General features: G+C 57.5%; 4 protein-coding genes across 5 annotated transcripts; 3 read left to right on the top strand and 1 right to left on the bottom strand.

Moving 5' to 3' along the window:
* Positions 1–13831: 13831 nt before the first annotated feature.
* On the top strand, positions 13832–92700 carry LRP1 (LDL receptor related protein 1). 2 transcript variants are annotated; one of them, XM_082851011.1, is made up of 90 exons: positions 13832–14366; positions 22618–22740; positions 25293–25430; positions 27490–27609; positions 29128–29256; positions 29377–29640; positions 38623–38785; positions 38895–39117; positions 40152–40341; positions 40809–40952; positions 42161–42397; positions 43855–44035; positions 44887–45109; positions 46249–46450; positions 46781–46906; positions 48947–49087; positions 49179–49304; positions 49729–49845; positions 50307–50387; positions 50997–51047; positions 51990–52157; positions 55524–55706; positions 56120–56320; positions 57161–57406; positions 57616–57813; positions 59346–59550; positions 59736–59900; positions 60495–60739; positions 60950–61081; positions 61378–61605; positions 61859–62033; positions 62119–62213; positions 62475–62624; positions 62746–62886; positions 63171–63305; positions 64795–64926; positions 65186–65320; positions 65512–65641; positions 65759–65885; positions 66246–66397; positions 66489–66613; positions 66893–67270; positions 68676–68865; positions 72145–72349; positions 72717–72909; positions 73517–73642; positions 73849–73977; positions 74247–74366; positions 74597–74710; positions 75015–75164; positions 75242–75364; positions 75700–75816; positions 75979–76107; positions 76348–76470; positions 76550–76690; positions 76786–76976; positions 77815–77998; positions 78135–78220; positions 78393–78512; positions 78941–79128; positions 79265–79470; positions 80018–80206; positions 80802–80950; positions 81368–81461; positions 81575–81691; positions 81917–82036; positions 82402–82524; positions 82680–82805; positions 83176–83292; positions 83984–84090; positions 84194–84326; positions 84954–85073; positions 85242–85364; positions 85701–85841; positions 85924–86058; positions 86137–86256; positions 87276–87544; positions 88017–88195; positions 88695–88801; positions 89049–89165; positions 89628–89804; positions 89949–90089; positions 90209–90382; positions 90628–90789; positions 91201–91375; positions 91496–91597; positions 91751–91815; positions 91919–92009; positions 92109–92253; positions 92419–92700. In XM_082851011.1, exons 1-90 carry the CDS (start codon positions 14300–14302, stop codon positions 92557–92559), a joined length of 13686 nt encoding a protein of 4561 aa, XP_082707137.1. In that variant the 5' UTR covers positions 13832–14299; the 3' UTR covers positions 92560–92700. The 2 variants fall into 2 exon arrangements, with proteins under 2 accessions (XP_082707137.1, XP_082707138.1); XM_082851012.1 differs by lacking the exon at positions 50997–51047.
* Positions 92701–97021: 4321 nt separating this feature from the next.
* NXPH4 (neurexophilin 4) lies at positions 97022–105665 on the top strand (the record flags this gene model as incomplete). Its single annotated transcript, XM_082849918.1, has 2 exons — positions 97022–97078; positions 104802–105665. 2 exons carry the CDS (start codon positions 97022–97024, stop codon positions 105663–105665), a joined length of 921 nt encoding a protein of 306 aa, XP_082706044.1.
* Positions 105666–108953: 3288 nt separating this feature from the next.
* On the top strand, positions 108954–113849 carry SHMT2 (serine hydroxymethyltransferase 2). The gene is made up of 12 exons (XM_082851013.1): positions 108954–109045; positions 110036–110233; positions 110730–110809; positions 110990–111190; positions 111486–111567; positions 111654–111776; positions 111903–112042; positions 112348–112513; positions 112712–112811; positions 112896–113051; positions 113132–113239; positions 113362–113849. Exons 1-12 carry the CDS (start codon positions 109013–109015, stop codon positions 113487–113489), a joined length of 1515 nt encoding a protein of 504 aa, XP_082707139.1. The 5' UTR covers positions 108954–109012; the 3' UTR covers positions 113490–113849.
* Positions 113850–114048: 199 nt separating this feature from the next.
* NDUFA4L2 (NDUFA4 mitochondrial complex associated like 2) lies at positions 114049–116315 on the bottom strand. The gene is made up of 4 exons (XM_082850337.1): positions 116202–116315; positions 115751–115839; positions 114890–114950; positions 114049–114766 (listed from the first exon to the last, which is right to left on the bottom strand). Exons 1-4 carry the CDS (start codon positions 116256–116258, stop codon positions 114710–114712), a joined length of 264 nt encoding a protein of 87 aa, XP_082706463.1. The 5' UTR covers positions 116259–116315; the 3' UTR covers positions 114049–114709.
* Positions 116316–121411: the final 5096 nt, after the last annotated feature.

Here is a 121411-nt window from a genome sequence, read left to right on the forward strand (position 1 = left end):
AGAAAGTCGCCCAATATCAAGCCAGAGACGTGCCGCCCCAAACTGCCGCTCCCATACTCAAACTTTCGCAGGGGCCGGGGGTTTGGGCTCGCAAGGGACTGGGCTCCCCTGTGGCCTCTGGAAAAAGAAATCTCTCTGGGCTCTGCGCTCCCTCCAGTGGAGGACCCTGAAAGCGGCCAGGGAGCTGGAACTCCTAGGTCCTCCTTCTTGGTGGGGAACGCCTTAGAGGTCTCGTGACCGCTGATGGGAGGGAGTGGGGGAGGGGAGGCTGAGGCTCACAATTCTGTAGGACTCCAGGGGTCCCTCGGACTGAAAATCGTTTCTGCCCCCTCCTCAGAGGGTACTACTCCTCAAACCCAGGTGGGAGCCGGCACGAGTTGGAGTTGCCGCCTGTAGATTCCCAAGGGCCAAGTTTGCATGTGAATCTGCGGTGCAGCTTTGGTGAAGTTCCTATCTGTTTCTGGGGTAAACACTGAGACACACCCAGAAATAAACACACACATCCTCAACTTCCCCAGCCAGAAGGACACCCCCCCCACACACACATGCTTACACACACGTGCAGGCAGGCTCACAGACGTGTCAGCACTCAGAGCCACATGCAGTCGCAAGGAGACACACACTCACATACACAAGGCTTGCTCAGCTTCTGAGTCACCATCTAGTTATCTAGTGGATGGTTTCTGCAGCTTTTGCTGGAGGAGGAGCTGGGGCTGGCCTAGGGACCCAGAGAGCCCTTCAAGCCCAAAAACCTGAGAGAGGGGTATGGGGAAAGGGTGGTCTCTGGGGGGTGGTGGAAGGTGGGAGGAGGCTTCTGTTTCCCTCCTTTCTTCCAAAACAGGGCTGGGCTCAGGGGCCAAAGCCAGGCCTATGCTGCCCCCTGGTGTCTGAACTGATTCCCAGAGCCCAGCTCCTCCCCCTCCCCTCCACGTGGATGGGCAAGTGTGTGCAGGGGCGCACCCAGCCAGGCCGCAGAGGGTAGCAGTTAAGAACTTGGCCTCTGCGGACAGGCTGCATGGGTTCAGATCCTGCCAACGTTGCTAACTGCACAACTCTGGGCAGTTTACTATTTGTGCTTCAGTTTTGTCATCTGTAAAATGGAGCAAATAATGGTCTTAACTTATAAAGTTGTGAGAGTGAAATGCAATAATACATGTGAAGGCTTAGAACAATACCTGGCACATAATAAACGTTAGGCACTATTTTTACGTCCCAGAATTAGCCAGACAGGAGGAAGACAGGAGGGCCTCCATCCTACATAGGGTCCCCGGATTTGAGGGTAATATTACTGCCACAAAGGCAGAGGCTATTGGAGGTATGTTTATGTATTTATTGTGTCTGGAAGGCAGCCAGTTGAAAAGGAGGGAGAGCCGGGGTGGAGATGGCAGGCAGGCAACCTGTCCATGGGTTTAAACGGCTAGGATCACAGCATGCGCACAAAGACACTCACGACACGTGCGCTTCGTGTGTGCTCCCGGGCGCCCACTCTGCCTGCAGACATCCACAGACATCGGCTGAATTCAGGCTTTGCCATCTAAGGGTCTCCGGAGGGCCAAGTCCTTCAGAACTTTGGCAAGAGGAGGAGAGGAGTGAACTTCGGCTCTTTTTGGGGGGTAGGAAGGCGAGGAGCACGTACTGGAGGTAAAACAATATTTATTATCATCTTCTCTAACTGATTGCCCTGATGGGGACACTGTGATGTCGTCAAAGGAATTTAGAGGCATATCTGACACGGGTCTGACTCCACTTAAAAGCTTTGTGACTGTGTGTCAACCCCTCAAATGGAGACAAAAGCTATACCTACTTGCCATGGCCTAGGCCAGGGGGAGGTGTCGAGGGTGCCAAATTGGAGAAGGCACTCATCTTCAAGGTGGTGCACGTGAGTGGTTGGCTAGACTACTGGTAATGACACCCCCATTTGCATGACTCTGAGAGTGAGCGCTTTGCTTGCCTCACCCTCCTCCGGGTGCCACCATCCCTCTACTTTCTGTAAAGATCGCATGAGGGAAAGCAGAGGAAAAAAGCATTTTGTAGTCTATGAACTGCATGTTGCAACCCGATGGTGAGTCACAAAATGAGTTTGGTGAGTGTATTCGTTTGCTAGGGCTGCCATAACAAAGCACCACAGCTGGGGGTGGGGGTGGGGGTGGCTTAGACCACAGAAGGAATTCATTGTGTCACAGTACCAGAGGCCGGAAGTCCAAGGTCAAGGTGTTGGCAGGGTTGGTCCCCTCTGAGGGCTGAGAGAGAGAATCCGTTCCAGGCCCCTCTCCTCGGCTTGTAGATGGCCATATCTTCCTCTTAACATGGTATTCTCCCTATATGCAAGTCTGTCTCCAAGTTTCCACCATTTTTTGCTGCACCACGCAGCTTGCGGGATCTTAGTTCCCCGACCAGGGATCAAACCTGGGGCCCCGGCGGCAATGAAAGCACCGAGTCCTAACCACCAGGCAATTCCCAAGTTTCCCCTTTTTATAAGGATACCAGTCATATTGGATTAGGGCCCACCCTAAGGACCTCATTTGAACTTGATTACCTTTGTAAAGACCCTATCTCCAAATCAGGTCACATTCTGAGGTACTGGGGGTACCTCATATGAATATGAACTTTTGAGGGATATATGAATTCAATGTATTAATATACAAATTTTCGAGAGACACAGTTCAACCCATTAACAGTGAGCCTTGACCATCACTATTTTTTTAATGAATTTATTTATTTATTCATTTATTTATGGCTGCGTCGGGTCTTCACTGCTGCGCGGGGGCGTTCTCTAGTTGCAGTGAGCGGGGGCTACTCTTCATTGCGGTGCACGGGCTTCTCATTGCAGTGGCTTCTCTTGTTGCGGAGCACCGGCTCTAGGCGCGCGGGCTTCAGTAGTTGTAGCATGCAGGCTCAGTTGTGGCTCGCGGGCTCCTGAGCGCAGGCTCAGTAGTTGTGGCTCATGCGCCTTAGTTGCTCCACGGCATGTGGGATCTTCCTGGACCAGGGATTGAACCCATGTCCCCTGCACTGGCAGGCGGATTCTTAACCACTGTGCCATCAGGGAAGTCCACTGACCATCACTTTTTTAAAACAAAGTATGATAGAATAGAAAATATCAGAATGCATCACACAAAGTGAGGATAAGTGGTGTCCAATGAAATTTGTTTCTGTTTTATATATTTATCTGAGTTCTAGGTCTTCATGTAAAAGATACTTTTCAGTGCTGGTTGTGATCAAAAACAAAGCACCATTTGGATGTTGGTAACCATCCCATATCACTTTGCATTGCTTTTTAATTATGGGTACCTCCTTCTCCGACAAGGACATAAGCTCCCAGAGGGCGGGGACACATATCATCCTGTAAACTCTGCTACGCAGCTAGAAAAAAACAAAATTCATCCTCACTAGTGAATACAAAAACGACCATTTACTGAGTGCTTACTGTGTACCTGTGGCTGGTCTGTTTTACATACTCTCTTATATGAGGACTAAACAGTGATGGATTGATGGCAGGAGCTTAGTATATTTCACAGACAAGGTGAATGCGGGCCACATTCAGGAGCACTGGGCAGCAGCCTGGGATTTGTGGAGGATTGAGGGATAGAAGGAAAATTTCACAGAAGTGTGGGAAGGTGCTGTGGGCCCCTAGGCAGCTCTGTCTCCCAGGCCTTTTCTATTCTCCCCAAATTTCCATCCACCTTGATACCAACTCACCATTTAGATTAGAGGAAATGGAGGCTATCAGTTGGAAACTCCTCCAGTTTCCTGCTGTCTGCCAACAGACATTTCATCAGCACCTGCACCATCCCTTCAGGCTCAGAGCAGAGGGTGTCTCTGTCCCTGCCCCTGCCCAAAGTATGTTTCTCCACCTGTGCTCAGGGCTTCTCCTTCTGCCTCCCCAGGCACTGTTCCATTAATTGTCCCCTCCATCCTCCAGATCTCCAGCCTCTCAGTTGCTAATTATTACAGCTCTTTTTTTTTCTGGCCGTGCTTTGAGTCTTGCGGAATCTTAGTTGTCCGACCAGGGATTGAACCCGGACCATGGCAGTGAAAGTGCCAAGTTCTAACCACTGGACCACCATGGAATTCCCTATTACAGCTCTTTACCCTCAGCATATAAACATGTTCAAATCCCTCCACCTTTAAAAAAGTGAATCAGGGCTTCCCTGGTGGTGCAGTGGTTGGGAGTCCGCCTGCCAATGCAGGGGACACGGGTTCGAGCCCTGGTCCGGGAGGATCTCACATGCCACGGAGCGGCTAGGCATGCGCCACAACTGCTGAGCCTGTGCTCTAGAGCCCGCGAGCCACAACTGCTGGGCCTGTGTGCCGGAACTGCTGAGGCCCGCACACCTGGAGCCCATACTCTGCGACAAGAGTGGCCCCCGCTCGCTGCAACTAGAGAAAGCCCGCTTGCAGCAACAAAAACCCAATGCAGACAAAAATAAAAATAAATTTTTTTTTTAAAAAAGTGAATCAAACTGATAGCAAGCAAACAAAAGCCATCCTCCCAGAATCTGTGTCCAGTTAATTCAATAAAAAATTTGTTGGGTGTCTGTTCTTAGGCTCTTATAGCTGAGAGGGGGAGTCAGATTTGTCAACAATGATACAACAGCATAATTGGGGCTGTGATTCCAGTGAAGCACAGGGTGCTGTGAGAGCATGTGGGAGGGGCACCTAAACTAGGTAGGGGTTAGGAGAGATCAGGGAGGTGATGCCGGAACTGAATCTTAAAGGAAATTAAGATTCAGGAGTTACCGAGGCAAAGAACAGGAGGAGAGTTAAACCAGGAAGGGGATCTAGCATGTGCAAAAGCATGGATACTGTGGGAGCAAGGTACCTTCTGGAAATGGTAGTAGTTGTCAATGGGGAACATTAGAGGATTTAGGGCAGGTGAGTAATATGATGAGATTTAGTAGAGAGACCACCCTGGCTGCAGTGTGGAAGATGGATTTAAAGAGTAAGTCTGAAGCCAGGAGAACTGTTCAGAAGGTTACTAATAATGAAGAAGGAGACCATGTGATGGAGGAGAAGAAGTGAAGCATTGTGGAATTGAGGCCGGTTAGGAAGAGAAGTAAAGACATGAGGAGCCAGTGGGAAAGGCAAGAACAGAGTCAAGGAACTGGAAGTCTCAACCAACCTAAAGATCAGCCTTCCTGGGGAGCAAGGGAAAGAAGGAACTGAAGGGCTGGTCGGAGACAAGGGGGTGAGATTTCCGTCGAGTTCTCCTGGGAGGGTGTGGCAGAGGTCACGGCTATGGGAGTGAGTGGCTATGGCAACAGGGAGGTGAGCACTGGAGTTGAGGAGGTCAAGAACCAAGAGGCCAGGGTGCTGCTAGACTACCTGCATGAACACTGAAGCCACCTGGATTTGCTGAAGAACTGAGGTGGCCAGGAAGATGGCGAGTCGTATGCCAAAGTCTTTCTTCAAGGAGAGCGGGCAAATGACCCATCAGCAGATGGCAGCAAAAGTAATAAGGTTTAATGAGGGTTCATGTGTTACCTTCATTCCTACTTTTTATATAATACAGGTACTGTACATTTTATCCTACAACAATACTGTGAAATAGAGCTATGTGCCCAATGTGGTAGTCACTAGCCATATATGACTTTAATTTTTTTTTTCGGCTGTACCATGCAGCATGTGGGATCTTCGTTCCCCAATTAGGGATCAAACCCATGCCCCCTGCATTTGGAGTAGGGAGTCTTAACCACTGGACCGCCAAAGAAGTCCCTGTGATTCTTTAATTTTAATTAAAAAACTCAATTCCTCAGGTGCACTAGTCTCATTTCAAATGCTCAACAGCCACGTATGACCAATGGCTACTTTATTAGCACAAGCGTGGGACATTTCCATCATCACAGTAAGTTCTGTTGGATGGTGCTGATAGCACTCGTTTTACAGATGAGGCAACTGCAGTGTGGAAAGTTTAAGTAATCTGCCCAAGGCCAAAGAGCTGGCAAGTAAGCTGGGATTTGTAGCCAGTTAGCCTGGCATAAGCACTGTTGCCCATAAGCAGTATGCTACACATCTTCTCAATGGAAGGTGAAATAGCTGGCCCTTAAAAGGAAGAGGAATTTGTATGACTGTCGGGGCAAACACTGATGATGCCTGCTCAGCAGTGTGTCTTTCTCCCTTGTTGGCAAAATCTGGATTTTATACAGGTGTTCCCTTCCCATGCATTTAGGGGATGCATCTCATTGGTCTTGTCAATCATGGTATTTCCACTGTCCTGGCCAGTAGGACTTTGGGAGGATCTTGGAAAATATTTTGTTTTTCTTCAATGTCAAGTCCACATGTGATGTCTGGAATAGCTGCAACTATGTTGCAACTGTGAGGAAAGAGACCATCAACCACTGAAGACAGAATATCAGCGTGAAGTGGTAGAAAACTCTTGATGAATCAACCAGCCCTGGATCTGTTCTAAAACTCTTTATTCAATCTCCTTTAATTGGGTTTTCTGGTCCTTGCTGCTCGATGCACCCCTAACTGAGACTTTGGTGGAGCCACATTGACTGTAAGAAATGGAGAGCACAGAGCAGGCTGACTGCCCTTGCTCCCACCACCACCTGACTTGTCCACTTGGGAGAATAAGTGATATCTCTTTAAAAAAAAAAAAAGTGTCCTCAGGGAAAAGCCATGTTTCAGACAAGCAAAGAGGGGCAAGGATAATCTGAGCCGAGGGTGACCCAGTGCCTTGTGCAAGGAAGGGATTGGGGAGCAGTGCAAGGGTGGTCAGGAAGAGGAATCACTAGGCTGAGTGGAGAAGGGTGAACGCCCATTGAGGCCTGCCAAGGATGACAGGATGTGAGCAATGGTGGGGTCAGCTGATCTCAAGGTCCCAAATGTCAAGGTCCCTGCGGCTGTCAGGGGCTTACTGTGGCCAACAGACCTTCACCTCACAGAAGGACAATTAGCAGCCCTGGTGGGAGGGCGAAAGCAGGCATCTCTGGATGGAGCCAACTGAGATCAGGATTGAGCCTCTGCAAGGAAATTCCAGCCCTCTAACTAGCACTCTAATTACTGTCTTGCCTTTCCCTCTCCCCCGGTACAGCCAAGCTTCTTGGGAAAGTTATTCACGTTCCCTGTCTTCCCTTCCTCACCTCCTCAGTACACTGCCAGCTGGCTACTGCCCCCACCAGTCCAAAGAAACTGTTCTGACCCATGTCACACATGCCCTCCTAGAATGATGACCTGTCCCTTTTCTGTCTGGACGGCTCAGCAGCATTCAACACTGTTAGCCACTCTTGAATAAGCTCTTCCCCCACTGGTTTTCATGGTCCCTGTCTCCTAGCCTTCCTCCTACCTGTCTGGGTGCTCCTTTCTCGGTCTCCTGTCTTCACAGGCTACACTTCCTTGTAACCTCATCCACACTCAAGGCTGCAGCATACGAGGGGCAAAGCAATGTAACGTGGTTAAAACCATGGGCTCTGGGGCCAGGCCACCTGGGTTCAAATCCTTGCCCTACCACTTGGTCGCTGTATGACATCTACATCCCTATCAAGATGTAGGTCATTTTCCTCACCCCACCCCCTGGGGGAGCCACTGTTCTAATTTTTTCCACGGTAGCTTTGTTTTGTCTGTTCTAGAATTCATATAAATGGAATAAAACAGGATGTGCTTTGGAGGGAGAGGGATGGACTGGGAGTTTCGGGTTGGTAGATGCAAACTATTACATTTAGAATGGATAAACAAGGTCCTAATGTATAGCACAGGGAGCTATATTCCATACCCTGTGATAAACCATAATGGAAAATAATATAAAAAAAGAACGTCTGTATGTATATAACTGAGTCACTTTGCTGTACAGCAGAGATTGGCACACATTGTAAATCAACTATACTTCAATTAAAAACAAAACAAAAAAACAAAACAAAACAAAACAAAAAACCAGGATGTGCTTTTATGTCTGGCTTCTTTTACTCATTATGTCTTGAGATTTATCGTGTTGTTGTGTGTATCCATAGTGTGTCCATTTTTATTACTAAGTAGTATCCCATGGTACAGATATACCATAGTTTGTTTATCCTTTTGTAAAAAAATGATAGCTACCTGGGCCATAGCCAGTTTTTGGCTATTATGAAGAAAACTACTATGAACATTACTTTTTTTTAAAGTTTTATTTATTTATTTATTTATGGCTGTATTGGGTCTTCTTTGCTGCGCGCGGGCTTTCTTTAGTTGCGGGGAGCGGGGGCTACCATTGCGGTGCGCAGCTTCTCATTTTGGTGGCTTCTCTTGTTGGGGAGCGTGGGCTCTAGAGCACAGGCTCAGTAGTTGTGGCGCATGGGCATAGCTGCTCCGCGGTATGTGGGATCTTCCCAGACCAGGGCTCAAACCCGTGTCCCCTGCATTGGCAGGCAGATTCTTAACCACTGCTCCACCAGGGAAGCCCTAGGAACATTGTTTGAATCTTTGTGTGACCATACGTTTTGATTTCTCTTGAATAAATAACTAGGAGTATAATTGCTGGGTCATGGGGTAGATATGTGCTTAGTTATATAAGAAACTGCTACATATTTTTCCAAATTTATAGGACATTTTACATTCCCAACACTGTATGAGAGTTCCAGTTGCTGTACATTCTCACTAGCATTTGGTATTGTCAGTTTTTTAAAGCTTAACCATTTTGGTGAGTATGGAGAATTCTCTCACTGGTTTTAATTTGCATTTTCTTGATGACTAGAGATACTGAGCACTTTTCATGTGCTTATTGGGCATTCATACATGTTCTTTTGTGACGTATCTGTTCAAATCTTTTGTCCATCTTTTTAAAAGGGGGTGTCTTTTTATTACTGTGTTATAGGAACTTTTTTATGTATCCTGGATACCTTTTTTTTTTATTTTTTGGCTGCACCGCATGGCATGTGGGATCTTAGTTCCCTGGTCAGGGATTGAACCCACGCCCCCTGCAATGGAAGTGTGGAGTCTTACCACTGGACCGCCAGGAAAGTCCCAATACCAGTTCTTTGTGAGATCAATATTTTGCTTACCTTTTGGCTTACTTATTCATTTTTCTTAATGGTGTCTTTTGATGAGCATCAATTTTGATATTTCTTTTATCAATTTTTTTTTCTTTTATGGTTATTGCTTTCTATAACATAAGAAATTTTTGCCTACTTCCAAGTCATGAAGATATTCTGTGTCTTCACCTAAAAACCTTATGATTTAGCTTGTATGGCTAAGGTCTATCATTAATCTTTTTTTTTTAATCATTAATCTTGAATCAATTTTTGTACATGGTGTGAGGTAGGGATCACGATTTACTTATTTCTTCCATATGGATATTCAGTTGTTCCAGCACAATTTGTTGGAAAGATATTCCTTTTCCCAGTGGATTGCTTTGACATCTTCATCAAAATTAAATGACCTTTAAGTGTGAGTCATTTCTGGCCCTCTATTCTATCCCACGGATCTCTTTGTCAGTCCTTATGCCAGTACCATAGTGTCTTGATTACAGTAGCTTATAAGTCTTGAAGTCAAGTAGTACAAGTTCTCTGGCACTGAGAATTTTTTTGTCAGCACTGGGATTTTAAAACTCCCTGGGTGATTCTAATGTGCTGCCAAAATCTGAGAAGTTGAGAACATTCTAATGTGAGCCACAGTTTCTAGACTCAGCTTTCCCTGTCACTATCCTCTAGGCCAACATGATAAACTAATTGATATACTTGATCCTACCTCTTTACCTGGAATCCTCTTCCTCTTCAGCTCTATGCCTTGTGCGTTAAGGACTTCATCAATTTCTCATCTGGCTCCCCACTACTTCTAGAAAAAAATTCTAAGTCCTTAGTGTGGCTAAAATCACCCTTTTGATTAGGATCCCTGATACTTCATCCATTATCTTCCCCAATAAGTACCTTAAGCTTCAGTCATACCATAACTGCCTCAAATGTTTTAAACTTCTTCATGCCTCCATGCCTTTGCCTGTCCTCCAGCCTAAAACACACTTTCCTTCTGTCATTGTTTATCATCTCCTTCCTCTCTTTCAACACATAGCCTGGTACCATCTACTCTGCCCTGCTTTGACCCTCTTATCTGGAATAGGTATCCTGCCCTGGTTCCCTCTGTGCCATGTACCTTTATCACAGGCATTAAGGTACTTTGTTGTAATTGTCAGTGATTTAGTTGCACAACCCCACTAACCTGTACACTTCTTGAAGGCTGAGACTGTGTGTTTCCATCTCTCGTCCCTAGTGCTTACCAATGTAACTGGCACATATGAGGTACCTAATAAATGTTTATTAAATGAAAGAAAACTGGGCTCCAATCTGCACTGTGCTTTGGGGCAGATTCCTTAATTTTTCTGAGACTCTATTTCCTTATCTACAAACTGAAAAGAACACTTATGCCACAAGGCAGTTATAAGACTTAAATGAGCTAATCCATGTAAACTCCACTGCGTGGACTTAGTAAATGGTAAGTACTCAGTAAATCTTGGTTCTCTTCCCACTTTCCACCAGACCCTTCACTCTTCCTGTTTACACTTCTTTAGCTGACCGCTAGGTGGTGTCAGTCTCTGGCCTGACATTCAATCCCAGAGCTGCCCCCTTAATGCCCCATCTCAGTGCCTGTTACAGTCGACAGGAAAGGGAGATGTTTAATAATCTGCTGGGAGATCCAAAAAAAGGGGATATCCTCTCCACCAATTTCTTTGCCCACTGTCACCATTCTTGATATCCCGATCATGGATTGCAGAGAATTCCTCCTTGGTTTCCTCTATTTGGTTACAATTCCAACTCAAGGGTTTGAAGATGGAAAAAGCTTCTTTGAATAGAAGTGGGGAGAAAGAGAAGAAGCTGAGGGAGAGAGGGACTATATAACGGGTGCTATAGGAGAAACACGGAGAAAATGCTTCCAGTCACATCCCGTTCGATGGTACTTAGTTATGATTGTCTCCTCTACCAGTGCAGACTCCCCTAGTCCTAACACTCCTGTCAGCTTACCCACTGAACAATCAAGAGGTCCTAACACTGGGTGGATGCAAGAAGTAAAAGACATGTTACTTGCCCTTAGGGACCACCTTATGGTCTGATGGTAGACACAGAACCCTCGAAATTAAGTGCTAAGTTCTCGGTACTGAGGCTATCTTGAGAGCAAGTTTGGAACCGGAGAGATGGGCAGAGTGAGAATAACAGGAGAGCCTTGCTGATGAGGGTAGGAAGCAGCTGAGAGAACAGTATAATTAAAGGCTCAAGTAGAAATATGCATTCTCTTGTCTTATAGAGACAACCTCAGCACTTCACACATTGGAAATAACCCAAGGGCCCAACAATCCCAGTAGACTGTGGAGTATCCAAGCAAGGAGATTCCAAGTAGCCAATACAAAGAGTGAGCTAGATGTGTGCGTACAATGTGGAAAGGGATCAAGATGAGTTAACTGAAAAAAAAGCAAGTTCCAGAACAGTATATACTGTATGAGCTCATTTGTGGTTTTAAAAGATGTTTATATTTGTTTATCTTTTTTTTTTTTTTTTTTTTTTTTTAGCCACACCAAGTGGCTTGTGGGGTCTTAGTTCCCCAACTAAGGATTGTACCTGGGCCCCTGGCAGTGAAAGCACCGAGTCCTAACCACTGGACCACCAAGGAATTCCCTGTTTATCATTTCCAAAAAAAACCTCTTGGAAGGAGACCCAAGGAACTCTTAGTAGTGATTATTCTGAGTGTGGGACTGAAGAATGGGAGTATGGAGAGTAGTGGCAAGTTTACTTTTCATCTTGTACCTTCCTATACTCTGAGTTTTGCAACCACTAAGTATTACCATTTTTACAATATAACGTTCATAAAAATAAACACACATTCACATTCAGGAGATAGCAGGGGTTGGGACGTAGCAAACGAGAAGTGTTGATATCCTGGCTGAGGCCAGATATTGGGAGGCCAGGACTGGGAGAAGAGTCCACATTTGATTCCATTGTCTATAGACACCCAGTAGAGGTTTGCCAGCCAGGAAGAGACACAGGGAAAGCAGTTTCAGGAAGATTTCACCTGCATGAGACAGGTATCAGGGAGAGGAATGGGGCTGCCCCCTCATAACCCTCTTGGGCTACGTATGGTCACTCCAGCTAGCTTTTTCCTTGCAAAGCCGTCTGAAGTCTGTTTCAATCTGACTTCACTTGGATGACAACAAGGAGAGAGGGTCCTGGGAGAAGAAGGAACCTAGTAGGAGTTCATTAAAATGTTAGTAAGTCGCTGCCATGAGACCACCACTGTGTTAGCCCATGAGGTCTGGATGAAAGGATGAATAAGACCCCACCCCTGCCCAAAGAAACTCCAGCAGTGGAAACGGAGGAAATCTGAACTCTATTTCAAAGGAAAAAAATGACAAATCTTGAGCACAGGTTTCCAAGATTGGTATAGGAGAGAAAGGCCCAGAAGACAAGTTGGCAGTAAGTCTGAGGTTTCTGGCCTGGGAGACTAAAGGCAGGTGGCCTTGGCCTTGAGCATCGCGAGCCAGGAGGAAGCTCTGGTTTGGTGAAAAGGTCTAGCTCCTTCTGGATTCCTCTCTTGCTCTCACTGCCATCAATAGACAAGTCCTCCATGCTGCTCCACTTTCTGCCAGGGCCAGGCTGGCGTGAGGATTTGGGGCCTTTCCTTGAACAGAACTTTAAAAGGGAGAAGGGTGGTGCAAGCCTCCCTCATCTCTAATGTGAATTTCTGGCGTCGCCTGCTGTCTCCCTGAACTCTGACTTCCAGACACCAGAAAGTCAGACACCCAAGGTACAGCCTTAAAACACCGCCCTGAAGGGGGCAGTGGCCAGAAGCACATTCACTGGGCTCTGGGAACCGCCCGGCGCCCTGTGGACTCAAAGCAGCATTCCCTTACGGGCTCAGGCTGGGACAAAGGTCCGGCACTCAGCAGACACCTCCTTAGAACTCGAGGCCTGGAAACAGAGGTCCAGAGTCCCTCATCTTATTCCAAATCCCTGTTGCTCGGAATCTAAAACCCCGACTTGGTGGGAAGCCAGTCAGAAGGTATAAAAAAACAAAACACCAAACAAAAAAATAAATGAGCCCCGACCTCTTGGGGCGAAGGTGGGTGGAACTTACTTAACCCCACCCGCTGGTGACTCACCTCCCTCCAAACCAGGGCCTGCCTCTCCCGGTGCCAGGCAAGCAGGGCGGGGCGGGCACTAAGGTGGGCTCCATCCCCAAGCCCTAGGCGGGCGGACAAGCTCCGGCGTGTCCCGGCGGGTGTCCCTGTTTACTCCAAGTCCGGGAGCGAGGTTGGGGCAGGCCGTCTCGGCCCCTCCCCCACCCCGCCCCCCTCCGCCGCAGGCCCCAATCCCCGTCCAGGTTTTACAAAGTCCCCAAATCAAAGCTCAGCTTCTCCCCTCATCTTCCCCGCGGACTGGCAGCCCCCGACCCCACCCCAGTCATGGGAAGGCACAGTCAGGGTTCCCCCAGGAGATCAGGCCTCGGTCCAGACCTCCCGGTCTTGGATCCGCAGACGGGGCCTGAAATTCTAGGGAAAGACACCGAGTTTCAAAGAAAAGCCGCTCAGCTCTCCTCAACCCCCCCTGCCCAACCCCCCTCGCCCCTTCAGCTGCCGAGCGCCAGGGAGAAAGGCCCAGTCACGGGAATGGGCGCTCCAGGCCCAAAGTCAGCCAGCGGGACCCCGGGAACCCCCCGCTCTCGGACCGGTAGCCAGAGATCCAGATCTGGTCGCCGCTCTGACTCCCCCTCCCCAGGGCAGCGCGCCAAATCGGCGCATGCGCACTCACAGGATTGCCGCGTAGCTCTTTCTTCCCCCCCCCCTTTTTTCTTTCCCCGCCCCTTCTCTCCCTCCCTCCTCTCCCGGTCCCCTCCCTCTCCCCCCCCCTCAGCCCGCCCCGCGGCACCTCAGTCCGGGGAACAGTGGTGCGAGCTCCAGGCCCATGCACTGAGGAGGCGGAAACGAGGGGAGACCCCATAGCTCCATCAGGCCCCTTCCGAAGGCTCCCCCACCCGGTCCACGCCCCCCACTCCCCCACCCCGCCTCCTCCCAATTGTGCATTTTTGCAGCCGGAGGCGGCTCGGAGATGGGGCTGTGAGCTTCGCCCGGGAGGGGGAAAAAGAGGAACGAAGAGAAAAGCCGGGGGTGAAGGGTTTGGATTTGGGGGCAGAGGGTGCACCCCCGTCTGCAGGCCCTCCCCAAGGGGCTCCGAACTCTACCTCTTCACCCAGACCCCTGGTGAGCTTTGCTGAAGGATAGGATAAGAATAGAGGAGGAGAAGGGAGGAAGGAGGAAAAGGGGGGACCCCCCAATTGGGGGGGGCGGCGACGGCGAAAAGTAACAGGACCAGAGGGCAGGGGGCTGCTGCTTGCATCAGCCCACACCATGCTGACACCGCCGCTGCTGCTGTTGCTGCCCCTGCTCTCAGCTCTGGTCGCGGCCGCTGTCGATGGTGAGTGAGATTCCGCGGCCCCCTTGGACCCCTGGGGACACCCACTCCCCAGCCCCCACTCCTGCGTTCGGATGGGAAAGGGAGACGCGGGAGGGGGTGCCTTTTGTTATCCCAGTCCAGCTGACACAGCAGCGGCCTGACTGGGGGTGGGGATGGGGGTCCAATTTGGAGGATAGGGGCCCCGGGCAAATGATGCTTCTGGGACCCCCCCAGCCCAAACAAAGACCAGAGGCCTGGGAAGGGAGAGGAGGGATCCCCTTTTTACTGATCCTGACATCTAGAGGCCTTCTTTTCCTATCTCTGGTGGGGGAGGGCCTCTGCCTCCCCTACATCCTCCACCCCCCCACACAACACATCTGAATTGTAAAGGAATCCGGATTTGCTGTTTACTGGCTGCAAAAGGGGGCGGGGGTCCTTTTGCAGTGGCCTCTGCATCTGGAAGGGTAGCCGGGTCAGGGGTGCCCCGCTGGGCAGAGGGCAGGCAGGACAGGGAGGATGGCTGTGGTGGGGAGAGAGAGGGCCACGGGAGGGCCCCCTGCTTGGGTGTGGAATCTGGGCCCTTGGAGACCGGGCTTGAAGGCCTGGGTCCAGGATCCAGCGGGCTGCCAGCCTGGGTTCCGAAATGAGCACTTCCCCCTCTCAGGGCCTCTGTCAGTAGCCTGGAAAGGGCTGTGTTGGGGGGTGTAGCGGGTGGGGGAAGGCGAAGCTATATGACTTTGAATTTTCCTTCTTAATTCCTGGGAGCTTTGAGATGAAAAACGTTAGATGTCATCATTGGGGAAGGGGACTGGAGAATGGCCTGGAATGCTGAGGTGGGAGGGTGGAGGAAGGCTGCTTTCTCCCTGACTTCTGGTCTGATCACAGTTTGTACTGGAAGGAGAGTTGGAGGCCGGATGGGGTTATGGCTATGCCCCCACCCCCTAATTCCCTGCTCCTTTGGTAGATGTGTTTATTTCTCTCCAGCATTTCCCCTCCTCCCCTCATACGCACACACTTTGTAGACTGCAGTTAGGTTTGGGCTAGAGCCGTGTCCTTTTGGAGAAATGGGGGGCCCTCTTGCCTTTCTTTAATGTCAGCGATTTTCCCTCTTACTTGTGAGTCACTGGTTCAAGTCTTGCTCAAGCTTTGAGCTGGGGTCATGGGGTTGGGCTGGGCTGGGCCCCTGATTTGGAAGGGGTGGGATCTCATCCCTTCCCGTCATTTTAGTCCTCTCATCCAGGGAAAAATCTGGACCCAATACCATCGTGCACCCCTCCTCCATCTTCTAAATTTTGCCAGATTGTGATTGGGAAAGTTTTTCTCTGAAACCAGACTATCTCTCTCTCTCTCTCTCTTCCCCTCCCCACAACTTGCTTCAGTGGGGGGAGGGAGGTTAAGGGGTCAGGAAGTAGCTGTGCCCAGAAAGACAATATATTCAGTAGCTCTCAGTTATGCCGTCTTGGGGACTCTGTCCGCCTACCCCCCACCCCACATCAATTATCTGCCCAAGAGGAGGAAAGAGGCTCTGCCCTGAATACCCTTCAGACCAGCCCTTGCCCATGACTTCCTCAGTTATGCACGTTGTTTCCTCTTGTTCTCAGCCCTGTGAAGTGAGAGGGGAAACTGAGGCAGAGAGATTTGGGTACAGCGACTTCTGGGAGGGATAGAAAAAAATGTTGAGAGAGAGTGACCCATCAAGAGCCCCACGATGGAAGGCAGAGGGAAAAGCGGGGTCTCTGTGGAGAGCAGAAAAAGTCCCCAGCCTGGTCAGGAGTGGCCCCAGGGAGCTTCACCCCCAGGGTTCCAAAGCGGTTCTATCTGCCACACCAAGTTGGTGGGTGGTGAGTGGAAGAGGGAGACTGGATGTGTTTTCCTTAATGGTCTCCCATGCTTTTGTAAGTTTCCACCCAGTCCACAGCTGTAACCCCAGCTCAAACCAAACTCTATCCAAAGTCCTGGAGAGAGGACCCCTCCCCAAACACCCATACTGTGCTCACCTTAAGAATGGGAATAGTGAATCATCGATTCTACCCCATTCTGGGGAGTGGGAAAGGGAAACTGCACAGACCTGTAGGGCCAATGTTGTCCAGGACAGCCTACGGATTCCTCTATCCCCACCCCTGCCCTCACGTCTCAGGCCCACAGACATGGAACTTTCTCCTTCGTTTTCTGGAGAAGGACACGTCCTGGCTCCAGCTTGCCTGACTCAATGTCTAACCTTCCTTTCTGCTGCTATCACAGACCTTGCTGCTTTCCCTCCAGGGGAGCAGCCCTAGGGTCCTTCTCCACCATTTCTGCCTTCTCTGCTATGCCTGAACCCAATCCCCAGGGTCCCCTTCTCTTTGGGGAGCAATGTCACTCCCTGCTAGTAGACAGAATTGAGTATACTTGCTACCTGGGAGGATGGAGAAACAGATGGAATGGGGAATGGGAAGAGGAGTTACTGAGGTCCCTGCTGAGATTAGGAACATTTTGTAGTGGAGAGGGCTGGCTGCCTCCCTCTCTCCTACCCATCTCCACGTACCCCCTCAAGCCAGTGTATTACCATTTATCAGACAAGCTGGACAGTTAAGTGAGTTATGAGACTGAGTTGTTTGCCTTCTGGCTCTCTGAGAGATGGTTCCAAACTCCTTTCTCCCCTGGTCAGACTCAGATCTTGGACATCTCCCCTCACCCTCGTCTTTCAAACCAGGGATGTGTGGGACGTTGATGTGGGGATGGAGGGATATTTTGATGTTTGCGGCTGCTTCTCAACACTTCCTTTTCTCCTAATCTTGCTCCCCCTTCCTCCATTTTCTCTCTATATTTTTTGCCCCCAACCACTCCCCATCACTGGGCCTCTTAAAGATGTCAGCAGGGGCTCTGGTCAGAGCCAGATCCTGTCCAAATCCCCGGAACTTTACAGAACTCCTTCCTTACCTTTGGGAAGCCCTTCCTTACCTTTGGGAAGCCCTTCCTTACCAAGTCTAACTTTCTTTCCTCTTGCTGTAGTCTCAGCCTTTGCATATCAAAACCCCAAACCTAAGGCTTATTCCCCTCTGTAGTTTCCTCTCAGGGCACCACCCCCCTCCCCAACCCTCTATGAACTCTCCAGCATCCAAGTCCTCCAGCTCCGGATGGGGGTTCCTCGCCCTCTGGGAATCTGAGTGCAGTTGAGTGGGACCATGCAAGCTCTCCCTGACCTGGTGGAGCTGGGTGCTGGGTGTGGGTGTTTGAAGAACCTAGACCCATGCCCCTGTGTTCAGTCCCAGATTTCAGCCTGGTTAGCAGGATCCTGCATTGTTTGGAGAAGGAAGCAGTTGGCTCCGGATTGCTTCCGGTGCGGTGGCCCCAGGCCCCAGTGTAAAACCTGCCTGAGAAAGAGGTGAGGGACAGTGAGGGGAGGTATTTATCCCTCTTGCACCCCCAGGGAAGATGAGAATCTCCTGGAGGCCTTGGCTTCCCTGTTGAAGAGCTTCAGCCTTCCTTCCTCCCACCCTCCCAATTCTGTGGGAGGCAGCGGCCCCTATTCTGAGTCTCCCTTGGGTCAGGTACTGCCAGGGCAGAGACTCCCTTTGTCCAAGTCAAGGTATATGCTTCCCCACCCTGAGTCTCAGGGATGTTGTTCTCCGGGGTCATCCCAAGACAACTGTGTCGTTGTCTTGGCAACCTCTCGGCTGAGACCCCTTCCCTGGTTTTTGCCTCTGTCTGTGTATCATTGGTGTGTGCTCTCTTGGCCTCAAAGAACCTCTGTCTCTCATCCTCTCATCTCTCTTACCTCATCCTTTGTGGCATTCTTTGTCCTGTCTCTCTCAGTCTCTGTCTCTTGCTTTGTCTCTGTCTGTCTCCATCCACCTCCACCCAGGCCTCTTGGTATCTTGAAAGCTACCTGGGAGCAGAAGTCTCTCCTGGGCTTTCCCACGTGCTCGCCATTTTGGGGTTATTCTTCCCCTCCCAGGCCAAGCTTGGAGTATCCAGTTCAGCAGTGAAAGTTCTCCCTCCACTTTCCTCCAAGTTCCTCTCTCTTCTTCCCCCTCCACTAATTTTGGAGAGAATGTTTCTGGAGGAAGGGAACTTGATACCCTTTGTGGGTTGAGTAAGAGAGGGAGTGCAGATAATTCAGAAAGGAGGAGGGAGGTTAGACTTCTGGCAGAACTTCCTCATAACCTGAGAACTGGAGAAAGGTGTGAGGAATGGGTCAGGAGCTTAGAGCTTTTCCTTCTGCAGCGCATAAGCTGTGTGTGTGTGTTGGGGGGGTAGGTGGGAAGGCCTTCTAAAGGCCTGGTGAGAGATATGCTGACCTCTGGAGACATTCAAAGGGTCTGATTTTACTTGTGGGGAAAGGAAAAGATGGTGGGGAGGTCAGGCTAATGTCCTGCTGAGTCAATATTGACTCAGGATGGAGGGGGAGACCCTTCCCCTCCCCCAGCAGCCCAAGCCATCCTGTCTGTCTGTCCAGGCCGCAAAGCAGAGGCCCAGACTCAGGAATGACAAAAATGTGTCTGAGCCTCGTTGAGCTGCGGGGAAGGAGCCACCGGGTAACACCCAAAATACATAAAATTAAGTGAAAAGCTCTTGGTTAGGGTCTGGGAGGCCCCTGCTGTCCCACCCCCATATGTTTGAAAGTTTAGATTCCTGCAGGCTCTGTCCCCCACCCCCTGGCCACCCCCTGGCTCCTCTGTTCCCTTAGATATATCATGTGGGTCCTTTCAGAAAACATCCCCTGATACACAGCCTATCTCTCCCTCTGCTGTGTCTGCTCTTGAAAAGGGTCTCAGGGGTCTCTTTCATGCTTACCCTGTCTCAGGTCTCCTGGGTCTTTAGGAAATCTCACCATCTCTCTTCCTCTCCATCTCTGCTCCCAAGGGGATCAACAGATGGGTCCCCTTCTCTGGAGAAGACTCCCTCAGGGCTGTACTTCCCTGTCACTCTCTCTGCTCTGGTCAGGCCCTCTCACCGCCCTTCCCCACCCTGCCCCCAAGGTCCCAGAATGGGACAGGACGACAGCCAAGGCTTAAGCAGGGCAGCGGGGTCCGTGTTGTGTCTGGATGCACACCCAACCCTGCACCTCCTGTTCTGGCTCCATCTTGGTGGCCCTGGGGGCCATGGCTGGGCTGGGTGCCTGGGTTTGAGGGGGGGCAGGGGTGTTGGCCAGAGTTAGCATGGCGGTCACATTCATCTCCGGGCAAAGCTGAGAACAGACGGCCCCTGTGTCCTGGCGTTCTCTCTGCAACCTTGCTCGCTCTCCCTCCGTAGTTCTCTCCTTCTTCTCCCTTCTCTCTTCCCTCTTCTGTCCCGTTCTTGTCCCTTTCCATCTTCTCCACCTTCTCCCCTCCTCTCTGAGGAGCCCTGAAGGCCACTGCCACCTCTTATGATCCCTGTGCCCACTCCCAGCACCAGAGGACCCTGCCGTTTCCCTTCTTCATCCTTCTTCATGTGGCTCCATCATCGTGGCCAGTGAGGAACTGCCGGTTCAGTCACTAATCGCTCTGTACCTCAGTTCCCTCATCTGTATGATGGGCATTGCAACAGTACCCATGTCACAGGGTTTGAGGATCTAAATGAGTTAATGTGTACAAAGTGTTTCAGCTCAGTGGCTGACACACAGTGACCATGTTGAAAAATGTTAGTTCATATCCTTATAAAGCCCCAAGTCTCATGAGGGGCAGGAGGCAGGGGAGGCCACTAGTTGCTCCTGAACTTAGGGCCGTGTTGTTCCCTCATCTAAGGCCACAGAGGTGGGTTTCCTGGGTGCTGGCATCAGATGCGGAAGGCGCAGCTGAGGGCAGTGGGGTTGGCTGCTGGCTCTAAGCAGATTACAAGTTTCCTGCCCCACTGCACTGCAGCTCCCTCTGCCTCCAAGTGAGGCTTCCCTTGGCTGTGTAGACTGCCCCGAAGTAGGTTATTTGTTTCTTTCCTCCCCTCTTCCCCCTGAAGGAAATCACAGACAGGCCTCAGCCTTCACGCTTGAGATTCCTAGGGCTTTCTCCACCATCCCTGATGGAAAGGAAGTTCTTTCACATCTCTCGAGATCCTTGTGCTGCCCTGACCTGTGGGAGACGTGCACCTCCAGTCCCCCTGCCCCGGCCCAAAGGGATGCTGCTGTGGGACGGGGGCCCTGAGCGCTCCTCTTCCTTTCGCTCCCATCCCCCGCTCCCTTCCCTCCGCTAGAGCACATCTGGTTTGTGAATCTCTCTCATTCCAGCTTTCGGAGTTTGCCAGCTGCTGTTTCCTCTGTCGAGTTCAGGCCAAAAATGGGGGTGGGGGACAGCGGGGGGGGACAAAGTGAGGGCCAAAGGAGGAGGGGATCATGGCTGGGACTCGGAATGGAGGGGAGATTGGAGTGACCAACCGGTGACCTCAGGCCTGGGCTCTGAGTTCTACCCTGGGGAGGAGAGGGGGCGTGGACTAAAAGTCCAGGTGGAGGCAGGGGTGGCACGGGGGCCTTTCTGGGCTCCAAACAGCCCATCTGCCTCTGAGTCCCCTTCCAGCCCCCTCTACCCGCCCCGCCACCAGCCGGTCTCGGCTGGCCAGGGGAAGAGGACCGTTCTCTGGCATGCTAACTAGGCTGGCGGGCTGTTTCCCCGGGAAGACCTCACAGCTGGCCCAGTGGGGCAATGAACTCAGCATTATCCACCTCCTCAAGGGGCCTTTATTCCCTGCTCAGGGTGGGGGGGAGGGGAGGGGGACTCTGGGGCCGGGGGCCTAGCCAGGCCATCCTTGATGTGTTTCCTGAACTCGGCTCTCATCCTGGCCAGGGGCCTGAGTGCTGTCCCCTCTGCCAGAGATGGGGGTTAGGGAGGGAGGACGTCTTCTCAGTGTGGCTGCCCTCATACTCCATCCCTCCCTGCTCAGAGCCCTGACACACTTTCCTTCTGCTCCGTCCCAGCCCTGAGCTCACTCTGCCCTGCTGTCTTCCCAGGGTGCTGTGGCTCCTGAGGGGCCATCCTGCCCCTCCTTGGCACCCCAGTGCCTAGTGCAGTGCCTGGCACAGAGCTGGTTTCCAGTGCACGACAGCCGAAGAGGAAGTGGGATTGACGCAGACCAAGGAAGAGGCGATGAAGGGCTGGGAGACTGGCTAGGGGTGAAGGAGGGGGGTACTTTTCTTCCCGTGGAGGGCATGGTGACGGCATCGGGAGGAACAACTCCTGAGAGCCTCTCAGTGAGAATGGGGAGACTGGTGTGCACTGGTTGGTTAAAAGCTTAGAGTCAGCTCAACTGGTATGAGTCCTGATTTTGTCACTTGCCTGCTGTGTGAACCCACCTTCTCTGAGGCTTGGTTTCCTCATCTAGGAAATGGTGGTATTGGTAGTACCTACTTTGTCATATTGTGGAGAGGATTAAATGAGATGATACGTGGAAAGAACTAGTGTACCACATTTCCTGGCACATACTGAGGTAACAATGAGGGTTAGCGTTACCGTCTTTAATTCATCCCCGGAGAATGAGGTAAGAGAATGGGGCAGGAGCAGAGGGAAGCTGGTGGGGGTGAGGGTTTAGGGCAAAGAGGTCCCGGATATAGGACCTTAACAGGTCGGCTGGGCTGAAACCAGCTCCTACAGGTCACCCCAGCCATCCCCCTGCCTCAGCTCTCCAACTCTGTCATCCTGGGCAATCTTAGGTGCTTCTTACCTCTGAGGGCATCTGCTGAAAGTCTAACCAGCAAGGGAGGCTGTGTCTTTAGAGAATGCAGGTGGAGGCAGGGCTCCTCTGCTGATGCCATCTCCAAGCCACCACTGTGCCAAGGGCACCCCAGACACACATCCCATCTGGGGACCTGGTGGTTAAGAGTTGGAGGTGGGCAGGATGATGGGTCCCAGGGACCAAAAGTGTCCCAGAGGGCGAAGGAGCAGAGAGGTTAGAAAAGACCAGCTCTGGACCTCTAGTGAGATAGGGAGGAAGATAAAGAGAAAACACGTCAATGGCTAAATGCCCCATCACTCTCAGTCAGCAAAATGGGGTTGCTGGTGTCTGACCAGAGTAACAGAGAACAGCAAGGGCTTTGACCCTGAGGACTGGAGGAGGGCACACCAAACAGGCAGTCTTCGGGACTGAGCGGGGGACAATAAAATGTGCTCCCTGCATCCTTCCCCTCCCGCCGTTGCAGGTACGCGGTGTTCTGGGAGTGAACTCCAGCCATGTGCCCACCCCCCCCAACACATGGACCGTGGGTCAGAGTCTGGGCCAGATGGAGACTGATGCTGGGGGAGGAGGAGGAACCCTAGAGCGCTTAAGGCCATAGAGTTGGCCTGTATCCCTCATTCACACCCCTGTTTTCTTCCCTTGACCCCAGTCCCTAAGACTTGCAGCCCAAAGCAGTTTGCCTGCAGAGACCAGATCACCTGTATCTCAAAGGGCTGGCGCTGTGATGGTGAGCGGGACTGCCCCGACGGATCTGACGAGGCTCCTGAGATTTGTAAGTGCCTTTTCTGGATCCCTCCCCCGCACCACCGGTTCATGCCTTTTCCTTTTGGCCCAGGCAGTTTGGGATGAGGACAGTTGAGCTCTAGTCTGGCGTGGACCTTGCTCTATGATTGTTTGTACATGACACAGCTAAAACTGTCCTCTCCCCCTCTTCAAAGAGCCCGGCATGGTGCTTGGTGTGCTCAGAAATGAGCTCCCTCAGCTGCTGTACCCCCAAGCCAGCCAGAGATTGTGTTCTCTGGGCTGACAGCTTTCCTGGAAGGAGAGGGCCCAGGCTCCCCTCCCTTCTGGCTCATCCCTCTTCTTCCCACCTCTGAACCTCCTGATCCTTGATGAGTGCCCCCAGGTCTTGCTGGGTCCCCTTCCTGTCCTCAGGCTCCCAGGCCAAAGGCCACTGGCCCCTTGCTAAGTCTCTGTCCCAGAAGCCCCACCCCTGCGCATTTCCCGCCCTCCCCCGCTCCCCCTGCCCTCCGTAAGTGGTGTAATCAGAGGCAGCTGTTTAAACTGGGAGAAAGGTCCCCACCCAGGCTTTACCCTGCCAGTGGGGGGGAGTGGAGGACTTTCTGGCGGGACCCTAGAGTCCTGGGCAGCTGGCAGAGTCTCTCCTCTGCGGGGCTCATCTGGGCTGGGGTCTAGGGGATCCTGCGTTCCTAGGTCTGTCTACGTTCTCTCTCCGGCTTTATCCTGTCCCAGCCCCATCTCCACACCCTCACCCATAATTATTAGGGGTAATTTTAGGGCCAGAAAGGGAGCGACCAGTTCTGTCTGCCTCACCCTCATACCCTGCCCTGGAGGTGTGGGAGCCAGGGATATTCTGCAAGTGTTTGTATGGGGGCGTGGCTCAGCCTGGAGCATCTTTTTGTCTGATGCCGTCTTTATGCCCCACATTTCTGACCCCAATGCTTGGCGTTAGGGATAAAGAAAGCCATGCAGAAGGTCCAGATTTGGCTCTTTTGATCCTCCTCCCTTTAATTTGATGTAAACCCCACCTTATACACATCCCCACACTGTCCCCACTCATGCACACTCCTGGACCCATCACACCCACACTCAGTCCCTCCCGGGCACTGACTCACTCCCCTCCACCCTCCCCGACATACACAGACAGAGGCAGATGTTGGCACAGACATGCTCTCATAGCAACGCAGAGTCAACACTCTGAAATGGGGATGCAGAGACACAACCTGCACTCAGACAGATGCTCCCAGACACGCACACACAAACCCAGACTCGCTCCCAAAAGGACATGGAAATGCACATACCAAGGCCAGAAGCACCAGCACATGTGGCTTGTGGGATGTTAGTTCCCCGACCAGGGATTGAATCCAGGGCCATGGATTCACCCTCACTCCACACCACTCTGCTCCACGGTACACACCTCCCTCACCTGTGCATGTGGACTCCTACCAGGCACAGGCGGACAGGTGCACTCATAAACAGACACTCTCTCACACCCTGTCCAGGCTTGGGAGCCAATGGGCAGTGGTCTATCTACCAGCCCACAGGTTTAGCCAGTGTCCTAGGTCACCTGGCCTCCTTAGAATCCCCTCAGGAGCTCTGCCCTGCCCTCCCCCCAGCCCATCTTCTTGGGTAACAAAGGAGGTACCAAGACATCATCAGCATTTGACCGTTTTCAAAGCCTTGCGTCAGGCAAGCTGCTCTGGGGCTGCGGGTCTGTAACAGTGCATCCAACAGAAATATAATGCAAGCCATGTACACAATTTCGAAATTTTCTAGTTGCCACACTCAAGAAGGTAAAAATAACCAGGTGAAATTAATTTCAACTTTATTTTACCCCATGTATCCAAACTATTATCATTTCAGTATATTATTTGTTTAAAAGTATTAATGAGATCTTTTGCATTCTTTTTTGTGGCGGTGGTATTAAGTCTTCAAAAGCCAGTCTGCATTTTATTTTATTTATTCATTTGTTTGTTTGTTTGTTTGTTTCCGGCCATGCCATGTGGCTTGCGGGATGTTAGTTCCCCGACCAGGGATTGAATCCAGGGCCATGGTAGTGAAAGCGCCGAGTCCTAACCACTGGGCCACCAGGGAACTCCCATTGTTTTTTGTTTGTTTTTGCCAGTGTGCATTTTATACTTACAGTTGGAACTAGTCACATTTCAAATGCTCAGTAGCCACGTATGATGCTGCATATTGGGAAGTGCAGTTCTAGAAGACTTGGTCCAGCTCTCAGCCCCAGGCTCTGTGACCTGGGGAGCTATAGGAAGGAGGTGTACTTTGTCTCCTGAGTGTAGAATGTGAGGCATGGGGGTCCACAGCGCGGGGCATTTGGGGAGTGGACTCTGCTAAAACCTAGTTTTCCCCTCCACCTGGCGGCTCCCAGGTGTGTAGCTGCCGTTGGGAATGGCATAGGAGAGCTCGAGGTTGAAGAGTCTATCCAGGCCCTAGGCCTCCTGAGATCTAAAAAGTGCAGGTGCCTGAAACCCCAGTCTCAGTTCCCCACCCCCTCCCCCAGTGAACACCTAGGCAGACAGCCTCTGTAGCCAGTGCGGTCATGCTGGCCTTTCCATCTGCCCCCAGGTCCACAGAGTAAGACCCAGCGATGTCAGCCGAACGAGCACAATTGCCTGGGCACCGAGCTGTGTATTCTCATGTCCCGCCTCTGCAACGGGGTCCAGGACTGCACAGATGGGTCGGACGAGGGGCCCCACTGCCGAGGTAAGGGCTCTTCCACCTCTCCTGTCCCAGGTGGATGCGGTGAGTTCTCAGGTGGGCACCTGACAGGTTTGGAGGCCCGCCATCCAAGGACTGTCCTCGCACCTTTGGGGGGGATGAGGCCTTGTCCTGCTCCCCTGCGCCCCGGGCACTTCTCTGTGTTGCTTGGACATGTCACTACCCCTCTCCAGTCCCCAGTTTCTCGCCTGTGAAATGAGAGCTTTATACTAGATCAGCGTTTTTGTACTTTTTATTTTTGTAGATAGCGGGGTCTTTTCTTCAGATGGTTTCTTACATGAGTATGAACAGAGAAGAGCAGATGCTGTGATTGAAGCTGGGGTCGGGGGGTTCTGGAGTTTTGTCCCCCTGCGTCCACTTCCAGGGCCCCCAAAGGCGTCCCCCAGGAAGTGCAGATCTTTGAGGCTCTGTGAAGTTGCTTGATGGGAAAGTCACCCAGGCTGAAGAGGGAACTGTGATAGGTCAGACTTCCTTCCCACCTGCAGCTCAGGTCACCAGCTCTGCAGTTCTCCCCCTGGAGGCCCCCATGACCCAGGGAGAGTCTGGATCCCATGTGAGCAATGGGAGAGATTCTTTGGGGGCAGGGGGGACAGGCAGGGCCTCAGGCCTGTGAGTCAGGGAATGGGGACTTCTCCTACTGCCCTCAAGGTCTGGGCCTGGAGCAGAAGCCTGGCTTTGTGAGTCCCTAGGCAAGCCCCTGGGTGTGGGGCAATCTTCCCTGGGGGGTGGGGACCGTGTCCTGTGCCTGTAACGCGTGTCAGAAAACATCTGCCTGTGGGAAGAGACACATCTGGATCCTGTTCATTGAGGGCAGGGAGTGTGGAGCAAGGGAGTTTGTGGAAGATTTTTATCCTTCCCTTTGGTTGATTCTGCATGTTTTTCTCTGAAGCTCCTGGAATGGGATGCAGAGTGTGGGCCCAGGGGCTGACTTCAATTACCACGCACGTCCCATCTTATCGGATGGCGCGTGTTCAAGTTTGCTTGCTTTTGTATACCTGATCAGTATCAAAAACAACGAAGAACCTCGAAAACCTAGGGTTTGGACTTCCTTCTCTGATATTACAGAAGTTGGACCTCATCATCCTCCCACCCCATATCCAGAAGAGAAACTCTTTTCCAGATTTTCTGGAACAAACACTATTTCCCCCCTGTGTTGGGGGGAGGCTGGACAGGGCAGCACACTCGGGCTCTCGGGGAGGAGAAGGAAGAACCGGGGCCCGGCCCCCGATCCCAGCTCCTCCTGGCCGGCTTAGTGCCTCTAAACGTCTTAGCATCTCAGGCAGTGCTCTCTCCTAGGTGGGAGGGGGCGAGCAGGGGTGTGAGGCAGCTGGACAAAGGGGTCTTTGTGGCCAGGCCGCCTGGCCCCATGCAAGGCCATTAATTGGGTCGCTGGTCTGGGGGGGCAGCTGCTCTCCCACCTCTTCCCCCTCCTGTCTCATTCCCTTCTGTCTCCCCTGTGGAAGTGGGTCAGTGGCAGGAGGAAGATTAGAGAAGGATCCCAGGGGAGCCAGTTTTGCTCCTCCTCCTATCCTCTACCTGGACCTTGGGCCTTCTCTCTGAGGCCTCTAGGGCTCAAGGGATGGGTTGCAGGGGTGCTTCTAGACAAGAGCTAGGGTGCTGCACAGAAAGACTCAATTCCATGCCAGCTCTTCACCCTCAGCCCCAAAGCCAACATTGCAGTCCTCGGGCAGTGCAGGCAAGAGGTATGTGAAGGGGATGAGAATCACCGTCCCCACTTCCTGTTGACCCCAACAAACTACCAGAACCCCTCTCCGTGGGGACAGAGGGAGTTCAGAGCAGCCAGAGCAGGGAGTTGTGGGTTCTGAATCATAATGGGCTGTGTGACCTTGGACCTGTCTTGTACCCACCCTTGGTCTCGGTTTCCTCACTGACACTATATTTTTAGGGTTGATGCTTCTTAAGCCCCTTCATCTCTGACCCTGCAGGCAGCAGAAGTGGTTTCTGAAGGGTTGGGGGAAGGTTGCAGTCTGGGTACAGCTGCCAGGTCTGGAGTCCTGAGTATGTGTCACCTGCTCCCACACAGAGCAGCGAGGACAGTGTTCTCATCTGGGTTGCCAGCACCACTGTGTCCCTACACTCAACGGGCCCACCTGCTACTGCAACAACAGCTTTCAACTTCAGGCAGACGGCAAGACCTGCAAAGGTAAGTGTGCCCACCGCGTGTACTGGAGGTGAGGGGTAGTGGGCCGGGCTGGGGAGGAGAAAGCAGATGGAAGGCGCAAGACAGGAGGCGGGGCTACAGGCCTTACAGCCTCAGGGCACGACTGTGGGCCCTAACTACTTGCTTCCACCAGACTTCTTTTTTTTTGTGATACGCGGGCCTCTCACTGTTGTGGCCTCTCCCGTTGCGGGGCACAGGCTCCGGACGCGCAGGCTCAGCGGCCATGGCTCACGGGCCCAGACTCTCCGCGGCATGTGGGATCTTCCCGGACCGGGGCACGAACCCGTGTCCCCTGCATCGGCAGGCGGACTCTCAACCACTGCGCCACCAGGGAAGCCCTCCACCAGACTTCTTAAAAGTCATCTTAAAAATTATATGAGTCAGGGACTTCCCTGATGGTCCAGTGGTTAAGACTCCACGCTTCCAGTGCAGGGGGCGTGCATTCGATCTCTGGTCAGGGAACTGAGATCCCACATGCTGCGCGGTGCAGCCAAAAAAAAAAAATTATATAGGTCATATGTGAGTTTCCTTGTAAAAAAAAAAAAATTAAAGCATTATAGATAAAACCAAAGTCCCCTTTGACAAACCTTCTTCAGTTCTGGTCCCTTCCCCATCTCTCTGGAGGTCAACTCTGTTACCAGTTTGCTACTTCTCTGTCCAGGCCTTTTTCTGTCCATGTATACATGTACTCATGGAGAATCTAATTGAAAGTACTGTTTATGTGCATGTGATTTTTTTTTTTACATAAATATCATACTGTACATATGCTTTTTTCAATTTTTTCACCCAGTATGTTCTAGAGATTTTTCCATGTTAATACGTAGACATCTACCTCATTCTTTTAAAAACCACTGTGATGTATGACTGTTACCACAGTTTACTTGGCCATCTCCCTTTTGATGCGTAAGGCGTTCCCAGTTTCTTCTGTTACACACCATGCAAACTTTTCTGTTTTAAATTTACCTCCCTGGGGTCGTTGCACAAATGCCACCTTCTCAGTGAGGCCATCCCTACCGCCCTAAAATCCCACCCCCAGCATTCTCTGTCCCCTTTCTCTGCTTAATATTTTTCCATAGCACCAGCCACTTTCCATTGCACTAGTTCCTCTCACATGCCATTTACCTTTTTGTCATATTATCGTAGTAATAGTATTTCATTTATTATTGGAATTTAAGTTTTATGAGGGCAGCAATTTGAATCTGTTTTATTCACTGATGTATCCCCTGAGCCTAGAACAGTACCTGGCACATAGTAGGTACTCAAGAAATCTTTTGTGAGCGAATGGATAATATGCACGTGTGTGGCTATTTCTCCAGGGTAGATTCCAAGTCTGGATTCTCTAGGTGATAAAGTTTCCACATTTCTTATTGTCATAGATTCTGCCAAACTGTCCTCCGAAGTAGCCGTAGGCTTGGACACATCCCTGGTGGTGTCTGAGGGCACTCCCTTCCCTGCCCTCGGCGTGCTGGAAGTGACCACGCTCTCTCCTTTTCCCGGCAGACTTTGACGAGTGCTCGGTTTACGGCACCTGCAGCCAGCTGTGCACCAACACAGATGGTTCCTTCACGTGCGGCTGCGTGGAAGGGTACCTGCTGCAGCCAGACAACCGCTCCTGCAAGGCCAAGAACGGTAGGTGGGGTCACCTGTGCCCATACAGCTAGGAGCCCTCAGTGTTGTTCCCTGATGGGGAGCGGCCAGAGAGGTCTCAGGGCCACTTGCCGCATTGACCCTTCTCTCCTCCACCTACAGAGCCGGTAGACCGACCCCCTGTGCTGCTGATTGCCAACTCACAGAACATCCTGGCTACGTACCTGAGTGGGGCCCAGGTCTCTACCATCACACCCACTAGCACACGGCAGACCACAGCCATGGACTTCAGCTACGCCAACGAGACGGTGTGCTGGGTGCACGTTGGGGACAGTGCTGCCCAGACACAGCTCAAGTGTGCCCGCATGCCGGGCCTGAAGGGCTTCGTGGACGAGCACACCATCAACATCTCCCTCAGCCTGCACCGTGAGTCACCTGTTCCAGCTTGGAGGGCAGGGGAGGTGGGCAAGACAGAGCCGATCTGGGACAGAGTCAGAGGGCTATTCGGGATGACCCCTGTCTGGGGCAGGAGCCTAAACAAAAGCCGCTGACGGAGGCCGAGGCAGGGGGTTTCACATGACGACACTTGTTTGGAGCCGGGGCAGAGTTATGGCTGTGCTTCCTCCCCTCTCTCTGAGCTGAGTCTCTGATGGCTCCTGCATTTCTGGCTCAGGGCAGAGAAGGGCCTCCCAGAAGAAGTGCCCGATGGGGGCAATAACTGGTCAACCTCCAGAGACCAGGGGCTGTCCCTTTTCAGAGAGAGGAGTGTTCATTAGTCCACAGAGGGGCTTTCCCACACAGCGAGAGCCAGAGCAAGGGAAAGAAGAGGCCTGGAACCAGCAGAGCCTGGCTAAATTGTAGCTGAGGGCAAAGGAGCCGCGGCCAGGCTGGGTCCAATCTCCTCTTCCATTATGTCTCTTGGGGACATCTCCAGAACGGACTCCCTGCTGCAGCATGGTTGTAGGGGTCCTGAGGCTGTTTCTAGGGGGCTTTGTGGCAGGAATGAGCCCAGAGGAGGAGCCGTGAGTGCTGGGGCCACGTGAGCATTCTCAGATATCCTGGATGTCCCCCTTCGGGGCTCCCTCCCAGGCCATACTTTGCTGTCTCAGAGGTGGCAGATGGGCTGTCACTGGGGATGGGGCCAGGGCATAGATCCACTGCCTGGAGCCGTCCTGCTCATCTCAGATGCTGCTACATAAACAAACAAAACATCTGGCATCATCACATTTCCAGGAAATGCACCACAGGGCTGAGGGGGGAGGTCTGGCCTATGGTTGATCTCACCCGCGGGAGAGAGGGTAACTTGATCTGTGACCTTGAGTAAACCAGAACTCCCTGTCTCTGCTTTGATTTCCTAATCTGCATAATGGGTTTGAGCCTGTCTGGCGAGATCAGATAAATTGCAGAGAAAGCCAGAAGTAACTAGAGGCCAGTGCACACAAGGTTTAGGATGGTAAACCTGGGTCCTGTCTAGAAGATCTTGAAGTTCCTTCTCTGGGTCCCCATGTGATGATCCCCACAGAAGACCAAAATCCCAGGAGGACACAAGGGCTTAGTTTTTGAGGGAGCAGGGGTTCCTCCAAGAGCCCCCGCCCTCTTGCAGCCCCATTGTGTGGTCCACACCTCAGCTGCGGCCCTTCCACAGCATCCCAATAGCTGTTGGTGACCAAGGCTCACCTGTGGTAGACCTGTCCTCCTTGGAGTGCTGGGCTGGGGGCTGCTGTGCCTGGTCGGCTGAGCTCTTGAGGGGTGGGCAGTTGTGGTAGGTTGGATAGTATCAGGGTGAGACCCCATGAGACAGCTGCCCTCTCCCTGTTCCTTTTCGACGGTCCCACCCAACAGGCTGTCTGGGCAAACAGCTCCAGCAGTTCCCTCCCTGGCCCTGCCTCAGGGCGGCCAATGGGCTGATGAGCTCTGGCTGGCAGGGGTGCCCTGATGGGAACATTTTTTGCTCTGGCCTGGCCCCTCTCCTGCCTTTCTCCCCAGGAGAAGCAGGAAATAACCTCAGGTGGGTGCCCCTCCCTTGGCAAACAGAGCCTTGCCTTCAAAGTCTGCTAGATTCGTTGGGCCCCTCTGGGGCAGAGTCCAGGAGGCCAGAAGAGACCGGAAGGTTCTGGGGAGAAATGCTGCTGGGGCAAATGAATGGGTTCCTCTTGCCCCAGCCTCTGTCCCTTCCTCCTGCCCTACCCCCACCCCACGCCCCATGCCGCCTGAATGTCTGGCTGTCACCCTGAGGATGGTTGTTTTGCTCTCATCCCACAAACTAATTATGGGCCCTGAGCTGAGGATGTCGGAAGTGTCTCTCCCCAGCACCCTCCCCCCGCCCCCAGTTCATCCCCCTTCCCAGGAGAGGCTGATGGCCTGCCCTGGTGTGCAGCGTGGCTGGTCCCAGGCATTCACCTGCGCAGTGGGCTGCTGGCCTGTAATTAGCTCCCCCAGGGGCAGGAAGAAGAAAGGCTGCTGCTTTCTCCTGCTTTCTCTCTGCCCTCTGGGGGAGCCCTCCCTGCAATCATGCCGTTCTTGGCTGACCCTGACCTCCGTGGGACCCCTGGCCTGAGCCCTATGCAGGGGGGGAGGAGTCTGACAAGGGAGAGGTGCTGGAGCCCAGAGCCCAGAGGCTGAGAAGCCCGCCTGCTGGTGTGGGAAGAAGGGGGAGCCTGCCCTGGAGAAAACGCTGGAAACAGAAATAGAATAGAAAGAAGGAAGGAGGCCAGGAAGTGAGCCTGTTTCACATGGGTCCTTGGGCGTTTGTGAGCCAGGCCTGCTCTGACTCCTGAGCCCTCGGAGGGCCCCTCCCAGGCCCCACAGTGGCTGGTGCGGCTTCATGACTGGCTCCGTGGAATAGGCTTAGGGCCGAAGTCCGGCCTTTTCCTGTCTGAGCCCAGCTCCTTCCCTCTGTTTCTACTCAAGAGTGGGGAGAGACCTACTGACCGCATCCCCACTCGTTCTGACAGGTGTGTGTGCGTGTGCGTGCGTGCGTGCCTGCGTGTGTGTGTGTGTGTGTGTGTGTGTGTGTTTTCATCCCTTAACAGGCTGGGCTGCCAGCGCTTCCTCCCCAAGCCTGTGTCTTGCATTGGCCTGGGTTGGGGGGTGGGTCTTAGAAATCAGTCCTCATCTCTTCTCCTCCCTCCTGGGATGTAATTCCACGGTCCATCCTCCCCTCTGCCGCTGCCCCAGCAGGACGGGGATGTCTCTGAGGACTCTGATCCCATGACTAGAGAACATGATGGGGTGAGCCAGGAGACCCTCAGGGAAGACCGTGTCCCACCCCTCAGGGCTTACTACTGCCTTTCCCAAAGCCGGAATGCCTTGATTTTTAGGTCGTGTATGGATGTGCGTTTTTTATTGTTATAGTTATGTTTTTATGTAATACCCATTAGAAACTCCTACAACCAGCATATCAAACCTACGACTTCATAGATTGTTTAGGATGCAGCAAAATAAGAAAAGTAAGTTGATGTAAAGAAACGGTAGAGCAGGCTGTGCACAAACATGGGAAGCATTTTGAAAGTGACAGACAAAAGACTGACGTTCTGGAAACCGAGGCCCAGAGGGGTCGACAGGCCTGGCCTGCCCACCCTACCCCCCACTTCTGACCACCCTCTCAAGGAACCTCAGGCCCTGTCCAGCCCCCTGCAGGGCCGCCCCTGGGCAGGGCTGGAGGTCAAGTCTGCTTGACCCCCAGCCCAGCCCGGCCCTGCATTGTCTAGGCTTCACTCCTCTGACCTGTCCTCCCTGAGCTTTGAGGATGTTTCTGCTGTAGAAAGAAAGAGCACAGACTGCAGGGGCGGGGCCCTGGGAAGATGTGTGTGTGTGGTGAGGGGAGGTTCTGAGGTTGCAGATAGAGGCCTTGAAGGACATAAGGTTTGCTGAAGTCACTTCATTCGGGGCTGTGTATGAGGGAATGCTCTGGAGGGGCCCTTGGGGGTCCTAGGGTTTCTTCCCTGTACCATGCTGCATGGGGAAGGAGGAGATTGGAGGGGAGGCCCAGAAAAGTCCTCCTAGGCTGCAGGCTGCAAGGTTGCGAAATGGGTCCCCAAGTCCAGCTGGCCAGCTTCACTTTTCCCTCCCTCTCGTGTGTGTGTGTGTGTGTGTGTGTGTGTGTGTGTGTGTGTGTGTGTGTGTGTTTAAAATCACAACAGGAAATAGGGCAGTGATTTGTCTAGCGAAGGGGCACAGAAAGAGAGAGTATCTCCTCTGAGTCTGATGAACTGGCTTCCCTGCTGGAAGGGGAGCCATGCTCCCACTGAGCTGGGCACCCAAGGCCCTCTCAGCTCCCACCCCAGCCTACAGAACACTTCCAGTGTCACGGATGAAAACTGGCCACCTGCTTCTTTGGCCTTTCCACCCATTGGGTGTCAGAATATTGGGGGGCTCTCGCCAGCCTGCTCTTGGCCTTGGGCCCCCTGCATCCTGGTGCTTTTGCTTCCCATTCCAAGTTTCCTAATCATTTAATGGCCCTTCTCTCCTCTTCCTGGCCAGGCCAGCCCTGTGTCTCCCGGCACAGCTCCAGCCCAGTCCTCTCCTCCCCCGCTGTCTCCTTGAAGTTGCCTCTCCACCCAGCCTGCGCCCAACAACCCCCTCCCTGTTTTCAAGCCAAAGGAAGTAACTTAAGCAAGAGAGATGTGTTTTAGAGCCCAGCAAGAATTTCTCAATAGTGGGAAGACCCTTGTTCTGATTCTGAATCAGAGTTGCAGAGTCCAAGCATCTCATCCCCGGGACCCAGGACTGAGAGCCTGTGTGGACCTGGGCCACTCAGGGGAGGGGAGCGGGGCTGGAAGTACAAGTGGGGCAGGAAGGGAGCCCAGGGACAGAGCTGACCCAGTGTGGCTGATCCCCGGACCTGCTGGTGGAACAAGAAGAGCTGAAATCAGGACCCGGCACGAAACAGGAGTGTGAGCACATGCCATTTAGCAAAACTTCTGCCAGGCCTGCCCGGGGGTCTCCTCCCTACCTGCAAAGGCCCCGGGCTCCCGAGCATCTCCCCCAGCCCTTGGGTGAGATCCCAGAGTGGCTCTGACAAGCAAGAACGTTGCGTGACAGACGTCTTGTCCCACTGTCTTAGGCATCCTCAGGCCAGAAAAGGAGGATCCTGGCAATAGAAGGGAAGGAAAAAATTAAGTCCCAGCTCTAGGACAACAGAGTGAGCACTCGGCATTCACCAAATATTTGTTGAATGAATCAGTACGTGTGTGTCAGGCGCTAGGGACAAAAATGAAAGACCTGCCCTGCCCTCACAGTATTTGTAATCAGGTAAGCAGGCTGTGATAAAAGGGGCTTATGGAAGCCTGCAATACAGGAATTTTCCTTCTGGGGGCCTGAACTATCTTGAAGAATAAGTAGTAGGTGTCAGCCCCAAACTGCCCACCTGGAGGGCCTACCTTCAGTCAGGAGGCCACAGGGCTCTGGCTGGAGGTACAGATGGAAAAGGTAAGGAAGGATGGGGCTGAGGTGAGGGAGGATCATGCAGTGGTATGAACAACAGCTCCCATTTGTGGAGCGTTTATCATGTGCCAGGCCCCGTGCTAAGTGCTGTTAATGCACCATCCCATCCCAGATCCGCAGACTGAGACTCAGAGACATCAAGTGACTTGCCCATTGTTCCACAGTTGGAAGGTGACAGAACTAGGATTCACACCCAGGCTGTCAGTGTCTGGAGGCTGTCTGGGCCCAGGGCAGAGCAGAGTGATGGGAGAGGCAGGGAAGTTTTCTGGAATAAGGGCAAGAACTCGGTGTCTTCACTGGGGATGCAGTTAAGGCGGAAATGGGATTTTCCTTCCTCGTCCAGGGACCTGGTACCCTATTCTGCAATCTTTAGGTGTATGGATGTGTTGGGGCATATTTCCTCAAGGCACAGAGACTCTCCTCCTTCCCCAGAATTATTTTAGGAAGAGTGACTAGAATCCTGCGGCTGAAGTTAGGGTCTTCTTGGGAATGGGCTGGGGCTGTTGTTTTTGGAAAAGCAGCCACCAGTTTAGGGAGACGCCTCTTGAATGACGTGAAGGAGGGCGACGTCGAGGAAAGCTGGAGTGGTGGCGAGTGCCGAGCGCTGAGCATCAGCGTTGGGGCACAGGGAGGGCTCAGCAGTTACAGACACACAGCCCAGGTCTATTCTGGGGCCTGGAACTGAAAGTCCTTTGTGATATCGCAGGCAGGCTGTGGTCTATCCTCTGTCTTATTACCCTCCCAGCTTCCTGGCCTCCTTCTCTACCCTGGGATCCCTAACCCCGCAGCCTCCAGACCAGCCCCACACTCCTCCCATCACCACACAGCATCCCACCCCTTGGGTTTACAGGATTCTCCCGTCTTCAGGATCTCTGGGGCCTTTGGCCATAGAGCCCTTGTGGAGGGTGCTGTGAGGTGGATCAGTCCCGAGAAGGCTGGGCCACGAGGGGCCAGCTGCCCTCTGGGTGTGTGGAGACAGAATGTCAGGTCCTGCAGGCCGAAGCCCAGGACTCCAGTTGCCCCCTCCACGCCCCGGGACAGGGGGCAGTGGCCCAGACACTGCCTGCGGGGAGCCCGGGAGGGAAGGTGCCCTCTCCCAATCTGAGCCCATCTCACTACACTTGGAATGGGAAGAGTGGCCCAGCGTGTGTGTGTGTGTGAGTGTGTGCATGTGTGTGAGTGTATGTGGTGGGGTGTGCAGAGGAGTCTGGACTTGAGAAGAGAGGAAGATAATGTGGTGGAGGGGTTGGATAACAAAGGATTTTTGCTTGCAACTAATAGTCTCCAGCTGCAAAAATACCAAAGGGGAGCCCAGGCCGGGCTGGGGACTCCAGTTCTTGCCAACTCCTCACCGGCCTGCTGAGTGGGGCCCTGCCTGGCCTTTGGGAGGTGGAAGAGGAGACGAGCCAAGGGTAAACATCTGAGAGCTGGACGGTCCCTCTGCCTTCCTTCCCAGGCCAGCAGGGAGGCTCGAAGGTCAGCCATCCTGAGGCTGCAGGGGAGGACGTGGAACTGCATCTGGGATGGGGGGGCATCAGATCCCTTCAGGTTTCTTCCTCCTCCCCTCTTGCCGAGGGAGGGTGGATCGGGGAGCAGGGGAAGGGTGTTGCCAGCCTTGGAGCTGGGCAGTGACTCAGGGAAGCCTCAGGAAGTTGGAGAGAAGGACGCAGCTGCCCCAGCTGGTGCTGGGAAAACAGCTTTGAGTGATGAGGTTCGTCTGCATGCCAGCATCCCCCAGACCCCCACCGTGCCCACCAAGTAAAGGGCACACAGCCCTGTTTGCCTTTCACCCACCCTGCTGGCTGCCTGGGACTGCGGCAGGGTCCACCCCTCCCCCCCGCGCCCCCCCCCCACCCCGGCCCCAGCTTGGGACCTTGGTTTCCTCTGGATGGGATCCAGCAGCGTTCATTTTCATCTGTTTTCTCTGTGGTCACAGTGTGGGGTAGTTTGCTCGCCTAACCCCTGCACTGGGCCCTCTTCCTCCCCGGCCTGGGATCCACGCGCCCAGGCTGCTCTGCCCCCTCTCTTTGACCTTGTCAGGAGGGGACAGTACTGGGGCTCCGAGGAGAGAGTTGCTGGGTTTAGGGACACATCAGCAGTCACAGGGGTAACACCTCATCCCTGTGGCCTCTTTCTCCAGGCATCTTGGGGTGGGGTTCAACAGGGGGGACCTGAAGAGGAAACTAGTTTGGTGAGAGTCTCAGACTGGCTCTTTCCCTTCCTCCCTCAGCCTAAGTCCTGTGACTGTGAGTCAGTGTCAGGGCCTGGCCAAGTTCCCTGGGAGCCGTGTTCCTGTTCCCTGTGCCCCCCACCCCTACCCACTGTTAGGAAACAGCCCCTGAATCCCTGTGAGGGAGGGGGAGGATTAGGGAGGGCTGAGCAGAAAGCCTAGTCATTATACCTGTAGCCGTGTAGGGACTGAATAATCCTCACCAGGTTGAGTGTGGCTAGTGGGGATTTCAGTAAAAAATAAAGAAAGAAAGAAATAAGTTTCAGCCAGAGACAGGTGGTCCAAAGACTCCTTTACCTGCTGAGGAAATTGGTGGAAGTGGAGTGCAAGGCAGGGGTCCCAGGGACTCATTGTCTTGGAAACTTCCCTGCTTGCAAGAGGTATCACCTCTGATAGTGGTCGTTGGAGGGGGCAGTGGGTGGATGGGAGCCAGTGGGTCCTGGAGAGAAGGAGCCACACCGCCCCCCAGGAGGCCAGCAGGGGTCCCGTCCCTAGACTTCCTGCTGCCCTTGCCCCACCCCTGATCTCTTAGGCCCTTTTTGCCATAGACTGAGTATGGGCACCTGGTCTCCATCCTCTTCCCCCACTCCCACCCTTCTGAAGCTCCCCCTCTTTCTGAGCCATGCCTCAGTTTACCTTCAGAGTCCTTTGATGGCTCTCCTCCTCTGCACTCTCTCCTCCAGCCCTATATCTTTTTTTTTTTTTTTTTTTTTTTTTTTTTTTTGCGGTACGCGGGCCTCTCACCGTTGTGGCCTCTCCCGTTGCAGAGCACAGGCTCCGACGTGCAGGCCCAGCGGCCATGGCTCATGGGCCCAGCCGCTCCGCGGCATGTGGGATCCTCCCGAACCGGGGCACGAACCCGCGTCCCCTGCGTCGGCAGGCGGACTCTCAACCACTGCGCCACCAGGGAAGCCCTCCAGCCGTATATCTTATTCCCTGCTCCTTCCCACCCTTCCGAGGACTGGAGGAAATTGAGCAATAGGGACATTGAAGAAACAGGGGAATGGGAGTGAGTACAGGAAGTTTGGCCCATGCCACTGGTTCCAACCTTTTGCCACCATGGACCTTCCCTTTTCCATCTCTGCGGGCCCCTTATTTGGACATTCTCTTCTCTCAGAGCGGATTTATTGATGGATACCTGCTTTTCCACTTTTAAAAGTCATGCAGCACGTACAGCTTCCAGTCCGTGCTCCTAGCTAGTGTGATATAACTCGACTTAGCATACAAAGATGATGAAAGTCCAGCCAAAAGCAGAGATGTGTGATGTTTTATTAGCCTGAGTGCTCTTATCTAAAGTAAAAGCAGATTTTAAAAGTTCTGGAATGAGCTAGTAGACCTATCCTCACTGCCTTTTGGAACCCCAAGAAGTTGGTCCCATTCAAGCAGGGGCTAGAGTTGGGAAACCTGTCCGTCAGCCAACCAGCCACCAATCATCCAGTGCCCCTGTGTGCCCACCCTGAGCTCGGCATGGGGAGCAGAGCGGTGTGGGAGGATACTCAGAGACTTCTCTTTGGAGAGACCCTGTTGGTGAAGGGTGGCCAAGAGCACAAGGCAAAACGTGCCGCTGCCAGTAGCTCCCGTAAGAGCTCAGGGAGGAGAGACAGCCGTGGCATGGGTGGTGGAGGAGGGCACCCCAGAGGAGGTGGGCTTCCCACGGTAGGTTCTGCACCAGCAGAGGGTGGGCATGTCTGTGGGAGGACCTCCCCCATAGCCCTTTCATTCACACTCTCCAGACGTGGAACAGATGGCCATCGACTGGCTGACAGGCAACTTCTACTTTGTGGATGACATCGATGATAGGATCTTTGTCTGCAACCGAAACGGGGACACGTGTGTCACTTTGCTAGACCTGGAGCTCTACAACCCCAAGGGCATTGCACTGGACCCTGCCATGGGGTGAGCGGGGCAGGCAGGGGCACTGGCCCTGGAACAGGGAGGCAGAGGCTGTGGTAGAAGGGAGGGTGCCCAGTGTCCAGACCCCATTTAACATGCCATCTGCTCACAGGAAGGTGTTCTTCACTGACTACGGGCAGATCCCCAAAGTGGAGCGCTGTGATATGGACGGGCAGAACCGCACCAAGCTGGTCGACAGCAAGATTGTGTTTCCTCACGGCATCACGCTGGACCTGGTCAGCCGCCTCGTCTACTGGGCCGATGCCTACCTGGACTACATCGAGGTGGTGGACTACGAGGGCAAGGGCCGGCAGACCATCATCCAGGGCATCCTGGTGAGGGGGAAGTCTTGGCCGGGAAACCCTTCTCTGGGCCTCTTGGGAGGGCGGAGGACAGAATGGGAGCGTGGTTGCCCTGAGCCCTCTGGTAGGGAGGGGGTGGGCACGAGCATCTGGGGGAAAGGACAGAATATGGCTTCCGCTCGGATGGCCACAGTCATTTTAGAGACCACCTTTTACTTCCCTTTTCTCATTCGAGTTGGGTTCTTACAACAAGCCCCTGGAAAATGAGTGGTCAGGTGTCTCAGTTCCCTTTTGGCGGCTGAAAAAAGGCAGGATTCAAAGAGGTTAAGTGATTTGCTTGAGGTTACACAGCTAGGAAATAGCACTTGAACCTAGTCTAGAAGCCCTTCCAGTTCAGAGATGACATCTCTCTTCTGGGATAATTAGGGGGACCCTCCATCCCGATTTGCCTGAGACTGTCCCAGTGTCAGCCCTGAAAGTCCCCTGGGCTAGTCTTGGACAAACTGGGACAGTTGGTTACCTTAGATACATTATGCAGGTAGCAGAGGCTGTTATCAGGCTTGCTTGGGGCCAGTCTGTTCTCTCAACCTTCCCAAAAGCTGGGAGCTAGAGGCGGGCTAAGCATGTTCCCTGTGGACAGAGTGTAGGGCCCAACTCTACTTCAGTGCAAAATCATCCCATCATTGAATATGTGCCTGGTTCTGAGAGGGACATGGTTCCTGCCCTCAAGGGGTTTGAGCGGAGTGGGTAGGGTAAACCCACAGATTACCAGACAGTGGATTACAGCCAGAAATGGAGTGTGGAAGGAGAGACTGTCCTCTCTGGTTAGAAGATTCCAGAAGCCCTTCAAAGAGATGCTCTGTGAAGGATGGATGGGATTTGACAAGCATATCTCAAGAACAGGATAGTCCAGAGGAGACAGGAGTAAAGCACGGAGTCAGACAACCGTGGAATGAGTTTGGGGATGCAAGTTATGGAGTCTGGAAGAGAAGCTGAGGGGCTCACCAGGGGCAGAGGGAGGATTCTCTTCTCCTCTCATGTTGACTGTTCCTGCCTGCCCACCTCAGATCGAGCACCTGTATGGCCTGACCGTGTTTGAGAATTATCTCTACGCCACCAACTCAGACAACGCCAACGCCCAGCAGAAGACGAGCGTGATCCGCGTGAACCGCTTCAACAGCACCGACTACCAGGTCGTCACCCGTGTGGACAAGGGAGGTGCCCTCCACATCTACCACCAGCGGCGTCAGCCCCGAGGTGAGCGGGGTTCCACAGCCCCGCCAGGGATGCCCCTGATTCTCTTGTGGCATGACTGCTTCTCCTAGCCATCCACCCCAGACTACCTCCTCTCCACCGTCTGCTTCCCCCGCCGCCCCTTCCTGCCCGTCAGCCTCCAGATCCCACCCCCAGGGAGCCCCTTGCCCCTATTCTGCTCAGGACGTAGATCACCCCTCCCAGTTCCCTGGCTGGTCTAGAGTAGAAGCGCCTGGCTGTGGGCAACAGTGTGACTCTGTCCCCTGACCACAGAGGTCCCCACCCAAGAGTCTGAAGGCTGGGTGGTGTCAGAGCAGAGGAATGCCAGTCCCGTGGCTTCCGAATCCCCAGAGGGGACAACAGGCACAAAGACCTTAGCAGGAGGGAGAGTGGTCAGACTGCAGGAAGCCTTCTCAAGGCCTGGCACAGGGGCTTCGAGGGGTCCTGACCAGCTCTCCACCCTGCCCCAGTGAGGAGCCACGCCTGCGAGAACGACCAGTACGGGAAGCCGGGAGGCTGCTCCGACATCTGTCTGCTGGCCAACAGTCACAAGGCGCGGACCTGCCGCTGCCGCTCCGGCTTCAGCCTGGGCAGTGATGGGAAGTCGTGCAAGAGTGAGTGACAGGGAAGGGCTTGTGTGCCTGCTGGGGTGGGACGGGAGGGGTCCTTACCTGCCTCCCACAGCCCAGCTGCATCTGTCTGAGATGCAGAAAGATGGAGGGCCTTACCCAAAGTTTCGCCCTGGTGAGGGACAGGGATGCGACTTGCACTCCCATCCGAGAGCAGGGCTTATCCCGCTACCCCACTCAGGCTCCGGAGAACGCTGTCAACTGGCCCATTCATCCCTTCATTCCTTCCTTCATTCAACAAGTATCTAGTGAGCGCACGCTATGTCTGGCACTGTCCTGGCAGTGAGGGTTCAGCAGTAAACAAGATAGACGTTGTCTCTGGCCTCATGGAGCTTATAGTCTGGCAGGAGAGGCAGACAGACACATAAATAACTTGCGGTGAGGGTAGGTGTTAGGAAGAAAATAAAGTGCAGCTTAGAGTTAATGACGACAGCGAAGGCTCCGGTTTAGACAACAGTCAGGGAAGGCTTCTCTGCGGAGGCGATAGTAACGTCAAGCGCGCTGTGAAATGAGGAAGTGAATCATGGGAATCATGTACCTGAAAGGAGAGCGTTTCAGGCAGAGGGAATCTGTAGCGCCCAGGCTCAGAGGCCAGCGTGAGCTTGGCGTGCCGGAGAGCAGAGAGGCGGCAGGGGGACGGGAGCGGGGCAGCGCGTGAGTGAGGGGAGATGAGGAAGGGTGTTGCATTATATTCTAACTGGAATGAGAAGCTCTGGGTGGCTTAACAGATTTGAGTCATGTTTGTAAAAATGATCACGCTAGCTGCTGGGCGGAGGATGGGCAGCAGGGAAGTGGCAGGACGCTGTTTTTGCGGCGTAGGCAAGAAGTGACATGGCTTAGACTAAGATGAACAGGGGAAGTGGTCAAAAGGGACCTGATTCCAACATATGTGGGCCGCTAATTTCACTACTCAACAGAGGGCACTTACTGAAGACATGCTACCTTTACCCCATTTCTCACCCCTAGGGTGCATAGGAAAAACCCCCAGGGCGTTGTTCCCTGGACCTTACATGCTTATGTGTCTGTCCATGTGGTTCAGACCCCCTGCCGTCCCCACACCCTTGACCCAGTACAGCTGGGGCGTTGGCTGGGTGGTGGTCGTGTGTGTGTGTGTGTGTGTGTGTGTGTGTGTGTGTGTGTGTGTGTGTGTGTGTGTGTGTCTGACTTTGTGCCCCTCCTTGTGCCTGCCTTAGAGCCGGAACACGAGCTATTCCTCGTGTATGGCAAGGGCCGGCCAGGCATCATCCGGGGCATGGATATGGGGGCCAAGGTCCCCGACGAGCACATGATCCCCATCGAGAACCTCATGAACCCCCGGGCCCTGGACTTCCATGCTGAGACCGGCTTCATCTACTTTGCCGACACCACCAGCTACCTCATCGGCCGCCAGAAGATCGATGGCACTGAGCGGGAGACCATCCTGAAGGATGGTAAGGGCCCCAAAGTGGGAGGTGTGTGGATGGGACCCCCAAGGCACACGCCCACCTGAGGCAGGAAGTGATTGGGGGCCTGGGCGTCTCTCTCCTGGTGCCCTTCCAGCGTGGAGAGTCCCCAGCTGACTGGCTAGCTGGGCTGGTTGGCATGGAGATGAGGGGATAGACAGATTGACCCCTGGGTGACCCCCTTCTTGGCTGAGCCGGGAAGAGGCCGGAGGATGGATGGCTAAGGCCGTGTGGGCCATCCTTGCCAGCCCTTGGGGAAACTCAGGGTCTCTCTGCCATTGGCTCTGAGCCCCGGAGCTTCACGCGGCGCACAGCCGGGGAGAGGCCTGAGGCTCTGAATCGGCGCAGACACACCGGCACACGTGTGTACACACAGGGTCTGTGCAGCCAGACCTCACGGCCGCCAAGAGCTGCATGCTTACATGTCCTGAGAAAATTGTGTTTTGTGAATGGAATCCAGTTTTTCCCTCTGAGCTGCCCCAGCAGGTCCGCAGTGCACGGTCTTCTGAATATCCATCGGCGTGGAGGCTCTGAGCCTCCGAGCGCTGCACCATGCCTCCCGGGTGTTAGGAGCTCCCAAACCTGCCCTCGGGCCCCCAGGACAGGGCTTCCTAACCAGTCAGTCTGGCTGGTGCTGGTTACCACCCCTTGGCCTGCTCTCCATCCCCCACCTCGGCTCAGAGAACCTCAGCCGTCAGCAATCATAAGACTTCGGGGAAATCAAAAGTAACTCCTCATCAGGAAAGGACTGGGGTTCCCTATACCAGGGATGCTATTTAGCTTGAGATGAAGCCTGTGGCTAAGTGAAAAATCACTCCCTAACTTACTCATTTTGTTAGCTCAGGAGTTTTAGGCCTGGGATGTGGCGTCGCACTTGTGCCCAGAGCCACATGCCTATTGCTTCAGCTGTCCACCCCAGCTCAGGCCCTGACGTGCCTTCTCAAGTGAGCCCACGTGTGCCACGTAGGTTTTCTTGCTGCCATGTGCAGCTTCTTTTTTTTTTTTTTTTTTTGCGGTACGCGGGCCTCTCACTGCTGTGGCCTCTCCCGTTGCGGAGCACAGGCTCCGGATGCGCAGGCTCAGCGGCCATGGCTCACGAGCCCAGCAGCTCCGCGGCATGTGGGATCCTCCCAGACCGGGGCACGAACCCGTGTCCCCTGCATCGGCAGGCGGACTCTCAACCACTGCGCCACCAGGGAAGCCCTGCCATGTGCAGCTTTGAGAGACCCCGACTCAACACAGATGTGGCAGCACAAACGACCTCCCAGGCTCCTTCCTCCAACCTCTCATTCCATCCCATCCCAGCCACCGTCTAGGGCACAGGAGTCTCCCTGCATTCCCCACTAGCCAAGTGCTCCAAGGTGCAGGTATCTTAAGAGCCAGAGGCCGGCAGATTTGAGCCGCCTTTGAGGCTCTCCCTCCTTGCTCCGCCCCGCCCACTGCAGGCATACACAATGTGGAGGGCGTAGCTGTGGACTGGATGGGGGACAATTTGTATTGGACGGATGATGGGCCCAAGAAGACCATCAGTGTGGCCAGGCTGGAGAAGGCTGCTCAGACCCGCAAGACCTTAATCGAGGGCAAAATGACACACCCCAGGGCCATTGTGGTGGATCCGCTCAATGGGTGAGTCCTCCCACGGCCTTGGGAGGGGAGGAACCAGGGACTGCGTGGGCCTCAGGACTGGGGGATAAGAGAGAGAGTGGACAGGGGAGGGCAGCCGAGGTGGGATGCTTCGGTGAGAATTGGGCTGAAAGGGGAAAAGGTGTCCCCACCTACAGGGCAATGGGAGTGATGCTCTAAACACATACATAGAAATCTGGTCCTGTCACTCCCAGCGGGCCCTCCCCTGGCTCCCCTTGCCCTTATCAGCCCCGGGGTCCTACAGGGTCTGCCTGCAGCTCGTCTGACCTCATCTGCACCTCACATCCTGCATTTGCAAGTTCTGTCCCCACTGCCTGCTGTCTGTTCCTTAAACCAGCACTCCAGCTCTTCCTACCTCAGGGCTTTTGCTCTTGGAGTTCCTCTGCCTGGGACTCCCAAGTATTTGCATTCACATCTCAGCTCAAATGCCACTTCCTCAGAGAGGCCTTCCCCACCGGCTGCCCGGGCACTCTCCATGCCGTGCCCCTGCTTCGAGTCCCTCCTGACTCCTATTGCTCTGCGTCGTGTGTGACCCTCTCGACTGACTTGTTTCTTGTCTGTGTCCTGGGTGGGACATATCTGTACGAGAGCAGGGGCTTTGGCTGCCTTGGTCTCTGCTGGGTCCTCCAGCGCCAGAACTGTGCCCAGCTCAGTAGGCATTCAACAAATATTTGTTGAGTGGAGGAATGAATGAATGAAATATGTGGGCTGAGGGTGAGCAGGGCAGGAAGACCCCCGTGAGGAGCTCTGGGATGCCCGTCTGGATTGGGATCACAGGGGAGGATGTTGATGGCAGGGGTGGCTAGGTGGTGCTGACCAGTAGCTGCCCACAGGTGGATGTACTGGACTGACTGGGAGGAGGACCCCAAGGACAGTCGGCGAGGGCGGCTGGAGAGGGCCTGGATGGACGGCTCACACCGAGACATCTTTGTCACCTCCAAGACAGTACTTTGGCCCAATGGGCTGAGCCTGGACATCCCAGCTGGGCGCCTCTACTGGGTGGACGCTTTCTATGATCGCATCGAGACCATCCTGCTCAATGGCACGGACCGGAAGGTGGGCAGGCATGCGCCTGTGTGTGGGTGTTCATGTGTGCGTTGCTGGACCACATTTCTGTGCGGGTGAGGCTGTGTGTCTGAATGTGTGGACGTCTGTGTGTGTCCGGGCCTGTGTGCTTTGTGTGTGTTTACCTGTGAGCCTGCGGGTGTGTCCCTCTGTGTGCTTGTGTGCCTACGTCTTACATTGTTTGAGGATTCGCTTCTATCAGAGTACCTCTGTGACCATGCACGTGGTCTGTGGGCCTGACCACCTGTGTGAACACCTGAGCATACACATCGTGTGCGCCTCTGCCTGGCTGTGCACATACAGGCAGCACACACTGGCGTGTGCCTGCACCGTGTGCCCCTGTACGGGTGCGAGATGCCTGGAGACGCTGTAGGCGCACGCTCGTTCATTCCGGGGGCTACGTCTTCATTCATGAGCCCTGTGCAAGTCTAGGCGTGCGGACCAAGCTCTTTCATGGTGTATAAGGCCCTTTATGGTGTGGCCCCTGACCGTCTCTGTGGTCCTCTTTCACCCTCTGCTCCCTGCATCCCGGCACTTGGAACAGCAGCACTAGACAGCTTTCAAGTCCAGCACACGTCAGGGTGCTGCCCTCTTTGCTGCTGCTCATGCAGATTCTTCTGCCTCCACCCAGCTCCTCCTCAGCTGGCACAGCACTCAGGGGCGGGCCGCCTCCTCTGGGGTGTCGTCTCCAGACCCCTCTCCGCCGTGGACAGCCTTGTGTGCCTTTCCTGAGACGATAGGCAGCTCCAGCGAAGGGCTCGCGTCTTTTCCATTTCTTAGTGCTACCTCAACAGATCCTGGCAGATGTGTGGTGGATGAAGAAACGAATGTATGGATCCTGGCTGTCTGCTCGCTACTCTGTGTGTGCCCGTGCGTGCGCGCGTGCGCCTGTGTTGGAGGGACATGAATGAACATGAATCGGCCCGAGAGAGGACTGCGGGCAAAGCCCCCCGTCAGCGCTCTCCTGGCTTTAGGGCCTGGCACTTCCCGGTGTGCACCCCTGGGGGCTTCTAGGCTGATGGCCAGGCCATGGACATATGAGTGTACAGAACACTGACCCCCCCCCCGGGCCTCCCTGAGGCACCCCCAGTTGTCTCCCAGCTCCTTGGTAACCTCTTCTCCATTCCTAGATTGTGTACGAGGGTCCTGAGCTGAACCACGCCTTTGGCCTGTGTCACCACGGCAACTACCTCTTCTGGACCGAGTACCGGAGTGGCAGTGTCTACCGCCTGGAACGGGGCACAGGAGGCACGCCCCCCATCGTGACCCTTCTGCGCAGCGAGCGGCCCCCCATTTTTGAGATCCGCATGTATGATGCCCAGCAGCAGCAAGGTACCCCTGGGCTGGGACTTGGGTCTGGGGTGGGACCTAGATAGGGGGGTGAGGGCACTCCCCAGGGATCCTAGGCTCTAACTTTGGAGACTCTCGAGAAGAGAGGCCCCCACCCCAATTTGACCTTCTGTGTTCCCTATCTCCCCCCTGCCCCATGACTGCATCTCCTCTTCTTCAACCCCTCCGTATTTCCTCTTTCTGTCTCCTCCTTTTAATGCGTCTCCTCCCCCGGCCTCTCATCTCGCCTCTCTGGCCTTTCCTGACCCTGCTGAAACCCATCCCCTGTCCTCCCCGTCCTTCCTCCTCCCACCCGTGACCCCTCCTTCACAGTGGGTACCAACAAATGCCGGGTGAACAATGGCGGCTGCAGCAGCCTGTGCCTGGCCACCCCTGGGAGCCGCCAGTGTGCCTGTGCTGAGGACCAGGTGTTGGACACAGACGGTGTCACTTGTTTGGGTACGAGGGGCCCAGCTGGGGTGGGAGGTGGGGGAGCAGACCCCAGCAGGAGGAGGCCACGGTGTCCCCGTCGGAGATGAAGGAGGCAAAGAGGGCCCTGGGGGCAACAGGAGGTGAGGGATGGGGTGAGAGAAGAAGGCTCTGAGGGCTGGAGGGTGTTTAGGGGTGACCAGGGGGTGGGAGGTCTGGGAAGGCATGAAAATCAGGGAAACCAAGTGAGGAACAGGACAGCTATGGAAAGAGAAAACCATTAACGTTTTACATTTATTTCCGCATTATTAAAGTTATACAACAATAGTTCAGAATATCGGAAATTAGAGGAGAGAAAAAAAGCCCAGTCTCACCAGCAGACACCACTATATTGTTAGTATTGTGGTAAAGGCACAGCATCCTTTTTTCCTTAGGTGTGTTTTTACGTGGTTGGAATATACTGTATATAAATGTTTTCTGCCCCTTTTGGCTCATATATGTCACAAATTTTCTGTGTTATCATTGCCTTATTTTAAATAGCCCCATTTTTTAATAAAAGCGGGTCATGCTCATTGTAAAAATAAATGAACAGTATAGAAAAATACAAAAGAGAAAGTACAAATCATCCCAAATTCCACCACCCATAGATTGCACCGTTACCATTTCAGTGAACAACCTCCCAATTTCTCTATATATTTACTTTTGCTTAAATGGAATCGTGCTGCACATGCTGTTCTGTTTCCTGCATTTGTCACTTGACAGTGTGTCATGAATACATCAGCAGAATTTCTAATGGCCAAAATATATTGAATTGGGTAAACATCCCATAATTTACTGAACCATTTCTCTACTGTTGGTTGTTTCCAGTTTTTTGTTGTAATCACAGCCAGCATTTATTGAACACGGACTATGTACTACGCATGGTTATAAGCAGTCCTCATGCAGTAACTTATTTACTCCTTAAACTATTCCTGTAGGGAAGGTATCTTTATTACCCCAATTTATAGATGAAGAAATTGAGGCCCAAAGTTAGAGCAGGGATTTGAACCCAGGAACCCTGACCCAGAGTCTGTTTATTAATCACCTGCTCTGCTATTTCTTATAGCTTCATGCCTTCCCATATTCTGGATGATTTCCTTAGGATAGAATCCCAGAAGTGAAAATGGATCAGTGGGCCATAGTGTACACCTAAGAGTGAGTGACTGAGGCCAGGTGCAGGGCAAGAGGATTGGTGAAGAGGAGCTTAGAAACTGAGGGGCCAGCATTATGGAAGAGTCACCTGTGTGCACATTGAAATCACCAAGAATAAAGAGGGAGTGATCATGGAGAAAGTGACCCTGAACCAGGAGCTAAAAACCCTTAAGGATGCTGGGGACTAGCCTGGGGTCCTTTGAAGTAGGGGTTCGTATATAGTCTAATAACATGAAAGTCAATACTGATTTTTCAGAGGGGAGAGAGGGAGAATGGTCTGGAAGCACAGGTGAGGAGCAAGGCGGACACATACAGCCTCCAGGTCCAGTGGTCCTTGGGACCCACAGGGTTAGAGGGGGTGAGAGATGGGTCAGAAAGGCATGCGCAGAGCAGTGGGGGCCAGGGCCAGGGACTGACATGGGCGTCCTGGGCTTCCTGAGCTTACCCTGTGCAAACACAAAGGACGAAGTGATTTCACCGCTGATAGCCAAAGGCAGGAAAAAGTCCAGGGACCAGAGCAGGGGCCGAGGGTCCTGGAGATGACTTCCAAGGGGCAGTTCATGGAGATGGCAGGGAGGGGCAAGGGGCGGGCTGCTCGGTGGGGACAAAAGGATGGGGGGCTCTAGGCTCTCTTGGAAGCTCCTTTATTCTCAGACCACATTGCGGTACTGGAAGCAGCAGAGCAAACATCACCCTTGTGGCCTGAGAAAGAGTTGCAGTTTCCACCCAGATAATTTCTTCACGAAGAACTATGCACTAGGAAAGATGACTGTGTATATTATTTTAAAACCATAAAACAAGCCAACAGAGGACAGGGGGCTCGGCACCTGTCCGTGACCTGGGTCTGACTTTCCCCCTCACGCCTCGTGGTACCCACAGCGAACCCGTCCTACGTGCCCCCACCCCAGTGCCAGCCAGGCGAGTTCGCCTGCTCAAACAGCCGCTGCATCCAGGAACGCTGGAAGTGCGACGGGGACAACGACTGCCTGGACAACAGCGACGAGGCCCCTGCCCTCTGCCGTGAGTCCCTGCTGCACAGCCGGCCCTTGGGCAACAGCTGGAGAGCTGGGGGCCCCTCCCTCCGGCTGACCCCTGACCTCTCCCTCCTCAGATCAGCACACCTGCCCCTCGGACCGGTTCAAGTGCGAGAACAACCGTTGCATCCCCAACCGCTGGCTCTGTGACGGGGACAATGACTGCGGGAACAGCGAAGACGAGTCCAATGCCACTTGCTCAGGTGTGGGAGGGGCGTGACCACACCGGCACCCCTCAGTCACCAGGGCAGGGCAGGCGGGGGAGCCAGGCTTGGGAAGACAGAGGGGCCTCAGGGAGAGACAGGAGCACGGGGCACCCAGGGCAGAGGGGAAGGGAGGACAGGGTTGGCTGGGAGGCCCGTGCTTGCAGGGGACAGAGCACAGCTCTAGGTTGGGGATGACAAGCAAGGCGGGTGGATCTTCTCCTTGGAGGACACCAGCGACCCCTCAAGAGACGGGGTGAAGCGTCCGGTGTGAGACCACGTAGGTGATTTTGAATGATGTCTCTAAGAAGAATAGCTTTGAGGTCCTTGGGGAGACTTCCAGAGAGGCAGAGAATAATAGCAAAGCAAGTGAAATTAAAGAGGGGACTCAGCTGTGAGCACTCACGCCCATCCCTGTCCCCAGCTCGCACCTGCCCACCCAACCAGTTCTCCTGTGCCAGTGGCCGCTGCATCCCCATCTCCTGGACGTGCGACCTGGATGACGATTGTGGGGACCGCTCCGATGAGTCAGCCTCGTGTGGTGAGCAAGGCAGCAGGAAGGCCAGGCTGGCACGGGGAGGGAGGGCCCACGAGAGCGTGCCCTGGGGCGGGGGTGCTGGAGAGTCCCTGCACCTTAGTACCTGGGTGGCCTTGGGCAAGTTGCTCGATCTCCGTGGGCCCCTGTGAGTTTCCTCTGCAGAGTGGGGATAATACTGGCATCCACGTCACAGCACTGATGTAGGGGTTCAGTGAGATCATGCGCGGAGAGCACTCGGCGCACGGCCTGCGTTTGGTAATTAGTTGCTTAAAAAAAAGGATGCTTAGAGGGGTAGGAGTGAATGGGCAGAGTTCCAGGCCAAGGCACCTCCACTTAGCCTTCCCTCCCCCATCTGGCTGGGCTGAGGGCTGCCGGTTATGGGAAGGACCCAGCGCCCACCTGCTTGGTGCTATGATGCTAAATAATCTTGAGGACCCTACTCAGCTACCCTTTCTCCCTGACAGCCTATCCCACCTGCTTCCCCCTGACTCAGTTTACCTGCAACAACGGCAGATGCATCAACATCAACTGGAGATGTGACAATGGTAAGAGCTTGTTTCCCTTCACCTGCCCTGATTCCTAGGAAAGCTAGAAGCCACAGCCAGGCCCTGGGTGGCAGGTGAAGGGGTTTTAGAATCAAGCCGGGGCCTTCCTCCAGTTCACAGAAGTCCCCCTGGGTTGTCCGGGAGAAATAGGGACAAGCTAGAAACACTGTGGGGGAACCAAGATGGACCCAGGGGATACCCCGCCCATCACCTGTCAGTGCCATTCCTCCCCGGGCAGGGCCTGAGCTGCCCATCCTCTGGCAGAGGCTCAGGGGCCAGGGAGAGATGAGCAAGGAGAGCCCATGCCCAATGCCATTCTCCCTGCAAACCCCGTCTCCTGGGGTCCCTCCAGGCTCTGGCTCCAGAATCGGGAGCCCACCTGGCGGTCAACCCTGGACCAGGTGATGTCAGCCATGGGGGCCAGTGGACTGTTGTGTCTGTGCCGTCTTGGGGCTCTGGTCGTGTCTGGTGTGGTGTTGTGACGTGTTGCAGCAGTGGCTCGAGCCCTGGCTAATGTGTGTGAGGATGTATTGGGTCAGCCCCATGTTGCCCCTCATCTTTGCCGTGTCTCGTGTGCCAATGGTCGCCTTGGCGGTTTCTGTGTTTCAGAGAAGGATTGTGGGGACGGCTCTGATGAAAAGACCTGTCCTGAGCCTGCCGGTCAGTGCATAGAAGCACATGCACCATCTCCCCTAGAGCCCCAGCTGGCCTTGGGCCTCCTCCCAGGAGCCCCATGCAGCTCCCCACCCCAGGGCTCCTAGGATGTGAAGGAAAAGCAAGGAGAGAAAAGAGAGAGGAAATGACAGAGGGAGAAAGAAAACAGTGAAAGGGAAAGCAGAGAGGGCAGAAGGAGCCTTTCACAGGAGAGATGACAGAGAGGCAGGGACAAGAAGACCAAGACATGGGGGAAGGAGAGCGTCAGAGATGCAGAGGCAGCTGGAGCAGAGGCAGGAACACAACCCAAGGGGGACGGCCAAACCTGTCTTCTCGGGCGTCTTGAAAATGTGAAGGGAAGTCTGGTGCCCCCCCTCTCCACGAGGCCCAGAATGCAGGACGTTGGCTCAGTCACCCTCAGATGCCTTCAGGCGGGGGCCTCCCCCAGCCTTCCCAGCTGCAGGCAGTGCCCCTCACGAGCCGGGAGCCCAGAGCTTGGGGCTGGTGATGCCCACGCTCAGGGCGGGGCCTGATGAACACCTTCCCTCCCCAGCAGAGAGGCCTCACCTATACTCCGCCCACCTTTGTCCCGCCAGAGCCAGAGAAATCCCTGCCTTTCCCCCAAAGCAAGCGGACCCCTGTTCCCACACCCTGCTGAAAGGGGAGAGGAATGAGTCCCAGCCCCAGCCCCAGCCTTCCGAGTTTCAGGGAAGGGCCCTTCTGGAGCCCGCCCTGCCTCTCTCTCCCTGCCCCCGTCACGTGGGCCATGGTGCATGGTGCAGTCTATGCAGTTTCTGTGTCTTTTCTGTTTTTTATTTTCTCAGTGGGAGGGATGGGGTGGCTCGAGGGTGGGAATGGGGAGGCGGGAGTGGGGACCCCATGCTGGGGTCGTAGAGAAGGCCACTTGCTGACCCCCTGCTCTCCTCTTCCCTTCTTGCCTCCCCCCAGACAATGACTGTGGGGACAACAGTGACGAGGCCGGCTGCAGCCACTCCTGCTCCAGCACCCAGTTCAAGTGCAACAGCGGGCGCTGCATCCCTGAGCACTGGACCTGCGACGGGGACAACGACTGCGGGGACTACAGCGACGAGACCCACGCCAACTGCACCAACCAGGGTGGGCACCCAGGGACCAGTGGGGTGGGGACCAGACCGTTCCACCATCCGTCCACCCTCCCCACTGCGTGTTTCCACCATCGGGGAGCCAGAGATCACCCAGACGTGGCTCTTATCCTTCAGCAGTTTCCAGTCCTGTGGGAGAGGGAGGTTGTCGACAAATCATTGTCACACACCGTTAAGATCTCAGGCTTTGCAGTGGGGTGGCCTTGGGTTTGAGCACCATCTCCGCAGCTCACTATCTGGGTGGCCTCGAGCAAGTTATTTAATCTCCGTGGGCCCCTGTGAGTTTCATCTGCAAGGTGGGGATGATGATAGCACGGGCATCATCGTGTTGATGTGAGGCTTCAGTGAGACGGCACGCGGAAGGCACACAGCTCGTTTTTGGTAGCTGGTAGCATGAAAAAGGGATGCTCAGAGGGGTAGGGGTGAATGAGCACAGTGGGGACCAAAGGAGAGAAGGGTTGGCTCTGTGGGGTCCCCAGTGCCGAGGCCTCCAGGACCTAGCGTCTGTGGGATCCCCCGTGGAGGCGGGGGTTACTGGAAGGCACAGACCTCCTCAAGGGGTGTTGGTTTCTCATCCCTGGCCGATGGTTACCATGGAAGAATGCAGACCCGAGATTGCCCTGACCTCAAGAGGAGTCAGAAATGCAGATTTATATGTGAAATCTACCCATTTTAAAGCACTGGTATATTCGTTTCCTAGAGCTGCTGTAACAAAGTACCACAAACTAAGTAGCTTAAACAACAGAAATGTATTGTCTCACAGTTCTGGAGGCTAGAAGTCCAAGACCCAAATGTTGGCAGGGTTGGTTCCTTCTAAGGGTTGTGGGGGAGAATCTGTTCCAGGCTCCTCTCCTAGCTTCTGGCGTTCGACGGCAATCGGCGTTCCTTGGCTTTTGCGTGCTTCACCCCGATCCCTGCCTCCATCTTTCATGGCGTTCTCGCTGGGTGCGTGTCTGTCTCTGTGTCCAGGTTTCCTCTTTATATGAGGACGCAGTCATATTGGATTAGGGCCCACCCTAATGACCTCATCTTAAGTTGATCGTCCGCAAAGGAAGACCTATTTCCAAATAAGGTCATGTTCACAGGTACTGTGAGTTAGGACTTCAGCACCTTTTTAGGGAGAGCAAATCAACCCATACCACTGGAAACTGATTTGAAAAGTTTTAAAAACATGGCAGACCAGAATCTCTCTGTAGGCCTCATCTGGCCCCTGGACCACCAGTTTACAACCTCTGCCTTGTAGAATTAAGGTGCGCATAGTGGGGACAGTACTGAAAGCACTGAGTACCCACTGCAGGCCCAGCACTAAGAGGCAGGATGGGGAGGGTCTCCCGAGGCCCAGGAAACAGTCACTGAGCCTCGAGGGCCGTCTCTGAGAAGGGTCGGGTGAGTGGGACGGGTAATAGTGCCTTGGGATTCTGAGAAGAGGACCCCTGGAGCCCCGTGATGTGGTGAGGTGGGAAGAGCTCTCTGCCCCTCACAAGCTGGGCGAACTCGGACAAGTTGCTTCCTCTGAGCCTTGGCTTCCTCCTCTGTGAAGTGAGAGGAGATGTGCGGGGGCCTGGCCCGTGGGAGCAGGGATGTCATGATTGGTAGTTAACCATTGTTAACTATGGTTGTGAGCTGGAATGGTCTGGGACCATTCCGGCGGAGGTGGGATTTAAACTGGGCCCCGAAGAGGGATTAGGCTGTGGGTAAATGGACAAGAGAGAGGGTCTTTTTTTTTTTTTTAATTTTTATTGGGGTATAGTTGATTTACAATGTTGTGTTAGTTTCAGGTGTACAGCAAAGTGAATCTGCTATACATATACATAGATCCACTCTTTTTTAGATTCTTTTCCCATATAGGCCATTACAGAGTATTGATTAGAGTTCCCTGTACTATATAGTAGGTTCTTATTAGTCATCTATTTTACATATAGTAGTGTGTAGGTGTCAATCCCAGTCTTCCATTTTATCCTTCCCCCGCTTACCCCCGGTAACTAGAGGAAGGGTCTTTAGATGGAGGGTGGGAGTGGCCTGAAGCACCCAGCAGTAAGACTTCGAAGGTGAAACTGAGTACTGCTGCAGGGGCCAGTGGGGCTGGGTGGGGCCCCTCAGACTAGAGGGGACAGCAGGGAATGAGGCAGTGCCTGGAGGGGGCAGATTACAACAGCAGGTGAAAGCAGGTCAGGCACTGGGGACCTTCGAAGGATCTCAAAGCTGGAAGGTGATAAGATGTAGGAAATGCGTTCAGAAGACAATCCTGGAAGGGCATTAGATTGGAAAGAGGTTCAGGGGCCCTGAGGAAGGAAACTCGGCTCAGAGGTTGCTGCTGAAGTCCAGGCATGAGATGAGTGCGTCGACCGTGCTCCTGGTGGGGCAGGTAGGGGGAGCGGGGGTGTAAGGTGAAGCTCGTGCACAGTCACCTGTGCCTCGGGTGCTGCTTCCGCTCCTTCCCCAGACTCCTGAGTCAGATCTCACCGGAGCAGCCAGTGTGATCCTACAGAACATGTCAGATCTCTCCCCGGCCCTGCCCTCAAGCCTGCACTGGCTCCCTGTACACTTTGAATTCCTGCTGAGCCCCGCTCCATGGCCTGCAGGACTCCCCCAACCTATCTGACCTGCATTCCTGCCACTCATTTCCTCCTTCACTCTACTCCAACTGTGCAGCCTTAAATATGCCCTGGGCATTTTTCCAATATGCCCTGCAGGGTCCTACCTCAGAGACTTTGCACTAGCTGTTCCCTCTTCCTGGAATGCAACTCCAGTTAATCTCATGGCTCACGTCATTCAGGCCTCGGCTCAAACATCTCCTGCTTAAGGGCCTTTCCTGACTGTCTTGTCTCAAGTAGCATCCCATCCTCCCTGACCTTGACCTGGCTTTGTCTGCATAGCCTTGATCACTACCTGCAGTTCCATTCTGGATTTTTGTGTCATGTCTTCACTGTTTCTCTTTCCTGCTAGGACTTCAGCTCCACGAGGGTAAGGACTTTGTCTTGTTCGTGCTGACACCTGAAACAGTGCGTGGCACACAGTAGTTGCTCAATAAGTGTTTGTGAAGTGAATGAATGAAACGGAGGCTAGGCTGCGGTGGGGGCATTTGAGCTCTGGTTTATTAGCAAATTGCTTATCCAGTCAAGCTCTCGTGTGTAAAATAGGGAGATTAGACGAGATGATGTCTGAGTCCTGGAAGGTGTAATAGCCCTGACTCTGAGTTAGCGCTTTCGAGGGGTGTCAGCAGGACTCAGAGAACTCTCCATCCCTGCCTCAGCTCATAGCCCCAGGCTGGGTGTAGCAGGAGGGGGTTGAGAAGGTAGAGATGGCAACAGCTGACCTGGAGCCCTCAACCCCCCCGTGCCCTCCACCTGTCCCCCTGCAGCCACAAGGCCTCCTGGCGGCTGCCACAATGATGAGTTCCAGTGCCGGCTGGATGGTCTGTGCATCCCTCTGCGGTGGCGCTGCGATGGGGACACTGACTGCATGGACTCCAGTGACGAGAAGAGCTGTGAGGGAGTGACCCACGTCTGTGACCCCAATGTCAAGTTTGGCTGCAAAGACTCTGGTAAAAAGGACTGAAGGGAAACAACATGGACAGGAGGAGACCCTGTTGAGAGCAGAGCAGTGGCAAGGGAGACAGCACTGTACTGTGAGGAGTGGGGTGGGGACATTGTGAGGCAAAAGGCTGCACAGAAGAAGCCTGTGATTGATGCAAGGAGGAAGGTATGCAGGGGCCAGGGCCTGCCCTAAGGGCCCTGGGAACCAAAACCCTCAGCAGTGTTGAGCTTCACCACCTCCTACAGATTCCTACCTTCTTTGTTGCCCATGTGAATTTGACAGAAAAAGCCTCAAGGTTCCTAGTGGACCCCAAAGCCTTGTAGTCGTGACCCTGTGAGAGAAGCCCACTGGGTCTGGGAAGAAGGGCGCAGAGAGCCCTGCTGCCCAGGCCCGGCCCCTCATGCTCTACCCATCCCCCAGCTCGGTGTATCAGCAAAGCATGGGTGTGCGACGGCGACAGCGACTGTGAGGATAACTCGGATGAGGAGAACTGTGAGTCCCTGGCCTGCAGGCCACCCTCACACCCCTGTGCCAACAACACCTCGGTCTGCCTGCCCCCTGACAAGCTGTGTGATGGCAACGACGACTGTGCAGATGGCTCGGATGAGGGAGAGCTCTGCGGTGAGGCCTGGGCCCATGAGAGGCCCCAGCAGAGGAGTGGGCAGGGGGGCTGGATAAGGAGTCTGGGCCAGGCCAGGGCAGTGGAACAGGACGAGCTCTGTGGGGAGAGGTCTCAGACTGGAAAAGGGCAGCTGTGGCAGCTGGGCAAGTAGTACCCAGAGCAATGAAAAAAAACCCGTGTCGATGTAGGACTCACTTTGCCAAGAGGCTGTGCTAAGCGTCACGCTGTTCTAGCATTTAATCCGTAAAGGAGCCCTGTGAGGCAGATACGATCCTCACCCCCATCTTACAGATGAGAAAACTGAGGCTCAGAGAGGTTAAATAACTGGCCCAAGGTCACACCGCTCGTGAAGTGCTGTGGAGACAGTGCAGCGCAGCCCCACCCCGCAGGCGCAGCCCACTCAGCCACGGCTGTGCTGCAGAGCAGTGCAGAGCGGCCTTATCTCCTCTGAGCCAAGCAGAGTCAGGTTCTCGGAGGAGAAGAGTAGGAGATAAGGACTGGCCCTGAGAACTGCTGACGGGTCATCCTTCAGGGCTGGCAGGTCCCAGGGCGTGTCAGAGGACCCAGAGCAGGACACTCCCTACCACAACCCCCCAAAATCACACCTACATCAGGAGAGAGAGAGAGGAAAGGGGACCCTCCCAGAAAGAGGTGAAAGGCTGGGGCCCCCACGGTGGGCTCAAGAAGGGGCAGGGAAATAGAGGCCAGAGAGAGATGCAGCCACAATGGAGGGGTGCTCCTCAGGGGAAGGAGAGGGTTGGTCCTACGTGGTGGGCGCCAGGGTCCTGCCTCCTTCCAGATCCTGACCCTGGTCCTGTCCCTCGCTCCCCACCCCACAGACCAGTGCTCTCTGAATAACGGTGGCTGCAGCCACAACTGCTCGGTGGCACCTGGCGAAGGCATAGTGTGCTCGTGCCCTCTGGGCATGGAGCTGGGCCCTGACAACCACACGTGCCAGATCCAGAGCTACTGCGCCAAGCACCTCAAGTGCAGCCAGAAGTGCGACCAGAACAAGTTCAGCGTGAAGTGCTCCTGCTACGAGGGCTGGGTGCTGGAGCCGGACGGCGAGAGCTGCCGCAGCCTGGGTGAGACGCGGGTCGGGGTGGCCGGGCAGCTGGGCAGGCCGGGCAGGCCCCTGAGCTGCAGTAGGCTGGACTCAGGCGGCCGAATGCCAGAGGCTGAGGTTTCCGTCCAGGCCCGGTACCAGGGCCCATGGAGAGAGACCCTGCCTGCCCCTGGACAGGGTGGCTCGGAGGCAACAGGCCCCTTGTGACCCCATCACACTCCTCCCTAGACCCTTTCAAGCCGTTTATCATCTTCTCCAACCGCCATGAGATCCGGCGCATCGACCTTCACAAAGGGGACTACAGCGTCCTGGTGCCCGGCCTGCGCAACACCATCGCCCTGGACTTCCACCTCAGCCAGAGCGCCCTCTACTGGACCGACGTGGTGGAGGACAAGATCTACCGCGGGAAGCTGCTGGACAACGGAGGTGACCACCGCCTGCCCAGGACCGACGCAAGGCCCAGTGCACCCAGACCGGGCCCTTGGGCACTCAGAACCATGGGACCAGATGCAGGCTGCCAGGAGCAGAGGCCCTTAGCTCCCCTGTCCCCCACACTCTTGTTAATTGGGTTAGATTTTGCTGTGGGTCTCAATGCCTGACGCCCCGTAATTATTGTCAGCAGAGCTGCCAGACTGATAATTAACAAAATGATCAGCCTTTCTTTGAAACGGCCAGAATTGCAGGCTTGTAAGAAAAAAGGCATTTAGGGGTGGGGTACCTGAACCCTGCCTGCTGTCCCAAGGCGGCCTGACCCATCACAGATTTCCTGCACTGATAATACACATTCCTGGGACTTCCCTGGCAGTCCAGTGGTTAAGACTCCACGCTTCCACTGCAGGGGGCACAGGTTTGATCCCTGGTCGGGGAACTAAGATCCCGCATGCCCCTCGGCGCGGCCAAAACAAAAAACCAAAAAAACCCACATTCCTGAGCCCCTGCTACACACAGCGGGCCCAGGGGAGACAGCAGGGAGCAAACGGGCCGAAATGTCTGCCCCCATGGAGCTTACACACCAGTGGGAACGTCAGATATAAACACAGCAAATGAGTACAACATGGACTGTGACAGAGCGGGTAGCACTGTGGATAAAAAGAAAGGAGGCAAGGTGGGTAGGGAGAATGGGGGTGGCATTTGAATAGGATGGTCAAGGAAGGCCCCCTGAGAAGCTGACGTCTGAACAGACTTAAAAGAAGCACAGTGGGCTTCCCTGGTGGCGCTAGTGGTTGGGGGTCCGCCTGCCGATGCAGGGGACACGGGTTCATGCCCCGGTCCGGGAAGATCCCACATGCCGCGGAGCGGCTGGGCCCGTGAGCCATGGCCACTGAGCCTGTGCGTCCGGGAGCCTGTGCTCCGCAACGGGAGAGGCCACATCAGTGAGAGGCCCGCGTACCAAAAAAAAAAAAAAAAAAAAAAAAAAGAAGCACAGTTTACTAGAGGAGTTGGTATTGTTTGTCATAGAGAAACCCTGGAACCATCTCAAATATCCACCAACAAGAGGATGGCTTAGTAGACTGTGACAATGTTCACACTATGTAATGGTTTCTAAATTAATGACACATATATACATATATATGTACACACATATATGTATATAAAACCACTGACAAACCTCTAGAAAGTTCTGTCTGCCTCATATTGGGTCTAGGTCTGTTCCCCAAAGCCCTCACCCTCTGCTCTGACCTCCTACCAGGGATTAGCCCTTCAGAGAGTTGCAGGCACAAGATAGCTGCCACTTCCCCTTCTCCAGTGTTCTAGAAGCCAGGCTTCTACTTGACCTCCTGGGGCAGGGGGCCTGGGTGAGGAGAGCGGGGGATCTGGGAACCCCAGCCAAATCTGGAGCGCACCAGAGGTGTTTGCGGAGGTGTCAGGGTTGAGGGTGGGCCATCCAGGGTTTCTAGGATATCGTGAATTCACCCCACCCCAGGTGATTCTAACCTCCTGCAACCTCTCTTCTCCAGCCCTGACCAGTTTCGAGGTGGTGATTCAGTACGGCCTAGCCACACCCGAGGGCCTGGCTGTAGACTGGATTGCAGGCAACATCTACTGGGTGGAGAGTAACCTGGACCAGATTGAGGTAGCCAAGCTGGATGGGACCCTACGGACCACGCTGCTGGCCGGTGACATTGAGCACCCAAGGGCGATTGCACTGGATCCCCGGGACGGGTGAGGACCCCGCCCAGCCCTGTTCTGGCCTCATGACCCCCCTGAAGCCTCGTTCGGCCGGGCCGGGCCAGGCGTAGCTGCCTCCTCAATGCTATTTGCTCCCTCCGGCCTTCACCAAGGATCCTAGCAGAGCCCCTTCCCCGGGCCTCGACCTTGGCCATCCTGACCCCCTCCCCGCTCCCCAGGATCTTGTTTTGGACGGACTGGGATGCCAGCCTGCCCCGCATCGAGGCAGCCTCCATGAGTGGGGCCGGGCGCCGTACCATCCACCGGGAGACGGGCTCTGGGGGCTGGCCCAACGGGCTCACCGTGGACTACCTGGAGAAGCGTATCCTCTGGATCGACGCCAGGTCGGCACCGGCGCCTCGTCCCGGAGGCCTCCATCCTCCCCTCCTCCTCAGGGACAGGGTGGAGCCAAGGGTCCCGGGACCTGGCAGCCATGAGGGTGGTGAGAAGGCCCGGGGGAGCTGGAGCCAGAGCCACACGGCCAAGGGCCCAGGAAGAGGACTGAGTGAGAGGAGAGTCTGGGCTGGGGAAGAGGTGCAGATGGAAGAGGGTAGAGGCAGGGCTGCCCCCTGCACGGGAGTGCCCGCCGAGGGCCGAAGTGCAACGCCATCCTCACTCACACATCTGTGTGCTCTCCTAGGGGCTCTGTCCGCCCAGGAAGAGGGGAGACTTTTTCTAGGTGGTGTCCCCAAAGGGGGTCCCTTTTTCTAGTCTTCACCACAGCCCTGTGTGCTAACAGCAGCCCTGGGGAGAAGCAAGCTGAAAGACCTGGGTCAGGGGAATTGGGGTCAGAGCTGGGATCCCAGACCTCGAGCCACGTGGTTCCTGCTCCACAGGGTGCCGTGGGCTGGGGCATGGAGTGTGGGAGCCCCAGGCCACGTGCCCCGAGGTCTGAGGTCCCCACCCGGCTCCTCACTCTGCCCCGACCACGCTCTCAGGTCAGACGCCATTTACTCAGCCCGTTACGACGGCTCCGGTCACATGGAGGTGCTTCGGGGACACGAGTTCCTGTCGCACCCGTTTGCAGTGACACTGTACGGTGGCGAGGTGTACTGGACGGACTGGCGGACAAACACGCTGGCCAAGGCCAACAAGTGGACCGGCCACAATGTCACCGTGGTACAGAGGACCAATACCCAGCCCTTCGACCTGCAGGTGTATCACCCCTCCCGGCAGCCCATGGGTAAGGGACCAGAGAGGAGCCAGCAGCCTCTGTGGAAGCTTCCAGGAGAGGAGGGGTCTATGCTGGGGCGGTGGGGGTGAGCCAGCCTGCTGACAGAGGCGGGTCTGGCAGCAGCGATGCTGGGACAGGAAGGGGAGTGGAGAGGGTGAAGGCCAGGTGAGCAGGGCCGGTAGCGTCACTGGGTGCTCTTGCTTTCCCCTGCCCTCCCAGCTCCCAACCCCTGTGAGGCCAATGGGGGCCGGGGCCCCTGCTCCCACCTGTGCCTCATCAACTACAACCGGACGGTTTCCTGCGCCTGCCCGCACCTCATGAAGCTCCACAAGGACAACACCACCTGCTATGGTAGGAGGCCCCCCCTCCAGAGCTGGGGTAAACCAAGGCTGAAGGGGAAAGGGTCGGGTACCCAAGCTCCAGGTTCTAGTGAAGGTCGGCAGTCTCAGCTGGGAGGATCCTGAACGGAGAGGCTCCAGAGGCAGCTGCTGCAGGAAGAGGCTGGCACTCCGGCAGGACGGTTATGCCCAGCAGGGTCTCCCTGATAGCCAAGGGCCAGCAGCAAACAGAAGGAACCAGGAGAATCCGGGGGGGTGGGAAGTGTGGAGGCAGGGGGCCGCCGTCAGTGACCTGCCCCGTGCCCACAGAGTTTAAGAAGTTCCTGCTGTACGCACGTCAGATGGAGATCCGGGGCGTGGACCTGGACGCCCCCTACTACAACTACATCATCTCCTTCACGGTGCCCGATATCGACAACGTCACGGTGCTGGACTACGACGCCCGAGAGCAGCGCGTTTACTGGTCCGACGTGCGGACCCAGGCCATCAAGCGGGCCTTCATCAACGGCACAGGCGTGGAGACGGTTGTCTCTGCAGGTTCTGTCCTGGCCCTGGGACCCCTACTGGGCATGGGTACCCCCCAACCCCGCCCTCGCTCCCAACCCTGGTCCCAGCCCCACTCCCTGGTCCCCTTGGTCCTGATGTTCCTTCTCCAAATTCTTTTCCCTCTCTGGCTCCAGTTCTGGTTTCATGATCCCTGTTCCCCCAGAAACCAGGCTGGCCCCTCCCCACGAGCCTCCTGACCTGTGTCCTGAAAACACCCAATCACAACTCCCCACTGTATCCGCAGACTTGCCAAATGCCCATGGGCTGGCTGTCGACTGGGTGTCCCGAAACCTGTTCTGGACAAGCTACGACACCAACAAGAAGCAGATCAACGTGGCCCGGCTGGACGGCTCCTTCAAGAATGCGGTGGTGCAGGGCTTGGAGCAGCCCCACGGCCTGGTTGTCCACCCGCTGCGTGGGTAGGTCCAGGGTCCAGGGTTGAGGAGCATGGGGTGTGGGGTGGGGGAAAAGAGGACTCTGACCCTCCCCTCCTGGTGCCCCCAGGAAGCTCTACTGGACGGACGGTGACAACATCAGCATGGCCAACATGGACGGCAGCAACCGCACCCTGCTCTTCAGTGGCCAGAGGGGCCCTGTGGGTACGAGCTCACCCTGCTGCCCTGCAGCCCTGCCTCCCCTAATTCCTCCACCAGGAGATGCTCTCAGGGTTCTCCCCAGTTGTCGCTCCATCTCCCCAAACTTCTGGCTTAGTACTTGCTCTCACCACCCTCCTCCCAAAACCACACACATACTCTGTACCTCACTCTATCCCCAGACATGAGAGGCCCGGCTGGGTCAGGCTCCTGGATTCCAGCCCTGGTGCCGTGCTCTCTGGCAGTGACACCCCCCTCCTCTTCCAGGCCTGGCTATCGACTTCCCTGAAAGCAAACTCTACTGGATCAGCTCCAAGAACCATACCATCAACCGCTGCAACCTGGACGGGAGTGGGCTAGAGGTCATCGACGCCATGCGGAACCAGCTGGGCAAGGCCACCGCCCTGGCCATCATGGGTGAGGGCCACTGGGGGGGAGCAGGGACCAGAGCAGAGCAGGTGGGCCAGGCTGGCCAGGAGACAGGGCTGGCCTGGGGGCGGGGCCTTCCCCAGGGTCTCATCCCCTCCTGCCACCACAGGGGACAAGCTGTGGTGGGCAGATCAGGTGTCAGAGAAGATGGGCACGTGCAACAAGGCCGACGGCTCGGGCTCCGTGGTCCTGCGGAACAGCACCACCCTGGTGATGCACATGAAGGTCTACGATGAGAGCATCCAGCTGGGTGAGGCGGGGGGCGAGGGGCAGGGGCAGTGGGATGGGGGTCACAGAGGTCGGGGCTGTGGCCAGGAGGGGCTGCAGGAACCCCTGGGCAAGTAAGCAAATGGGAGTGAAAATGGGTTAGGCTCTGCTCACCACCCAAGGGCCAGGGGCCCTGCAGGACAGAAGACCTGAGAGCTGGGTTGGGTGGTGACCCCCACAGGGTCCAGGGTAAAGGGGTGTGAGCCTGACGCCGCGGTCCCGAGGAGAGCCACTGACCCTTTCTCTCTGCCTCCCACCTGACCCCAGACCACGAGGGCACCAACCCCTGCAGCGTCAACAACGGCGACTGCTCCCAGCTCTGCCTGCCCACGTCGGAGTCCACCCGCTCCTGCATGTGCACAGCTGGCTACAGCCTCCGGAGTGGCCAGCAGGCCTGCGAGGGTCAGTGCCCCTGCCCCTGCTCCCCGCCTTGACCCTGGTCCCCAACCCAACCCGACCCTTCCTACTCTACGGCCCACCTTCCTTTTCTCACCCTGGGGACAGGACCGAGTTCATCGTGTATTGAGTGTTCTCTGGGTTAGATGCTTAGTCAGCGCCCCCTGTGCTGCCTGCCGCGGAGGAAGCCAGGGGGCAGAAGCCCCTGTCCCTGTGCTCTGCAGCCTTAACCAGGAGGGGCGGCCAGTGTGAAGTGGCTCTGACTTCAGTAGGATTTTGGAGAAACAGACATCGGAGGGGGCGCCAGGGCCACTTCACGCCAGAGGTGTGCTGGCCGCTGGGTTTTATAGGGCACGAAGGATTTGAGTGTGTGGTTTGAAGAAGGGACGATACGCAAGGCAAGGGGTCCAGAGCAATAGGAGGGGGTGTGCAGGGCCCTGGGGTGCCAACCCGCATGGCGCAGGGTGTGGGGAGCTGTGGGTGAGGCTGTGGGGTAGGCGGGGCTCCACGGGTTCTCAGCCAGGAGCACCTGGAAGGTGGTGTTTGGGGCAGATTAACCTGGCGGCAGAGAGCCGGCTGAGTGGGGGAGGGAGAAACCAAGGCAGTCAGACCAGTCAGGGGGCTGTTGGCCTGGGCTAGGGTTTAGCAGCTGGATTGAAGAGAAGGGATGAAGCTCAGAGACGTTTCACAAGAACTTGCCGCCTGATTTACAAGCCTGCCCCAGGACAGCATTTCCCGAAGTGCACTCCTGGGAACCTCCCGCTTTGATGGGATAGATGTTATAGAAAGAAACACTGGGTTGGACAAAGTTTAAGTGTTTTTCTGCTGCACAATTTCTCAGAGCCTTGAATAGGCTCATCTGCACAGAAGTTTTCACGGGACGACTCTAGTGTTTGCGGTCTCCCCAAACTCTCTCGACCATGAGTCCTTTTTTGCAGGGAGCCTGAGCAACCAGGACCCATTTAGGGGATTCATTTGAGGACAGGCTGTGTGAGGGGATAAAGGCAAGGGAGGATTCTAGGGTGCATGGAGAGTGGCTCCTGGTAAGAAATGGGAAACTGGGAAGGAGACTGGCTCAGGAGCGAGGTGTCAGAGACAGGGGTATGACACAGACCAGATGGATGAGAACAAAGAGGAAATTAAGGTGGAAACCTAGAGTTGGGTATTGGCCTCCCCAGATTCTCCCTAACACCTTTGGAGGTGCAGGGCTGTGTGGATTGAAGTGGGACTGGAGGGCAGAGCGCAGAGAGAAAACCGGGTCTCTGCTGCCCTCTAGTGGGAACTGTAGGTCTCACAGGTGGTTCCCCAGAGCTGCATGCTCCCTTGCTCTCTCTCCCAGCCAGGTGACCTCCCTGCCCAAGCCCCCAGGCTAGAGTATGTGTTGAGGGGGGAGGTGTGATGGCTGGGAGAAGGTATCAAAAGGGTTCGAGGGTGACAGAAGCCAAGCTTAAGGGGTGTCAGCAAAGCCTATGCCCAAAGTGTCCTTGTGTTGCAGGTGTGGGCTCCTTTCTCCTGTACTCTGTGCATGAGGGAATCCGGGGAATCCCCCTGGATCCCAACGACAAGTCAGACGCCCTGGTCCCAGTGTCGGGGACCTCCCTGGCTGTCGGCATCGACTTCCATGCTGGTGAGACATTTGGTGGCAGGAGGGGGTGGGACATGACCTTCCCTTTGGGGTGGTGTGCTCTGGGGCTCCAGGGAGAGGCTGCCTGACCGCAGCTGGAAGGGGCGACGCTTACCACAGCTGCCCCTGCCCCGCTATGTCCGCTTCCAAGTCCCGGGTTCCCCCAGCTCTCAGTCGCCTCTATCCTTACCCCTCGTGATTTTGACCTCCCACCTTCCCCCTACCTTGCTGAGAGTCCCCATGTTGGCTCCTCCACCTCCAGAAAATGACACCATTTACTGGGTGGACATGGGCCTAAGTACCATCAGCCGGGCTAAGCGAGACCAGACGTGGCGTGAGGACGTGGTGACCAATGGCATTGGCCGCGTGGAGGGCATCGCAGTGGACTGGATCGCAGGTGAGTTGCGGAAGGGCTGAGGGGCTGCAGGTGAGGCAGAGGACTGGGGAAGTGGGATCTCAGAAGGAAGGTTCTGAGGAGAAGGAGTAGGCAGGAACAGATGGGGAGAAGCAGGGGTATCAGGGGGCTGGAGGGAACCAGGTACCTCCATCCCCAGCCGACCCCTGAGCTCCCCCTTACTCCCTCCTCAGGCAACATCTACTGGACAGACCAGGGCTTTGACGTCATCGAGGTCGCCAGGCTCAATGGTTCTTTCCGCTACGTGGTCATCTCCCAGGGTCTGGACAAGCCCCGGGCAATCACTGTCCACCCGGAGAAGGGGTGAGGAGCTGGACAGGCTGACCACTCCTGGCTCTGGCCTGGCCTGGTCCCTCTGGCCACAGGCCCCCTCTCCTCCATGTTCTGGGGACTGACCCCCCTCTTCCGCCTCCACCCCAGGTACTTGTTCTGGACCGAGTGGGGCCAGTATCCGCGTATTGAGCGGTCTCGCCTGGACGGCGCTGAGCGAGTGGTGCTGGTTAACGTCAGCATCAGCTGGCCCAACGGCATTTCAGTGGACTATCAGGTTTGGATGCAGGCTTGGCCCTGGGGCCGATGGGATGGACCCCGTACTCTGAGGGGCAGTTCCCCTTACCCTGTGCCCTGCTCCCCACTGAGTCTCATGTGATGTGCCCATTGGTGGGTAGATGTGGACCCAAGGAGTCGTGGGGTCCTCTGGCCCAGCGCCCCACCCAGAGTAGGATTCCACCGCCCCAGAAATGGCGGAGGGGGTCACCCAGAAGCGGGCACTGGAAGAATGCCGAGAGGTCGGCATATCGGCATTTCAGGGAGCGGGAAGATGTGGAGGAAGGAAGGGAAAGACGAGAGAGGCAGGAGTGAGTGGGACGTGGGGACTGGCAGTGAAGCGGGTGCCTCCGGCCCGCAGGATGGGAAGCTATACTGGTGCGACGCCCGGACCGACAAGATCGAGCGGATCGACCTGGAGACGGGCGAGGACCGCGAGGTAGTTCTGTCCAGCAACAACATGGACATGTTCTCGGTGTCCGTGTTTGAGGAGTTCATCTACTGGAGTGACAGGTGGGCCACTGTCCTGGCCTTCCCCTGGGCCGTCCGTCCCCTCCCCCCGGCCCCGGATGACATCCTGCTCGTGGTCCTTGCCTTCCCCCAGGACTCACGCCAACGGCTCCATCAAGCGCGGGAGCAAGGACAACGCCACAGACTCCGTGCCCCTGCGAACGGGCATCGGCGTCCAGCTCAAAGACATCAAAGTCTTCAACCGGGACCGACAGAAAGGTGAGGCTGGGGCTCCAGGCTGGGCAGGAGAGGCCGGAGGGCCCCACCTGGGAGCCCAGAGTGAGAAGGGCTGGGAGAGAACTTAGACCCACAGGGCACCCTCTAGGGTCCCACGAGGCTGAGGAGTTGAGCACAGGGGCCTGGAGGGTTGTCTGAACTGGGGATACCGAGGCAGAGCCGGGCGCCAACCAGAGTTTCCACCTCAGCTGAGATGACAGAGGCACCAAGGTGGCCCTGCCCTCTGTAACCTCCGCCTTCCCGGTTTCCCCCCACCCCCAGGCACCAATGTGTGCGCGGTGGCCAACGGCGGGTGCCAGCAGCTGTGCCTGTACCGGGGGGGCGGGCAGCGGGCCTGCGCCTGCGCCCACGGGATGCTGGCTGAAGACGGGGCGTCGTGCCGCGAGTACGCAGGCTACCTGCTCTACTCGGAGCGCACCATCCTCAAGAGCATCCACCTGTCGGATGAGCGCAACCTCAACGCGCCGGTGCAGCCCTTCGAGGACCCTGAGCACATGAAGAACGTCATCGCTCTGGCCTTCGACTACCGAGCGGGCAGCTCCCCGGGCACCCCCAACCGCATCTTCTTCAGCGACATCCACTTTGGGAACATCCAGCAGATCAATGACGATGGCTCGGGCAGGACCACCATTGTGGAGAGTGAGCCCAGACTTCCATTCTTCCCAGCAAGTGGAGCGGGGGGGAGTGCAGGGAGGGTCAGCACAGACTCAGGGTAGAGAAGCCACAGACACCAGCCAGCCCACCCCTGCCCCGGATCAGAATCCCACCTGCCTCGGTGTCCCTGACATACGGCCACTGAATCACACGGCACCCATTGCAGCTCCTTGAAAGTCTCTCCTCAACTGGAGGCAGAGTTGGCCCCCTCTGGTCCTGGTTCTGCCCCCAGGCTACACAGAATAAGCCGAAACTCTCCCCTGTGTGTCCGCTGCTCACAGAACAGGTTGCAGAGATGGGGCGGGTGTAACCCCAGACACAGGATCTCAGTCACTTGGGTGAGTTTTCTGTGCTCTCTCAGCCTCAGATTGCTCGCCAGCGCACAGAGACAGGATGACCTGAGACGACAGGTGGGAGAGCTTAGCTTGGCGCAGGGCACATTGTGTGAGCTCCATAAAGGGTGGGGGGGGTTAGAGCTGTCATCCTAGGACAGCCTTTCCGCTCTTTGAAAACTGCTATTTTATTCCACTAGTTTTCTCTTCTCCGGGCTGGATGCTCCTAGGTCCTTTGACTCATTCATTTGTTCATGCATTTATCACTCCTGTCCGTAAAGACCTGCCAGGCGCGGAACTAGGTGCTGGGTATACAGTGGTGATAAAAACAGACCTGTCTTTCAACCTCCTTGGCCCTTGTCTGCCTCACAGAATCCAGTCCCCACATCTGTCTAAAAATGTAGTGTCCAAAGCTGAACTCGATACCCTGTAATCGTAGCTCGATCGGGAGAGACTGGCAGAAGTGTCCCCTCTCTCCGGGCCATTGTTTGGGCTACAATACTTCTATTAATGCAGCTTTCTGGCAACCACATCGCCAGACAGCTTGAAGTCACTGAAACCCCTGAGGCTTTTTCTCTTAAACCTAAGTTCTGCTACGTCTCTTTCATCATGCACTCAGGTTCTTAACCTGAGCCTAAGATGTCTACCAGACAATTCAGTTCAGGGTCTTTTTAAGTCGGAAGCTCCCCAGTGCAGCCCACGTGGGATCTGATTTACTGAAATCCAGTTTGCGCCCAACTTGGTAGAACTTTAGCTCCAGGAAGTGTGACCACAGCATAAAGCCAAATCTATCCAGCCGTGGGAGGACACAGAAAGAAGGGTTAGGGGGATGGACCATGGATCATTTGGGTGGGAAATAGGGGGGTGCAGAAGGGGCTGGGGGCACCGAGGGCCACACCCACACACACTCCCCAGCTCCCACACTTCCCATCCAGCCCCACATATGCCAAGGGAGGGGGTGCCCCAGGCCATCCCCTTAGCGTGGGGATACCCAGGCTGTCCCTTCGCTCTGCTTTCTGGCCCTGTCCTGACCCATTGCTGCTCCTGTCTCCTCACAGACGTGGGCTCCGTGGAAGGCCTGGCCTATCACCGTGGCTGGGATACTCTCTACTGGACAAGCTACACGACATCCACCATCACCCGCCACACGGTGGACCAGACCCGCCCGGGAGCCTTCGAGCGTGAGACGGTCATCACCATGTCTGGAGACGACCACCCAAGGGCCTTTGTACTGGATGAGTGCCAGAAGTGAGCTGTGGGCCCAGGGCATGGGGACAGTGGGCCACAGGGTGGCAGGAACTGCCCCTAGGCAGACCAGGAAAGGGGATGCAGGAGCAGGAGAGGCTGGCTCTAACCTGAGCTCAGCCACTTCCTTGCTGTGTGACCTTAGGCCAGCTGCGTGACCTCTCTGAGCTTTGGTTTCCTCATCTGTAATATGAGGACAATAGCATTTCAGGTGCCTCATCAAGGGGAGGATGAGAGAGCTGTGGAGGACCCTCTGACTTGGTGATTAATTGATTCATTCATCAGAGAGCCATGTTCAAGGCACATAGTAGGTCCTCTGTCTTTCTGGGTCTCCAAGCTTCAAGCAAAGGTTGTTCACTGAACACCTGCTGTGTGGAAGCCTTGAGCTGGGCCCATTCAAGCCACCTAGCTGGGGAGAGAAATCACTGGTGGGAAACTGCTGACGGCACAGGGCTGGATGCGATGACCAATAGGCAGTACGGGGGCGGTGGGTTGGCACAGGGCCTGGAATTGCAAAGGCCAGGGAAGGGCAGCCCGGATAAGAGCTTTCAGCAAGTGCCAGAGGAGGGAGGGCTCCAGGCAGGGAAGGGCTTCAAGGGGCCTCAGCCACGCCCAGCCCAGTTGAGGTGCTGGGGCCGGGGGTGCGGGGGGGTGCCGGGGGGTTGGTGGGGGACAGGCTTGAGGAAGCCCAGGAGGCTGGGCTAAGATTGCCAAGGGAGAATTTGGGAGGACACCCCCCGGCATGGTACACACCCCCAGCCTCCGCCCACTCTGCTCTCCTGCAGGGGCAGCCCCCGGCCCCATCACGTGGGCCTCCAGTGAGCCCCCAGCCTCACCTTAGGACTGCTGGCCCACATTCTAGCAAAACTTTTTTCCCCTGGATTTAGCAGCGCTTGGAATGTTTTCCCAAAGCTTTACTAGGAAACTAAGGAACAAACAAAACCCAAAAGCAGCTACTTAGAAACAGTGAGTGCACCAAACCTAGACTCCTTACCCTGATGTAACTCACGCCTGGCCCAAAGCCGGCCTGCCTGCCACCGCCAGCCAGCTCGAGGGTCCTTCCTGCCTCGGTCCTGTCCCGCACGTATGCGGCTCACGACGGAGATCCCGTCTTCCCCGCTGTGACCCTCGGCGGCTTCACCTGCCTGGGGCTGGCCCCCCGGGCCCGTCCCTCGTGAGCCTGGAGCCTCCATGGGGGGGCTGTGCTCTGGGCCCCCAGCCTGCCTCTCACGTTTGATTCAGAGCCCACTAATCTCCTTTGCTCTGAGCTCAGGGGACTCAGTCCTTCACTCAGCAAATGGGTTTTGAGGGCCAGCGACGTGCTGAGGATCCGATGGGGAGCAGGGTTGTGTCAGCCCTTTGCCGGCATATTTGATTCTTGCCTTCACGAGGCTGCAGGGAGCTCCACGAGTGGGTGGCGAGGACCTGACCCAGGCTGGAGGTCAGGGAACGTATTCTCAAGGGGCAATGCATGAGCCAGGTCTGCGGGACGACAGAGTGAACTGAAGCCGGGCAGGGCACAGGAGAAAGAGCCGAACCGTCTGGGACAGGCCCTCCCTTGGCCAGAAGGAGCGAGCGCTTTGGAGGAACGGGAGGGAGCCAGTGCGGAGGGGGCAGCGGCCTCCCCCATCCCGGTTAGAAAGTCACCGCAACCCTGGGTGCTGACTGCCTGCCCCTCAGGAAAGCCTCCGCACCATTCCCCACGGCCCTTTCCCGGGGAGTGGTTTTACCAAACTTGGGATCCACAGTGACAGCACGATTGTTCTGCCACGTGTAGCAGTTTATAACGATAGGAGGAAAGCCACTTCCCAGCACAGAGTGTGCTGTACCTGAGGGTGTGGGTGGCCCTGATGGGGAGGAAGATGGCTCTAGCAGCTGCCTCGGGACACCCGTTTTCTCTTGTGGAGGCCAGAGGGAGATGCCTCCGTCCGCGCCCATCCTGATTCCAGGAACCACCAGAACCCCGCCCCTTCCCCTGATGAGGCCTTTAAAACCAGGGCTTTATCCTCATGGGCTCAGGAGCGGCCAGCACCTGCCTAATGGGAGGGAAGCATCCTTTTCCTACCTGAGCACAGTGGCAGGATGGAGAGACGGGCGAGGGGGAGTGTTCAAAAGAGTGAGACCTGGAGAGGTTTGAGGAGATAAGTCCAGCAGCTCTGCGAGACAGCTCTGTAGCCAGAACAGTAGAAGGATGAGGGACACAGGGGCCTGGGGGTTGGGAGGCAGAGGGCAGGTCCTGTGAGGGAACTGAAAAGCGGATCTGGCTTTGGTGTAGCTCAATGCTTTCCAAAGTCCAGGGTGCATGAGGGTGGCCTGGGGAGCGCTGGCAAGTCTGGTTCCCTGGCCTCACCCTACCCTAACTGCACGTGAATCTCCAGGACAAAGACCCAGGAATCGCCATCCAATGCAGGTGGTCTGAGGACCACACTGTCACACCGGTGTAGTGCTTGACCAGCCCGGGGGTCTTCCACACCCACCTCTGGGGCCTCGCCACCACCCCCACCCGAGAAGCATGGCATGGCTGGGCGTTCCCACCACCTCCTTCACTGAAAGGAAGCCGAGGCTCAGAGGGGCCAAGAGGGATGCTTAGGTCAGAGCTAGTAAGGGGCAAAGCTGAGGCTCAGATCCCTAATACGCAAAGGCCTTAAATTACGGAGAAGGCGACTCTTGGGAACTTGATGGTAGAATCCATGCGTCCCCAGGACCTAGGACACACTAGACACTCAACGGTTTCCTGAATGCCAGGAGAAGAGAGAAATGAAGGAAAAAATAATAGCAAATCCTCACATAGAACACACAGCTGTCGTTTAATCCTCAGACCACTCTATGGGGCAGGTAGTAGGAGTATTCCTATTTCGTAGAGTGGGAAACTGAGGCACACAGGGGTTAAGTAACTTGCTAAGGTTCCTAGATGGTCAGTGCTGGAGCCGGGATGGAACCCCAGAGGCTGACTCACTTGGCTACGCTGTCTCAGTAAACGCAGGTGGCCATTTCACAGACACTGAAAGCACTGGTACACGTGCACATACACACACACACACACACACACACACACACACACACACACACACACACGCAAGCTGTCTGTGTGGCAGCCCTTCCCAGGCACTGGGGCTGTGTTGGCCTTGGTGGCTCTGAGGTTGCCTGTGGTGCAACCTCAGGTGTCTAGTTGACACTCTGGCCGACCCCCGGGTCCGGCTGTCTGCACGCCCGGGCCTGGTCCCTCCATGGCGGACTCCCTGGCTTTGAGTCCTGATCTCCGTGGCCCTCTCTCCCCCCCAGCCTGATGTTCTGGACCAATTGGAACGAGCAGCACCCCAGCATCATGCGGGCAGCCCTGTCAGGAGCCAACGTCCTGACTCTCATCGAGAAGGACATCCGCACCCCCAATGGCCTGGCCATCGACCACCGGGCCGAGAAGCTCTACTTCTCCGACGCCACCCTAGACAAGATCGAGCGGTGCGAGTATGACGGCTCCCATCGCTATGTGAGTCTCCGGGGCAGGCGGGACGGGCGGCACGAGGGGGCTGACGCTGGGGTACTGCCAGTCAGCCAGGGAGGAGATTGCCCAGGCACGGAGCAGGAGAAAGGGAGGCCACCTGACATGGTGGGAAGAGCCAGGGGGACAGTGGGAAGTCCCAGTCAGACCCTGACCTTGCCACTTCGCCATCCTCAGCCTTCCAGGCTTGGTTTCCTCAGCAGTTAAATGAAGAAGGTGATCACAGGTCTCTGCAAATCCTGCCCCTTCTGCGACTGTGTCTAAGGAGCCGGGCCCCTGGTCCCCAGAGCCAGCTGCAGGGGGTGGAGGTGGGGGCGAGAGTGATCCCTTTGACGGGCTGATGCTGTCTCCCCAGGTGATCCTGAAGTCAGAGCCCGTCCACCCCTTCGGGTTGGCTGTGTACGGGGAGCACATCTTCTGGACCGACTGGGTGCGGCGGGCCGTGCAGCGGGCCAACAAGTACGTGGGCAGTGACATGAAGCTGCTGCGCGTGGACATCCCCCAGCAGCCCATGGGCATCATCGCCGTGGCCAATGATACCAACAGCTGTGAGTGGGGCCGCTGCCACCAGCCTTGCTCTCCTGCCCCCTGTGCCAGCATGTACACACACACACGCACACACACACGCACACGCACGCACACACACACAACTGGTCTGATTCACATCTTTGGACACCCCCAGCACACGCTCTAGCCACTCCTCCCACTCAGAACCACACCTACCCGCCAGAACCTGATCTCATACCCATCCCAGGCGCTGCCTACTCCACCCTCTGTGTGCACGTGCACAGACACGGTCCCACACTGGCTTGACAACCAGGGGTCCCACACACAGATCTGCAGCTGTCCCGGCCTCTCACACACTCCTCACACGTGCCCCGGGGTGCCCACCCCTACACACACGACCTTAGGCTTGACTCTCCCCAGAGTACGGCTCAGAGCCCCAGTCACCCCACCTAAGAGCACACACATCCTCAACCTCAGGCTCACCCAAACGCTCCCACCCGGCCTTCCCACGGCAGCCCCCGCCCCAGCCGTGAGCCACCGTGTCACAGGTGTGCCAGGAAGCTCAGCGAGGCTGTTGGGGGTGGGGGGCGTTCTGCATGTGCACAGCAGAGGACGCGCTTAGCCCACTGTCCTCCGTCCCTGCCTCAGGCGAACTCTCCCCTTGTCGCATCAACAACGGGGGCTGCCAGGACCTGTGTCTGCTCACTCACCAAGGCCATGTCAACTGCTCCTGCCGAGGGGGCCGCATCCTCCAGGACGACCTCAGCTGCCAGGGTGAGAGGGGGAGGAGGGAGGAGGGCACTGACGGGGGGCCCTGGGCGTAGATGGGGACCGTCTCCTCCCAGACTCTCCAGCAGCCCAGCCCCACAAAGCCTGTCATCGTGGTGCGACGGGACGGCCTCAGTTCCTGGGGGGAGAGGCGTACGGGCACTCAGAGCCCCAGGGCCCTGCTCAGGAAGCTCCCCCACCTTCCTCCCCAGCGGTGAATTCCTCGTGCCGAGCTCAAGACGAGTTCGAGTGTGCCAATGGCGAGTGCATCAACTTCAGCCTGACGTGCGACGGCGTCTCCCACTGCAAGGACAAGTCTGACGAGAAACCATCCTACTGCAGTAAGGAGCCTCCTCCAGCCCCAGAGCCCCCGCCCGCGCCCCCAGGCCCCACCTCCTGAGTCACCAGCCTCAGGCCTCAGCAGGGCGGGGCGTGGGAGTGCGAGGAGCAGAAGCCGCCCCCCGCAACCCCGACCGGAGAAGGAGTCGAGCCCCATGCCGGCCTGTTGCAAAGCCTCAAGTTTGTTAAGGGAGCAAACTCAGGACGTCTCATCAGAGGCAGCCCCTGCCCTGTAGCTGCTGCTGACTGTGGCCTGCTCCCCGCTCTGCAGATACACGCCGCTGCAAGAAGACTTTCCGCCAGTGCAACAATGGGCGCTGTGTGTCCAACATGCTGTGGTGCAACGGAGCAGACGACTGTGGGGACGGTTCTGATGAGATTCCCTGCAACAGTGAGTGCGACCCGTGCCGGGCCTCGGACCGCCCCCAAGCCTGCCCCCCCCACCCCCCCCACCCCCCCGCACCCTTGCTGATCTTTGGTCCCCAGGCCCCAGGGAGTCTGGTTCAGGGCACTATATGATGGGGCTGGACAGGCACTTTGGGCCGGGAGCCCTGGCCTGGGCCTGCCTGGCCCCCCCAAGGGAGGACCCCGCCTGATGGCACGGGGTGGGTGCTCTTCTAGAGACGGCCTGCGGCGTGGGTGAATTCCGCTGCCGGGACGGCACCTGCATTGGAAACTCCAGTCGCTGCAACCAGTTTGTGGACTGTGAGGATGCCTCGGACGAGATGAACTGCAGTGAGTGATGCCCCTTTCCTGGGTGCCTCCTCGGGTGCCCTGCCCTCCTGCCCGGGCTCCTCTGCCTTCCCTCTGGCCCACGTGGCAGCCTCAGTCCCCTCCCAGTCTGCCCCAGGCCTGGGCTCCCTGAGACTCAGGGAGGGGGCAGGGAGTGGAAAGTGTGGGCAGAGCACCACCCCCCACCCCCCACTGAACAACACGGTTCAACTTTCTAAAACGCTTGAAGGCTCCGTACGGGCCAGCAGCTCTAAGGGAGGGTGTTTGGAGGGAACCTGGTGTCACCCCTCATCCTCGCCTTCGCCAGGCGCCACCGACTGCAGCAGCTACTTCCGCCTGGGGGTGAAGGGCGTGCGCTTCCAGCCCTGTGAGCGGACTTCCCTGTGCTACGCGCCCAGCTGGGTGTGCGATGGCGCGAACGACTGCGGGGACTACAGCGACGAGCGTGACTGCCCAGGTCCGACCAGGGGGCAGGTGTGCGGAGGGCAGCGGACCCCTGAGGTGGCTGCGCCTTCATGCCTCCCTCGCCCCCAGGTGTGAAGCGCCCCAGGTGCCCCCTGAACTACTTCGCCTGCCCTAGTGGGCGCTGCATCCCCATGAGCTGGACGTGTGACAAGGAGGACGACTGTGAGCACGGCGAGGACGAGACCCACTGCAGTGAGTGACCGCGAGCACCCGCTCACCTGAGCTAGGCACCCAGAGGACCTGTGGGGTTGGGGCTTCGCCTTAGCCACTGAGACCCTGTCCGGGCCCCACCTCTTGGTTCCTTCGCAGGAAATGCCCTCCCTTGAGAAGGGCACCCAGGGCTTCACCCCGTGCCCCCAACCCAGACCCTCAGGCTCTGAGATGGGGGCCGTCTCTCCAGCCCCTGCTGAGCCCCCCACAGAGGGTGCCATGGGGGTGTCTCTCCCATCCGTCCTCTGGCATCTACCTGCCGAGCTGAGTGACCCGCCCTCCCTCCCCCATCTAACTGTGGCTTCCGACTGCCCCAGACAAGTTCTGCTCAGAGGCCCAGTTTGAGTGCCAGAACCATCGCTGCATCTCCAAGCAGTGGCTGTGTGATGGCAGCGATGACTGCGGGGACGGCTCGGACGAGGCCGCTCACTGTGGTGAGAGGGGCCTGGGGTCTGGCTGGGGAGGTGGCCCCGGGAAGGGCAGGGCCCCCCACACACCCCACCAGGGACAGCACAGAAGTGGGCACGTCACCCCAGCTGCCTGGCCCTGCTCCTTCCACTCTTGTGTCTCTCAGTGGCTCCCTGTTCCCTCCACAGAAGGCAAGACGTGCGGCCCCAGCTCCTTCTCCTGCCCGGGCACCCACGTGTGCGTCCCCGAGCGCTGGCTCTGTGACGGTGACAAGGACTGTGCTGACGGCGCTGACGAGAGCGTCACAGCCGGCTGCTGTGAGTGGTGGGGCCGTGGTCTCACTTTGCAGGAGGGGAGACCGAGGTCCAGGGGAGGAAGTGTTTCCGCGGGGGTCACTCAGGCGGTCAGTGGCAGAGCCCTGTCTACAGCCCAGGTGTCCAGACGCCCCGTCCAGCGCTCTGCCCATTCTACCACTCAGACCACAGGAAGGTTGTGGGGAGACAGTCAGCAGCCGGGCGGGCGGGGGGCTGAGGGGCCGTGTCCGCCTGTGTCCGCAGTGTACAACAGCACCTGTGAGGACCGCGAGTTCATGTGTCAGAACCGCCAGTGCATCCCCAAGCACTTCATGTGCGACCACGACCGGGACTGTGCCGACGGCTCGGACGAGTCCCCCGAGTGTGGTGAGCCCAGGGCCGCGGTGGGAGGGGCCCCGCCCTCCACGCACGGGCCGCCAGCCTCACCTGCCCCCTCCCACCGCAGAGTACCCGACCTGCGGCCCCAGCGAGTTCCGCTGCGCCAACGGGCGCTGCCTGAGCTCCCGCCAGTGGGAGTGCGATGGTGAAAACGACTGCCATGACCAGAGCGACGAGGCCCCCAAGAACCCGCACTGCACCAGCCCAGGTGGGCCCCGCGCCCGGCTCCCTCCCCACGCTCGGCCCGGCCCAGTCCCCCAGACAGCCCAGGGCCCGGCTGACCCGCCACCTCCGTCCCCCCAGAGCACAAGTGCAACGCCTCCTCACAGTTCCTGTGCAGCAGCGGGCGCTGCGTGGCCGAGGCTCTGCTTTGCGACGGGCAGGACGACTGCGGCGATGGCTCGGACGAGCGCGGCTGCCACGTCAACGAGTGCCTCAGCCGCAAGCTCAGCGGCTGCAGCCAGGACTGCGAGGACCTCAAGATCGGCTTCAAGGTGCGCTGTGCCCCGGGTGGGAGCCTGGCTGGGACTCCTTCCTCCATCCCTCATTCATTTATTCATCGGTTCATCCATCCAACGAGGGCTAACTCAGCTCCTATTCTGCCAGGCAGTGTTCTAGGCACTGGGGACCCAGCACTGAGCACAACAGACATCTCTGCTTAGTTGGTTCTGCATCTGTTTGGGAGGTAGAGCCAGCAGGCTTTGCTGGCAGATGAGGTCAGGGGCACGAGAGAAGGAGGGGCACGCGGATGTCAAACAGGCGCCAGATGCGCAGGCCTGCAGTCCAAGGGGGAGGCCAGACAGGAGAGAGAGGCTGGGAGCTGTCACCATAGAGACGGCATTTAAGTCATGAGTCTGGATGAGATCCCGAAGCGGGCCAGTGTAGACGACAACGAGGGCGGTCCGAGGCCGGAGCCCTGCGCTCAGCCACACTGAGGGCAGTGAGGTGAGGGGGCAGCGGCAGCGGAGCCTGGGCAGGGGCAGCCTTGGGGGCCGGAGAGCAGCCAGGCGAAGAAGGTGCTGGAGGAAGAGGTGATGGGCTGTCGGATGAGGCTCGCAGGTCACGTGAGAGGAGGCCTGAGCCTCGGCCTCGGGACGCAGAGTCGTGGCAGTCACTGGGGACTCACGCCAGTGGTTGGGGTGGGGGTGAGAGCCAGACGGCTGGCGTGGGCCAGCTCAGTGCCGGTGTGCTGCCTGCTTCCCTTGGTGAGGCACAGCCAGCCACCCAGGGTGGAGGGCGCTTCTGACCCTCGGTCTCGAGGTGAGAGGCCTGCAGTTCCTGGGGCGGCCCAGACCCCTGCCCGTGCCCACCCCAGGCTCCCTGTGCCCACAGTGCCGCTGCCGCCCCGGCTTCCGCCTGAAGGACGACGGCCGGACGTGCGCTGACGTGGACGAGTGCAGCACCACCTTCCCCTGCAGCCAGCGCTGCATCAACACCCACGGCAGCTACAAGTGTCTGTGCGTGGAGGGCTACGCCCCCCGCGGCGGCGACCCCCACAGCTGCAAAGCTGTGACTGGTGAGACGGGGGCTTGGAGGGTGTGCCGTTGGCCCTGGCAGGCAGCCCGGGGCTGGGGCGGGCGGGCTGGAACGGCAGGGCTGAAGGCAGGCTGGGGACGGAGGTGCTAGAATGAGCCGCCCTCCTCTGCCTCCAGACGAGGAGCCGTTTCTGATCTTCGCCAACCGGTACTACCTGCGCAAGCTCAACCTGGATGGCTCCAACTACACGCTGCTTAAGCAGGTGCCAGACCCGCCCTCCTCACCCCGCTGCCTCCCCAGACCCACAGCTACGTCCCTCACCCAGTACAGCCCCCGTTCTCCGCACTCGAGCCCAGGGCCATCCCCCCACTGACTTCTCCCGCCGTCCACATCCTGACTCTTCGGTCACCCCTCTGCTCACCCCCCAAACCAAGGGCCTCAACAACGCTGTCGCCTTGGACTTTGACTACCGAGAGCAGATGATTTACTGGACAGACGTGACAACGCAGGGCAGCATGATCCGAAGGATGCACCTTAACGGGAGCAACGTCCAGGTGAGGCCGGGCGCAGAGAGCCAGCCCGTGTCCCCGCCCAGGGGGCCTCTCTGCTTCAAGGCCGTCTCCCCTTCTTCCCACCCACCCCACTGAATTACTCCTTTTCCCCGCTCCACACTGAGTCACCGCAGGACTCTGCCTGTCCTTACTCCTCTCTCCCCTAAGCCCAGCGAGCGGGGTCTAGGAGATTCCCGTCTCTCTTTCCCTAATTAGCAGTAAGTTCCCCTTCTGTCTGACCTCCCTTAAACCTGTGCTCCCAGGCACTGTGGGGTTTGGGTTGTGGTCTCTCTCATCCAGAGACCCCTATCCTCGAGCCTGGGCTGACACCATGCCCGGGGCTGGGCCTTTTCCATCCACTGTGCTCCTAGGGCGGCTGAGGGTCCTGCCCCAACTCACCCAGGGCCCTTCCTCCCTGCCCCTGCCCGCAGGTGCTGCACAGGACGGGCCTCAGCAATCCCGACGGGCTGGCTGTGGATTGGGTCGGCGGCAACCTATACTGGTGTGACAAAGGCCGGGACACCATCGAAGTGTCCAAGCTCAACGGGGCGTATCGCACGGTGTTGGTCAGCTCTGGCCTCCGTGAGCCCAGGGCTCTGGTGGTGGACGTGCAGAATGGGTACGTGGGCGAGGAGGGTTGGGGGAGCCTCTGAAAGCAGCTGGTACACTCGGGCGTCCAGGCCCAGCCTCCCTGCAGGCTCCTGGTGGGACCAGTTGCTGGCTATCTCAGGGCTGACTGCTCACCCACCTGACAGGTACCTGTACTGGACAGACTGGGGGGACCACTCACTGATCGGCCGGATCGGCATGGATGGGTCTGGCCGCAGTGTCATCGTGGACACCAAGATCACGTGGCCCAACGGCCTGACCCTGGACTACGTCACCGAGCGCATCTACTGGGCCGACGCCCGTGAGGACTACATTGAGTTTGCCAGCCTGGATGGCTCCAATCGTCACGTCGGTCAGTGTGCCAGGGAGGCTGCCCAGGCACAGCAGACCTAGTGGGGATGGGGGTTCTGAAGCTACAGGGGATCAGGCCTTTGGGGCAAGAGTAGGCTTAAAAGCCAGAGGGCATGGTCTGAGGACACCACCCACCGGGGGTCTGGGGCTTCAGAGCACCCCAGGGTATGCCCCCTGGATCCGCCCAGGCATGAGGAAACCACCAGCTCCCTCGGGAAGGAGAGAGAGCAGCACCTTCCCACGCACAGTTTCAGATGACAGGCCCTGAGGAAGGTGGGAGCAGAAGGGCTGGGGCTGGCGTACCCAGGACGCCCCCACTCCCTCCCAGGGAACTGTAGAGTGTATTTGGGCAGGAACCTGTTGTCAGACAGGCCAGGAGTTGCGTTTCAGCTCTGCCACTTACCAGCTGTGCGGCCAGGGGCTGGAGCTGGGCTAGTGCCCACCTCACAGGGCTGCTGTGGGGTTAAGGGCCCAGTAGGGAAGGCGCCCAGTACTACTCGGTGCTGACCGGCCGCCCGGCCTGTCCCCCGGCCCCCTGCCGCCCTCAGTGCTGAGCCAGGACATACCACACATCTTCGCCCTGACCCTGTTCGAGGACTACGTCTACTGGACCGACTGGGAGACAAAGTCCATCAACAGAGCCCACAAGACCACGGGCACCAACAAGACGCTTCTCATCAGCACACTGCACCGGCCCATGGACCTGCATGTCTTCCACGCCCTGCGCCAGCCTGACGGTAAGCGGCCGAGGACCGAGAGCCGACCCCCGCTGAGCCAGGCACGAGGGGCCCCTGAGGGGGGACGGGGCCCCACTGTCTCAGCAGGGCTGCCAGGCCACCCCTCCCCCAGCGCTGACCAAGCAGCGCCTGCAGACACCAGGAGATTCGGAGGCCTGTAGACAGGCTACGTTCCGGGTCTCAGGAGCTACAGCCCAGCTGGGTTCCAGCCTGAGAACCTTGTAGCAGCGAGGCCCTGAGGCCGTCCAGTAGAGCAGGTCTGGGTGGAGACCACCAAGGCCAGACCCCGAAGGCAGGCAGGCCAGAGCTGAGGGGGAGAGCACAGGGGAGGCAGCGTGTGGGGTTCGGGTCCAGCCTGATCCTGGGACCTCAGCAGAGTCCTCTCCTATCTCTGGCTTCAGCTCCCTCCTGAAAGAGCAGGGTCTGGACCCATCCCACCTCTGCCCGGGATAGATGGGCCAGGCAGCCTTTGGAAGACCAGAAAACGTGTTACCAGTGAGCACTGCCCTCGCCCCGCCAGAGGCCGGCGGCCCAGGGAGCAGTGGTCCATACACTGGGCCAGTCCGCCACCCTCTAACCACGTTTCCTCCGGCAGTGCCCAACCACCCCTGCAAGGTCAACAATGGCGGCTGCAGCAACCTTTGCCTGCTGTCCCCCGGGGGCGGCCACAAGTGTGCCTGTCCCACCAACTTCTACCTGGGCGGCGATGGGCGCAACTGTGTGTCCAACTGCACAGCCAGCCAGGTGAGGTCCTTCCCCGGACCCCGCTCCCCATACCTCGTTCCCCGATCTCCCACACCACTACCTGCACTCCTCCTGGGACCCCAGCACCCGCCCTACTGTCCTCACACATCTGGTTTTCCCACGCTAACACCCCCGCATTTCTTGCCTACCTCTTGTCTCCCCACAGCAATACTTTTACACCCGTCACCTCACACAAACACCCCACCCCCTAACCCTGACTCCCCCCCACGACCTCCACACAGATGCCCCCTCGCCTGGCCTTCCTGCGCTCACCACACCCCAGCCTCCCATCCAGCTCAACCTCCCCCCAAGATACCTGACCCCCCTGCTTCTTTGAGACATCCCGGCCCCTCGAAAGAAAGCCTCCCGAGGTCCCCAGACCCCCACCAACCCCTCTCGCCCCCACCTGCCCTCCAGTTTGTGTGCAAGAACGACAAGTGCATCCCCTTCTGGTGGAAGTGTGACACGGAGGACGACTGTGGGGACCACTCGGACGAGCCCCCGGACTGTCGTGAGTGCCCGGGTGGGGTGGCAAGAGGGTCCTGCGTCAGGGCCGCCCGACTCCCGAGGCCCCGAGTGGCCCGCCCCCCGGCCCTGCTGACGCTGAGCCTCCCCTCCCGGCAGCCGAGTTCAAGTGCCGCCCAGGACAGTTCCAGTGCTCGACGGGCATCTGCACGAACCCTGCCTTCATCTGTGACGGGGACAACGACTGCCAAGACAACAGTGACGAGGCCAACTGCGGTAAAGGGCCGCCCTCCCGCCCCGCCTTGTCCTCCCCGGGATTTGGGGGTTTGGTAACTGCGCTCCCAGGGCAAGGAGGCCCAGCCCACAGCGGCCACCTCTCCAGGCTGGACTCCTGCTTCTCCAGCCCTGGGCCTGCGCTCTCCCCCCCGAGGGAGTGGGCCCCCGCCCCTCCCGAATCCTGCACCCACCGTTAGTTACCCTCTCCTCCTGCCACCCCCACAGACATCCACGTCTGCTTGCCCAGTCAGTTCAAGTGCACCAACACCAACCGCTGTATTCCCGGCATCTTCCGCTGCAATGGGCAGGACAACTGCGGAGACGGGGAGGACGAGAGGGACTGCCGTGAGTGCCCCGGGTGGTGGCAGGGAGGGGGGTGGTGGAAAACGGGCACGGAAACACGATTCACATTGAAATCTAGCCCCCGCTTCTTCTAGGGGTCGTACTGCTCTCAAGTCATGTTACTAGATGAGCAACATAAATTATATGGGGTGTGACTTGGTTTGCTCGTAAAATCATCATGCACATCGTAGAGATGTGCGGATCCAGAAGACAAAATCACCAAAGTTGAAGATAATTTTCCTTCCCCCCAAGAAATTGCTGGCAGGACCAGGACAAGGCCAGGGCTTGGAAGAGGGAGAAAATGGGGATCTTGAACTGTGCGGGGGAGGTGGAATGGGCAGGTCCTCATTCTCTCCCCAACCCCGCAGCCGAGGTGACCTGTGCCCCCAACCAGTTCCAGTGCTCCATCACCAAGCGCTGCATCCCCCGAGTCTGGGTCTGTGACCGGGACAACGACTGTGTGGACGGCAGTGACGAGCCCGCCAACTGCAGTGAGTCTCCTGGAGCCCACCCTCCCTCCACAGTGTCTGCTGCTCCCACCACCCCCACGGGTGACCCCCCTCGGTGGCCGCTCCCACCCAGACCGCACCCTCCCAGTGCATTCCTGAAAGGAGCCTCCCCCTCATCGCTGGGCCACCCCTTGCAGCCCAGATGACCTGTGGAGTGGACGAATTCCGCTGCAAGGACTCGGGCCGCTGTATCCCGGCGCGCTGGAAGTGTGATGGAGAGGACGACTGCGGGGACGGCTCGGATGAGCCCAAAGAAGAGTGTGGTGAGCTTCCCCAGCCCTGCTCCAGGGAAAGGCACCTGACGGGGAGGGCTGGGGCTGCCTGCCGCCTGGGTCCCACTCCTGTCTAATTCCCGTCCCCACTCCTGCCAGCACCTCATTGGCACACGCCTGGCCACCCTATGGGATCTGTCGATCCCCTCCCCAGAGCAGCTCCATCCTTTCGTGTCCCTCCTGCCCCAGAAGTCCCCACAGACTCCACATCTCAGAACGCAGCCTGGACTCCCACTGCTGACCTTTTTTCAGGCTGGAATGCCCACTCTCCCGCTCCTGGCCATCCTGACCACACCTTCTGGGGCCCTGACGTCTGCCCCCCACTCTGTCCCTGACTGCCCCTCAATCTTGCCTCTTCTAGACGAGCGTACCTGTGAGCCCTACCAGTTCCGCTGCAAGAACAACCGCTGTGTGCCGGGCCGCTGGCAGTGCGATTACGACAACGACTGTGGCGACAACTCCGATGAGGAGAGCTGCAGTATGTCCCCTACCCCGTCCCCCCCGGCCCAGCAGGTGTCCTCCCCCAGGAGACCTCCCCGCTCAGTACCCCTGCCCCACTGCCACCAGGCTGCACGAGAGCAGGTGGCTGCTTCCCAGGGCTGGGGGTCAGGAGCTCCCTCCCGCCTCACCCCACCCCACCCCGCTCCATGTTGTGTATTTGAGTTTGTGCCATTTCACCTCATCTCATGTTTCTCTCCATTTTCACACTGTCCTCTTGGGGTTGCAGAGGTAGGTGTCTCTGATGTGCCCGTGCTCCTACCACATCCCCCTGCTGCTGCCCCAGAGCCCACCTGTCCCCGTGCTGTGCCAGCCCATCCTCCTTTACTGGCCTCTCCCTAAACCCTGGTGCTTGTCTTAGTGGTCTTGCCCCTCCCTTGCCCTCCCCACACACAGTCTGTCCTGAGGGCAGGGCCGGGGACCCGTGCCCTCTCTAGTGTGTCTGCCCCAGACGGGTAAGTGTGAGTGCCCTCTGGGCCTGACCGGTCCTATGAGGACAGCCAGTTGGCTTGCCCAGGATTAGTTGAGCATCTTGGTCATTATGCCAGTCAACTGTGGCCTTCAGGGACTCAGGGATGGGTGATATTGCTCTGCAAGGGCTGGAGATGCTCTCGAGGGCTGAGTCCGTATGCCCACCCTTCTGGGGCCTGTCTCTCCCCTGTCCTTCCCAGCCCCTCGGCCCTGCTCTGAGAGTGAGTTCTCCTGTGCCAATGGCCGATGCATCGCTGGGCGCTGGAAATGTGATGGGGATCATGACTGTGCAGATGGCTCAGACGAGGTGGGCAGGGAGACCAGAAGGAGGGAGGGATGGCCTTGGAAGAGTCAGGGCAGGCCTGCAGGGGTGCCCAGGTCTGACCAGGATGCTGCTCCTGCGCCCACAGAAAGACTGTACCCCCCGCTGTGACATGGACCAGTTCCAGTGCAAGAGTGGTCACTGCATCCCCCTGCGCTGGCGCTGTGATGCAGATGCTGACTGCATGGACGGCAGTGACGAGGAAGCCTGCGGCACTGGCGGTGAGCCCCTCCAGCTCAGCTCCCCAGCCCTCCCACCCGACCGCCACCCCGCAATAGCACTTAATCAGGAGCCAGTTGGGTTGAAATCCAGCAGAAACCTGTGGGCTGTGTCCACCCAGGCCCCATCCCACAAGTTCCAACACAGCAGTCAGCTGCCCTGAGAAGTCAAGTCCCTGCTCACTTTCCATTCCTGGGGCAGTGGGCGGGCCGGGTGAGAGAAGGTTGGCGCTTGGAGCAGTGAGGGCCGATGTCCTAGCTCTGCGCTGGTGGGCTAAGGACAGGGATTGGAACCTAGGTCTCCTGACTCCCAGCTGAGTGTACCTGCCATTGAACTACAGTAGGCCCCAGAGCCCTGCCACACCACCAGAGAAAGAGGGCTCTCTGGACTCCTCTGGACACTTCCCCAAAAATGCCTCTTCTCCCCTAAATACCAGAGGAGGCAGTTCTGCCCAGCTTACCCGGCTGGTAGAAAATTAGGAAACTCGGGTTCGAGCTGGTGGTACCACCACTTTCCCCGTGTTCCCTCCAGGTCTCTGCCCCTGGAGGGAGGGGTCTGGGCAAGACCCGGCCGCCAGCAGCCTGGGGCTCAGGGCTCATTCTTTACTCTTTGCTCCCCCTGACGCCCAGTGCGGACCTGCCCCCTGGACGAGTTCCAGTGCAACAACACCCTGTGCAAGCCGCTAGCGTGGAAGTGCGACGGCGAGGACGACTGCGGAGACAACTCAGACGAGAACCCAGAGGAGTGCGGTGAGGCTCCTGGGTGGGGGCGCGGCTTCGGACGGGGCGGGGCTCCCAGGCGGGGGCGGGGCTTCTGTCGGGGCGTGGGCGGGGTTCTGACGCACCCTGGTGGCCCTCGGCCCGCCCCTGCCCCCCCCCCCCAGGCTGATTCTGACTTGTCTCCTCTCGCTGCTGCAGCCAGGTTCGTGTGCCCTCCAAACCGGCCCTTCCGTTGCAAGAACGACCGCGTCTGCCTGTGGATCGGGCGCCAGTGCGACGGCACGGACAACTGCGGGGATGGGACTGATGAGGAGGACTGTGGTGAGCAGGGGGCCAGTAAGGGGGAGCCTGGGCTGCCTAGAGTGGGGGTGCTGCAGGCAGTGGGGCTGGGCCAGGTGGGCTCATCATCTGTTGAGCCGATTCACCGGGAGAGGGGAGGATCCACTGCCGGGAGCCTGGAGGCCCTGTCTTGTTGGGAAAGAAGCCCCTGAGGAAGGTGTTGAGGTGGAGACTGAGAATCTGGATGTTTAACCAGCTTCCCCTGAAGCTTGACAGCCAGGCTTGGGACCCCCTCTGCCCGTGACTGACTGGGGGTTCCAGTGGGAAGAGGGGGCAGGGTGGTAAATACCCAGGACCTCAAGCCCCGCTCTCCCCCAGAGCCGCCCACAGCCCAGACCCCCCACTGCAAAGACAAGAAGGAGTTTCTGTGCCGGAACCAGCACTGCCTCTCCTCCTCGCTGCGCTGCAACATGTTCGATGACTGCGGGGACGGCTCTGACGAGGAGGGCTGCAGCATCGGTGAGACCCGGCGTGCTGGGGCGGTGTTTGGCCGGGAGGGGCTGAGAGCCGAAGCCCAGGCCTAGACTCTCTGTCTTTGCAGACCCCAAGCTGACCAGCTGCGCCGCCAACGCCAGCATCTGCGGGGATGAGGCACGCTGCGTGCGCACCGAGAAAGCCGCGTACTGTGCCTGCCGCTCTGGCTTCCACACGGTGCCAGGCCAGCCTGGATGCCAGGGTAGGAAGGTGGGGCCCAGCGGGGAGGGCAGAAGCCCCAGACGCAAGACTTTCCATGACCCTCCTGTGTAACCCCCAGACATCAACGAATGCCTGCGCTTCGGCACCTGCTCACAGCTCTGCAACAACACCAAGGGCGGCCACCTGTGCAGCTGCGCGCGCAACTTCATGAAGACGCACAACACCTGCAAGGCGGAAGGTGGGAGCTGGGAGGGGACGGAGAGAGGGGGCGGGGCTTACAATGCCAGGATAAGAAACGGGACCTGGAACGCTGTGTTTTCCCCCAAGCACCCTTGCCCAAGCTTGAAATTCCAGACCCTCAGTACAGCTTTCTGCACTCCATCCTGGCAGCCATGCAGGGGCCCGAGGTCCTGGGGCTGAGGAAGTTTGGGGGCAGAGCACGCAGGCGGCATCACCACACTTACAGAGCCAAGTGTACCCCCACTTGCATATTCCCATTATGCTTTTTTCATGTTTATTGAGGTATAATTGACAAAACTGTAAGATATTTAATGTGTGCAAGGTGATGATTTGATGTGCATACGCCTTGTGAAAGGACTCCCCCTGCATCGAGTTAACACATCCATCAGTTCACGTATTTACTTTTTTTTTTTTTTTGTGAGAACATGTAAGTTCTACACCCACATACGCTTTGACACACACCTGCACCTTCCTCATGCCTGTATACAAACACACCCCACATCCATGTATGCACACCCAGGCACACACACACACACTGTGCACACACAACCCCACCACACGTGCCCAAGTGCACGCAGATGCCCATGCATACCTGCCCCCCTCCGTGGCCATGCTCACACACCCCCACATGTGTGTGCACCTGCAAGCAGATATCAGTGTGGAGCAGGGACCGTGGTGATACTAGCAGAGGCCACGAGGAGGCAGAAGTCCATGAGGCTGGAGGAGGAGGGTCAGCAGGTCACACTAGATCACCTCAGGAGAGGAGAGGAGGGGAGGGGAGGGGAGGGGAGGGGAGTTCCAGGGGCTGAGGCTGGAGTCCTCAAGCCTGGCTCTGGGGCAGGATGACAGAGGCTTCTGACTGGGTCAGATGGTTTGATTAGGAGAAGAGACATTGTTAGTGTGAAAGGCGCTGGGCTGGGTGGGGAGCACGTTGCGGCGGCTCCTTCCAGCACCGGGCCCAACAGCCCCCAGCCCCACCTTTCACCCCCACCAACATCTGGTCTCTTGTCCCTCCAGGCTCTGAGTATCAGGTCCTGTACATCGCTGATGACAACGAGATCCGAAGCCTGTTCCCCAGTCACCCCCATTCGGCTTACGAGCAGGCCTTCCAGGGTGACGAGAGTGTCCGCATCGATGCCATGGATGTCCATGTCAAGGCTGGCCGCGTCTACTGGACCAATTGGCACACGGGCACCATCTCCTACCGCAGCCTGCCACCTGCTGCGCCTCCCACCACTTCCAACCGCCACCGGCGACAGATTGACCGGGGTGTCACCCACCTTAATGTGAGCACCCAGCCTGGGGTGGGACCTACATGGAGGCACAGGCTGGGTGGGAAGACTCCAAAAAGCAGACTGTTCAGAGCAGAGTTTGCAGAGGACAGAGGAAGGGCCAAAGGGTGAGACTGGCATGCAGGGCAGACTCCGGATTACGTCATGAGGAGCAGACAGCAGGTAGACAGGGCAGCACCATTGTCAGTAGGTGTTTCTGCCGCGTGGCAGCCCGAGGCTACAGGGCACAGGGGGCACCTGGCCAGCAGCATCAGAGCCACGTTCAGTTCCTGATCGTCACAGGCAGCCCACTAGCTAACCTATTCCATCTTACTAACCTATTTCGTCCCTTTGGGCTTTACTCTGTTCCTCAATAAATCAGGGTCGCGATATCTAGCAGGGACAAGCTGACCGGGTGTCGGGGGGCTGGACAATGGGCAGGAAGACAAAAGGTGGAAGCCTCTGAAACTGTAACCCCCTCATCCAGATTTCAGGGCTCAAGATGCCAAGGGGCATCGCCATTGACTGGGTTGCCGGGAACGTGTATTGGACCGACTCGGGCCGAGATGTGATTGAAGTGGCGCAGATGAAGGGCGAGAACCGCAAGACGCTCATCTCCGGCATGATTGACGAGCCCCACGCCATCGTGGTGGACCCGCTGAGGGGGTGGGCAGGGGTCCTGGGGGGAGGCATCTGGGCTGGGGCTAGGAAGCCCCTGGGTTGGAGGTGGGTGCCCAGCGTCCCCCGGCTTGTCCTTCCTCTCCCAGACCAGCCTGAGGTCAGAGTCCTCCGCAGGCCCCTGGGTCTTCCAGGCTGCGCCCAGCCCTGGCCCTCCCTGATGCTGCCTGGGGTCCTGCTGGCCTGCTCAGGTGGGGCCTGACCTCCACTTGGCTGGCTGTCACGGGCAGCCAGCTTCTGGGCTTCTCCTCTGCTCCAGGGGGCAGCTCTGCCTACTTAGACGACTCTGGAGCAGCACTGTGTGGTTTTAGAGTAAAAGATCTTTAACCTGGTCAGGAAGTTGACTCCCCCCACTTCTCTCTGGAGGAGGTGGACAGGAACACCCTCCTCTCTGTGTACCCAGCAGTCTCTGTGCCCTGTGCCCACCTTGAGTGGCCTCCTGTGGGAGCCCAGGTCCTAGCCACACTCACTCCTTCTCCCTCCCCAGCACCATGTACTGGTCAGACTGGGGGAACCACCCCAAGATTGAAACAGCAGCCATGGATGGGACCCTTCGGGAGACACTGGTGCAGGACAACATCCAGTGGCCCACAGGTCCGTGCAGAAGTGGGCAGGGGATGTGGGAGGGGTAGGCTCGCTGAGCCTGGGGCCACACAAAAGGTAGGGGAAGAGGCTTGGACTGGGATGGGACAGATGGGTTGTGGAGGCTTTTCCCAGAAGAGGTGATTGGGAGTGATCATGGGAACAGGGTGGAACTGTCCCAAACATGGAGACAGTCCTGCTTGCTCCCCCAGCCTGGGGCAGGGGGGCTGGGCCCTCACAGGGCTCTCTGCTCCCCCAGGCCTGGCCGTGGATTACCACAATGAACGTCTGTACTGGGCGGATGCCAAGCTCTCAGTCATCGGCAGCATCCGGCTCAACGGCACTGACCCCATCGTGGCTGCTGACAGCAAACGAGGTCAGAGTCCACCAGCAGCCTCGGGCCCTTGTCCTCCCCTCTGAGCCCAAGGCCTCACCTAGCACCTACCATCCTCCTCAGCCTGGCCCTCAACAATCTTGCAGTGCGTTTCAGGCCCCTCCCAACCAGACACCCCCTGCACCAGTCCTGCAGGCCTGAGGCTCACCCTGACCCTCTGGGCCACTTTTCCATTCATGCATTCTACCAAAGAGTATTGAGCTGCGTGGAGGCAATATGGGTAATAATAGGAACTCAGCCAATGTGAGAAGAGGGAGCAGGAGTTGACCCTGACCCCAGACATCTAGGGCTGATGGGACCTTCTGCCAGTAGTGGCCACAGCAGGAGGAACAGGTTGAGGAGAGTTTGCTTTGGGATGTTTGAGTTAGAGGTACCTGGGAGCCTTGGGGCCCACTGTCCTGGAGAGTGTGACCAGGGCCTGAGTCCCCTCTGACCCCCCCGCAGGCCTCAGTCACCCCTTCAGCATCGATGTCTTTGAGGATTACATCTATGGCGTCACCTACATCAATAATCGTGTCTTCAAGATCCATAAGTTCGGACATAGCCCGTTGATCAACCTGACGGGGGGCCTGAGCCATGCCTCGGATGTGGTCCTGTACCACCAGCACAAGCAGCCTGAAGGTGAGTGGAGACGGAGAGCCCAGGCTGGGGCAGGGAAGGCCAGGGGGTGCTGAGTCTCCAAGCTGCAGCCTCAGGTCCTGGTGGGCAGGGGAGGTTCTGGGTCCACAGGGCTCAGCATCCTCCCACCCCTGCCCTCACCTGCAGTGACCAACCCTTGTGACCGCAAGAAGTGCGAGTGGCTCTGCCTGCTGAGCCCCAGTGGGCCTGTCTGCACCTGTCCCAACGGGAAGAGACTAGACAATGGCACCTGTGTGGCCGTGCCCTCGCCAACGCCCCCGCCGGACGGTATGCTCACGCCCCTCTCCGGTCCCCCGTCCCGTGCTCCAGAGCCCTCCTCCCTACAGCCCCTGAATTCCCCTCACCACCCCCTGGCTCTCCACCCCCCGCCATGATCCTTCCTGCAGCTCCTCGGCCCGGAACCTGTAACCTGCAGTGCTTCAATGGTGGCAGCTGCTTCCTCAATGCACGGAGACAGCCCAAGTGCCGCTGCCAGCCCCGCTACACGGGCGACAAGTGTGAGCTGGACCAGTGCTGGGAGCACTGTCGCAACGGGGGCACGTGTGCTGCCTCCCCTTCCGGTATGGCCTTCAGTTCTCCTGCCGGGACTCCTCCCGGCCCCTGGGCCCCCAGCCCCTCCAGCAAGCCGCCTGCGCTCAGACAAATCCCCAGCCCCTGCCCGGCCTTACTTCACCCCTGCCCCCAGCCCCGTGTCGCTTTCCTCTGCCGTCTGCCCTCCGCCCAGGCCCTCCCAGCCCTGTTCCCCTGCAGCAGGGCAGGGCGGCTCAGTGGGCCACAGCCCCGCTCACACATCCTCTCCCGCCAGGCATGCCCACGTGCCGGTGCCCCACAGGCTTCACGGGCCCCAAATGCACCCAGCAGGTGTGTGCGGGGTACTGTGCCAACAACAGCACCTGCACCGTCAACCAGGGCAACCAGCCCCAGTGCCGATGCCTGCCTGGCTTCCTGGGCGACCGCTGCCAGTACCGTGAGTGAGCCGTCCCTGGGCCCTGGGGCAGGGCACGGTGGAGCTGGGGGTCTGAGAGCGTAGGTTGATGTCACAGGTGCGAGTTCTCTGGAGAGAGGCCGTTTGCGGCCCAGCCAGGCCCAAGTTGCCAGTGCTCCCCTGTGGAGGGGTCAGCACACTCCCCACCGAGGTAGTGAGCCCTCTGGCATCGGGATTATTCAAGCAAAAGCAGTGCCCTGTCAGGATGCTCCGGGACATCTTTGTATCCTGGAGCCTGTGACGTGGGGGCAGCCAGGGGCTCAGGAGGAGGCGGGAGAGGCACCCAAAAGGCCTGGGGGACCCCTCAGGTGGGCAGCTGCCCCCCACAACCTCTGGGGGACCCTCCTGAGGGTGGCGTTCGAGGCACCTCCTCTCCCACCCCCCAAACCACAGGGCAGTGCTCTGGCTACTGTGAGAACTTCGGCACGTGCCAGATGGCTGCTGACGGCTCCCGGCAGTGCCGCTGCACCGCCTACTTCGAGGGGCCCAGGTGTGAGGTGAACAAGTGTAGCCGCTGTCTCGACGGGGCCTGCGTGGTCAACAAGCAGAGCGGGGATGTCACCTGCAAGTGAGTGGGGCCCCGCCCTGTCCCACCCGCGGCCCACTCCTCCCAGCCCCGCCCCGCCCCTTCCCCAACATCTCAGACGCCCTCCGTCAGCCCTGCCCAGCCTCTCACTCCTTCCTGCAGCTGCTCCGATGGCCGGGTGGCCCCCAGCTGTCTGACTTGCGTTGGCCACTGCAGCAATGGCGGTTCCTGCACCATGAACAGCAAAATGATGCCCGAGTGCCAGTGAGTTGGGCCTGTGCCTCACTGAGGCCTAGATTATCCCTCCCTCCCCCAAGTCTGAGCTGGACCAGCAGAATCCTGCGGTCCCTCCCAGTTTCCCCGGCAGCCACGGTTGTGGACGACATGCCCCCTCAGCTCCGCCCCTCCCGTCTGCAGGTGCCCACCCCACATGGCGGGACCCCGGTGTGAGGAGCACGTGGTCGGCCAAGAGCAGCCTGGACGTAGGTGGCAGCGGTTGGGGAGGCAGGGCTGCCGGGACCTGGGACAGAGGGCTTTGTGCCTCCCAGGCCTTTCAGACTGAGCTTCCCACCTCCTCCCCTCTAGATATGGCCTCCATCCTAATCCCTTTGCTCTTGCTGCTGCTGCTGCTTCTGGCGGCAGGAGTGGTGTTCTGGTACAAGCGGCGAGTCCGAGGGTGAGTTATGGGGAGTCTGGAAAATTGTGGCCATGATTTTGCCACCCTATAGCCATATCCCCCTAGAATCCCTGCCCCCAACCTCCTTCTTCCTCCCAGGGCTAAGGGCTTCCAGCATCAGCGGATGACCAACGGGGCCATGAACGTGGAGATTGGGAACCCCACGTATAAGATGTACGAAGGCGGGGAGCCTGACGATGTAGGGGGCCTACTGGATGCCGACTTCGCCCTGGACCCTGACAAGGTGGGCTGGGAGGACAGAGGAGGAGGCTTCCAGGACAGGGACAAAGGGCTGTGGGTGGGGTGACCAAGGGTATTGGGCTGGATGATGGAATGGAGGTGGGGATGGGGTACCCGGGCCACAGAGCCCAGCCCCTGAGCCCCACCTGACCGCTCTGTCGCCTTGCAGCCCACCAACTTCACCAACCCCGTGTACGCCACACTCTATATGGGTGGTCATGGCAGCCGCCACTCCTTGGCCAGCACGGATGAGAAGCGAGAACTCCTGGGCCGGGGCCCTGAGGACGAGATAGGGGACCCCTTGGCATAGGGTCCTGCACCATCGGACTTCTGCAGAGAGCCTCCTGCCCCCTGCCAGAGAAGTCCTTCAAGGAGCCCCCATCCTACCCCGCCAACCCCTCCCCAGCCCTGCTGGGATGTATAAATGTAAACATGAAGGAATTACTTTTTATATGTGAGTGGGCAAGCAAGCAAGCGGGCACAGTATTATCTCTTTCCGTTCTCCTTCCTGCCTGCACCTCAGCACCCTGCCCAATGCTGCCTTCCGGGAGGGGGCGCAGGAAGGGGGCCCCTGCAACTTACCGGTATAAGGGGGCCCTGCCTCCCACCTTCCCACCAAAAACGCAGCCCCACTGGGAGAGCTGGTGGTGCTGCCTCCCCCTCCCTGTACAAGACACTTCGTCAAGGCTCTCCCCCCTCATCGCCCCCACCCCTCCCAGCTCCCTGAGGGTTGACTCTGGGATTCTGGTGCGGGTGAGTCCTTTGCTGCCCTTGTCTGGAAGACTTGGCTCCGGCTGAGGTAGGAAGGAAAGGATGGAGTTTTTTAGTTCTTCTTGGGGGAGGCCATCCCATGCCCCAGCCCCTACTCTAGGGGCACCTCTGAGATGGCCACACTCAGTATCCCTACCAGACAGGCCCTCCCCCTCTCCAGTGCCCCCACTGTGGCTCCCAGGGCTGGAGACTTTCTTTGGTAAACACTCCCCCAGGCTCCCCTCCCCTGGGGATGAGGAGGAAGTGGGGCACACCAAGGAAGGGCAAGCGGGCAGCCCCGTTTTGGGGATATGAACGTTTTAATAATTTTTGCTGAATTCCTTTACAACTAAATAACACAGATATTGTTATAAATAAAACTGTAAAAAAAAAAAAAAGAAAAAGAAAAAAAGCCGTTTGTGTCTACCTGAGTGTGAGACTCTGGGAGCTGGCCTGTGCTTTCATGCTCCAGCCACCAGAGGGAGCCATGCTCTGTGCTGGAGGGAGGCTTGCGCATCGGGTCTTCAGTGCCCTTCTGGAGCTCCATCCGCCTTCATTGGGCTGTGGCAGGGAAGTGGGTGGCACTGGACTTGACCAGAAAGACCTGCTTCTCCTGGCTGTGTGAACTTGAACCAGTGACTTCACCTCTCTGGATCATGTGTTCTGTCTGGCTCTAGGACACTAACTCCAAGATCTGTTTCTCTGTATTGTCACTTTTATGGGACAACACTGCCACCCCTACCCAAAGTTATCTCCCACAGTGAGAAATCCCACAATAAGAAATGAACACAGTGGGGTTCTGAACGGCTTTCTAATCCTTCAGGGTGGTCCCATACAGCTCTCTCTAAGTTTGCTCTTGAAGCACTGACATCTCACACTTCATGGAGGGTAATTAGTCAGATGCCAAGAGTCAGAACCCTGGATTCAGGAGGAGGAGGGCCCCGGAAGCTAAAGCTGGGAAGACCAGTTTTCCAGGCCCCACGGTCCACCAACAGACACACCTCACATCCCAGGGGTTGACAGGAAAGGACTGCTACAACCAAAGGGGGTACCAGGTCTACTTCAGCCCCTGGTCAGAGAAGGGAACCTCTTGCAGAAGGTCACGCCGCTTTACATGGTCCAAGATTGAGAAAGGGTTAGAGCTCCGCTCTCCCCACAGTAGCAAATATGCTCAGAGATGGCAGCTTTAAACATCTGAAGGACCCTTGCCAAGCCCAAGGGGGGAGCGCTGCCTTTCATTCCCCCTGCCTCCCTGGTTTAACCTTCTCAGTCTATTCCTCCTTTCCTGAGGAAGCTATGGGTCCAAGCACCTCTACAAACAGGAGCCCTCCCCTTCCCTCTTAGGCCTGAGATGCCATCTCCAGCCTCAGCTTCCAAGCCAGTTCTGCTATCCTCCACTGCCTCCCGGGCTCCCTAGGGCCCCAGGGCAGAGCGATCCTGCTGGAGACAGGGGGCGTCCTTGTTGATCGCTTAGAGGGAGGCTTGTGTCCTCATCTGTCCACCAGGTGGCGTACGCACTCCTGCAGCGCAGCTCATCCTCAAGCCCAGCACAGCCCCCTCCCCAGTACACTAATTATGCACCTCCAGGCGGACCCCAGCCCAGCCTCTCACTTCCTTCCCTTGGGCTATTCTGCCACACCCCCTCTACCCTCCTCCAGCCGGCTCCTCTCCCTCCCCCAGCGCCTGCCTACTACCCACCACCACCAGCCCCACCCCCTCACTCCCTCCTTCTGCCAGCCGCGCATCTGGCGCCCCCGGGGAGCCACTGATTCTCTGCCTGTCGCCTCAAGATCCTGGGCAGAACGAGAGGGGCCCCCAGCTGCGGCTTGGAACACACACCCCTCCAGTCAGCATCCTCCCTCTGCCCGCCAGGATGGCCAGGAGAGGGTCTACCAGGAGGCAGTCCTCAAAAACTCCTCACCTGCCAAGGATGGCAGAGAGACCTAAGACAGAGATGGAGAAGAGACAGGGGCAGAGGCAGAGGCAGAGGCTGATACAGACGGAATGAGAGACAGAGACACAGAGATGGAGAGAGGGAGTGCGGGGTGTGTGTGTGTGTGTGTGTGTGTAGCTGGAGACAGAAAGCAGTGACCTGAGACTAGGAAAAGGAGGAGAGATGGGGTGGGTAGGACTCCAGAAAACCAGGACTCTAGTGAAGAGCTTCTGTCCTGGGTGCCCTGAGCCTGAGTGTGCCTACTTCCCCCACTGCCCACTACCATTTCAGCAGCCCCTGTGCTTGGCCAGGCGCAGGATTCTGGATGGAGCCTCTTGGACTTGGGCCTTCTACCCCTTCCCGCCTCCCTCTCTGGCCCGCCTGCACCCAGGTTCCTGCCTCCTGGCTTCTGTCTGTCTGTCTGGGTGTCTCTGTGTCTGCCTCATCTTCTCAGCATTCCTAATCCTTGTTTTGTGTCTGTCACATCCCTATATCTGTCTTTGTGTGTTCCTGGGCTTGTCTTTCGGACTGCCAGTGCCGGCATACACCTGAGTGCGTGTCCATCTACGTATGTGGATGTTTGCCTCTCTGCCAAGGCAAGGAAGGTGGGGTCGGTCGTCGGCTCTGAGTACCTGGCTGGGTATGCTTGTCTCTTGGTGAAAGTGTGCATTTGTCTCTCTCTCTCTGTGTGCTTCTGTGTGTGTGTAAACCGAGTGTGTCCATCTGTGTGGATCAGTGCCTCGAGGTGTGTACCTGTCTGTGTGTGTGTGCTGCTCTCTGTGTGAATGTGTTTCTCTCTGCCTGTATGTTCACCTCTACAGTGTGGCCTGCCCCTGTGATGTACCTGTGTGCATGCCTGGGGGCATGTGCTGGTGTCTCCGGGTATGTGTCTGTCTCTCTGTCTGTCTTTGCTTGTCCCTATCTCTCGCTGTCAAGGTGTCGGTCATACCACAATCTCAGCCACAGCCTCAGCGCATAGCAACAGCTGACAGGTGAAGACTCCTTGGGCAGGAGAGAGAGCGAGAGAGACCAGTGGGAGGAGGGAGGGATGAAGAAACAGCCAAGAGGATAGGGACAGAGACAGGGCCAGGCTGGAGACAGAGACAAGGACAGAGACAGAGGCGGAAGGGGAGAAGGATCTAGAGGAGCTGACGGTGAAAGATGGGACACTGGGAGAAAAGGGATGGAGGCTGCACCAAGAGGCCGGACAGGCGGCGCGGCTCCTGCCCAACCCCCCACGCGGAGATGCTCTGGGACGTGTGGAGGGGTCGGCGGCGGGGGGCGAGGGGCAAAGGTGAACGGCGGATCTAGCGGAGGGGTCTTGAGACCGCAGAGGTGCCTTGAAGGCGGGGGCTGGGGGGGGGCGGCGGGCGTCGTTTGTCAGCCCTATTGAAAGACGTGATGGGGTTTCCTTCCGTGATCAATGATTCTCATCTCCGGGCCGAATGAGCCGCGGGGCGCCCATCCATCCCCGTCAGAGCTGCGCAGCGGCAGGCGCCCGGGGCCCCGCCCGCCCTCACCTCGGCCCCTGCCCTGCTTCTGCCCTGGGACCCTCCAGGACCCGGAGCATCGAAGGGGCCCGGAGCTCCGAAGGACCCTGGTCTTGCTGGGCCGCTGAGCCTCCCCAGGCCCCTGCTCCACCGTGCCCCGCTTCAGGAACAAGGTCCCGGAGCCTCGAGCCCCACTCCCGGCCCTATTCCTCAGCGGTGCACAGACCCAGCCTCTCGGATACAGGGTGCCCGAACCCCTCAGCCCTCTCCCCTTCGCACCTGGGCCGGGGGCGTGTCTGGGGCGTGTCGGGGTGAAAGTCACCTTCGGTGCCCCCAGCTGGGCGGGAGGGGGCGCGCGGGGCGCGGCCGGGATTGGAGCTCCGCGGAGCCCCGCCCCCCAGCCCGCCCGAGTCAGACCCAACTTTCTCCCCCGCCCGCGCCCCGCCCCCAGCGCCGCTCTCCGCTCCTCTTGCCGCTCAGTCCGCGGGCCGCGCCGCCCGCTCCCGCCGCTTCGGCAGCCACCCCGCGCCCTCGACCTCAGGCCCGGCTCCCGTTTGCCCGGGACCCGCCCCGCCCGCCCCGCCCGGCCTCCCGGGAAGATGCGGCTGCTCCCGGAATGGCTTCTCTTGCTCTTTGGCCCGTGGCTCTTGAGGAAGGTAAGGGCTGCCCTGCGGTAGCGCGAGCGCTGGGGTCCGGGACGCAAAGGTCCCAGAGTGCGAGGGGCTCCGTACGCCCGCCCCGCCTCCCGCTCGGAGCTTCCGAACTTTGCGCGGCGTGGGGGACGCGGACAGACAGATTCCCGATTCAGGATAGGCGCTCTCCCAGCTCAAGTTGGCTGAGGGTCCGGGGGGCTGGTGCCAGGGTGGAGGCCTGACTCGGATCCCGCTCCAGGCGCGGCGCGGGAGGGGACGAAGCCCGACCCGCGAGTGCGCCAGACGGAGCGGGAGTGCGAGACAGACAGACAAGCCAGCAGGGTGTCAGCCTTGCCGTCTTTCCGCGCCAACCTCGCTCGCCTTCCTCGCTGTCTGTCCTTCCGCCCATCCACCCCCGCCTTCTCATTTCTCTTCTCTGCCCTTGTCACAATGCCAGGTGGGCACTGTGTTCCGAGGATACACAGCTGGAACACACGCGCGCACACACGGACTCACACAGATACCGCCGAACTTGGCTACAGTCTCCCATCACATTTCCCGCGGAGACACCATCTCCCCTGCACAACCTCACAGACACACCCCTCTCTCACGCCCGGCGGGTAGGGGGTAAGGGCTGTCTGGAAAGAGTCTCTCCTCCTGTCCTGTCCTCGCCCCCATCTGCCTAGGCTGCCTCCTTCCCTGAGGCTCCAGGGCGAAGACAGAGGCTAAAGGGGCCCCGACTTGATCTGCCTCCCTCACGACTTGTAGGCTTCGATTTGTGTACACGGCGCGCTCGTGTGTGCTGGTGTGGAGTGCGGGGGTCAGCGTGTGCACCTGTGTGCGTGCCTGTGTCCGGGGCAGCCAGGCTTGGGTGTCTAGTGCTGGGGTCCAGGGTGCGTGTCTGCTGGTGTGGCGTGTGGTGTTGGCTCTGAAGGGGTGAGTGCAAGTGTGCCTGCTTCACAGGGCAGCCATCTGTGCCCCGCCGTGAGTCCCATAATGGGGGCCTAGGCCCAGGACCCCTATCTTCTTCCATCAGCTCCCCTGTCTCTGACTTTCCTGTTTCCTACCCTAAGTGTGACCTACCCAGTTTGGGGCAGACAGGTGGCTCCCTAAACCCCTACTCGCTACACCCCAACTCCCAGACCCTGCAGAATCTGGAAGGGGTGTAGTTCTCCCCACACACCTGGACCCCCACCTGCTCAGCCAGATCGCACTCAGCAGCTCCAGCAGGGCAGGGGCTGCCCTAGTGACGCTGGCGATGGAGCTCCCTGATTCTCCCAAACCCGCCTGGTGACCTTGAGCCGGAAGGTGGGCAGAGGAGCCCCCTCCACAAAAACTGCTTCCACTGGCAGGAGCTTCTTTTGGACCTGCTGCCTAGTTCTGCCCATAGAGCTGCCTGTGGGAAGGGGTCTGTGTCCCACAACCGACCCAGGTGTGAAGGCCCCGGGGGAGAGGTGGTGGGGATGGATGGTACTCCCCTGCCCCTCCTTTCTAATTCCTCCCCACTCTCCTCTCCCCTCTCCCCATCAAATAAACTCCCCTGTGGACCTATCTGGTTTAATTTCCTTTGCCCCCTGAAGGGGAATGAAACATCTGGTGAAGACTTGAGGGAGAGTAAGCTGAGGATGTGAGCGATGGGGATGTGTCTGAGTGCGGTAGAGCTGCCGCTGTGGGCCTCCGTGTTGGAGGCCGTGGGGGAGAGTGTATCTGCCATTTAGTCCAGCTTGTGTGCATGTGAGAAGCTGTGCTTACATGTACGTACAGACCGTGGGTGTGTGAATATGTATAACTGCGTGCGGGAGTGTGTGTAGGAAAGCGTGTGTCTGAGTATCTGTGTGCGCTTGTGTGCACTCGTGAGTGTGGGGTGTGCTCGTGTGTTTCCCCCGAGGTGTGTCTCTGGTGGATGTATGTGTGTTGGGGTGCATGTGTTGTCTGTATGTGAGTCTCCGAGGCTTGTGAGTGTATATCTGCTTTCTTGTCATTTTGAGTGCATTTGAGTGTGAGCCTCAGGATGTGTTCATGTATCTGAGTGTGGCTTGTGTGTGTGTGTGTGTGTGTGTGTGCGCGTGTGCTCAGGGCTGTCTCAGCGCCAGAACTGGCACTGGGTTGACACTGGGTAAGAGGCTGGTGGGGCACAGTTTACAGGGAAACCCTAATTGTCCAACATTAACAACCCTGCCTTCTCCCATGCCGCGCTCACTTGCCCGTCCTTCAGGAGCTCTCTCCCTCCTTCCTCCGTGCTCCAGGCTCCCGGTCTCCTTTCGGGGCCTGCGACTCCTGGCTTCCACTGCCCCTGGGGCTCTGGCCCAGGTCTCCTTCAGGATCTTTCTAACACTGTCTTTGACTCCTCTCTCTTTCTCTGGTCTTCCCCACCCCTTGCCAAAGCAGCCGCCTACTGGGAAAAGCAGCATGCGATCAATAGTCACTAATCACTAATCACTAATTACTAATTAGCTGGGGGAGGGCAGGGGCGGGGCCCCGTGGGACCTTCCAGCTCTATCATGCCTCAGGGAAGGATTAGGCTGAACTGAGTCTCTCAGCACTGGCTGGCCCCAGCCCTGCATCTAGCCACCCCCTCCTGCCTCCATATTCCCCTCTAGTCCCCCAGCTAATCTCTGGCTGGGCCACTTAGGCACATGCAGTCTGGGCCAGGGCCCAGAGCTGTCCGCAGGGATTTGGGGGTAATCAGGGGCCGCAGCTGGGCCAGGGATACAGGCGAGGTGGGCGCTGTGATAGCTCCCTCGGGCCAGGGCCTGCGCGTATGGGAGGGGCACCCGCGGAAAGAAGAATTTAAACGGTCTTAGGTTTGGGGTGGGGGAGGAGCTGGAGGTCCAGGACAGGGTGGCTGCGGAAGAGGTGAGGTACTTGGGGGACAGAAACAACGTAAAGAAGGGTCACTGGGGTCAGAGACAGGGTCTTTGGGAAGGGGCGAGATAAACGTTCAGAGAGACCAGGTAAGTGGAGGGGGCATCCTAGGGGTCAGAGATTAAGTCATCGTCGAGGAGATGCAGAACTTTGGACCGAGCCCTGGAACTCCACATGGGCGGGGGCCAGGACGGGGGACAGGGTAACAGAGAGAGGGCAGGGTCGGTCATGGGGGAGGGGTCCCAGGGCTCAAGGTTGGCTGGGCGCAGTGGGGAGTCGCGGGGCTCGGGGTGGGAACGAGCTGCGGGGCGGGGATGGGGAGCAGGGAGCGCTGCCTTGAGCGCTGGAAATTGGCGAGTCTCCCCCTCTCCCTCGCCTACCCCTCCTCCACCTCCACCCCGCCCACTCCCCCTCCGGCTCCAGCTTCGGGAAATTACATCCCAGCTCCGCGGCTCCCACCCCCCCACCGCGCCCCGGAGCCCGCGCCTTTATAGGCACATTTATTGCAATAATAAAGTGAGGTGCAGGGCGGGGGGCGGGGGGTGGCCGTTCCCGGGGGGACTGCGCCGGCTCTGGGAAGCAGGGAAATAAAATAAAATAAAATAAAATCAAAATTCAGATAACGGTGAGCCTTGCGCTGCAGGCCACGAGCAGGCGGGCAGGCGGGGCTGAGGGGGAGGAGGCGCCCTGCCCAAGGGCAAAGCCCGCCCCACCGGCGATCCCCGCCCCCTCACGCTATAGCTATAGTAGGGTCTGGAAGGAGGTATCTTCGCCTCCACCTGCCTGGCCCCCTCCCATGGCCTGATCCTGCCGGTCTTCTGCCTTTTCCTCTGACTTGTCTCCCATACCTGTCCTCAGCTCCTGTCTCCCTGTCTCTTATCTCCTTCCTTGTCCCCCATTTCCCATTCTAGTCCCCATTCACATTCCCCATCCCCAACTCCATCCCCTGGGTCTCTACATCCCTCAGTATCCCTGTCTCTGCCCAATAACCATTTCCCATCCCCCGTTTCTGTTCCCACCCCCATCTCCTGGTCCCTATCCCACTCTCATCTTCCCCAATGCCCATCCCTCATCCACCATCCCTGTCTTCCTCCATCCCCATTTTAGTTCCCACCTTGTTCTGTTCCCCCATCTTCATTCTCCTGGCCCCTATCCCATCTGCATCCTAGTCTCTGCCCAATGCCTGTCCACCATTTCTGATCTCTTCATCCCTGTTCCAATGCCTGTCCTTGTTCCATCCTTATCTCTGCACCATATACCTGTGCCTGCTCAGTCTCCCTCCATCTCTGTCCCAGTCTTCACCCCAGCCTGTCCAGTCCACCCCACCTCTGTCCTCACCCCCGTCTCTATCCCTGGTTCCCAGCCAGACCCTGGCTATTTCACCCGCCCTGACTGCGGTGCCTGCACCTCTTTCTAGGTGCAAGGGTTCAGTACGCTCTTCCCTCTCCTTCCCCAGCCCAGGCCTGGAAGCACTCCACCTCCCCAGCCACAGGGTGCCATCCCCTCCCCCAGTCAGAATCCTGAGCCACCCCGCCTGACCCACACAGCAGGAGAGAAGCCACCGACAGGTCTGGAGGCCTGGGGGAGGTGTGCCCTGCAATGCGGCTGGGGGGCCGACAGCCTGATCCTCCCGCATTCCCAGCGGTCCCGTCCCAAAAGAGCCCCCACCCCCACCCCAGTGGAGTTTGTTCAGCAGCAAAAGGCAGCCTCAACTCCCCTCCGCTGCGTGGGCTCGCTGCCTTGGGGGCAAAGCACTCCTGGCTCGGCTCCCGCCCCGCCAGGGCCCGGAGGCGTCTGGTGAAGCGCACCCCCATCCTCACCCTCCCACTCCCTCCTGCCCCCCTAAGCCGACAACCAGGCTAGCCTCTCCCCTCCGCAAATGTCACTGCACCCAATTATCTTAATTAAACCAGCTCTGAAGTGAGCGGGACCCTTCCTCAGACAACACCCTGCTCCCACTCTCATTCATAGAGGGGGAGGGACAGCACCATGGATTCTAGGCAAAGACGGACTCCCTTATCACCTTGCTTTCCCCTCCCTCCCAACCCCACCCACAGTTGGAGACAATCTGAAGGATAGAGGGAAAGTACCACAGTTAGACAGACAGACAGAAACAGAGAGAAAAGCAGAATCACAGAAGGAGAAAATTAGAGACAGTGAGGAAGAGACAGAGACAAAAAGAGACTGAGAGAGGGAGAGAGAGAGAGATGGAAAAACAGTGAGAGGGAGAGGGAGAGCAAGAGAGGGAGAGCGAGCGTGCGGGCAAGGAAGCCAGAGGGAGGATTTGATTTGATTTGATTCCATGTTCCCATTTCTCGGCTCGTTTCCTCGAAGACTCTCGCCCCTCCCTGACTGAGCTCTCCGCACAGGGTGGCTTCGGCTGCCCACCGCCCCAGCCCCGCACCTCTTCCCTTTTATCTTGGCTGTCTGCAGCGGGAGGTGGGGGGCGCGGGCGCCCAAAGCCCAGGGATTTGCCAGGATCAGAGAAGCGCAGGCAGCAATTTGGGATCAGAGTGGGGGGACACCTGGCACCCCTCACAGCCCAGCCAAACCGCCTTGCCTCTCCCAGCCCCTGCCTGGGAGGAGTCGCTGGACTGAAGCAGTCGACAGGTCCAGCACTGGGTGCTGCTGGGGTGTGCTGGGACGTCTGGTGCTGCTGGGGTGTGCTGGGAGGGGATAGCTCAGAGGCATTCGGGGTCATAAAAGCAGGCTTGGGCACCGCTGGATGCCCTGGAAAGAGCTAGTGGTTGGGCCCAGAGGGGTGAGAAGATTAGGTGTCAGAGTTCAAACGACTCGCCCTCAACCATTCTTTGACTTCCCCTGGAAGCTTCACACACTCCCTCCTCCAGGGCTCAGGCCCTGCCCTCTCTAAGCCCACCTCCTGGGGCCTTGCCCCCTCCTCCTGGAAGGCCCTTTCCCCCTCCCCCGTGGCCCTGGACCCCTTCCCCTCAGCCCCTCTCAGGCCCACCCTCCGGGGGTTAGCTGCCTGCTCAAGCTTGTCAGTCTGAGTCAATCACTCTTGACGCTCCCGCCCCCCTCACCTGAGCTGGGAGGAGAGATGGACGGGAGGAGGAGTGAGGGGGGCGATAAATATGTATGATGAGCGGGTGGCGGCGGCATTAATAACCCGGGATCGCAGAGCTGCGGGAACGGGGACCAGGCGGTGGAGATTCTAGCCCAGCAGCTTGACTCTGCCATTCCTGTCCCTTGTGGACACATGGTGTATGCAAACAGAGGGGGACACCCATGCTGCCTGGCCTCTTTACCTACCCAAAGCTCACCCTGCAGGCCAGTGTGGGATGCCCCCTCCCCAGACCATTCATATACAACTCACACATATGCACCCCCCAGGGGAACAGAACGAGACCACAGTTGTTATATCATTGTGGACACACTGACACACACCCTTGAGAAAGAGCTTGACACATGCACAGAGGATGATAGGAGCTCACAGGGAAAGTGACACCCTCAGTGAGTCACACACAGCCACCCTTAGATATACAGCCAATCCAGGCATACAACTACACCAGCCACACAGATGCAACTACCACAAACTGAAACACAGCCTCACTCAGATCAACACACACAGACAGACAGACACAGCCAACCCAAGCACATATGCAACCCGGACCCCTATACATAGACATCACAGACTAGTACAACAGACATTCGGCCACCACAAGCAGGCAGACACACATAACACAGCCTCCTCAGACTGATACACAGGGGCATACAGATACACATGGACACACACACACACCCACCATGCACAGGCAGACACATACACACCCATCAGCATAGGTTGAGACGAGCACACGCACACACACACACACAGAGTCATCACTCCAGGCAGGCTGGCACATATGTACAACCCTCTCAGGCTAACAGAAATACAACCACCCCAGACTGACACACGCAGTACTCCCTGCCCCCCAAGCCGAACCCACACGCAGTAAGGGCCACACTGAATGGCCACAGCCAGCACAGTCTGACTGACACTCTGACATGCACGGCTCCTCTCCCTCTCCTCGCTGGACCAGCACCTCCATATTTCTTCCTCTCGCTCTCTCGCGTCTCCTTCACTCCCGGCCACCACCCCACACACCCACGCACACCCCGCTCCGCCCCAGATAATTGATGGCCCGGGCCTGCCTGGGCAGCTCTCGCCTCTGGATCCATCTTGTACTCCCCCATGCTGTCTCCCAGATCCGTGGCCACCTGAGACACACGGAGACGGGTAGGGGCAGGCAGGGGGTGGTCTTCCAGCACGCTCCCAGCCCAGGGAGACCACCAGGCGGCCTCCCCCACAGCAGGAGTGCTGGAGGCAGAGAGGGGTGCCCACGTAGCTCCCAAGCCTCAACCCACAGCACCCAGACTCTCCACTGCTCTCTGCAGCTCCATTGGTTTCCCTTGCTTCTCCACACAAGGGAGTAGAGGCTGAGGCCCGGGGGGGGGGGACCCTGGTCCTGGCAAAAGTGTCGGGAGGTCTCACTCTTGATGCTGGACATTGACAGTGGTCATGGCCTCCCTTTGCCGGAGTCAAGCTTCTCCCTGGCCCATTACTCCCAACCAAGCCCGAGTCCACAGCTCCACTCCCTATTCAAACCCACATTGGCTTTGGCCTTTTTGGCTTTCTCAGCCCTCATCAGAGTTCTGAGAACACAAGGATTCTCAGTGTCATTTCACAGAGGTAGAAATTGAGGTGAGACCGCACAGCGTGAAAGGGCTGCAGGCCCACTCGAATGCGCACTCCCTGAGCAACTGCTCCGGGCGGCCCGATTCCATTTGGTTTTCTAGCGGCTGTGGAGAGGGACTGGCGTGGCCCTGGCGGGTGGCCCCAGACAACCCCAGCGGCTCTCTTTTCCTCTTTCTTCGTCCACAGGCCGTCAGTGCCCAGATACCAGAGTCCGGGAGGCCGCAGTACTTGGAGCTGGGCCCGGCCACGGTCGGAGAGGGAGCCCCTGGCCATCGGCTCCCGACACCGCCGAGGTCCTCCGACGGCCTGGGCACCGCCCGTGCCTGGAGCTGGGCCTGGCCGGCTAACCACACCCGGACACTGGCCCGGGCTGGGGTGGCGGGGGCCCCCGTGCAGCGCACCAAGAGAAAGCCGTCTATCAAAGCGGCCCGCGCCAAAAAAATTTTCGGCTGGGGGGACTTCTACTTCCGGGTGCACACTCTCAAGTTCTCGCTGCTGGTGACGGGTAAGATAGTTGACCATGTGAACGGTACCTTCAGCGTGTACTTCCGCCACAACTCGTCCAGCCTGGGCAACCTCAGCGTCAGCATCGTGCCGCCCTCCAAGCGTGTCGAGTTTGGGGGCGTCTGGCTGCCGGGGCCCGCTCCCCACCCTCTGCAGTCTACGCTGGCCCTGGAGGGGGTGCTCCCTGGGCTGGGGCCCCCGCTGGGGCTAGCGGCCGCGGGGTCGGGGCTAGGGGGCACCCTCGGGGGCGCGCTGGCGGGTCCGCTTGGGGGCGCGCTGGGAGTGCCCGGGACCAAAGAGTCACGCGCTTTCAACTGCCACGTGGAGTATGAGAAGACGAACCGCGCTCGCAAGCACCGCCCGTGCCTGTACGACCCATCGCAGGTGTGCTTCACCGAGCATACGCAGAGCCAGGCCGCTTGGCTCTGTGCCAAGCCCTTCAAAGTCATCTGCATTTTCGTCTCCTTCCTCAGCTTTGACTATAAACTGGTGCAGAAGGTGTGCCCAGACTATAACTTCCAGAGCGAGCACCCCTACTTTGGATAGCGCGCCCCGCCCTCTCCCGGGCCGTGAGCTTCCCGCAAAATCCCGGACTCCCTAAGTGGGACCTCTCCCCGTAACCCGCAGCTCCTGTGGCCGCGTCCACCCTTTCCACTCTGGGGCGGAGAGAAACAGCCCTCCCGGGGACCATCAGTCTGCGCGGGTCCCCTTTTCCTTACTGGGAGTGCCCAGGAGGCTGGGGGTAGCCCCCTTGGCTACAGCCCAAAGTGGAGGAGCAAGAGCGCAGCCCCAGAATAGGCGGGGCTTGGAGGCGGTCCCAGCGTCTCCTGCGTCCACATTGGGTCCTCTTTACGCCCTGGCGCTGGGCTGGATACTCCCCTTGCCCGCAGCTTTAATAACGCCTGGCCTGGCACCCTCATCCCACCCTGACTTTCTTACCCCCAGGTACTTGTCCTCCACCCTGTACCCACGTAAAGACCATAAAGGCCTATAAACCGTGGCCTATTCCCATCCCCTCTGCTTGCCGTATGCCTGTCCCCCTTTCCCCGAAACCCCAATAATTAGGGTAGCGGAAGCAGAACTCCTGGGCATAGGCGATCGACCCGGCCCCTGCCCTCCGCCCGCCTCCCTCCGGTCCTTGCCATCCTGCTCCACCTTTCCGGCTGCTTCCTCTCGGTGATGTTTTTTTTTTTCCTACACCAAAACAGACGGGAAAGGGAACAAAATAAAGTGAAATCCAATACGCGTCTGTGTGAGACCTTTGTAGGGAAGGGGGTGGTGGTGGTGTGGGTTTATGTCTGGCAGAGACCTGGCCAGGGCCTCCTTCCTCGGCGGCTCGTGGGGAAACTGAGGCAAATAGTGACGGAGCTAGCACCTTGGAGGTCATCCAAGGCCAGATCAGATACAGATGAGGACGACCCTTGGGGTTGGAGCCCTGCCTGAGGTGGGAATTTTCCTCCCAGAGATGGGCGAAGTGAAGCTGCCGAAAATAGGATGGGAATTAGACCTGACAGCGGACCACCAGCGGGCTATTTTGGGGGAGGAGGTATAAGGCCTCGAATGGGATGGAGATGTAAGGGACAGCGTAGGCAGAGCGCTGACAACCTGCTAAGCTCCGCGGGGCTGGCGGGAGGCGGCAGGTGGGGCGGGGGGAGGGGAACGGTGTTTTCGGCATCTGGAGTCATCGATCTTCCTTTTCCTTCCTAATTCCGTGGGCGCTGAGTTTGCAGACGGTTGGGGGAGGGAGGGAGAGAGGCAGGGAGGCCTGAGACGAGGGGGTGGGGGAAGGGACGAGAGCGAGTTTGGAGAGCCCAGCAGCGTCGCTGCTGCTTGCCGTCTGCAAACGCAAACAAGGGCCCCTTCAGCCAGCTGCCCACCCTCCCCACCCACCCCGCCTCCAGCTCACTCCTGTCGACACAGCTGCTAATTTTATCCGCCCCCAGCCCTGGCCCGGGCGTTAATTGGCTGCGGCTTCATTAGCAGTTCTCAAGCTCAGCCCCACCACTCCCCGCCTCCCCTCGGGACCCCTGACTGGGGCGAGGGAGGAGGTACAGACTAGCTGAGGCACAGAACGACACCTCGTCTTCAGCCTTCCTTCGCCTTGAGTCCTGGGTCAAGGTAAAACTGGAAGAGAGCAGTGTTCTCCAGAGGATTGCCACTGGCTCCAGCGGGAAACTGAGTCGGAGGTGAGTCTCACCCAGACACACCTGGGAGGGAAAAGTCAGTATGGGGAAAATAAATAGGTGATGGATGGATGGATAACAGGATCAACTGAAAGGAAGAGGAAGGTGGGAAGTGGTTCTGGGTCAGAGATTATAAGAAGGAGAGGAACCCAGCAGACTCCCAACACCAAGCTTATTACTGGAAAAAGCTGAAAGCACCTGAGGCTAGAGTGGGAGGGAAGGAGGTTAGAGCTAACTAAGGGGGACTTCTGAGGCCTGATATGAGAACCAAGTGGGAATGACGGGAATTAGCAAGTTAGCCCATCTGGGCCTCAGTTTCCTCCCTTGTAAAGCAATAATAAAATAGCGTGTTCTGGAGATTAAATGAGACTTTGCAAGTGAATAGGCTTTGTGACGGATTGTCCTCCCCCTCTTTGACTCACAAACCTATCTCCTCCAATCACCATCCTCTCCTCTTCCTCTCCTTGCTCTTAGGACATCTGGACATCTGGGAGCAGAGTAAGGTGCCTCTGCCTGTAATTGCATTTGTTGTTCACCTCTTGATGGACCAGCAGTCAGTGACCTATTCTGATATTTCCACAGCTATGGCATGCCTAGCATGGTGAAGGGGCGCAATGTGTCTGCTGAATGAATGAATTGTAATGTTGTAAGGCAGTGGTTCTCAAATTCACTGCTTATTAGAATCACTAAGGAGAGGTTTTGTTGTGTTTCAGCGTGAGTGGGCAAATGCCCATTCTTTAAGATCCATTGAATTAGAACCTCTGAGGAAAGGCTCCCCACTCATATATTTATATCACATTTCCCAGCCAATTCTGATGTCCAGGTTTGGGAACCTACTCCTGGAGGGATCGATGAGTCCCTCCCCTAAAGGATGAGTCCAGATGAAGTCAGGCTATAAGGAAGATCCCTTCCAGCTCCAAGGATCTATAGCCCTAGGATACAAAGAGAGCTCCGTGATTGCTGGAGCAGCAAGAATGAATTGGTAACAAAATTCAACAAGTGCAAGGAAAGGAGGGAGCACCTCAGTCAGCTCCCGGATGTCCCAGGGAAAGAGGAGATGGTCACGGAGGAGGCAGGTTTGTGAGGATGAGGGGGGGATGATCCATCCAAGAGCATGTTTACATACAGCCTCATATAATTCCCACATGTTATTTTATTATTGATTTATAAGTGAGGAAAATGCAGCTCAAATAGGCTAATTTGCTAGTTAGTCCCAGAGCTGGAACTTGAACTTGGGTCTCTCACTCTTCCAAACCAGGGTGCTTTCCAGTGCAGCAGGGCTCTTCAGCTTGTATAGGAGTCGTTGTATTTCCCAGAGAGCCTAATAATGCTAGGTTCACTCAGGAGACACCCAATAAATTGTTGCTGTCTGGACAACAGACAGGAAAACAAAAAAAGAAAGAAAACCTTGAAGAGCTTCCCGACAACGAGGAGATGGGGCGGCACTGGATCTCTTTTCTTTCAGGCAAAAGCTTCTGACCCTGGGGCCACAGACGGGAAACGAAAGTGAAGAAGAGGGGGAAAAAAAACTACAATTCCCAAAAGACCATAAAGCGTCCACCTTACGCATGCGTAGACCCCGCCCTAATTCTGTGGCTTCCCAGCAGCTCTTTTCGCGCATGCGCTCTCCGATCAGTCTTCTTCCAGCCCCTCGTTTTCCCCGGCCGGAGTTGGTGCCTGGACCTGCTGGGACCTTCATCTCCGGTTGCGATGTTGCCCTTCTCTTTGCTCTGGGCGACTCGGGTAAGAATGGGGCTCCGGAGGCTGGGTGACTAGTAGGAAGTAAGCTCCCCATCTATCCTAGTTAACTATTCACAAACTTGGGTTCTCTTGGCTTTTAAACGCACGTGGTCTGGGTCCTCCGGGAGGGGAGAGCGGGAGGGGAGAGAGAATGTGCAACTAGGGGGTCCCTGAGACCCCCGGCGCACGCGGGGTGATTGGGGCCCCTCTCCATTCCGGTAGCCAGATGCCCCAGGGCCTTGTGACCGCCCATTTGACGTGGCATTAGGGAAGAGAACTGTGGACCCTGTGCTGGCCAGCGAGAGGGGTTCCTGGCCTGGACCGGCGAGCTAAGTCTTTCCTGCGAGCTCTGAGCCATGCAAATGATGCAGCTGGTCACCCTTGCTTGTATCAGGGGTCCCGCGGCTCTGTGGGCTGGAAGGAGGTGGAAAGAGTGGGGAGCACAAAAGACAAGATGTGGGTTTTGGCTTTCCCTGCCAGCAGTCCACCCCCAACCCCGTACATACATCTCTTCCCCAGGGGCTGCTGAAGGTCTACCCTGCCACCTCCGTTGCTCAGGAAACCACCAGCTTGTTGCCCTAACTCTTGCCAGTTTGGTTGCCTCCCACCCTGACTGGGGTATCACTTTGTGAAGGCTCTGCAGGAAGACCATGTGTTTCTGTGGGTGGGGACTGCCCCTGAGTTCCAGAGACATAGGCTTCTAGAGGACAGACTTTGCCCGAGGCTTTGCAGAGTGGTTCAAGGGCAGAGGTGGAGGGAGAGTCTGAGGTGAGGTGAATGGACCGAATCAGAACCACCCCCTGGACATTGATCTCAACCTTGGCTCTAGAACTGGCTTTTGAAGGTGGAGGTGGGAGTGGTGAGAACTGGAACAGACCGACGAGACAGCTGGCTGCTGGATGTGGGGCCTGAGGTCCTGATAAGCGTGGCTGAGGGTTGTTGACTGTTTTTGTCTGGGCACTTTTTCTTTGACCCTGTCTTTTCCTCCCCCAGCCTCTGCGGAGATGTGGTCGGCTGGTCAGGGTGGCCATACGGTGCCAGCACAGCGAGGCAGCCCAGACCCAGACTGGAGAAGCAACCAAGGGCTGGTCAGGCCAGGAGAGTCTATTGGACAGTGACCCTGAGATGTGGGAGCTGCTACGGAGAGAGAAGGACAGGCAGTGTCGTGGCCTGGAGCTCATTGCTTCAGAGGTGGGGCCTGGGAGAGGGGCCAGGGCTTAGGCCACCGTGGGTGCTGCGAGTAACAGGTCATCTTCCTGCTATTTCTCCAGCTCTCCCTTTCAGACTCAGGGCCTTCCTGCTGGACCTCATCTTCCTCTCTTCTTACTGACCTCTGAAGCAAAGGCAGGGCCAGTCTGGCTTATGGGATGGGGCATTAGAAAGCTTCCAGAGCCTCCCGGGGCTCCTATAGTTTAGTCTGGTCCCTCTTCCATCCCAAGAGGAAAGAGAAGCTTGGAAGCACAGGTTCAACTGGACAGGTGGCCTTGCTGGAGACACCTATCACAGCAGCTGGGTTTCTGAGGATGCTGCTCTGGGCCTGCCCCAGGCCTGGCACGGAATCCTAAATGAACAGAGCTTTCTGTAGAACCCGGCTCCTCCCTGCAGCCTGGGCTCTGGCATGATGGGGCTGTGGGATCCAGGGAAGGGGGCTCAATACCTTCTGACATTGCCCCCTCCCCCACCTCAGAACTTCTGCAGCCGAGCTGCGCTGGAGGCCCTGGGGTCCTGTCTGAACAACAAGTACTCGGAGGGTTATCCTGGCAAGAGGTGAGGGCTAGGCACCAGAAGGCTGGAGGACAGCCTCAGGGATGGTGATCCCAGTGGGGGACACCTGCCTGTACCCTCCTAGTGTGCATAGAGAAGTGGCCTTCCCAGTCCTTTGCTGCTGGTCCAGGGGGATGGTGGGACCCTTTCTCTGTGCCCTGATCTACTCCCCTCCCGTTGCAGGTACTATGGAGGAACAGAGGTAGTGGATGAAATCGAGCTGCTGTGTCAGCGCCGGGCCTTGGAGGCCTTTGACCTGAATCCTGCTCAGTGGGGAGTCAATGTCCAGCCTTACTCGGGGTCCCCAGCCAACCTGGCTGCCTACACAGCCCTTCTGCAGCCTCATGACCGAATCATGGGGCTGGACCTGCCTGATGGGGGCCAGTGAGTATAGATGGGGTGGGTGATGGGCTTGTAGGCAGTATGGGCGTGGGAGAAGAGTAATTTGTTGAACACCTACTGTGTTCCATGCGGATGAAACAGGGCTCTCCCAGTCCTGCAAGTTCCAGTGAATGAGGAAGATAAGACCCCAGAAAGCGGGGCCCAGAGCCATGAGGGTGGTGCCTGCTAGGAGCAGTGTTCCAGAGACCCCGGCCTTTGGAGTGGGGCAGGAAGGGAGTGGCTAAGTCTGAGAGTTATTCCACTCTGAACCTGCCTACTTCCTCTCCTCCCCTCCCAGTCTCACCCATGGCTACATGTCTGATGTTAAGCGGATCTCAGCTACATCCATCTTCTTCGAGTCTATGCCCTATAAGCTAAATGTGAGTGCTCTAGGGTGTGGGGAGGGAGCTGTGAGGAGCTGCCCTGCTTTCTTCTTAGGGCTTTAGCTTTTTGTCTGTCTGTCCAGCCCAAAACCGGCCTCATTGACTATGACCAGCTGGCACTCACTGCTCGGCTCTTCCGACCTCGACTCATCATAGCCGGTACCAGTGCCTATGCTCGCCTCATCGACTATGCCCGCATGCGAGAGGTGAGTGGAGGGCTGGAGTACCCGCCCCTCCCTAAGGGCTGGTGGGGAGATTTTGGAGGAGGGGCAGCCTTGGGCAGGCCTGTCTGGGCCCTCCCCAGGCTGAGGCCTGTCTCTGTACCTGCCCAGGTGTGTGATGAGGTCAAGGCACACCTGCTGGCGGACATGGCCCACATCAGTGGCCTGGTGGCTGCCAAGGTGATCCCCTCACCTTTCGAGCATGCGGATGTTGTCACCACCACCACTCACAAGACCCTTCGAGGGGCCAGGTCAGGCCTTGCCTCTCACTGCCTTCACTCCCGGGGCGTTGTTGGGCTGGATCTGAGGAATTCGTTCCCACCAGAAGCCCTGTCTGTGACAGTTCTCCTTCTCTTGCCCGTGGAGGCAGTTCCCCGGCAGGGGTTTGGGGGTGGAGGTGAGGGCTGCTCCCCTCAGCCCCTGGAGTCTAGCACACAGAGCACAACTGTGCTGGGCTCTAGAGCCTGCAGGGCTGGGCCAGCCAGCTTCCTCTGTTCTCCCCACCCCCTTGCCCTTTCTTTTCCGCTTAGCTTCTGACCGCCTACCTCCTGCACAGGTCAGGACTCATCTTCTACCGGAAGGGGGTGCAGGCTGTGGACCCCAAGACGGGCCGGGAGATCCCTTACACGTTTGAGGACCGAATCAACTTTGCTGTGTTCCCGTCCCTGCAGGGGGGCCCCCACAACCATGCCATTGCTGCAGTGGCTGTAGCCCTAAAGCAGGTTGGGGAGCCTATTCTTGTGGGGTGGGTGGGGCATGGCCTACAGGTTCAGACCCTGCACCTTGCCAACTGAAGTTGGAGCTGATGGAAGGGGGAGGTGCCAGGATGGGAGGGGGTTGGGATGGGGTCACACTATGCTGGGGGTGGAGGGGCAGAAGGGGCAGGGCTTAAGGTGACAGTGCTGCTGTCTCATCTCCAGGCCTGCACCCCCATGTTCCGGGAGTACTCCCTGCAGGTTCTGAAGAACGCTCGGGCCATGGCTGATGCCCTGCTAGAGCGAGGCTACTCGCTGGTGTCTGGTGAGCCAGGGGGTAGGTGAAAGCCTCTCTACCCTCAGGCAGAGGCCCAGGACTCAGTACTTCCTGCTTACTGTCCCCCCTCAGGTGGCACTGACAACCACCTAGTGCTGGTGGACCTGCGGCCCAAGGGCCTGGATGGGGCTCGAGCTGAACGGGTGTTGGAACTCGTATCCATCACGGCCAACAAGAACACCTGTCCTGGAGATCGAAGTGCTACCACACCTGGGGGCCTGCGGCTGGGTGAGACCTGGGTTACAGCGGGGAAGTGTGGCTGCCAGGTGGGCTTGGGCCATGCTAATCCTCTCCTGCCTCTCTCCCAGGGGCCCCAGCCTTGACTTCTCGACAGTTCCGTGAGGATGACTTCCGGAAAGTTGTGGGTTTTATAGATGAAGGCGTCAACATCGGCTTGGAGGTGAAGAGCAAGACCGGTGAGTGGGCAAGCCCTCCCCTGCCCCCACCCAGTTTACATTCACTGTCTCCCCCCTCCTTCAACTGATCGAATGGCCTTCCCCAGAGCTCTGACCACTTTTTTTTTCTCGCCCATCTCTAGCCAAACTCCAGGATTTCAAATCCTTCCTGCTCAAAGACCCAGAAACAAGTCATCGGCTGGCTGACCTCAGGCAACGGGTGGAGCAGTTTGCCAAGGCCTTCCCCATGCCTGGTTTTGATGAGCACTGAAGGCACCTAAGAAATGAAGCGCACAGACTGACGTTTATTCCTCTTCCCCCTACCTGGACAAGTTAGGGGTGGGGGTAACTGCCTATCTTCCAATTTTTTGCTGGAGGAGGGGAAGGCCGCCCACTTAAGGGAAAAGGCGGGTATAGTTCCCCTTCCCAGGATTTGTAGCTGAGGAGGTTTCTTCTTGTAACAAGACTTAGAAGGAAGAGGCTTGGGGCTTTCTGCCCTAACCTCTCTCATTATCTCAGTGTTATAGACTCCCTGCCCTCTCTTGGGGAGGGGGGAGTTGCCCTTGTGAGCCAGAGGAAGGAGTGGGTAGGCACCCTTCTTTCATTTTTATCTAATAAAATGCTGACCTGCCCTGAGCTTCTGTTACTGTGGGAGGGGTCCCCTGGGCCAGGTGGTGATTTGTCTCCCTCAGCATGTCCCTCCCTTCCCTCCCACCACTACCACAAGGACCCCTGGGGCTGCAGTCTCCTCTCCCTCTGATCAGAGCCGACACCAGACATGATTAGCAGGCGGAGCAAATTCAATTTGTTAGATGAAATTGTATTTTGCCCACAGCTGCTTCTGTTTGATCCCAGGGGACGGAGGGGAGCAGGGAGGGGTGGGGAAGGCAGGGGGAGGCCCAGGTGTGAAGCGGGAGGGGGTGCCCATTGGCACGGGAAGCAGGGGGCTTGGGCACTGGGAGGAACGAGCTTCACCTCCTTGGGCGTAGGTGCCTCATCACAGGCTGGCTGGGCTGTCAGTGACGAGCCTGGTGGAGCCCAGTCGAGCCAAAGTAGCACCGCCCCTGGGCTGGTGCCCAGAGCCTGGGCGAACGTGGGGCCCGCCACGTCACTTGGCACTCAGGCCTCTGCTTGGTCTTGGCTCTCACGTAGGCCACGCTCCACACGTAGTGTGCACCACACCCTGTGAGGCCCGCGGGGCAGGGGGGCTGGCATGGGCCTTTTGGGTTGCCCAGGCTACTGCCTGCCCTCCTAACTCCCCCTTCCCTCCCCCCTCGTGGGACTGAAGCTGAGGGTCAGAGGTGCTTCCGCTGCTGGGAGCAAGGGAAGAGGGTAGGGGTGGAGCTGCCTCCCCTCCTCGTGGGAACTGGCCTGTGTAAGCAGGAGCTGGACAGGGTGGCTAGAGTGGTGCCCTGGGGTGGACGGTGGAGAGCGGAAGAAATGAGTAGGCTGGCTGGTGGTGGTTTACATCGACGTGCTCTGCAGCCAGGCTTAGAAGTCTGGCCGGTCTTTCTTCAGTTTCTTATAGTCAGTGGAAACTGCAAGGAACTACAGGAGAGAAAGGAGGGTTGCACCGAGTGCCCCAGGCCTCCCTTTGCTGGGGTGGGAGGCACCAGCTGGGATCAAGAGATGAGCGGACGGAGGTGCAACCCTGAAGCCACTGGGAGTTACCTTGTACTGGTCATTGGGGCTCAGGCGGTTCCAGGGCTCCGGGTTGTTCTTTCGGTCCCAGCTGTGGAGAGGGAGGGGGAGGGTTAGGGTTTTCTCTTTGGGAGCTAGGACTCTGGAGCCTCAGGGCACTCGCAGGGTCTGCGCCCCCGCCCCAGCACGCCCCCTCTTCCGCGGAGGTGGGGGGCATTTCCCAGAGACTGAGAGGGGAGGGGTCACGTTAGCGGGTGCTGACAAGTGAGACAAGAAGGCTGTCAGCATTGTCAGCCTGGGGCCAGGTGACAGACGTGACAACCCGGCCCAGGGACTCCCGCCTGCTCCTTGTCACCCCAGGTTAGCCCCATAGAGCAGAGCGGTGGGAATCAGGCAGAAATCCCGAGGCGCTGGGGTTGTAGTGATGTGCCTCGAATTCAGACAACGCCGTGGGTGCTCCTGCGTGCTGAAGGACCCTACACTCCCGCCGCCTCTGGCGGGGCTTTGCGGTCTCCGCGCCGCCCCGGCCCCAAAGGCGCCCCCGGCAGCTCACCCGGCCACACCCCCAGTGCTTGGGCGGCGAGACAGAGGTACCAGAAGGCCACCGGCGGCCAGCAGAGCGGCGTCACCATGGCAACGCGGCCGGGAGCGGTGCTAGTTCCGCAGCCCAAAGCGGGCCGAGTCTCCAGCCACTGAGGAGTGAGCTGTCTGGTGGGCCCGAGCGAAGGCGGGGGCCTCGCAGGTCAGGAGCGGGCTCCAGCCCCGAGATACCACTTGCCTAGGGATTCCCGCGAGGACCCCTCATTCCCACCATTCCTGGGAGGCCTGTGCGTCCCTGTCTCATCTTGCTCCACCCAGGACCCCTTCCTGCGTCCCAAGCCCGGCCTTTACCAGACGTCGGGGCTGCGCAGCGCGAGTCGCAGCAAGTAGAGCGTAGCGCTGCCCATGCCCAGGCCAATGAAGCCGATCATCGGGATGAGCTGCGGGAAGACAGAGGGAACTTTCAGGGGCAGCCCCCTCCCAGTCGCCCTTTACAAGCTTTTCTGCTCGGCCCGCCCGCTCCCCCACTCCGGGTCTGGCGCCCCCTCCCTTCCGCGAGGGAGGACCGGCAGCCTCCCACACCACATTTTTGCCGTAGTCTTCCTCAACCTATTGCGAGTCTGTCTGAGGTGGATTCAAGGGACACGGAGGGCATATTGCAGGGATGGATTGAGGGCACCCTGAAGAAATATTAGGAGCTTTGGGGGAACTAGGCAAGAGGCAGGGTACTGGGAGATTTGGGGGTTACCAGGGCAGCTAGAGAGTTAGAAGGTAGAATCATGGCTCCTGGGACCAAACTCACCCCGGGATGTCTCTTGATCTGCCGGTAGAAGCGGGCTCCGAGGCTGGTTCCTGCCATATCGCCTCTTCAGTGTCTGGTCCTCTCCAGCGTCCCTGCTCCCTTGCTCCTCCTGGGGTCCCGCCCCTCTCTGGGGAGGGGTCAGCCCAGCCCAGCCTGGCCCAGCCCGGCCGCTTCATCAGACTTTCCCCGCCCCCAATCTCTCTCCCTACGGCAGTTCCAGGCTCGCTGGGAAGAGAATTGTTGGGGAACAGGGGCATTTCTGCTCATCCATTCTCCACTCCAAGGGGTCAGACCCTGGCCCATGGGACATCATCATGCTTTGGGCTTTGGGCTGGTCCAAGGGAGAGGCCTCTCAGACTCTGCCTCACAGACTGATTGAGGGGGATCCAGAAGTGGGAGGAAGGACTCACCATGGGACAGGCAGACAGACCTCCAGCAAAGTGCAGGTGGGAGTGTTCACAGGTGGGACCAGGAGGGGCCAGGAAAGAATGAGGACATCTGTAATGCTTCCCTGACACCCCTAGAGCCACCCAGGAGCTGGCAGGTCTTGGGGGCCCTGGTTCTGTCTCCCTCCACATTATAGTGGGAACAGGAGGGGGACAGATAGACCAACAGCACTAAAGTTGCCCCAGCCGCTCTAGTCCTGGGTGGTTTCTTCAAGTTGCTTTCTCCAAGTTGTGTTGTGATTAGCCTGGAACAGTGTTTGGAGGCCAGGGAAGCCGGGTATTATCTTACACCTGACTCAGAATAGAATAAATCAGTTGGTTAAGTTTGGGGGCTAGAGAGACTTCCTTCCCCTGCCTACCTGGGTTAGCCATCCAAGGAAGCCACGTTCTGTCTCTGGCTGTGATGGAGAGAAAGAGAATGGAGTAAAGGAAACAGCTGAGGAAAGACAGAAAAGATGTTGAAGGAGAAAAGAGAAAAAGACACAGAGACAGAAGCGTCGTAGAGCGATTGCCTCCCTTTACGCGACCAACTGGGGTGTATGAACTCTCGTGTATGCTATGTTGTCAGGGTGGGAAAGCTCACTGCCACCGTCTTCAGGAAACTGGGGTCCTAGGGACCCAGGAGCGCAGCCCTAACCACCTCTCCCCACTCCACGCTAACCTCCATCCTCCCTGCCTCCCCCACTGCTGCCCTGGCAGCCCATCCTACAGAGCTCTCTCACTTCTCCCCTCCAGAGCCTCATGGTGCCCAGGCAGGGGCGAGCTGTGCACCCACCGCTGTGCCCCTCAGAGCACCGAGAGGGAAAAGTCCCTTTCTGGGGGCCCTCCTGCTTTCGCCACGAGCTGATACCTCCCCAGCCTCCTGCGCTGACAAGCGCGGCTGTAATTAGGCTGCGGGGTCCCGAGCTCTCCGCCTCCCTCCGGCGGATAATGAGATAAAGTGTCAGAGACACGGCGAGAACAAAGAGACAGAGACTCACTGCTTACGTGTGTGGGGGACGGGGGAGGGCGACTGACGGGATGTCAGAGCCTGGAGCAGCGCAGAGCCCGGCCCTTCCTGAGCACCCGCACCTCCAGGGCTGGGTCAGGGGCTGGGGTGTCCTGTCACCCCCTTAGCTCTCCAGTCTCTGGGACTAAAAATCACTCCTGGAGCTCGAGCTCGAGGGCCGCACAGCTGGGCTGCACATCGGCCTCTTGTGGCACAACTGGGGCTCCAGGATGCCGATAGGGATGTCTGGCCCCTGTACTGCGCCCCTTTGCTTCTTGGGCCCTCGCCCTCCTTCCGGTGCCCTTTCTTGTGAGTTCCAGTGACCCGGGCCTAGAGCATTCAGGACCCTCTGACCCACTTCTTTCCTTGGAGCCGCCGTTGATTCTCCTGCCTTGGGCCTCCGCCGGAGTTCCTTATTACATTACTGCTTTCGCGCTTGCCTCTCCGGGGCTCCTTGACCCTTCACCTGCTTCTGGTACTTGTCTCTGACCCCTTGTCGGTGACCCTATTTCTAAGGCCCCGCCCATCTCTGGATCGTGGTGTCTGGGGCCAAGCTGAGACACAGAACTCCTTGGGTTCCACATCGCATTTCTTCCCACCTCCCCGCATTTTCCCACCAGAAGGACTCAGGCCACGCTGACCGAGCCGACAGAGGTCATTAGCTGCGGATTAGGCGTGGCCAGGGGCGGGCTGGGTTCCCGCTGGGATCTGACTCTGAGCCCTAAACCTTACAGACACTAATCCGCGCTCTGGTGGAGCCGAACGTCAAAAGCAGCTGGACTCCGCGGAACAAGTTGGCAGCGGGGCCGTGGGTGCGGGCGCCCCCTGGAGGCGGAGCTGCTCTCAAGCTATTATGGGGCGATGCCTCAGGCGCCCCCTATCGGGCCGCGCTGGCCCTGCGCCCCGCGGCTTTTGGGCAGGTACATTAGTGCCAGGAGTGTCGGTCGGGCTGGCAGGTCAGCCGTTCCTGCCACTCCCACCGCCAAGGCAGTGGGTCCCTCAACTTCCACTCTTCTGTTGTGAGGTGGGGCCGAGTGAAGGGAAGGAGAGGGGACGAGGAAGCTCCCACTTCGCCAGCTGCGGGCACCCCAGGTTCAAGCCAGTTTCTCTCGCCAGGCTGGGCTGCCCCAGATGCCCGGGGCTCCGCCTCCGCCCCGAGACTGCTCTCCGCCCTCTGACCCTACCTGCCCCAGTCTCGGGCTGCCCATTTTTTCTGAGTCTGCTTCAGACCCTATCACTGTCTCTCTGTTCCTTCTCATTCTGTCTCTCCCTCTGCAGCTCTCTTTACCTGGCTGTGTCCCCCTGCATCTGTTTCTCTGTGTCTCCCTCCGTTCGTCTCTCCTTCCCTCTACATTGCTCTACATCGCTGTGCCTCTCTTTACAAATGCCTCTCTCTCTGTCACTGTCTTTCTCCCCCCTCCCATTCCCCGGTTCTATTCCTATTCTCTGCCTTGCTGCCCCTGGGGTTCTGCAGCAGTCAAACGGGACAGCCTGGGGACACCTCGGGGCACTGCCCAGGGTCCCCTTCCCGGTCACCTCCACACGCCCGTCACCTTGGCGCGGGCTCCTTCTTCCCTCTGCAGCAGTGCGGCGTGGAGGGGGCGCCAGGGTTGGAAGACACAGTGCCCAGCATCTGCTCGGGAGCCCCGGGGCCCCTGACCCCCTCTGCCGCTATTAAGGACGCCGGGTCCCGAGGCTCTGAGATGATCATGATTGCATCAGCCAGACAGCCGCGGAGCCGGGAGCCGCGCAGCGAACGAACCAGCGAGACAAAGACGCCTGCGCCATCTGTTTATGCAAAGCGCTCTCCGCCCGGGACCCCGGCGTTCCGGTGCCTGGCCCAGCTCTGGACATAGGGTCATGAGTCAGCTACTGCCTGGCGCACCCGCCGCGCTGCGGCTCCCCCACTCCCCAGCACCCAGAGGGGCCGCGGGGCGAGCGGAACTGAGGGGGGCGGGGGGTGTTGATGTGATTGGAGCGGACGCGGCTCTTTCTTCAATAATGGATGGAGATGATGCGGACGGCGGAGCCAAGCCCGCTCGGAGAGGAGAGAGGAATAGAAATGGGGAGAGGAAGGGGCGGGGGCGGGAGACTCACCCTGGCAAGCACACACGCGCGCGCGCGCGCACACACACACACACACACATATACACGAGCGTGCGTGCGTCACACTGTCATTCGAATATACGCCGCCGCGCGGCTCACACCCAGGCACACGCCCACGCACTGTCACTGAGGCACACACACCTGCAGGCAGAGACGCCCGAACAACACACACTCACCAGAAGCTTTTCCTGGTTCTCACACATACACGGTCCTACAGGCAGAAGCGCATGTAAATGCCCACACGCAGGGCACACGCAGCAGTGAAGAATGCACAGACACGTAGACCCGTCAAAGCACATATGTACATCTGACACCCAGGGGCTAAGACAGCCAAAAATCTTAAGAGGTTGGGGGTGGGGCTGATCGGGGACAAGACACATACTCAGCGGCACAGGCTCACACCAGGGGCACACATACCAGGGGTCCACACATATACACAAACACAACACCTGAGACTCTTGATAGACACACCTCACACATTCAGGGCACAGACACACACACACACACTACAGAGCAGGGACACAGACACCCATAATCAGCAGGGGCACAGAGAAATCCCCTTCCCCCCTCCCCCCACACACTCAGAGTTTCACACCCACACATGCCAGAGCTGCTGCCTGTGCCCTGCCGTGGCGAAGTGTGGCAGAGAGGTCACTGGGATCCCTGAAGCAGGCCTTGCTAGTCTAGCCATATAATGAGGTTCTGATGATAGGAGATTCCTGGGGCTGTGGACCCTGCGCCCCTGCTTGACTGCCCACAAACTTCCTTTCTTGGCCCCCAGGGCCAGTGGTGTAGACCTTAGGCCTCTCTGGCCACAGCCGACCCTGCCAGCCTCAACCCGGGTAGCTGGGGGAGAGGTGGGAAAGCCATAGAGGGATATTAGCAACCGCATAGGGAGACTCCCAGCACATCCCCAACACAGCCAGGAGGCAGGCTCATCCCTGGTGCTGCTCAATCTTCGGATTTCAAGGGGCACTTTCTTTGCTAAGAGCCGGGTGGGCACTGGGGAGGGGTAGGATGTGGGTTGTGTTCTGGACCCTAGTAACCCGGCCCCTCCTTCAGTCTGTTTTCAATTCAGTCAGCTCCTTGGCCTAGACTTATGACCTTTGCAGTGTGAGGCAGCATCATCTATCACCCAGGCGGCTGCTGGCAGGGGTGGGGGGCGTTGGGGGCTCACACAGGGTCGCTGTCCCTCCTGCCTCCCTCTCCTGAGACCTGCTCTCTGCCCACAGGCCAGGGTCCACGGGCGGGGCAAGTACTGGGGGGAGGGTGTGACCAAGGGGCTCAATTGCTATAACTGGACCTTGTGTCCCCACCCCTGACACCCCAGCACCCGTCCTTCGAACTCGGCACAGTCAGCCTCCCCGCTCCTCCCACCCTCCCTCTCTCGGGCCCTTTGCTTAATTTCCTATTAACTGCTGATAAATCCAATTAAACCGCCGCTCTAATTAGGGACAGCTGCCGGCTCCGGGAGGCGGGGGAGGAGGGTGCCCCCCGAGTGTAGGGGGAGAGAACAGCAGCTCTTTCTGTTTCTCGGTACCCCTACACCAGCACTGCCGCCCAATGAGCCAGTAAATTGGTTTTGTTTCAGCATTATGTGTGTGGGGGGCGCTCTCGAGGATCTTGGGAGGCTCTGGTTTTGAGTCCCTTTGATCGCTTGATGAAGAATT

The sequence above is a fragment of the Leucopleurus acutus genome (assembly GCF_964270905.1).
Source record: "Leucopleurus acutus genome assembly, chromosome: 11".
Taxonomy (NCBI): Eukaryota; Metazoa; Chordata; class Mammalia; order Artiodactyla; family Delphinidae; genus Leucopleurus; species Leucopleurus acutus.

Coding starts and splice junctions, on each gene's coding strand:
- LRP1 (XM_082851011.1), top strand. CDS start 14,300: ATGCTGACACCGCCGCTGCTGCTGTTGCTGCCCCTGCTCTCAGCTCTG. Junction 49,305..49,728: donor GTCCAATGCCACTTGCTCAG/GTGTGGGAGGGG, acceptor CCCTGTCCCCAG/CTCGCACCTGCCCACCCAAC. Junction 76,471..76,549: donor GGACGAGTCCCCCGAGTGTG/GTGAGCCCAGGG, acceptor CTCCCACCGCAG/AGTACCCGACCTGCGGCCCC.
- SHMT2 (XM_082851013.1), top strand. CDS start 109,013: ATGTTGCCCTTCTCTTTGCTCTGGGCGACTCGG. Junction 110,810..110,989: donor GAGGGTTATCCTGGCAAGAG/GTGAGGGCTAGG, acceptor CTCCCGTTGCAG/GTACTATGGAGGAACAGAGG. Junction 111,568..111,653: donor CTATGCCCTATAAGCTAAAT/GTGAGTGCTCTA, acceptor CTGTCTGTCCAG/CCCAAAACCGGCCTCATTGA.
- NDUFA4L2 (XM_082850337.1), bottom strand. CDS start 116,258: ATGGCAGGAACCAGCCTCGGAGCCCGCTTCTACCGGCAGATCAAGAGA. Junction 114,951..115,750: donor CTGCGCAGCCCCGACGTCTG/GTAAAGGCCGGG, acceptor CCCTCTCCACAG/CTGGGACCGAAAGAACAACC. Junction 114,767..114,889: donor GCCCCAATGACCAGTACAAG/GTAACTCCCAGT, acceptor TCTCTCCTGTAG/TTCCTTGCAGTTTCCACTGA.